Below are 143,433 nucleotides of genomic sequence, written 5' to 3' on the forward strand. Positions count from 1 at the left end.
CAGGACTGACCTGGTGTTCTGAGTCTGGAAGGCATGGCTGACATCCAATGTTATAGATCCTGGATGAGGCCTAGACCAGCCAGCGGCTGGGAATGATTACTGCGGGATTAGGGAGGCCTGGCTCCAGCCAGTCTGGGAGACAGACACCCCCCCACCCCCTCAAAGAAAGGAGGCCCTGGAGGAGCTACCCTTTTCCATATTCTGTCCCACAGAGAACAGCTTTGGAGCAGCTTTGCTCCAGGTCTTCCCAGGAGACATTTGTGGTCACTGTTCCCATGCTCTGCAGACCAGACCCCATACCCTTCCATAGGGTCCCAGAAGCACCCCCTTAGGTCGACAGGGAGAACTTGACAAGGCAGCCCTGCTTCCAGGGAGCAGGAAAGCTTTCACCCTACCCTTACAAAGGGCTTCTCCCAGCATCTTCAGAACACCTTATGTTCTCACCACTGTTTCAAAAACGAATAGGCAAATCTAAAGGGAAGTTGGAACTTTAGGATAGCCGGGGAAATGAGGTGGGAAAGTGTCATCATTTAGGTACACTAGTTCTGACAGGGTCTGTGGATTGCCTACTTTACAACCTCCTGCACGGCTTGTTAAAAATGAGGACTCCTGTACCCCTCCCCAAACTCCAGAATTAGAAATGTATGTGTGGCAGGATGGGGGTGGGGAGCAGGGCCTAAGTTCTGCATTTTTAACAGGATCCCCAGGAGTCACAGTATGCACTAACACAAGGGAAACATCAAGAGAGAATATGCTGAGCAGAGCCCACATCGAGGGAGGCCAGTGAGTGGCTCACATCAGAGGGACAGCTGGTCAGGCAGGGCCTGGGCATGTGGCCCAGTGATCCACAGCGCTGTCAGGAATCACATGGAGCTCAAGGAAGTTAAGGATAAGGATACCCAGAAGAGGCGGTGGTGGTGGTACAAGGCAGGGGGGTAGGGGGAATGAACACCCTTTGGTGACCTAGCTCCCTTGGGAACCCTCAGCTCAAATGCTGGAAATGGTGAAGGGACCCATCCATCCCCAAAGTGAAAGGAGAGTCCAGTTATAGACTGGAGACACCTGGTGGACAAATTAAAAAAAGCACAGAAACAAAGGCAGTGGGATTTTTTTTTTTTTTTAAGTAAAACTGGAAAAGGCTGTAAAAATTCATGGCTGTATCTACTCCAGAAACACTGCCTACTTGAGGCAGCAAACCCTGGAATCTATGTCCAGGGGGCACACACTCTGGGCTCACAGCTTCCTTCTGTGGCTGCTGCTAAGAAATCCAGGAGGAGGTGGTTCCCAATTTTGGGGCCCTGATATTCCAGGGCCAAGCACCTAGGATGCCAATTCTAGCAAATGCCCTCTCGTGACAGGCTCCATAGAGTAGGGAGCAGAGGAACTGGCACCCACCATATCACCCCTTGGATCTGAAAACCTCGGCAGGAGTTTTGACAAGGAACCCCTCATTCCCCTCCAGGTTTAGAGGCATGACCTCGCTGTCTTAAACTTGATCATTCCCACCTCAGGGCCTCTGTACTTAACACTCCTGCTACTGGGATCTCATCTTCCTTCTGATGTTCACGTGGCTTGCTCCTTCTGGTCCGTTAGACTCCCGCTCAAATTTCTCTGCTCAGAATGCCTTTTCCCACCGTTTAAACTAGCCTGCAAGCACTATCACATTACTGCTGTGTTTTTAGCGCTTTTGACTATCTAAAATTACGTTTTCTGCTTATTTGTTCATTGCTTGCCTCATCTCCCCCACCAGAATGCAGGTCCCATGGAAGTGGGGACCACATCTGTCATGCTCATTGCTCTATCCTGAGGACCCAGAACAAAGCCTGGTACAGAGTAGGTTCTCAGATACCTGCTAATTCTCTCATTATGGAACACCACCTAGACTAGGCCCCTCAGACTGAGAAGGGCCCACAGCTCAGCACCATAGTCAGTGGTCAGAAGCCAGGAGTCTTTGCCCCAACCTGTCCTGTCAGGCTCATTTCAATGTCCAGCTCTGCACTGCCCTCACCACGAAGGCTGGCAGGTGTCTGGCTGCTAGGGGTTGGGGACCTGGTCCAGGCACATCTCAGAGTTCTGAGGCACAGTCCCCTTTTTGCCAGAAGAGGACTTTTTGGCCACTAGTCCATTGTCGTCCTTGATCTTTTTGAGTCGAGTCTTGCTCTTTGGTGGGACGGAGAAGGTGAGGGAGCTCTTGTTGAACTCGAGCGGGAAGACACCTACATCTCCATCAAAGCGGTTCTTGGAGACCTGCAAATACCGTTTCCCTGGCCCAGTTACCAGTTTCCTGTCCTGTAGGATCAGAACGTTGTCTGCTTCCTGGCTTGCCTGGGAGTTGGGGGGCAGAAGGAGGAAGCCAGGCATGAGAAGACATATAAGAGAAGCAGAACGGAAGGCTGGGGGCACGGGGAGAAGTAGCAAGAATGGGAGAAGGGAAAAGTACCTCCCCCATCACCACAACTCTTTCAACTATTGACCATGATGCTGGGGCCACTTGAGTCTTTCATTTCCTTGATAATAAGCTCCTGCTGTCTTCAGACTTTGTGTATGCTGCTCCCTCTGCTTCTAACACTTCTCCACAGCTGGATATCCCATTCAACCCTAGCTTCTTCTCATCATTCCCAGTCTAAAAGTCACACTTCACCAGCGAGACCATTCTTGACCACTCTAAATAAAGGAAGCACCATCTTTCCACTTCCACATTATTCTCTTCCCCAGCTCCTTGTTCCATGATGGCACATAGTTTGTGCTCCTCACCCTGTATTCCCTGTGCCCAGCCCAGACTTGGCATGTAATAAGCACTCATTGTACACCTGAAAGCTTCAGGATCTGGTTGGTCTTGCTGCCCTGAAGTCCCTCCCATTTATTTACCTAACCTATTTTCTGTCAAAACTCAACCCAACCTTTGTTGACATCTCCTCTGGGAAGTCTCCTCAGATGTCCTAGGCTGACTCAGAGCTTTTCTGTTTGCTCCCCAAATACCTGTGCTGCCAATTGCAGCTTTTATCATTCTGAGTTGTAATTACTATCTTGTTTCCTCACTAAAGGAAGACAAAGAGGGCAAAGGACCAACTATTATCAGTCCATGTATTCCTAGCATATATATTCTTCATGTCATGGCCCCAGAGGCAGCTGCCTCCTGCCTCCCCAGAAGGACAGTCAAGGAAATGATTTAAGCCTGAATGAGGGCTGTCCCTGGTCACATCTGCCCGCTTTACTCCCCAAAGCTTGGGCTCCTCCAAAGGCCACTCACTTTGGCTGAGCCAAAAATGGATGCTGTTTGCAGTTCCTTGTCATCATCCTCCTTACGGGGGTGAATGACCAGTGTCACATGGCAGCTATTGTCTGTAGCAAACTTCCGGAAGGCCCCAACGATGTAGTCTTGAGCTGCAATCCTGCCCCAGCCCAACAAAGAGGTTACTGGACACAGACAGAAGGACAAGAACACACACACACTCTTTATTCTTTCACATCTCCCCACAAACAACCAACCCCACTCTACCTCCTTCTTTCCAAGGATTCACCCTCACGTTTGAGTCCATGCTTCCCACTGCCACACCCTATACCTCTATAAAACCAGAATCGCACATGTATGCCTGCACACATCTCAGAAGACAAGAGTACAGTGTGTGTGCCTAGAGGCCAGCTGCCTGAGAAGACGTGTGCTCAAATGGGTTCCAATTCAATGAGAATGGAAAGTCACCTGTCTGTGGACAGCTGCTCGTGACCCATCATGAACTGCAGATTGTCGATAACCACATGACAAATGTCATAGACGTAGACTGCATGTTGCATAGTATCTATTACAGTCCTGGGAAGAAGAGGCAAGAGATTCAAGAATCCATTACAGACACTCTCCAGACAATCCCAGGCAGATGAGCCAGCATCCTGAAAACTTTCGGGGGCCTGTTTGCCTGCTCTCCCATTCTCTGAAAACCCCTGACCTGTCTTGAAGACCTAGGCATTCCCACTGGAGCTGGAAAAGGAGCCAAAGGTCATGAGTGCTGGGACCTGTCTGGGAAAGCAGAGTGGTTTGGGTCTGGGGACCTTACCTGATGCTTTGTTGCCCATGGAAAGTCATGAAATAGAGGGGCAGGTCCTCAAAGCGGTCGGCCCACTCATCATACTTGTCCAGTTGCTCTTCCAGCCGTGCCACAGCAAACTGTGTCAGCATGACCCGGGCTAGTCTCACGTTGCTGATCTCAAAGCTACCCCATAGTGTGTTCACCCCCTGGGTACACAAATCCAGGGCGTACTCACTGATGAATGTCGTCTTTCCACTGCCTGTTGGCCCTGCAAGAGGATTGAACACAGACCTGGGTGAGGGAGGAAAGTCCTACCCTTTAAACTGTCAAGAGATAGGTCAGGGCTTCAAGGTTAGAGGGGGAACCCTCTTTATCAACATCTACAGTGTCCCAAATTCACATGCTTTGGTCACCTGATCCTCTGCCCTTCTACCCCAAACAGTAGTTTCCCAAAGGGTCACCTGTGAAGACTGTCAGTTCACCCTTCCGATGCCCCTTTAGGAGGCGATTGAGGTCTGGAAAGCGGCTCCAGCGGACACCAGCTGCTTGTTCCACATTTGACAGTTCTCCTAGCACCTCTTCCCGAAGCTGCCGGAAAGACACAATAGACTTGTGCCAGGCAGGCAGGGCAGAACGCAGAATACGAGAAAGATTTAAGCCTCGATTCAGGGCCTCCAGGGGACGGGGCTGCTGGTCCCCAGGCCGCACCAAAGAGCATCTCTTAGGGTTCAGTTTTCTGGCAAACAACTTGGCAGCCTCCCAGGACCGAAGGTCATCCCCCAGCCAGAGCACAATACGTCTGAACTGTTCCAGGTAAGGGAGTAAGGCAGGGGGTAGGCAGGCTATTCCCCTTGGTAGGGCAAGGCTGGGCAGCCCCATGGATTGGTTCAAAGCAAGGCTGTCCAGCTCACGACTAGTCAGTACTACTTCAACATCTCGGCGATTAATCAGTGGTAACCCAAACAGATTGTGGTAGGCACCAGGCCGGGGAATGGTAGTCTCCACATAGTGCACTTGATCCCCCTGGCCTTCAGCCCCTACTACCTTCAAGCCTCGCAATCCCAAGCCTACAGGGGAGAACCAAGGAAAGACAAGACTGCGAGCAGGCCGCAGATACCGCACACTGAAACGCTTGAGTGTGTCGTCTGTCACCTTGGAGAGGCCAAACATCACACGAGCTAGCTGGGCCTCCTGTGGGTCAGGCAGCTCCCAGAGAGGTATCGCTCGGTCCCAGATTCTCCGGACCTCCTCACTGTTCACAGCTTCTGGAGCCTCACTAAGCAGGACCCCTTCCTTAGTCGCATCCCCTCGCCCCTCCACGCTGGCTTGGAAGTCTTCCCAGCTCCCCTCTGCTAGGCTGGCCATGCAGAGAAAGCGGCCTGTGGTCTTGTCAATGAAGAGGTTGAAGGAAGTGGCAACACCAACATGGTCCTTGTGGTGTGAGGCCCCTGCAAAGGGGCTGGGTGCCCGCAGGCAGCTGTGGCCATCCTGGAAGGGGATCCCATGAGTCCGCAAATATTGGCGGATTTCGGTTGTAGTTATAGGCAACACTGGTACATCTAAGGCTGGAAGAGCCTCCTTCCTGTATCGTCTGCGAGGAGGTCCTGGGACCAAGCTTCGGGGAAGGCCCCTCCAACCCATCCATTCCCCACGCAGGGGCAGGAGGGTACGGAGGGAGTATCCACCTCGGAGGAGGGCCCACATTCCTAGTCAAATGGAGGAAGTCACTACTTGAAACGCGTTAGATGCCTGGTTCTGGTGCCTTCACTAGGCCAGACTCTAGAGAGCCTCCTCACAGCACTCTAAAGAGCTCATTGAAGTGGCTTGTTTCTCTCCTCAAACTTCTCCCCCACTAACATCCCTCTGAGCACTCTTCAGCCCCTCTACATTGCTACTTCACATCTATGCCCACCTAAGAGAGCCTTCCACGTTTGTTATTATTTGCCACGAGTTGATTCTGACTCATGAAGACCCCATGTGTGCAGAGTAGAACGGCTCCATAGGGTTTTCAAGGCTGTGACCTTTTGGAAGGAGACCCCCACGCCTGTCTTCTGAGGCGCCTCTGGGAGGGTTCTCAAGGCCAACCTTTCCAGAAAGGAGTCAGTGCTTAACCGTTTGCACCACCCAAGGCCTCTTCTTTGACATCTATGTCCCTCTGTGTGGCTTCCTTACCTCTATGGTACCTTTACACCACCCTGTTGCCTCTATGACCCTCTACATAGCCACTCCTAACCAATATGGTCTCTTTACATCATCTCTTCACCCTCATCTCTACCAATGCGCCTATAAAGTCATCTACATCCTTTTTGCAGCCCTTCTGCTCTAGACCCCCACCTAGAGCCCTCTTCGCTGCTCCCTGCCCTCAATGGAACCCTCAACACCACTGGAGCGCCTCTCCAAGGCCCCTGCCAATCTCTGAGCCCCAAAGAACGCCCACTTCCCTATCCATTCCGGTGTCCTCCTTCGGTTTTACTACTACGACCTCCGCGCTTCCGGACCCTGCCCCCGAGTCACAAGTCTCCCCTCACCCCTTTCGCCCGCAATGTGGGTCACCCGCACGCGCCACTCGCCTTGACCTCGGAAGCAAAACCCTGCCCGGGCCCCTCTGAACCGGAAGCTCCAGGACTTAGCCCCGCCCCCTCCCCTCGGCGCCTGAGTCCGCGGCCTCCGAGCTGGCGCTATGACTGCGCGCGGGACTGCGAGCCGCTTCCTGACCAGTGTCCTTCACAACGGCCTGGGTCGCTACGTGCAGCAGCTGCAGCGTCTCAGCTTCAGCCTCAGCCGCGACTCGCCTTCCTCCCGCGGTGCCAGGTGAGCCGGGAGAAGGGCAGGGGTACGGTTCCGGGCAGAGGTCGCCCAGGGTCAGGCGCCACCCTGCTCATTCTTCCCGGTCCTTCAGGGAGTTCGTGGAACGGGAGGTGGTCGACTTCGCCAGGCGGAATCCCGGGGTCGTAATTTACGTGAACCCTCGGCCGTGCTGCGTGCCTACAGTAGTGGCGGAATACCGTGAGTGGGTCGGGCTGGGGATGGAGGACGGGCTGGATCGGGGTTCCACCGGCTCACCTTCCACTCACAACCCTCCCTCCTCCCCCCACCAGTTAACGGGGCTGTGCGAGAGGAGAGCGTCCCCTGCAAGTCGGCCGAGGACATTGCGACGCTGGTGCAGAAGCTGGCCGACCAGTCAGGCCTCGAGGTGGTCCGCATCCGCAAGCCCTTCCACACGGACAGCCCGAGCATCCAGGGCCAGTGGCACCCCTTCACCAACAAACCGACGACGCCCGGTGGGCTCCGCCCCAGAGAGGCCCAGGGTGCTGCCCCAGCCCAGTGACAAGTGGCCCCACTCACTCCAACCCCAGGCTTTGGACTCTTGCCCCCCAGAGAGGTGGTTCTTTTTTGGTTCAGGGGATTCCATGGCCAGGCAGACAAATGGAGCTCACCCATGAGAAAGTTGACTTCAAAGCTTTTGCCTGGGATAAAGAGTTGTCTTTTTCTTTTCAGTGCCCACTGCTAGGGACAATGACCTTGTGAGCCCCCCTAATCCTTATTGGCTGGCATCTCTGAAACCTGGAAGCTCTCAAGAGTTTTACAGGGCCCTCATTTTCTGGAATCCAAATTGGTAATAGTGGTCTCAAAACACGATGAGAGGCTCAAGCCTGGGTGCTTCTGAAGAATCTGGGATGTCCTATTGTGGCAGCTGTTGAGCCAGAGAGCTAGCGCCTTATTTTCTGCTGTGAGCCTGGCATTGAGCTAGGCACTTTATATGTGTGAATGTCTGTATACAGATTAGAAAACTGACAGTAATAAACTTAACCTAAGGTCACACCGGAGGTCTTCAAACTGTGTGCATATTTTCAACATAAGCCCCGTTTTTTCATTATTCGAAAACCAGAACCTAACAGGGTGGTTAGTGTCAAAGGCCATGTGATTAATCTAGGCCTGACCCCTGGAGGGTGTGATTCTCAGGCCAAGTCCATGGTAAGAAACTTTTCTGCCCTCCTGTTGCTCTACCTCCCCTACACAGGCCCATTTTTGTTCAGAAATGAATTCATTCCTTCCCTTGTTGGGGGGAGGGTTGAAAAGCTTCTTGGGGTTGAACAGGAGGGCTGATAAATAACGAGCATCATCTAGGCTTAGCTAAAAAAGGGTGGTGAGGAAAAGAAGCAAGAAGTAAAAAACCTAGACACTCTTGTATGAATTCTCTAACCTGTAATTCCCCTGTTGTCATGCCCCTTATTACCATGAGGAAACCCTGGTGGAGCAGTGGTTAAGTGCTACGGCTGCTAACCAAAGGGTCGGCATTTCGAATCCACCAGGCGCTCCTTGGAAACTATATGGGGCAGTTTTACTCTGTCCTATAGGATCGCTATGAGTCGGAATCGACTCGACAGCAGTGGGTTTGGTATTACCATGATCAGTGAATAGTTGGATCCCAGGGAAGCTGAGGATCCCAGTTTCCTCTGCAAATGGTTCTATGCTGAGCACAGCCAACCCTGGCTGCAGAAATCACTGTAGCAGCTTCTCCACAGGCTCTGGAGCCTGTCCTCTGGTGACCAGGGAAAGGCCAGTCTAGACCAAGGAGACCACTCACAGCTGTGGGAAAGAGGGTATTTATTAACCAACATGGGGGAGGAGCTGAGCCCAGGCTCCCCACTCTGTCACATGCCTGTTGCACCCACCTGGGTGGTGAATGGGGCATTCCTAAAGTATAGCCATTCTCAAAATAAATACATTCATTGTAGGGTGGAGGTGGGAGAGGCTGGATGAAGGGAAGTAAAAACCCGTGGGATTCCACGTTCTCAGCTACAAAAATAACAGTCTTCCTCACCCAAGGGGACTGGGGGAGCTCGGTCAGGATTTGATTGTTCCATATGGGCCTGGAGACTTCCGAGGCTCCTGGACCCTGAAAGTGCCACGGTGAGGTAGGACAGGGGTGGGAGCCAAGCATCCAAACTCCCAGCCTCTGCCCTTTGCATAGTTCCAAGAAAGGGCTTCATGTGCCAGGGGAGACATCAGATCGCTCCTCCCTTCCCCCGCGCTGGTCTAGGGGTAGCAAATGCTTGATCCCCACTGAAAGGGAGGCTGGCTCATTGAGTGCAGTGTTGGTCACCTGTCCTAGGGAAGGGTCTGCAAGGACAGCTAAACAGGAGGGGGACCTCCCTCTGAAATGTCCATGGACCAAATCCGACACATGTCTGTGGTGGCAAGGGGAAGCTAAGAAGGTACATGTGAGTGGAAATATAAGCACATTTGTGGTATAGTGTGTGTTACTATGTGTGCGTAAGGGACATGCCTGGAGCTCTTTCTCTGTCACTCAGGAGTGACCAAGGGGAGTGAGGAGGCTGACTCACAGGGGTGCACAGGAAGGGAGAAGAGGGGAATGATGCAGTCTTCTCTCCCTAGGCTGGCCTGTGCTCAAGGTCTTACAAGAGAGGTTACTACATGGGGCTGGGACTGGAGGAGGGTATGAGATAGAATGGGATGTGGCAATTGAGAGGGTACCCGAAGTCCAAAGGGTGAAACACAAGAAAGAATGCACCAGGAGAAGGCAGGGTGGGGCACCACAGCCCAGCAGATTGACATTCTTCCATGTGCGCATGTGAATGGACACAGGGCTCAGGTGGCTCTGGTGGCTGGCAGAGGTCTCCTCTGGCTTCAGGACTATCCAGCACACAGGGCCATGCAGAGGGTGGTGACATGAGGCCATCTGGACCCGCAGAGCCCTGCCTGGGAGAAAGGGAAGGGTTTGGGCAGGAGGATGGCACCCTCTCCTCCCAAGCTCTTAGGTTAAGGGGCTAGGAATCAGGGCTGGGTCTGCAGAGCTCCTGGTCCTGGGGAGCACCTACCTCTGAGGAGCACCGGTGGGCCTGGGCTGTTCACACATGGGTCTTTGGAGACTGAGGAGGGGACTTTGGCTGGGCCTGACTCTGGCCAGCCCTACAGGGACATGGAAAAGTTGGGAGAAGGGTCTAGAGTAGGGGATGTGAAAGTAGGGTGGCTGTGTCAGAGAGGCAGTGGACCAGCCCAGGGCCGACGGGTTGGCTTGACAGAGCACTTGTTTTGGAGCTGGCTCAGACGGAGCTCTCATCAAGCTGCTCTACAAGCTGTGTGTGCTTCCTCTTCTCCAGGATGCGGCTGAGCTCCTCAGCAAAGGAGCAGGGCCCTGCGGGCACTCCATTGTCACTCTGCCTCAGGAGTACGTAGCTGTTGCCATTCATCCTACGTAGCCGACTGGGCAGTGCCACCAACCCATTGGTCAGCTCGGCAGGGGGTGGTGGGGGTGGTGGGGGAGGTGGGGCTGGGGCTCCTTCCCCAGGGATGATCTGGAGGCAGCTGCCCTCCAGGCCCCCAGCCCCCTCCGCATCATCACCCTCATCTTCTTCTCCAGGACACTGGCCGGAGACAGTCTGCAGCTGCACAGCAGAGCCCCCTGCACGGCCGGCTCGGCCCAGTGAGTATTTCCGTCGGTGCCCTCGTCCTCCTCCCCGCAGACAGGCCACATAGAGAAGGGAGGAGGCCAGGATGAGGCAGAGGCCACCAAGGGCAGCAATGGCTAGCACATAGAACAGCCTCACATCAGGTGCCAGTTGGGTCCCAGGCATGGCAGGAGCCTGTGGAGCTGGGGCAGGAGCGGCTGGCTGGACGGTGAGGCTGTAAGAGGCCAGCAGAGTGCGGAGGCCATTCTCCTCAGCATAGCAGCCATAGTTGCCACTGTGCTCAGGCTGTGTGTCTGTCACCAGCAGCCCATCCACGCCCACGCGGTAGCCATCCTGCCCATCACTCAGGCCCACGCTCCCATTGAGCAGCCACAATGCCCGGGCCAGGTTAGACGGCTGGTCACAGGGCAGGAGGACGTCATCACCCCGGAGTACAGAGCGGGTCTTCAGTGGTGGTGGTGGAGGCCCTGGGTGGGGGAGGGTGCAGGAGGAGAGGTGAGTACCTGCCCATCCCAGGGCAGGCACTGGAGATGGCAGGCCAGATCATTCACTGCTTCGTCCCCTGCACTGGAGTCCCAGTGATGGCTGACCAAACACTATCCACACATGCTGCCATGTAAGGTTCACACTGACCTTCCCAGGAAGCAGTCAGTGCCTTGGGCCTCTTCTCTTTTCTCTCCATGCTCTCACACTCTCCTGTGGTTTCGATTCCTGCCATCTGCCAATGACTTCTCAGACTCTACCTCCAGCCCAGACCTCTCTGCTGAGCGCCAGACTTGAACATGCTGCCATATGCTGAACATCTCCACAGGCAGTCTCTGAGGCACCTCAGAGGAACTGAGGCCAAAGCCCCCTCCCAAAGTACCCCTGGTCCTTTCCTTGAATTGGCCATCACCGTGAATGGCACCATCAGCTCCTCAGTGGCTTAAGTCAGAAACCTGGGGGTCTCCCTTGCCTCCTCTTTTCCCCTCACCTTTGTATCCAACCCTCACCAAGATTCTGCTTCCAGAATCTATCTGACTTGTTTGCTTCTTTCCTTCCACAGCTGCCAGCACCACTCTGGCCCCATACAATCCATTCTCCATCCAGCAGTGGGGTAATATTTTAAAAATACAAATCCTGCCTCAACTCCTCAGAGGTTTCCTCTTGCTGTTCAGATAAAGACTGGAATCCTCAGTATGGCCCCTGCCTACGTGTCTAGCCTTCTCTCCTGACGCTCAAACACCCTAAGCTCTCTCTGCCTGCTGTTCCTTCTGCCTGGGTATCATCCCCCGACCCTGAGCTCTCTACTTGCCTTATTAATAGCATAGTAGAACATAGTGATTAAAAGCACAAACTGTGTAGTCAGACTGCTTGGAGTCAGGTTTGAATTCTGACCCTGCTTCTTAATAGCTGATTAACTTTGGGCAGTTTACTTAACCTCCCTGTGCCTCAGAGAGGTTGTCCCTCATGGGGGTAATATGGCATCTATCTAGAGAAATGCTGTGAGAATAAATGAGATCGTGCATATAAGCGTTTGATCAGTGCCGGGCACGTAGTGGGTATTCAATAAATGTTTTTTTGTGAAGATTAACGCTGGCTCTTCCTTCAGGTATCTGCTCAGTCATCAGCACTTCCTTAGGGAAGTGCCTATTATCCTTCTGAACACTCATCATAGTTGTAATTATTCCTTTTGTAATAAAAAAAAACAATGAAAAGAATTCATTGTAATTAATTATTTATGTGCTCATTTGATTGCCTGCCCTGCCTCCACCACAGAAGTGACTAGACATTTCTCATCTTGGACCTGTCTCCTGATTTATAATTCATCTGGGCAGCAAATGTTCATTGAGCACTTACTGCGTGCCAGGCTCTGTGCCGGGTGCTACAGATACAAAGGTGAACAAGACGGGCCCACACGGCTGCTCTCACGGAGCTGAGAGGTAACAGTTCACTCAGCTCTGAGCTCTGCTCACTATTCAAAAGCCTAACTGTCATACTCACTGAAAGCACACAGACACAGATACTCAGAGACACAAATGTGAAAAGGGATAGGTCACACACATCTGTGAGTGCCACTGACCTGTGTCCCTGCTGTCTTCACAGCCTCGGTTTCCTCTCTCTATGTCCTGTATCAGTGCTGTCCTGGGGACAAAGGATTGAGATTGATGAACACGGAGAACTGGGTTTCAGTTTCCCCAGCAAAAAGGCAGGACGGGGCTGTTATGACTGACCCCCACCCCCCTACAGCTAGCAGGGCATCCTCCACTCAGGCCCTGATCCCTGGGCACATGTGACCTCACTGCCACCACCACCACCTCCCACCCTCTACTCTGACACCTGTTGGCTATGGTGGCAGCTGCCATGCAGGCATGGGTGCTGGGGTCCCAGCCGCAGTAGGGGTCCCGGGCCAGGATGCAGTCGTAGCAGGAGTCGTAGCGGGAGCAGCTGGACAGTGGTAGCTGGATGACTCCACTAGGGGCCCCCACGTAGAGGCTGTGCTGGGAGCCAGAGAGGACAGCTGGTCGGCATTGCCCCAGACAACACACACAGCCACTGCCCAGCACCCCCATCCCAGAAGGCCATATGGAGGGTCACAAGTCAGGGGCTACCTGTGTCAGAGAGATGACCAGATTCTCCACAGACTGGGGTTCTCTTAGCACTTGTATCTCTTCAATGATGTGCATTCCAGAACCCAGAACCACGGCCTTGTGGATCCAGCCATCAGCTGGCATTGAAAGGGCAGAGGGTCAGTGAGATCAGACCAGCAATGGGGTCTGCTCTAAGCCCCCACAACAGGCCTGACAGGGACACCTTGGGCAACATGAGGTCAGGAACAAGGATTCAGCCAGTAGCAGTGGGCCCTCAGGACACTACGAACTCTGGGTTAGTCATGTCAGCAATTAATGGGTTCAGAAGCATTATCGATCAGGGTCAAATGTTATTGTGGTTGGTGACAGGAGTTAGCAGTCACCAAGAATCAATGGTCACTAGGGGCCAGGAATGAATGTTCATTGAAGCATCAACATTGATGGTCACAGAGTTTTGTGATAAAGGGTCATCTAGGCAACTGGGGGTCAACAGGGATCAAGGGTCAGTAGTCACCAGAGGGCTCGGGCCAGGGGTCAGGAGCACCTGTGCCCAGAAAAAGCAGGTCATAGGTGAGTCCAGCAGGTGTGGTGACAGGTGTTCCTGTGAGGTGTGTATAGCGCACGCTGCGCTTGAGCAGGAGGGGCCGTCCGCGTGTGGGCACCACAGGCCGAGCCATCAGTGGGTGCAACTTCACAAAGTCCAGGACCAGGGAAGGCAGATCCCGGGATGAGTTGTAGCCTCGGCTGCGCAGTGAGTCTGTGATGCACTGGGGGTGGTGCAGGGGCGGTGAACCTTGGGCTCCACTGCCTGCCTGCCCTCCCAGTAAGGCCAGCCTCTTGCCCCTGCCGTGGGCTCTGTCTACCCAGCACTGGCCCCAGGCTTAGATGCTCACCGAGCCAGGCCGGGGCTCAGGCACCCCACCGTCATAGCGGCCCCAGCGTCGGATGCCATCCTGGTACTCCATGTAGGGGCCTGTGAAGACTCCCTGCACCTCTGCCAGGTCATAGCGGCAGACAGCTGAGGCCTCCAGCGTCTTCCTAGGGGCAGGAGGTAGGGAGGGGCCTAAGTCACACAGAATGAGCCCACCCTCTCCCCATGCCTCTATGCCTAGCCTGGCGCCTACTGTTACCCTGGCCAATCCAGCTCTAGGACCACAGAGCTGCCCCTGTGGGTTAGCAGGCTACTGTGCCTCTGACCCCAGGTGGAGCTGGCCATGCCTCAAATTCTCTCTTTACAGCCAGCCCTCTCTGCAGCTGATCCTATCTCATCCTCATTGACCTCTGCTCCAGCTCTCCAGCTCTCCACTGTCCCCAGTTCCTTGCCTCCCCACTGTCCCTGCACTGACCACTGTGTGGTCAACGTGAAGGCTGCATAGAAGCGTGTGTGGGCTGAGTTGCCAGCATCCAGGCTGCAGACACCACGCAGAGTCTCATACTGTGGAATGTGGCAGATGAGACGCGCCTTCAGAAAGGATGTCCACTTCTTCTGCAGGATCTTCTTCCCTCCCAGGTCTCCCTGGGGAGGTAAGGGTACAGGGTCACGGGCTGGAGTCTGAGGTCCAGCCTCTTCACCCTTGCCCTGGCCTCAGCCCTACTCACCTTGCAGACACGGGCCACACGGGCTACGCGGTGGCTGCTGCGGCTCTGAGTGAAGCTGCCAGAGCCCTCCTCGGCTGCACGCTCCGTGAAGAAGTAGTAAACCTTGTCATCGTCCCCCACTGCACTGGCCTCGCTCTCCCGTGCCAGGACAGAGAACACGAACTCAGCATCTATGGGTAGGGCAGTTCCGGAGGCTTCCTGGGACAAGTTGTGTACTCCCCCACCCCTACCCCTCAATGGACAAGCTCACCTTGAGATTTGGGGATGGAATGGTCAGCTGCCCAAGGCAGTGAAAATGAAGACATAGTCCCCCGCCCCCATCAGCCTGTGCCTCATCCTCCTAACCATTGAGCCAGTGCATCGGTGCCTCCTCAGTCCTCAGGGAGTAGGGGTGGCGGCTCCGGCGGATGTCAGGAATGCTCCGGAATTCATAGCGCGTGGCTGTGTAGAGGCCCCCATCTGGGGCAAGAACATACCAGGTATGACAGAAACGCCACATACAACAAGGGCGTGTGACACACAATGAGAAGTACGTGATACATACGGACAGCAAGTCCCACCAACGAGATCCATATCCCCAAAACAGCGTGCTTGTGGGTGAGGAGCCAGAGTAGGGAGGAGGGCACACTCACCAATGATGAGGCCTGTGAAGCCATGGGCAGGGTCGTAAGGACATTTCTCCTTGCCCTCCTCGAAGCTGGTTGGCAACGTGAAGGCCTCAGCATCCTGGAGGAACAAGATGCCAGAAGTCGGCGGTCCTGAGCACAGGCAGGGGCTGCGGCCCAAGCTGAGACCAGCCTGGGGTCGGGGCCTAGTGATCAGGGCTGGGGCAGGCATACTCACAATGGCTGCACAGAGGGGCTGAAAGGCATGCGTCCCACATGTATAGAGGTGGGTGGCATTGAGCCGCTGCAGGAACCTCACGTGGTTGAAGCACTCAGTCTGTGGATGAGGTGGGGAGGGGCTGTGAGCCCCTTGCCAGGCTAGAGGCCTCTGTCAGTCCAGCTGTTGCCCCCACCCACAGCACAGGTTGTTCTTTCCAAGCTCCCCATGGGCCTTTTCACTGCCCAGAACACAGAATAAAAAAAAGGGGGGGGGGGTGGATTCTGTGGACAAATACATTTGGAAACCACAAGATAAAATCTATCTTTACTGAAGGACTTCTGAGAACCTCAAGGATGTTGCTGTGCATTGTGGGATTGAGCATGTAGTGTTTTCCAAACTAATCTGACCAATTAATTAAAGCCCTGTTTTGAAAATTAATGTTCCTCAGAACACGCTTTGGGATATGTTCTCCTAAAGCCTTCCACCCAAAGTGTGGTCTGGAGACCAGCAGCGTCAGCTTCGCTGACAGCTTGTTAGAAATGCAGACTCTCAGGCCCTTCCCCAGGCCTACTGACTTAGAAGCTGCATTTTAATAATATACCTTGGTGATTCAGGTGCACATTACAGTTTGAGAGTCTCTGAAGTGTCAAAAATTGCCAAGTGCCCCTTGTCACAGAATAAAATCCAACCCTGCAGCTGGGCATTATGGCCTCCATGACTGGGCTCCACCTGCCTCACCAGTCCCTTTCTACCTACGCTGCCCCAGGAGGCAGCCTCCTTTGTCAGAATCTCCTGGAGATGCCTCTTTAAACGCTGCTGCCCAACATCGCCCCAGATCCACTGAACCAGAATCCCCAGTCTGGTAGACCTTGGAAAAGGGTATTTAAAAAAAGCACTCTACTGGACCTGTTATATAGCCAGACGTTGATGCCCTACAGACACCCTGTCCTTTAGTCAGAAACGGCTGACACTTCACTAATGTCCCTCCATACTGGGCTCCATACTGGGCTGTTCCTTCACCGAAACCTTGCTTTTCTAAAATGGGAGATACTACTACTTCATAGGGTTATTTTCGAATTAGAATTAGAATAGCTATATCAGCCCTTTTTCAAAAACCAAAAACAAAACCATTGCTGTTGGGTCAATTCCAACTCAAAGTGACCACATAATACAGAGCAGAACTGCCCCATAGAGTTTCCAAGGAGTGGCTGGTAGATTTGAACTGCTCACCTTTTGGTTAGCAGCCTGAGCTCTTAACCACAGCACCATCGGGGAGAGCTCTAGTGACCCTATAGCACTTATTAAAACCAACCCCGTTGCCATTGAGAAGATTCCGACTCATAACAACCCTGCAGCACTTATTAAAAAAACACACAGCACTTATTAGGGGTTGCTTATTATTCCTATCATGATTATTATTTGGGAGCCCAGAGGAGATTAAGATACCATAAGCAGGCCAAACTAATCGACCACCAGATATTTGGATTAGAAGCGCTGCGCCCAGGACCCGGTGCTTGGGCAACACCTATTTATTGTGATTGCTGTGATGGACTGGCTAGTCTGTGCCTCTTCATCTATCTTTACCAACCCTGACAACCCCAACAGAGAGGGAGGAAAGGAGCTGGGGACAGGGCAGACCACGTACCTGGTTGTTTTTCCCTTTTTGATGACATTTGCTTTGCATCTCTGGGGAGGCCTCCCAGGGGATCTGGTGGGTGAAAGGGAATGGGCTGATGTGTTGACCCCAACTCCCTTCCTTCTTCTCACTAGCCGTGGGGCCGGGGTTGGGAAATTGGATCCAAGGGAGCTGGGGAAGTCGGAGTGAGCATGAATTTCAGGGGCATTGGATACAAGGGAGGCTTGGGTTGAGAAGGACAACCCTGTCTGAGCAGGGGGCTGTAGAGAGCTGGCAGGGTTTCTGGAAAGTTGAGGTCCCAGTGAGCTGGATCAGGCTGGAGACGCTCTGGGTAGTCCATATCCCAGACTGACCTCTTTGTGAGTCCCATCTCCTATGTCTAGAGCGTTGAGAGAGAACAGGGCACCTCGGGCTCCCACCAGCAGCCTTCCTGAAGCTTCCTCCAGCAGCAGGATTGAGTAGTTCTGGGCTCGGCCCTTGAAATGCCGGGTCCCAGAGAGCTCTGGGGAGAGTGGGAGCTATGAGCCGAGCCCAGCTCTGAGGCTGCCTCCCCACCCCCAGCCCTGGCTTCTGCTGCCTCTCAAGTTTGGGAATCTAACCTTCGTAGGGGATGGTAACCCGCGGGATAGCATCTAGTTCTCTGGACGGTCTTCGTAGGGAGGGTCCGGGGACTGCTGTGGCTGCCAGGAAGCTCAGGAGGAGGGGCCAGAGCCTTCCCCACATCTTCCTGGGGAGGCCCAGACCAACCAGATCCCCAATGGGAGCCAGGGCCAAGTCACAAGAAGGGGGTTATAGAAAGAACAGTCTCAGGGGTCAAGGTTCAGGGAAGTCACGTGGAAGGCGAGGGGTCATGAAGGCATGGGGGTCACTGAGTCATGGGGCCAGGGGGGATCCTGGAATCGGGGGGACATGGGGTCGCAGGGTTGTGTGGCCATGGAATCCCAGCTAAGAGGTCAGAGGAAGGGACGGATCACACGCAGCCTTTCTGCATCAAATACCAGCTCCATGGTGAAGAAGGAAGTCGTAGGGTCACAGAAAGGTTGTAGATCACGGATGTGGTCACCCTGTCCTCGACAGCAGGCCTAGTCCTTGTTCTCTTAAATTGGTTTTCTGAAAAAAAGCAGAAAAAAAAGGCTCTTTGATCTGTATGTGGGGTGGAAGGTGGATGACATTACCCCCAGACTTCTGGGGGCACTGAAGAAGGAGGCCCAGCAGCCACGGAGCTCCCAGACCAGGACCGCGCCAGTCGCTCAGTCCAACTCTGCTCTGATCCAGGAGATTGGGGTGGAATGCTCCTCCTTACACGACCCCACACGCCCAGCACCACTCTCCTCTGGCCAAGGAGGAAGAAGCTCAGAAGTTTGGTGAAGTCCCTATCTTGGGAGAGCTAGGGTTCTCAGGGAGATTGCCTGCTCCTTGAAACAGTGACATCCAACCAGGCGGCGATGGCCCTACTGCCTGTGGGGGTGGGTGCCTTACGCAGGAAGGCATGGGCAGAGAGGTTTAATGGGCCTTTGTTTATTCTGTCTTGTTTTCCCTTTGTTTTTTCTTTTCCCTAGCCCGAGAGCTCCCTCTGGAATTTCTCTTTAATTAGACACTTCTCCTCCCCTCCCGGCATTCTTCTCTGAGGGGGTGCACATCTCTGTTCTGCCCCTGCGAGTCTGTACTACACCCTCTGGCTAGGCGGCCACAAGCGTCCCTACCTGCAAACAGGCACTTACAGGCACAGCTGTATCTGGGCCACCCTAGCTACACAGGTGTAGTGTCTGTGCAAGAGGCTCTCGTGTACCAGGCTAGGTAATTGGGACATGAACAACGTGAAGGTGAACCACGGGATTCCTGAGCTCTTGGTTGGAGACCATTCCCACACCTGAACCCTCCCTTAAGCCAACCAGTTATGGATAGGGTGGAGATGGCGGCAAGTCTTCTTACCTCCTGGAATAGCCCTCCCCAGCCCCTGTAATTTAAAGAAAGGCCTGGTGGTCTACATCTGAAAAATCACCCATTGAAAATCCTATGGAGCACAGTTCCACTCTGACACACATGGGTTGCCATGAGTCAGACTTGGCTCCACAGCAGTTGGTTTTCTTTTTTTTGCCCCTGTAAGAGGCCTCCTGATCGCTGAGGGGGCTCCTGAAGGCTTCCTGGGCTAGGGTGGAGGAGGCTTTGACCCACCCCATCTCATGATAGTCCCACAGACAGGGCCAGAGAGGCCACTGGCCTCCTCCCCCACCTTTGATGTCAAATATTAACTCTCCAGCCTTGAGGAGAGGGGAGGGACCAGGAACTAGACAGAGGGAGAACAGGAAGTTGAAGTGTTTGTTTGTTCAAGAGGTAAAGGTCAGCCCTGCAGTGCAGAGGGGGAGAATGAAGTATGAGATGAAGTACAAGAGGAAGAGAAGGGGGTCTCTGAACCACAGAAAGGGCACCAGCTCCTGGTTTGGGGCCTGGGGCAGCAGGAGGCCCCAGGCAAGCTGCCCATGCCCCACCCCCTACTATGGAGGCATACCTGTTTACCTTTGGGGCCTCCTATTTGCTTAGCGCTGAGCAGGTGGAGGGGCTGTTTGGCTTGGAAGGGTCATTCTCTAGGATTGGGCAGCAGGAACACACCCCAGGTCAGAGAAACCCCTCAGAATGTGGTGCCTGGAGTGCTTACCCAGGTATACTCTAAGTTGCACGTGTCCAGAGGAAGGTGATGTGCACGCACATGGTGCACCTAGGCTCATGTTCACAAGGAGTGCTGTGAGCACACATGTATGCACAGGACAATCATGCACATGTACACACAGGAGGGAGGTTTGTGCAAATACATGCTCATGCAGAGGGCCATGGCCCTGTGTGTTCATGCATATTCACATGAGAGGCTGTACCCACATGCCCGTTCACTCAGCACTTCACACGTCCTCAGAGGTTGGCAAGGGAGGGTCCCGCATATACACACACAGGGACATGCACCAAACCCATTCACACAGTGGGTCAGGCACACACATGTTCACATGAGGATTAATTTAAGCACATGCGTGTTCACACAGATTCCTCATACACAATAACATGCACACAGAGGCCAGCACATGTACACACTAGCTTGGAGGCTGCCAGTGTCCACTGAGGCACAGACACAGAGCAGGACCCCACCTCCCTTCCTGAAAGTCAACAGTGTGTGTTTGGGTATGGCTGGAGGGGACTTCTGACCTCGGAAAGAGGTGCATGGGTCAAGGCAGCTCTGCGGGAGAGAGAGGGGTACCTAATTGTGGCAGGAGCATGGGCCTAGCATTGGCAAGGGAAAGAGGGAATGAATCATGTAACTTAGCACCTCCCTAACCTCCCTACCCCTATGTACACTGCAATTCTAGGTATGCTAGCAGGGCCTGAGCTCTCAACCTCAAATTAACCAGTTGGGAGGGCGGAGCTAAATGGGTGGGGCGGAGAATGCTTCCCCACCCCGGTGGCGAAGAGGGTTCAAGGTCTCCCGTCCACACCCCACGCTCCACCTCGAGTTCCACAGTTCAGGTTCCTTCCGGAGCCAGCCCCCTGAACTCTGGCCATCTTCCCACTATTGGATCCCAGGGCGGAGGGAGCTGGGGAGGGGAGAGCCCCAAATAGGGTCAATGGAGGATCTGCAGACTCTCCACCTTCATCCCGGCTGCCCACCTGCTATTGCAGGGGCATCTCCCTCTGCCCTGTGGGGTGGCGGTCTACCCTGGGCTGAGCGAGCCCCTTCTCTATCCTACCCTCTCCCCCGCCCCCAATCCTAGACAGTCCGCGACTCCCTCCCCTCGTCAGGTCTAACCTCAGTCTTTACTGCTGCAGCTCGAGGACAAGCTCTCCTACAATCCCGCCGGGCGCCGAGAGACGCGACCCAGATCCCGGAGAACACTGCTCATCCCGCAGGCCGCCGCCCCGCGCCGGTGCCCGACTCCTGGGTTGCGGGACTGCGCCTAGCGCGGCCCGCGGCCTGGCTCGCGCCGCTCTAGAGTCTTTCTGCGGGTTCGGGGGGCTTGGCCGCGAGAAAGGCCTGGCGCAGCTGCAAGGGTGGACTGGACGCGGGGAAGATCTTCCTTGGTCGCCGCCCCCAGTCCCCGCCGCCCTCCGCACTCCCCGCTCCCTCACCTTTGAGCTCGGATCCCAGGCTATACAAACCGCCTCGCGTGGCTCCGCGGCCCCGCGGTCCCGGCTGCTGGAGGAGGGGGCCGCGGCCGGAGGCGGGGCGGGAGGAGGCGGAGCCGGGCGTGGGCGGGGGCCAGGGAGGCGGGACCCACGGAGTAGGGTGCGGGCAAGGGCGCCGGGCTCTTCCTTCGCGTCCCTCACCCTAACAGAATAGAGCTAGTTTGACACCAAGGCTCAAGCGCAGCCCTCAGGCATCTGGCATACCCGGCTCTCCCGGAAGGAATGAGTGGGTCCCTGCCCCCGGGTCCGCGGCCCGATAGTCCCCCGGTGGCGGCTGCACCACCCTCCGCTATCTTCTAGCCTGAGGACCCCTCCGACTGGCTTACCGTTGGGCGTGCAAACCCATTTGGGAGTTTTTCCTTTCCGAGCGTCCTCTGGTCTGTCCTCTGACCGGGCCTTCGCTTCTGCTTGCAACCCTGCCACCTCTTCCTGCTCTCTTCCCGAGGGGGGAAGGGCTCCAATAGATGGAGACCAGGCCAAAGGCCTCCCTCCCTCTGGCTGCTGGGGTTGAGGTCTGGGTGGGGGAGAGGGGATCAGGCTGGAGGTGATGAAGTAACTGACGGGAGGCGCACACCGACAATGCTGTTTTTCTGGGTAAATAAGCCACAACCTGTCCACTCACCAAACTTAGCCAGTAAATCAGATTCACCACGTCACTGGGACACCTGCATTCTCCTCCGGACCATCTTGAACATCACTCTTCCTCCAGAACGTCCAGGGCACCCTTCCTAAGCCATCACAATCATCATACCTAACCAGTAACCTAGAAAACCCCTCAGAATCAACTCCTTTAATTCTACTAGGATGGTCGTTTCCCTCCACTCAGGCCCTGCCTCTTTCCCACTGTATGTTAAAGCTGATCCAGCTTCTGAGGTCCAAACTGAACCTGAACTCCGGTCATGTAGTTTTTTTGGGGGGGCCTGGTCTTTTTTCTTCCCTATTCAGGAGTTTGGACCCCTTTCCTCCCACATCCTCATCCATGACAGCATTGATGTAGGCCCAAGAGAAGGACCAAAATGAGGGTCACAGTGACACAGCTAACTCTTGCATGTGCCTAGGAGTCTAAGCCCTGACAGGAGGGGCAGGGAGTGGGGGACAGGTGGATGGCTCCCTGTGTCTCTTCTGGTGGAAAGCTCAGTGGCCTGAAGGTATAGAGGATTCAAGTGGCTCTTTCATTACTTAACTGAAAGGACCCTGGGGAAGACTTCATCTTTCTGAATTTCCCAAGGCTCACAAAGTTTGGCACTTGCTCACATGCAACCTTGTAGTTTGGGCTGCTGTGACTGCAGACTGTCAGACAGCAGGGCCCACATTACACTTCCACCTCCCCCCATACGCCTCTCCCAGCACTCTGCAAACAGAAGTGTGTGAGGTGTGTGTGAGGGAGGGTGCAGCTGGGGGAGAAATCTTACATTAAAAATGTACACATGCTGCTATAGAGTGTCCTGCTTCGTTTATTCACTGGACCTCATCCCATCCTGAGGAATTAATAGCTTCATTTTACAGATAGGGAAACTGGCTCTAAAGAGGTTAAGTAATTGCCTTTATTCTTATGTTGACAGAGAGAGAGACAGGGGGATCAAGATAGAAAAGGTTGAGAAGAAAGCAGGGTAAGCAAATGGCAGAAATGTGCAAGTTTGTGTCCAGACTTGTATTGGGGCAGTAGAGAAAAGGGTAGGGGCATCAAAGAGGAAGCAAGTTTGACTTGATGAGATGGGTTGGTTCCTGGTGGGAAACAGATGGGAACAAGTCAGCTGGTGGTTTGGAAAAGACCACAGAAAAAAATCCTGAGTTGATGGACTGAGGAAGGAAGTCTGAGCTGGCAAGCCAAGAAATACATGGTTGAGAAAAAGAAATGTTGCAGTCCTTGTAGGAAAAGTGCTTTAGGGGTGGCAGTGAGGGAAGGGCCTCACAGTAACAGACAGGAAAGAAGTCAAACTGAGGGAAAATGAAGGTGCTGACTTCAGATTCCTCAGGAGGTGGGCAAGTAGGCCAAGATGGTTTTGGGGGTGGGTCCAACATCCCACCCACCTACTCTGAGGCGAGACTTTCTCCTCCGGTTGTAGCAGGCTCAGAACCTCATCTTTAAATGGGCGAAGAGTGTGACTTCACTGCTGTTTCAGCACAGCACTTGCTGAACTTATTGGACTGTTACTTCAGTACCTCTGATAATGCAGATTCAGACCATCTCTGAACCTTATGGTCGGACGTGCAGGCAGTTAATGGGGACTTCCTGTAGGAAACCTCCCAGACTGACAATACGTACTTCTCTCTGCAAACCAAGCGGGTAAGGTATGAATGAGGGGAATACTCACAGTGGAGGAGAGACTTGAAATCAAACCAAGAACTTAATCTAACCTAGCCATGAATTTGTGCCTTGGGACACAGGCAGGTTATTCTCTGGGTAGGCTGTTACTCATCCATAAAGTTACTACCCTGGCTGCTTCACAGGGAGGCTGTGACAGCATTCTATCTGGAAACCTTCTAGAGTGCTTCACACACAGAGAACACAATCGTGGCTTTGCTTTTGCTAGGCAACTTACCCAGCTCTGCTCTAAGAGGCTGCAGGTAGCACTGGCTGTCCTCAGCACTCATTCTCAGCTACCTCCGTATCAGAGTTGGGCTCCAGGCTCTGCACAGAGCCATTACTCACTGCAGCAGGGAGCCTAGGTGGAGGGGGTGGATAAGAACTCCTAAAAGCTGAGCAAAGGCGCCCTGAGGCAGGAGAACTCTGGCCTAGTCAAATTCTTGACCTGCTTCCTGTTGACTGTAGCTTTTCTGTTCCTGCTTTGCCACCTTCACCTCTGGTTTGCCCAGCACCCTCCCTCTAGGTGGTGTGATCTTTATTTATTTTGGCCACATCTACCGCTGAGCTGCTTCTTCAGCAGGCACTGCCACCAGTGCAGCAACGCAGCAGCCTCTGTCCCACTGGGCTTCAGAAGCCTGTTTCGCCTTTCAAGTTTTCCTCCCAGCCAGTTGTCTTGGAGTCAAACCCAAAGCTGGGCCTCCTGGCCTGCCCTCTCTCTCGACTCAGCCTGGGGAATCGTGAGCGAGGAAAAGGGAGTGTCAGGACATGTCCACAAATGCTGGAAAATCACCACCACCCCCTTTCCTCAGCTTTAATATGCTGGGCTTTTTTTTTTTTTTAAGTCACAAACTTCCTTTTTTTTTTTTTAAACCAGCACCGACAGAGCTGGACAGAGGCCTCTGGAGCTCCCTGTGTCAGAAGGCACAGAGAATGCATATACTAAACACTTCAGGAGAGATGGTCTGCCCAAATGTCAGTGAACTCCAAAGTGCCCGTTCCAAACCAATTTTAACTGTCATCTGAGAAGAGCCTCAAGTTAGCGCTAAATAGTAAGAGCCAGCATTAATTGAGTTCTTGCTATGTGCCAGGCACTGTTAAACACTTTTCACACTTCATCTCCTTTAGTCTTCACAGACCCTGATGTAGACACCATTATTTCTTTTAGCAGATGAAAAAACTTAGGCTTCAAGAGGTTAAGTAACTTGCCCAAGATCGACTGGCTGGCATGATGAATCTGGGACCTTAGGTCAGGACTAACTGCAAAGCCAAGGCCCTTAGCTTGTACAAGGCTGTGCTGCCTGCCTCCCAATCAGTACTTTACACACTCTCTCTGCTTCTGCCTGGGCTAGTACCCACCTCCCCAACCACCACTCAAGAGAAAAAGGCTTACAAGGTAGTTTCCTCCTAAGGAGAAATTCTGGCATAGTTCTGTGAGCTCACAGGGGCATTCTCCAGTGAGGTGTCAACCTAGGTCTCCCTCCAGCTGGTATACCTAAAGCATTCTAGGACTAAAACTGCCTGGCAACTTGGAGGTGGTCCCAGCCCTACCCCTGTTGTGTGGCTTCCCTTTTCTTGGCCCTGGGCTCTGAACAAGGGAGCCAGGTCAAGGGTATTCTTTTTTCAAGTCCTCTTTGCCCAATAACAGAAAATACTTCAACCTGGAGACCTAAAGGTTAAGATTCATGAGTTTTGTTTGTGTTGTCCACCACTGAACCTTCAGGGCCTAAAGGCGCCTAACATGTAGTAAGTACTCAGTAGTGTCTGAAGGAATACAGCAAATGAGGTCATGTAAAAATAAGATTACTGAATTCCTGACTGCAAAGTATACAGCACATTATTAACCGGGTTATATAAAAATGAACTGTGTACAATGCTGGCTTTATGTTTTTCAAGAGCAGAAGACATCGTAACAAAAAACTGAATGGAGGATCCAAAGCAAGAGGAAAAAAGGAAGAAATTAGTTCTAAAAAATCAGGGGATGGGGGACAGGAGAAGAAACAGGGCATTGCAGTTACTTAACCATCCCCACTCCCAGACAAATATTACCAAACACTTTCAAACTGAGAAAAAGCAGTTTTAATAACACGCACATACATTCATAGGACTTTAAACAGATGTAGTATAAAATCTTAAAAAAAAAAGAAAGAGGAAATGTGCATTTTCCTGTAAGCTGCCTGTCTCGGAGCTGGTGGATGAACTGGCTAACAGGGCTGCCCAGGGAAACAAATGCACAGACGCTGAGGTGCACCAACACTCGTCATGAGTAAGCAATAACCACCCCAGATCATGCCAACTGTTCCACTGGTCCAGCCACCTGCACCCAACTCTTGTCTCCTTAGAGACAAACCAGGAGAGTCCTCCCCTAGTTCTCCAACTCAGTCATCACTTGTTAATGGGTCACCTCTTAAATTTTTTTTAATTTAAAAATACTCTTGGCTTAAAGACTTCACATTTTATTACTGGCCGGTCCCCACCAACTGTACTTGTTTTGACAGAAATACTAATGCAAATGGTCCAAATGAGCCTGGATGACGCCATATTCTATCTTTTACATTTGGGGAGATTTTGTGAAGTCAAAAGTAAGCTACTACTTGCACTTCAAAACAAAGACAAAATGCCAACCTTCTGAAAGGTGACAAAGGCACCACTGCCATCAGGAGATAGACAGAAAATGTACAAATGCTGTTACTGCTACATAAATGCGTTTTGTCCATAGAGAGCCTCTTCACATAACATGATATAACCGATATAATTATATTTCCAGATAACAAGAAAAGAAGTTTAGAAAAGGCAAACAGTTACACACAAAAGCATAAACACAAGTACCTTAATTTTCGGCTTGCAATAAGGGTAATAAGTTTGATGTACTTATCCAGAAACCAAATAAGGTGATTTCTGGCACAGTCTAATGTTGCCAAACACACCACCACTCAGTGCAAGCTTTGTTTGCCAAGTCCCAAAAGTGGCCTGACATTTTCTGTGCAATGAACATCTTCTCCCTCACTACCAACCCATTCACTGGGCGAGAGAAGCAGGAGGGAGACAAAGCGTGGGGACTCAAGAGGGAGAAGGCAAAATACTTGATTTGGGAGAAAATTCATGGGCTACTACTTATGCTAAAAGAGAATCATCAAATTTTTATGAGAACCCAAATGCAAATACTGACTGGACTGTGACCTGGAGACTGAAGACATCTACCAGAGTCATAGATATAAGGGCACAAACAGACGTTTGGCCATTTACTTTAAAGAAACAGATGAAGTATTTTTCTCTAACGGAGAAAGTCAATTAAAAATAGATTATTTTTATTGGAACTGTTAAATAAAAATGTTTATCAAAGTGATTTTAAATTTGATGGGCAGATACCTTGTTGAAGCTGCAATATAAAAGGGTCACTTAAAGAAAAAAAAACCTGAATGACCCACTTGTCCCCCATCAATGTACACGATTAGAAAATATTTACACGCTGTAATTACAAGCAATATAAGCAGTATTTTATACTTTGAGATTTTGTACACTTTACACAATGCAAAATGAGAAAAATATGAACACTTATAAAATTACACACAAATAATGTATCTACAAAGTATAAATTACAGGTGAAAGCCCCTATTGTTGGGCAGATAGATGCTAGAGTTTCAAGCTTCTGTCAAACATAACTCTTTGTATCTATCTCTTTAACCATAAGTGGCATTTTGTAATAATACCCTTGAGAGGTAGCATCAAGATAATATTCTTACCAGTAAACACAACACAGAATAAAACTTTTGTTGGTCTGACTCTTGGAGCCTCATCTGGCCAGGGTTCTTGGGAACTGGATTTATTTAAGCCTTCTCCATAAGATTTCTAACTGCTCAATGCTTCACATGGGCTCAAAAGTTACTAGGCAATTTTAAATGATAAATTTAAGATAGGATGCTTTTTACTTCTAAGCCTCAACTTAGAGGTAGAAGGTCATTTTTTGAAATTTATTTTCTCCCCCCTCAAATCATAAACATCAAGTTCAGGTCCCTTCCCCATCTTTCCCCCGACAACTGGGGACATGAGGGTGCTCAGGAGAGCAACGTCACCCAAGTTAAAATTAAAAAACAGAAAAAAAAAAAGCTGACATTCGCTTTCAGGAAACAAACCCTCCTAAAAGGGACACTCAGTCTTTAAAAGAATTTTTCAGTTAGTTAGTAAGGGTATGTCACTTCCAAAGGCTTCAAAGGGCCCTTGGACTAAGACCAGCACGTGCGCTTCTACTAACCCTCCACCTAACCCTCCACCATTTAAACCAAAGGATGGCTTTCCAGTGTTTAAGAATTTAGAGCAGCTGTGGTTTTCAAGTGCAACAACTTCAAAATACAAGCACACATGTGCTTGTATACGTGCTTTCTCTCCCTTACACACATCCACACAACACACACGCACACGCACACAAAATAAACACCATCCAGATCTCTGCCAAGGTCATGTACTCATGAAAACAAGGTGTTTGAAAACTTGTCCAGATCTTTAACGATACAGATTTCTGTAACATGGCTACCAAAAGCCAAAATGCTAAGATTTAACCAGGATTCTAAGATTTAATTAGTATTTAAAAAAATATATGCACCTAAAAGAAATCCAAAACAAACTGCATGTGAATGTTTTGGCATAAAAACAGCCACTACTTTATAACTTAACCTCTTCCCCCCTTAAGGGGATCTGACAATACACCAAACTTCTGTTTCTCAATTCTTTAAATGTATTTTAAAAAGCTAACGGATTTATAATCTTGAATAGTGAAGAAAAATGCATGAATTAAAATCTCCCTGTGGTTTATAACACAGAAGATATTTATGCCTTTTGTTACTAAACTCAGTTCTAAGCTTCCCCTTTGCTCTAAAATAACCAAGAGGGAAAATTAAACTCAACTGGAACTTAGTGTTGGTTTCCACATTCAGTCCCTCAGGTTGGTCCAAACCCTTTTCTTACATATTTCCTGTGATTATCCAAGGACCATAAACACTATTCAAGAAAAGATAATTGCTTACAACAAGAGGGGCAGGTTAGATTAGCTGTTGTGCTCCACCCCTCCCTTCACAGGACTCTGTTCCTTTGAAAGGCCAGTTGCTTTAACAATTAAGCAGATGATGTTTCATATCCACTTCAGAAATGGCAATTCTGTCGTTACCAGCTTCGTACTAGATAGTCAAGTGGCACACTTGCAGTATATTTTCTCAGGATTCCACTGGATTCTGTAGTAAACCTTTCTACCCCTCTAGGAAAAGCTCTTGTTCAATTTCTCTTGGTTCACATTTGTGCTGCTACAACTCCTCTTAAGAATCTGGTACCCAAAAGTCATGAAGCTGCCCCTAGAAAAGGAAAAAATAAATAAAACCAAAATGAAGGAAATTTTAATCAGATTATGAATTAATCCTTACAAAACTACTAATCATTAGACACTGGGCTTTGATAATTAAAGTAATAAAATTTTTATATTATACATTTCTCTGAAAATTTATGGTAATCAGACTGAAGTTTCTCATTCTGTGGTCTAACAATAAGAAACAAGTAAAACCTAAAGTACAGGATGTTTTTCTCCCACCACACACACTTGGAGGGTCACATTTAAGGAGATTAAGTAAAATGTTAAGCTGATTAATACAGTTTTCTATTAAATTCTTTTCTGTTTTAATGCCACATCAAAAATGGCCAGCTTAAAGTCTGCTGAGGCTAGAAACTAAAACAATACAGCTCATGATTTCTCAAAGATATCTCGAAAAGGACATGCATATCTTACAAAGAACATCAAGAGCCAGAGAGTCAAAATGCTATAAAACAGCAAGACTGCTTTTCCCAGTTAATCTTCAGTGTTCCTGTTATGTTTATATAAGATATAAGCAATCTCTAGATCCTTCCTACTCAAAGTGTGGTCCATGGACTAGCAGCATTGTCATGGATCTGAGAACCTATTAGAAATGCCAAATATTTAGGTTCTACCCCTGACCTACTGAAATCAGAATTGCATTTTAACAAGTTACTAGGTGATTCCTAAGGAGCCCTAGTGGTGCAAAGGTTAAGTGCTTGGCTGCTAACCGAAAGGCTGGCAGTTTGAACACACCCACCAGCTCCATACCTCCATGGGAGAAAGACCCACCAATCTGCTCCTGTAAAGATTACAGCTGAGCCAATCTATGGGGTAGTTCTACTCACTCACATGGGGTCTATGGCACTTAACAAGTGTTGATTCCTATGTATATTAAAATTTGAGAATCATTATTTTAGACAATCCTACATCAGTTAGTTTGTATAGAAACAGGAGGGCAAACTTAATAGCAGGTGTAAAAAATGCTCCTTTTAGGCAATGGCTTTTTAGATGTCACCAAAAGCACAAATGATAAAACGAAAAGTTTAGACAAACTGGACTTTATCAAAATTACGAACTTTTGTGCTACATATACCATCAAAATAGTGAAAATACAACCCAAAGAATGGAATTGGTAAAACGTGTATCTAATAAGGGATATATCATTAGATATAAAGGACTTATATCCAGAACATATTGAGAACTCTTACAACTCAATAATAAAAAGATGAACAACTAAATTAAAAAATGGGCAAAGACTCTGTAAGACGGTTCTTCAGAGAAGCTACAGAAATTGTTAATAAGCACATGAAAAGATGCTCAACCCATTAGCCATTAGGAAAATGTAAATTAAAAATACAATGAGACTACGTTTCACATCCACTAACCCATTAAACCTGTTGATGTAGAGTTGATTCCGACTCATAGTGACCCTATAGGGCAGAGCAGACCTGCCCCACAGGGTTTCGAAGGAGCAGCTAGTGGATTCGAACTGCCGACTTTTTGGTTAGCAGCCAAGCTCTAACGCACTACACCAGCAGGGCTTCTCACACCCACTAGTATGGCTATAATAAAAAAGAGACAGTAACAGGTGTTGCCAAGAATGTGAAGGAGTTCGAACCCTCAATACATTACTTCTCACACCCACTAGTATGGCTATAATAAAAAAGAGACAGTAACAGGTGTTGCCAAGAATGTGAAGGAGTTCGAACCCTCAATGCATTACTGCAATAATGCAGCCACTTTGGAAAACAGTTTGGCAGTTCCTCAAAATGTTTACCACATGACCTAGCAATTCCATTCTTAGGTATATACCCAAGATGTTTTCATTTCATATTTACCCAAGTATTTTCACTGCAAAATATACGTCCATACAAGAACTTCTACACAAATATTCATAATAGCCAAAAAGTGGAAGCACTTCAAAAGTCTACCATGTACTGAATGGATATCCATACGATGGAATATTATTCAGCAATAAAAAGGACATACATGCTACACCACAGGTGACCCTTGAAAACATTATGCTAAGTGAAAAAAGTCAGTCACAAAAGGCCACACAGTGTATGATTCTATTTATATGAAATGCCCAGAATAAGCAAATCCATAGAGGCAGAAAGTAGATTAGTGGTTGTCAGGGTTTCTTTATGGGGTGACAGAAATGTTCTAAAGTTACACTGCAATGGTTATAGAACTGTGAATATACTAAAAACCATTTGTACACCTTAAATGGGTAAAATGTATGGTATATGAATTCTATCTCAATAAAGCTGTTAAAAAAAAAAAGTTCCTCTTAACTCTCATTTGACGCAATGTAACATTTTAAAAATGAGCTCTAATCGCCTCCAGAAATAAATTAATATAAAGTAAACAAAAACTAAAAAAACATACAAACCATGTATTTGCATGTATTATACTGGAGTTTTCCCTTTATGTGAAGACACTTAGAAACAAGTGCTCTGTTGTATTTTATTTCAAACACTTAGAGGAAGTACCATTTAGCAAAAATGAGAATAAAACTATTTAATAAAATGACACCTGAGTAGGCTGGCAGTTCTGGATTATTTCTTGCCATTTTCCATGTATCCTGGCAACCAAGTCTTTCACCTTAAAAACGTCAAAAAGGGGAAGAAAGATCAAATCAAAAAACATCCTCACCTAAAATCAATTTAATGCTTGATAAATTGACAAGCCACATCCAACAACTCAATGGGATTTTTGTCAAGAAAGATAAACCACTCATTTTGTGGAGTGGACTTCAAATTGTTGTAATTAATAAAATTTTCCTTCATTGCTATAATCTAAAATACCAAATGCTGAGGACTGTGTTTTCCCAGCAGTTTCTAAAAGTCATCCAAAAAAACATATTCCCTGACTTCAAGGAAGTTTTCAACTTGTTGGCTTGAAAATCCAGACAGAGAAGGGTGCGGTGGTTTGTGTCACAGGTCCCAAGGCTTTGGGTGTTCCTTGCTTTCCTCCCAGCTTCCGTTTAAAGGACTCAAGGTCACAAAAAATGCTTGTCATCTGTTCATCTCTACAGTACCACAGGTTCTACATTTCATTGTTATAGCTCTCTAGGTTTCTGCCAAGGATGTATTTCCTCTTTAAATATTTGGAATATATTTGGAGGTTACTAAGTTTCCATGTAGAATTCCAACTTTCTTACCACTGTAGAAATTCTCAACATAGCTCTTGAAAATAGCTGCTTGAAAAAAATGTTTTAAACATTTTTTCATGTCAGGAATTTTATAGCTGTTTTAAGTTTAAAAAGTGAATAGCAAGCTCTTACTTTCTTCCTTCATTTAGAGTTCAGCAGATTCAGTTTCTCCAAAACAACTGCTACTTTTTTCTACAAGAGGCTTTTGGAGAGGCATGCAACTCATCTATTTCAGCAGGACCATTCCCTAAGCAATTTCCACGGACCACCGGACCACCGTGTCACTCTCCAGTCTACATTAAGAGAAGCTCTGGCACCAACCAGTGCCTGGATCTGGCTATAAGAAAGAGAAACCTTGGGTGGTCCCCTTTTAGCATGTCCATCAACAGCAGCCACTACCACCAAGTTCTATGGGCCAGTAACTCCAGTCAATGTTCAAAACAATGTGCTTCTAAAACACTGGTTTCCATTCTGAGGCAAAGAGCTATCCCTCCAAAGTGTATTTTAGTATCTGCAATCTGATATTACTTCATTAGTTGCTCATTTTTGTATTTAACTTAAATTTACTAAAATACAGATATTGAATTCACATAGGCGTTGTTCAAGTGACTAGCTTTTACCAGCTAATTAATGTAAGATGTAAGGTTACAAAGCTGAAACTTTACATTCAGTGACTATCCAAACACAAGAGGCAAAAAAGACCTGCTTTACATTACAAAAGCTAAAAGATGACTAGGGAGTAAAAAAAATCCTGAGAAGTTTTTTGGTCAAATCATTTTATTAATACCAAACTTGCTTTTCCACTGCATACACATTATATTCAGCTTTTCCACTGTCTCTGAATATACTGAAACTTTAGGGGAAAAAGTTCAGCAAGCTTCTGCTCAATCATTTCCAACCTAAAGCTCAGAATGGGTGATGTAGTGCCCAGAAATTTTAAGAGTCCTACCTTTAACACACACTCTCTAGTGGAATATTCAAAGAGTAACAGCTAACCTATTTTTTTTTTCTCTATGAACAAAAGTTTTCAACCATCATAAATTTTTATAATCACTGCTTCACAGCTTATACATTTACACAATTTCTTTTTTTTCTATTTTCACCCTTTATTGGGAATACAGGGTAACATCAGGATCACTAAATTCAAGCTTGGTGATAAACATGACCTGAACTCTGGAAGTAAGTGGTTTTCCAGTTCAAGGAGTAATGTGGGCAAGGTCTCCACAGGAGAAGAGAAACCATATTACTCAGTGAGTGTTCAAAGAAGTTTGGCTCCAACTTACAAATGGCTAGACGTGCCAGTCCTGGTAACCATCAGTGATCTTCATCATAGTAAAACAATCTCCAACTTTTATTTAAACAATGTTTTAATCGTTGAAGCTAACTTAACTGTAAAGGTCTTAATTCGTAGAATGGGAAAGTTAACAAGGTTCACTTGTACTGGAAGAATGATTTTTTTTCCCTGAGTGTCAGGAATTTCAGAACAGAAAGTATAGTAAAATCAAAAATGCATTTGCCTTTGCGATTTTTCCTTTCACTTTCAGTCTAGCTAGAAGCACTTAGCTGAAGTTGATCTCCATTATTAAAGAAGAAACTCATATCTAAACTTACATGTTGATTTTTTTCTGAGAGACTTAAAATGGTTCCCTGCTTCAAATATAATGTAATTAAGGTTAAACAAACAAACAAAACCTATCCTAACAATGCGTAAGAAAAAACACTTACCTTAGTTCTATAAAAACGTTTTGGGTCTTCCCTAATATCACATTTAACATGCTTTTCCAAAGTCCCACAGAGTCGCACTAAGTGTTTCTGTGTAAAACAAACAAAAGGATGAAAACTACTCTGAAGTATTAAAAATGAACAAAGAGATTATGCAGTCAGAATAGCTAACAACCATTTAAAAATCTATAACCCCTAGTTAGCAATTTCTGATGTTAATCACCCAACATAATAACAATTACATCAGATAATTATAACTGCCAAGACAGTAAGACTATTATGGTTTATTGTTGGCTAATTTAGAAAATATACCAAAAAAATAAAAGTTGCCTTGCTATGTACTAAGGCATATCAATGGAAATTAACCTTATAGCTCAGGCTGGGTGATGAAGTACCCAGAAATCTGAAGTGTCCTTCCTTTAACACATTCTCTACCAGAATAGTCAAATTACAGGTAACTTATTTTTTGTCTGAGAACAAAACAAGCCTTTATTAATAGAAGATCATACTGAGTTCCTAAAAAATTAAGTGTCTTAAGCTTCAGAAGTATATAGTACAACAGTCACTCTCTTAGTTGGAAAGAATGTAAACGGATACTTTTGAGGAGGGAAATGTGGTAACAGCTATTTTAAAATGATTAAAATTTGAAGTATGTATAACCGTTGACCTAGCAGTTCTAGAATTCTCTAGGAATTTAACTTAGAGATGCTTGCATAAGTGGGCAGAGATGTATGAACACACATACTCATGTTAGTTGGCACTGTGTATAATTGCAAAAAAAATGTAATGTTCATCAATAAAGGTTTTAACTACTACTGTTATTAATTATAAGTGGTAATATCTTCAAATAAAAAAACAAAGACATTACAAATAATATGAATAGTATGACTCTTTTTATAAAAACAATTATATTAGGATATGCATAAATTCTGGAGAAATTTGAGGACACTAGGTTATAGCAGTCTTCCACTTTCTACCTTGTATGGTTTTATAATTGAAATTTTAAACAATAATCATTGGTTACTTTTTAACCAGAAAAAAAAAAAAAATAATAACAAGTATAATGACCGTACATGAACATTACAAATGGATGACTACATTAGGTTCCAATCAGAAAAGCAAACATGTAAAAGCACATGAACCAGTCTTGCACCTTTTCTAGCACGCCTGGGAGACACTAAGTTTTAAAATGGGTTTGGAAAAGCTCTAATTTGAAACAAGAGAAATTAAACAAGAGCTTTCTCCAGGAGTATGGATCATGGCAGTATGGCAAGAGGAGGATAATTCAAAACGAAAATTTTATTATGGGGAGACAATGCATTTTTGAAGTAGCCTCACTTACCATCCATTTAACTTTGAAGGCAAATGTTACTTCTAAAGGAAAAAAAAAGAGTGGGGTGGGAGAAGAGATAGGAAGAAACCAGCTAAGAGTTGGCCCATTCAGTATTTGGTGACCTAGGTATTTTATGACTATATTACCTTGTTGCCAAGTTATGATGGTTAAGTTCCACACGAACAAATAGAACTAACATTTGCCGACAAATAATCTGTCAATATGATATGGTTGCAAGGCTATCATTACTCCCCTTTTTCCAGTGTATACCGGGAATTCTACATCAAATCCAAAGTTAACTTTTTTCAAGTTTTCTCCTCTATAAAAGACGTTCGTTCATTCCATTAAAATAATGATGCCTATAAAAAAAGAAAAGAAAAAACCACACTAAAAATTACCTACCCGCTGTCCAGAAGAGAAAGAATGAGAGCAACTAACTTCACCGACTAAATGAAGAAGAACGTAGGTCAGGTAATAGGCCTGTTAGAGAAATGAATAAAATTAACTCCCAAATTCAGGGTAAAAGCTTAAGGAGGAGACCAAACGGCATTACAACAGAGGTCACAGGAAATCTTTTATAGCTAGCATAGATGTCATCCCCAGTTTACAAGTTAGGAAAGCTGTCCAGGGAGGATAAGAGATTTGCCACAGTGAACTCAGCTGGTAAGCAGGGAAAAGCCAAGCATTTAACCTAGGCTTTCTGACTTCTGCATCAAGCACATTCTTTTTTACCATCTCATTGCCTAGGGCTACAAAATCATACTCCCAGTATTAAATTACTAACAACTATCCTTTACCTGAATTCTCAACTCTCAGTTTATTTCAGAGTTCCATAATGTCAATAAATAAAAAGCATCATTCAATTATAATCACGTTTGCTACAATGTACTAGTCTTTAAATCAGAAATGCCTATACTATCAGTTTATGGTAAGAAAGTTAGCATCAGTTGTGCTCATATGTGAGATCTTCCAGCCCTGGATACCTGTTTTTCAAGTTCCAAATGAAGACCCTCATCAATGGTGTCATCTGGTTGTTCGGCCCTTTTCTTCAAGACCATTTTCTTTAGCAAATGAGAAGGCTTCATTTGTACAAGATAATGATGCAGAACTGATATCTATCAAAAGAAAGAGAGACACTAAGCAATGCTAACCAACACAGTTGTTAGTTGCTCTTTTTTAGGCTACTTTTTCCAGTGTGTCCTCTGTTCATTTTACCTCCCCTAATTCTGCCCCTTTAGCTTTCCTAAAAAAACAAAAAAACCAAACCCAGTGCGGTCAAGTCGATTCCGACTCACAGTGACCCTATACGACAGAGTAGAATTGCCCCGTAGTTTCCTAGAAGCGCCTGGCGGATTCGAACTGCCAACCCTTTGGTTAGCAGCTGCACTTAACCACTACGCCACCAGGGTTTCCTTAGCTTTCCTAGAGTCCAATAATATCCACTTCCCTTTTATTTATGAGTCCTCAGTTGGTTAAAGGGATTTTAAGTTAAAAATTTAGGACTTCTGATTTAGGGTAAAAGCTCGAGGAGCAGACAAAACGGCATTATAACAGAAATCACAGAAAATGTTTCCTTTATAAAATTATTTGAAAGTCAGCAAAATCGAATCTCCCTGCTGGGTAAAAGTCACTGCAATCTGAGCAAGAGGTTGGGGAAAAAGAAAAAATCTCAGCTTGGATTGTGTAATCTGAGTATCAATTATTGAGTCTGAAGGTCAATTATTCAGGTAATTCTATTCTACATGGGAAAAAAAGGAAAAGATAACAGGACAAACAATAACTAGGAGGTGGTGGTAGAAATTCTACCCCTGGATCTCTTCTTTTCTGCCCCCTGGTTCTTTCTTGGTGGAAGTATTACTCAAAGAATTGAGAGCTATTTGCTAATAACCCTATACCTCAGAGTAATCCTCATAAATTTAGATTCAAATCTACCTCAGCTCTATTAAAGCAATAACCAGCTGTCCCCATCACTCTGTCTCTAGAGCGCCTTGTGCAAACTCCTATTACTGTAATTCTTACTACACTATACCACAATGGTTGGCTTATTTTTTTCAACCACAGTTTGTATCTAATTCATGTTATTATCCCTAGGGCCTAGTAGACTACCTTGTACTGAACTGCAGTTGAAACAAGAACAACACAGGGACATCCAGATCAGATTCTATGATGAATTTTCATATCCACCTGAGAGTAACCCCATGAGTGCTGTCAATGTTTGTACTAAGCTTTCCAGATATGCTCATATAAAAAAATTTAAAAATCGACGTAATTAATGTACAATAGTTCTGCAATTTCTAATCTTGGGATAAAATTAAATTTGATGAATTAAACCAATTCAATAAATAATGTCACCTTATATTTATATAGCTCATTATGATTTTCCCAGCAATTATTGTACACTTAATTCATTTGATGGTCTGCAACCATCCTATGTGGTAAAGGGTATGACATGATCTTTAGTTCCAGATAAAAAGTTAAGTACCATACTGAAGATTACATGAATAGTATCATGCTTGAGAGTTGAAATCTAACCCTAGGACTTTTGACTTAAGGCCCACCCATTTTCCCTACACTTCACTACCCCTTCTCATTTATTAAAAGAAAACAAAAATGCATTTATACCTGCAGATTACTGACATTAAGGATATCTTCATGTTTCTCATCCAAAAGCTCTGAAATAATCACTAGACTGAGGCACTGTCTCAGCTGCCTGGAATCAGAATTAAGAAGTATTTAAAATGTATTTTAATACTGCCAAGAACAGTTCTTCTAGTTCTTTAATTGGAAATACAGCCGATGTTTCCAGAAGACCGTACAAAAATGTACAAGCTTTAACAGAACAGAACATATTTCATGTAAAATTTCTGTATCTAGTTAGAAGAGTTCCTGAACCTCGGGCTTTGTTAAGAGCCTTTATCTCTGACCCTGTTGATTTACTGATAGAAAAAATCTATTTTATTCCTAGAATTTCTTTTTACTAAAGCAAAAGCATGCTAATTCATTTATTTCATGATCATCTATATTAACAGATAAGCTAAAATTAAAAAAAATCAAGATTATTACACAGTGACCAAAGTTAAACTTCAAAATCAGGCTATCAATGCCTTTTCCCACAACTGAATACGAAAAAAAGACCCTGATTTAACATTCAAGGAACAACGACTGAAGATAAAAGCCCCCAAAGCATTTCATTAATGTAAACCTCATAAAATTTTTTAATGCTTAATTCTCACTTTTCAATACCTTCCACGTGATGTCCAGTTAGGAACCAGCTGTACCAACCACAGAAGGTTGTGGGGATGACTGGAGAGCTTATTTATGGCTAGACAGAGTTCAGGCACCTGAAAAAAAACAAAGAGCAAGGCTTCTTTTCAAACAGGTCAGTGGCATCAAACATTTAACAGATCATCCACATCCCTTCTTCTAATCCTCAGTACTATAAGAAAAAAAAGCACTCATTTTTCTCAATATCATGAAGTCTAGATCCTGCTGAAATGTATGTAGTACACTGATTCCATTTTATCTTAAACTCTAAAAAAGACAAACCAGGATTTCATTTGGCTTCATATTTTGTGCTATATTATATCTAGATATATTTACACAGTCCATCTTAGAAGAATAAAGTGATCTAAATACAAATATCAGTTTCCTGATCTACACAATAAGAGTTGCACAAGATCATGTATGTTCCTGATCTGGGATTTCTTGTACTTTAGGGAGCCTCACTATTTCAGTATTAAAAAAAGAAAAGACTAACAACTTTACTTCAAAATAATCCTGAAGGTTCAAGTACGGAGTGGGGGTAACAGATGAGTCAAGACAGACATGCTGCAACTCTGTGATTCATTACATTCTTTTCTCTACTCTTGCATGTTTGAAATTATCCACCAAAAACGGTTGAAAAATACGATTTTAAAAAAGGCTTAAAAAATTATACATATTTACTCTCAATATGACTACAAAAGTTCAACTTAAATTCTCGTTATACAGGCAGTTATGAATGTCCGACTTAGGGACCACTCATACTTGTCCTTTAGTGTTACATAAATTCGCCCTCAATTTGAAACGAATGAACTAACCCCTACAACCCCTACTCGCAACAAATTCCTCAACACGATCACCTTCACTTACTGCACATGAAGCTTTCTTTTTTTTCATTTGAGGAATAAACAGCGGTTCTTACAAACTGACAATAAAGTATGAACGATATAAAGACAATATACAAACAGAAAATCCACATTACTAACACACTTGGGCAAAGGGAAATTTACTAGTTAACAACAAAATGAAAATCCATATAACAATGATTAAGCCTAAGAAAATTATAAAATGCTCTAAAATATAATGCTGGTGTGGATATGGGATAAAACAATATTAATATTGTCTTAGTTTGCTTGATTAAACTGTAAATTGTTTTAGCCTTGTTAGATGATCTGACAATATGCACGTAAAGCTTTTAAATTACTGAAAAGGCTTCAAGTATTTTCTTGCACTGAAGTCAGGCTAAATTAAGAACTGTATGCCCTGTTCTGACTTACCTACCGGTTCGACTTAAAGACTTAAAAGACACAGTTAGGAACCGATCTCGTTCGTAGGCTGGAGACTGCCTGTATGAATGACGTACGTATGACTTACTCCATCATTTCGCTTAGGTCTCTGCTCAAAAGTCACTTCAGAAAGGCCTTCTCTGACTGCTTCATCCGGAATAGCATAGCAGCTCTGCCATTCCACTATTTAGGCCATGTCCTGCTTTATTTTTCTGCATAGCATTTATTACAACCTGAGATGGTATTATAATATGCATTTACTTGTTTATTATCTAACCCTCTGACTAGGATGAAAGCTCCACGAGGGCAAGGACTGCGTCTTTTTCACAGCCATATCTCTGGCACAACATGTTTTTCATGAATGAACAGCTGCAGTTTTAGAAAAAATTCAGTTAGAAATTTAAATAATAACAGTTCCAAACAGACTCCTTTCCTCAGTTCATTTTTCATCTGCCAAAGATCTTAGCTGAGTTTAGAAACAGTATTAATTCTCCACGCACTAAGAAAATCAAATTGTGATGCTATACGTAAAACCAATACTGAATCTTTAAGTAACATTACCTTTGTGCTCCAATCTCTGATGTTCTTCATCAGGTTTATCACGAGGCTTTGGAAGTCCACTAGAGGAATCTGTTTCAGCTGTTTTTCCAAACTCATTTTAAACAACATTAAAATCAGCAACATTATTTCACGATCCTGGTAACCATCTGGATGTATAGATGTACACAGGCCTAGGAACTTTAACACAAATGCACATACAAAACAACTTAAGGAAATATATTTTACTTGAAGAGTTTTAATTACAAAAGCTTTGGACAAAAGATGCAAAAAAGAACTATAAAAAACAAAGTAACAAATGTTCAGGAAAAAGAAGGCAAGAAATACAATCATTAATAGCTGAATTAGTTGATAGGGTGAATATTTTCTCCGTTTTCAAGATTTTCTTTTTAAGGGTTCAGTGTTATAGATTTGATTCAGCCATTAAACATGCTGTCACATTGTTACCAATTCTCAGTAGCATTTCCATTTTTGGTAGGTCAAGGTCTTCTATTCTACTTTCAAGGATGTAAGCCCCTGGATCACTAAGTTACATTGTAAGTAATAATTTTTTTCTTCACACATCCTATTTAAAACGTATTGGTTTCAAAAATATATTAGAGTCAAAAAAATTTTTGATCAAGGTATCCCTAGGTCTACTTAACTATCCTGACCTGAAGTTCCCTTTCACTCCTAGTATTAAAACAAAAAATAAAAACAAATACAAACAGTCTTTATTACAAAGATGATTCCTAAGAAATTTCAGAGACTGGAAATTACCTGGTAAGACACTAGTGATTTTTAAAGAAAACATTAACAAGAAAACTAAAGCCTTTCTGCTCTGTGCCAAAGACGCACAAAGAAGCTTACTCTTACCTTAACCACATTTAAAATGTTGGCTTCAGGAAGAGTGGAAAAAATTGGCTTGTAAGATGACTCTTCAGTTCCTTTTCCACCTGATGTCATTTGTGTTTCAGAACTACTGAAAAGTTAATAAAGGTGAGATTAGACACAAAGTAATTACTCATTTTAAGAAATATCAGCTACTTTCCAAAAAGTAAATTTTATTGAGGTATAATTTACAGACAATAAATATATATCCCTTTCAAGTTTTGATAAATGTATAAACTAGTGTAACCACCATCCGAATCAAGAAACAGAACATTTCCATCAACCCCAAAAGTTCCTTCATGCCAGATCCAAATTAGTCTCCCATCCTAGGCAAACACTGATGTGATTTCCGTTTCTTATACATTAGTTTTCCCTTAAACAGCTACTTATACAAGGCACTATTCGTGTTGCTCTGGGTGTCACAGAGCACTACGCAGATGGTGGCTCTGACTACAAAGAACTTACACTTTTAGTTAAAGGCCTCACGAATGGCCTAAAGAAACTGCCACAGCAACATAAAGAGTCAATTCTAAGTACTCCAATTCTGGTTAAGGTAGTAAGTGAATGTTCTGGGAAGAGGAGACACACGAACTTGACTTTCAAAAGACAGATGATACTTTAATTTTTTGAATAAATAACACATAATGCATTCACACAGTTAAAAAAAATTGGAAGGTATTAAGGGGGTATACTGTGAAGAATTTCTCTCCCAGTCTGGCTCTTCAGCCACTCATTTCCCCTCCCCACAGATAAACACTAGTAGCTGTAGCCCTTTCATCCACAGGCCTTTTATGCATACACAAATATGAATATATATTCTCCCCAGCTTTTTTATATAATGGTAGTATACTATACAATCTCTTCGGTACTTTTTTTTTCCACTTAATAATATATCTTAGAGATTCTTCCATAACTGTACGTGGAGAACTTTATTTTTTACATAGCTGCTTAGCAGACCTCTGTGCCTCTTCCTAGCTGTATAATCTTGGGCAAAGTTACTTAACCTTTCTGTGCCTGTCGCACTTGTAAAATGGGAATGAAAATACTATCTAACAGTTGCAGTGACTACTAAGTGATGTAATACATGTTAAACCTTTAGAACAGTGCCCGGCACATGTTGTTGTTAGGTACAGCTGAGTCAATTCTGGCTCATAACAACCCTCCGTGCGAACGAAAACACTGTCCAGTCCTGAACCAGCCTCACAATCAATGCTATGTTTGGGCCCACTGTTGCAGCCACTATGTCAATCCATCTCATTAAGGGTCTTCCTCTTTCTCGCTGACTCTCTACCAAGCATGTCCTTCTCCAGGGACTGGTCCCTCCTGATAACATGTTCAAAGTACTTGAGACAAAATTTCGCCATCTTCCCTTCTGAGGAGCATTTTGGCTGTACCGTCTCCAAGACAGGTTTGTTTGTTCTTCTGATAGCCCATTGGTATATTCAATATTCTTCACCAACACCGTAACTCAAAGGCATCAATTCTTCTTGGGTCTTCCTTATTGACTGTCCCGCTTTCACACGTACACGAGGTGATTGAAAACACCATGCCTTGGGTCAGATACACATTAGTCCTCAAAGTGATATCTTTGCTTCGTAACACTTTAAAGAGGTCTTTTACAGCAGGTTTGCCCAGTGTAATATGTCATTTGATTTCCTGACTGCTGCTTCTGTGGATGCTGATTGTGGATCCAAGTAAAGTGAAATCTTTGACAACATCAATATTTTCTCCATTCATCATGATGTTGCCTATTGGTCCAGTTGTGAGGAGTGTTGTTGTTTTTTTTTTTATGTTGAGGTGTAATCCATACTGGAGGCTGTACTCTTTGATCTTCATCAGTAAGTGCTTTAAGTCCTCTTTACTTTCAGCAAGCAAGGCTGTCATCTGCATAATGCAGGTTGTTAATGAGCGTTCCTCCGATCTTGATGCCCCGTTCTTCTTCATATAGCCCAGCTTCTTGAATTATTTTCTCAGCACAGATTGTTAAGAATGGTAAAAGGATACAACCCTAAGGCACATCCTTCCTGATTTTTAACCACACGGTATTATCCTCTTGTTCTGTTCAAAGACTGCCTCTTGGTCTATGTACAGGTTCCGCATGAACACAATTAACTGTTCTGGAATTTCCATCATGATGATGATTATTAATGTGCCATGATTTATTTAACCAGTCCCCTACAAATGAGTCATCTTTCGTTCTTAAGATAGGTAATATTTTGGTGGGTAGACACAGGGTGGAGGTGAGGAATCAGCATGAGGAAGGGCCAATGTAATATGGCTGATATGAAGGAAAAAAGGCAGATCAATTTGGTTAGAAAAAAAGGGATAAAGTAGAGGTCAGAGTCAAATTTTAGAGTCTTAAATACAAGGTGTAAGGCTTTGAGGATAGGGGACAGAGAAGTTCAAGACTATACTTTCATAAAAGGGATCCTCCAACAGTGAAAAGAAAAAACATCTTGGAGATGAAAAGACCCTGGGGGAAAGAAGATTTTGCCAGGCTAGGCAAGAAGAGTACAGTGGGAATGAAAAGGAAAAAAGAGCTGTGAGGTAGAGGAAGAGGAATGCGAGGATGTGTAAAGTAATGGGACGCGGAATCCAAAGTTAGGACGTATCTACTGCTGATGAGTTGATTCTGATTCATAGGGAACCTTTAGGACAGATGAGAACTGCCTCATACGGTTTCCAAGGCTGTAAATCTTTACAGAAGCAGAGTGCCACATCTTTCTCCCATGCGGTTAGGCAAGAAGAAAAGACCAAGATGAATGTCAGAGGAGACTCTGAAACTTGCTCACGAATGTCGAGCAGCTGAAGCAAAAGGAAGAACTGATTAAGTAAAAGAACTGAGCAGAAGATTTCAAAGGGCAGCTACAGAAGGCAAAGCAGAATAATGACATGTGCAAAGAGGTGGAGACAGAAAACCAAAAGGGAAGAATATGCTTGGCGTTTCTCAAGCTTAAAGAACCTGGGGAAAAAATTCAAGCCTCGAGTTGCAATAGTGAAGGATTCTATGGGGGAAAATATTAAACAACACAAGCAGCAAAAGAACATGGAAGGAATACACAGGGTCATTATATCAAGAAGAATTAGTCGATGTTGAACGATTTCAAGAAATAACATACGATCAGGTACTGATGCTGCTAAAGGACAAAATCTAAGCTGCTCTGAAAGCGCTGGCAAAAAACAAGCCTCCAGGAATTGATGGGATATCAACTGAGATATTTCAACAAACGAATGCAGCACTGGAGGTGCTCACTGGTCTATGCTAAGGAATAAGACACCTTCCTGGCCAACTGACTGGAAGAGATCCATACTTATGCCTATTCCCAAAAAAGGTGATCAAACTGAATGTGGAAATTATAGAACAATATCATTAATGTCACATGCAAGCAAAATTTTGCTGAAGATGATTCAAAAACGGCTGCAGCAGTTTATCAACAGGGAACTGCCAGAAATTCAGGATGGATTTAGAAGAGGACGTGGAACCAGGGATATCATTGCTGATGTCAGATGGATTCTAGCTGAAAGCAGAAAATACCAGAAGGATGTTTACCTGTGTTTTATTGAATATGCAAAGGCATTCAACTGTGTGGATCATAAAAAGTTATGGATAACATTGCAAAGAATGGGGATTACAGAACACTTAAGTGTGCTCATAAGGATCCTTTACATAGATCAAGAAGCCGTTGTTCGGACAGAACAAGGGGATACTGATTGGTTTAAAGTCAGGAAAGGTGTGGGTCAGGGTTGTGTCCTTTCACCATACCTATTCAATCTGTATGCTGAGCAAATGATCCGAGAAGCTGGACTATAAGAAAGGGGCATCAGGATTGGAGGAAGACTCATTAACGACCTGTGTTATACAGATGATACAATCTTGCTTGCTAGAAGTGAAGAGGACTTGAAGCACTTATTAATGAAGATCAGAGACCACAACCTTCAGTATGGATTGCACCTCGACATAAAACAAAAATCCTCCAACTGGACCAATAAGCAACATCATGATAAACGAAAAAAAAGATTGAAGTTCTCAAGGATTTCATTTTACTTAGATCCACAATCAAAACCCATGGAAGCAGCAGTCAAGAAATCAAAACACACTGCACTGGGTGAATCTGCTGCAAAGGACCTCTTTAAAGTGTTGAAAAGCAAAGATGTCACCTTGAAGACTAAGGTGCGCCTGACCCAAGCCATGGTATTTTCAATTGCATTATATGCATGTGAAAGCTGGACAATGAATAAGGAAGGCCGAAGAATTAACACCTTTGAATTGTGGTGCTGGCAAAGAATACTGAATATACCATGGATTGCCAAAAGAACGAACAAGTCTGTCTTCGAAGAACTGCAACCTGAATGCTCCTTAGAAGCAAGGATTGCGAGACTGCTTTTGTCAGGAGTTATCAGTCCTTGGAGAAGGACATCATGCTTGACAAAGTACAGGGTCAGCAGAAAAGGGGAAGACCCTCAACAAGGTGGACTGACAGAGGCTGCAACAATGAGCCAACTATAACAATGACTGTAAGGATGGTGCTGGATTGGGCAGTGTTTCGTTCTGTCATGCACAGGGTCGCTATGAGTCGGAATTGATTTGATGGCATTAACAACATAACTTTTATATGCACTGGGAAACCAAAAAACTCATGTGACTCGCTTTATTTTGATGGTTTGGAACTGAATCCGTAGTATCTCTGAGGTACGCCTGTATGAACCAGCGAAAATGGGTACGTTGCAGGTGAGTCCTGGGGAGAGAAAGTACAATAGGTTGTGGTCCCATCTCAACAGGATCCAGTCTCATGCCTGGTATTTTTCTGTACATTTTACTCATTCCTTCACCAGCTCACTCCTGCTCACCTGAGCTCACCTTCACCTACTAGACAGCAACAGTGACTACAACCACCACCTCCCTGCTTTGGTCACCAAACTTGACTGAGGCAACTCTTCAACTAGTAACTAACCAATTAAAAAAATTATTTTATTTTGCTAAATATTATCTGCATTTATTGTGTCTTACTGCAATCATCACATACCTTTATTTTCATTACATTATATACTCACTGCAATGAAAAAATATTCAAATCTGTTACATGCAGTATACAAAAAGTTACCACCCACTAGTGAGTTTGTTGGAGTTCTTGGGTTGGGGTGGTACAAACAGTTAACACATTTAGCTGGTAACCGGAAGAGTGAGGTTTGAGGCCACCCAGAGCACCTCAGAAGAAAGGCCTGACAGTCTGCTTCTGAAAATCAGGCATTGAAAATCCTATGGAGCACAGTAATTTTACTCTGACACATGGGGAGACACCACGAGTAGGAGTTGACTTGATGGCAACTGATTTCAGTGAGCTAATTAAATGTTAAATAATAAAGTAGCTGGTATTTTAAATGTTTACATTATATAAAAATCTGTGGTAACTTTTTTATATAGATATACAAATGTATAAGTATTTCAGTAATATCTGGGAGAAATGGTCGGGGTTTTGGGATGAGCAGAGAAGACCTTTATCTGTAGTGGTTAAGAGCTATGGCTGCTAACCAAAAAGTCAGCAGTTTCAATCCACCAGGCGCTCCTTTGAAACCTTGTAGGGCAGTTCTACTCTGTCCTTTAGGGTTGCTGTGAGTCAGAGTCAACTCCATGGCAATGGGTTTGGTTTTTCTGGGGGTATTTAAATTGATGGAATGCAGTCCTTTTATGTACTTTGGGTTTTAATTGACATATAAAACCATCTTCCCTTCTTCTACGATTATAAAGAAAATTCTGCCAGTTTCCTCTACAGTGAAACCTGTGAGAGCCAGAACTCAATGAGACTGCCTTGTTTTCCCACATCTTGCAAGTTTTCTGCCTTTGACAGGATGATGCAGTCTTGCCACTTTTCTATTGCTTGTTTTAATGAAAAATATTTGCGTTTTCCTTCTCTGACAGGTTTCCACCTTACACAGGTTCCAGCTATTGCAGGTTTTACTCTATTACTTTTAAATATTTGATCTAGCTATAAATTTGAGGTACAGATTGAAAAATTTTTTCCAGGTAACTACCCAGTTATCTCAATACCAGATAGCAAACAGTCTACTTCATACCTTTATCACATACTAAATACCTGCATGTATTCTGGTCTATTTTACACTTCATTTTGTCCCACTGATGGAACGTTGTACTATGTACCCGTACCACACTGTTTTAATACCTGCTTTTTTAAGGCCAGTCCTGCCTCATAACTCTTCTTTCTCAAAACTTTCCTGGCTATTCTTGATTTTTTCACTAGGAACTTTAGAATCAGTTGTATATCCCAACTCCTTTGCTCCCTCCTCCCCCCAAAATTCTGCTGCCATTTCTTCTCAGGACCTCATTAAATGTACTATTTACCTTAGGGAGCTCTAATATAATGATCTTGGATTTTCCTATCTGAAAGCATAGTATGCTTTTTCATTTCTTAAGGTCTTTTTTTTTTGTCCCTTAGTGACTAAATTCATTCCTGTGTATTTCCATTTTTTTCTTGCTATTATAAATGGAGTCTTTTCTTCTAGTGCACTTTAGCTTTAGTTTATGTATCTGAAGGTTACTGACTTCTCTTTATTAATTTTGTACCCTTACCAAACTCTTACTTGTCAGTTTTTCAGTTGACGCTTAGGTTTCTGTGTATACATTAAATCTACACATCTGCTGATAACAAATCTTTCACCAATGCCTTTCCAATTTTTATATCTTATTTTTTTCCCTTCTTGTTCAGCTGCTTTGGTCAGAACCTCCAAAACAAAGTTAAACAATGGTGATACTGAATAGTCTTATTTAATTTTTATGGGAATGTTTCTGTTTGATGATGGCTTTTAGATCAACACAATTTATTAAGAATGTATCTAATTTACAGATAATATAGAATTAATAGATTAAGAATGTATCTAATCAAGATCCATCTTAACTTTGAGAAATTTAAAAAAGTCAAGAATGATACTGAATTTATCAATTGAGTATGAGTATTATTTAATAAATTTGTTTAAAAGTAATGTTTTTGGAGTTAATTAGACAGCAAAACATTTGTTTCCTGTATTTGCCTTTTGAAAATAGTCATACAATTATTTAGGTAAAACAACATTCATTAAAGCATTATCATAATAGCACGAAACATGAAAAAACTGCCACCTATATAAAAAAAAAAATTTTTTTTATAGGAATCCGTTGAAGTAAATTAAGGTGAATGTAATTACACTCATTACATTCACTCATATAGTGTCACTCAAAATCATGTTCTCAAAGAAGATGAAAAATATTTACAGTGTTAAAGTTGGTTACAAAACTATAAATAGAACAATCTCTACTTTTAAAAATACACATTTGCTCAGAGAAAAACAAGACTAGAATACATGCACTCCAAATTTTGGCAGTAGTTTGTCTCTAGGTGAAAGGATGACAACTACTTTTAGTACTTTTAGTGTTTCCAAGCTTCTTCAATTAACATGCATTATTTTTAAAATAATGAAAAAGGTTAACTCAGACGACCAGGGTCATTATGTCTTCACTTTTATGATAACAACAATATATTTTTGGCATTATGCATACGTGTATATATAAAATATATTAACATATAATTAGTATTATTTATATTAAACAATTAGAGATTATTTATAGGTCCCTAGGTGGAGAATTTCTACTCTGTAACACATGGGTTTGCCATGAGTCAGAGCTGACTTGATGGCAACTAACAATAGATATTATTTACTATATAATAGCCATTTAATAATTAATATTAACTAAAGCCTAATGTCAAGTTGTCGTTATTGCTAACATATTAACATATTTTATATTAACATATGCACCAGAGCCTAAAACCCAGTATTTTATTTTACTGTGCAAATAAAGACATAATGTTGACTGTGGTGGAGGTCACAAAAATGTACAGGTGGAAAAAAACTGCATAGAAAACACACATACACGAGTGTATATAAAACTGGTATCTGTTGTCAATTTGGTCCCATCTAGACAGTTGTTAAAAAGAGCATGATGCTGAAGGCAGACAATTCAGTAACACCGATTACACTCAAGTTGTGCAACCATTCTCACCCTCCTTTTCCAAACTGTTCCTCTTCCATTAACATAAAACTCCCTGCCCCTCTAAGCTTCCTGTCTAATCTTTCGAGTTGCTGTTGATAAAACTGATGAGATCTGAATAAGGCTGATGGACTGTATCAATGTCAAGTTCCTGGTTGTGATACTGAACTGTAGTTACACAAGATGTTACCAGTGAAGGAAACTGGATGAAGGGTATACAGGAGCTCTCTATTATTTCTTACAACAGCATGGTAATATACATTACTTCAAAATTAAAAGTTTTATTAAAAAAAGGATGACATAATGACCATATCCTGTTCAGCATATGCAAAGATGGTATCCTGCAATCTCCTAAGAGCTTATAATTTCTTGTTTTAAATGACTAAATATGGTTATAACAAATCGCTTTTGTAGATTTAGCACCTGTATACTGGTGGCTGCTAGGTACTGTCAGGTTAAAAAAAATTCTAATACGCTTCACTTCATATTAATTGGGTATAGCAAATATTAAGCTCTTGGTTATATGCACTAGGATTCTGGGGTCCACTGGCCATATTTCTAGTTTTGCCACACAAGCCAGAAAGGAAAAGACTTTACACCACAAAATCGGATTTTATACAACAATCTGAAAATCTAATTGTTCTAATATGTAATGACAAAAACGTTCAATAAATAGTAAAAACCGCATGAGATCCTGGTTTTGGTTAAAACACAAAAACATATGTATAAAAAAAGGCTGGAAGAAAAGAACAAAATATTAAGTGTTTTTCTTTAAACGTTAGGATATGGATGATTTTATTACTTTCTATATTCCAAATTTTCCATAATTAATCTCTATTAATTTTATAATCATAATAAAAGTAATAAAAAAAACCCAATGGGTCCATTAAAATATCTTTAGAATATAGCATTCCCTCTGCACAAGCACCTTAAGTATTAAAATGATACAATGCTAATATATGAAGAAACACTTACACTAGACTGTCTTCATTAAAGTCTGGCTGAAGATTCTCAAGAGGAAACAAAGATCTAAAATCAATTCCCATATTGAAAAACACAGCTGCTATATCAGATAATGATGGTATCCAGGGCCACACTGGTGAGTCACTGAAGATATCTAGTTAACAGAAAAAATATTTTATTCCAAATCCTGGGTCCAAACACTCACAGTTGCAAAGTGATAATCGGCAAGTAAAACATGGATTGTGAGTATGATTTTCTAGAACTGACAGATTCTAATGATATTTTAACAACACAGTTAGGAATTATGTATTTCCAAATAAATGTAAAGGAAATGACATTTATGAAGAAAACAGTGATGAGTAAAAATAAGATGAATAAAAAAATGGTATTTACGATAAAAACAGTGATGGATAAAAGGCTGTACTCAGACATAACACATTTTGAAATGACTGGGAATAACAATGTTAAAACCCAATTACTATTAACACAGGAATATTGTATCACCTTCAGTGCATTTATACTCCCAATTCTCAAAAGAGATGAAACAGGTAAACCACAATGTTTATTATATAAAAGCTCTCAAAGGCAAAAAAGCAACTGCCACGCTTCTGCAGTGTATGCTTTCAATCTCCTCAGTGCATTATCAGTACAGTACTGTTGCTAAATAATAAGCCAATTAAAAGTGACTGACTAAATAAATGAATCAACTTGCAACTATTTATCCACTTACCCAGCAAAGTAAACCATGACTTAGCAAGTATTAGATAAGAACTGCTACGTACAAGATTTTAGGCCCTTTTTCTCAAATGTAATTAGAAAAACCCAGATATTCACCTCTGACTGAGTTTCATTCTTATAAACTTTTGATTACAAAAATAATTTTTATTTCATATTTTTAAATGTACTAACAGCAATGGGACACCTTGTAAATAGCAATCAATAATACATACTGTTAATCACAGTAAATTTATACACTTACCATTCCTGATTGTTATTTCCATCAATGTACTTAAAATCTGCACAGACACAATACAGTCTGTATGAACTGACATCATCTGTCAAAAGCAGATAAAAATAAGAGTATCAAAGAGAAGAAAGAACATATGAGTATTTTACTATTTGGCAGGCTTTATGTACATTTCATTTAACACTTACAACAACCCTAGCTGCTCATTACAGACACAAGGCAAATGGGCTCAGGGAGATTCAATACCCTACCCAAAGTGATATATGGGGGGAGCTGGAATTTAAATTCAGATCTGATTTTGAAGTCAGGGCTCTTTCCATTATAACACACTGCTTCTTTTTACAAGTTTCATTTATAATCAGACAATATTTTAAACTATCTAAAAAATACCTTTCTAGTTCATATGATATGAAACCCAAAAACCGTAAAGGAAATGGCTGCTAAGGTTGAACACATTATGGCAAAAATCAAACCACAAACTAGTAGAAATATTTAAAAAGATATAAATATGCAAATTAATAGGGCAATAAACTTTCAAAAAGATGTTCAATATCATCATTAATCCAGAAATGGAAAGAAAAACAATGACAAGATCATTAGTTGACTTCAAGGTTGGCAAAGACCAAGAACATCGGTAATACTCGTTATTAACAAGGATACTAGAAAGAGGTAGTCCTATGCGCCACTCGTGTTAGTCTAATCTGGTAAAATCTTTTAAGTAACTGGGTACTCGCCAAGTTATCATACGTTGGTCTAGTCAGTCTTTTTACCTACAGGAATTTAGATGCAGAGCCATATACTTTACATACAAATTTTACAAGACGGATTTGTGGGAATAAAATCTCAAGTTGAAACAAATTAAAAAAAAAATCTTGACTGAAACCAACTGCAAGGTGGTCTTACAAAGGTAAACATCTTGGACCTGCTATGTCTATCTTTCTCTTTTGCTTTGGAGACATGGATCATAATAAATCTGAAATGTAAGGGGCATTAAACCAAACTCTATTTTCAGTCAAGCACATGGCCTGTGTTGTTTTTGTCACAAAATCAGCTGTTTGTGTTGTTAAGCTTTGCCACTAGGGGACAGCACCATTGACAGGAACACTGAACACAGAGCAAATTTAGAGTAAGAGTCATTTTGGAGGATGATGAATTCTACAAGTGGGCAGTAATCAGGTAAGTGTGTGAAGAAGTGCATATAACAATCTTATGTCTATCAACTGGAACTGGGTTAAATTTTACTTGGATCCACAATCAACACCCACGGAAGCAGTCGTCAAGAAATGAAATATGTTGCAGCGGGCAAATCTTCTGCAGAAGACCTCTTTAGAGTGTTAAAAACAAAGTTTTTTTTTTGGAGGATTAAGGTGTACCTGACCCAAGCCATGGTGTTTTCAATCATCTCATATGCCTACAAACAAATGCTATAAAGCCATTAAAAAGGATGATATATAGTTATACTAAGATGAAAAGACCTTAACAATTTATTGTTATCTAAAATAAACAAGTTATAAAAGAGCACACGGGCTATTTATGTTAAGCTTTATAACAATCTGTAGAGAGATCTAGAAGAACACTGACCAAAATTTAATAGTCTTTGAAAATTAAGGACTTAGGAGTTCAGCTTTCCTTTCTACATCTCCTTTCCATTTGAACTTTTCACAGTCAAATTCCCTTTGAAAACAGTTTAAAAAAGTTAATTGTCTTCTCGTCTACTATACTTAGACATTCATGATAAAAATCACAAAGATGCAGACATTTTAATTGCATTTTATCACTTAAATCTGTTGTTATTCTTAGGTGCGGTTGAGTCGATTCTGACTCATGATGACCCTTTGTACGACAGTATGAAACACCGCCTGGTCCTAGGCCATTCTCTCAATCATTGTTATGTTTGAAACCCTTGTAGCCACTGTGTCAATCCATCTCATTAAGGTACTTTCTCTTTTTCGCTGACCCTCTACCAAGCATGATAGCCTTCTCCAGGGAATAGTCCCTCCTGATAACATGTCCAAAGTAAATAAGATGAAGTCTTGCCGTCCTTGCTTCTAAAGAATATTCTGGCTATACTTCTTCCAAGACAAATTTGTTCATTCTTCTGACAGTTCATGGCATATTCAATACTCTTCTGCAACATGATAATTCAAAAGCATCAATTCTTCAGTCTTCCTTATTGATTGTCCCACCTTCACAGGCATATGAGATGATTGAAAACACCATGGCTTGGGTCAGGTACACCTTAGTCCTCCAAAAAAAAAAAAAAAAAAAAAACTTTGTTTTTTAACACTTTAAAGAGGTCTTCTGCAGAAGATTTGCCCAATGCAACATATCATTTTATTTCTTGACTGCTGCCTCCATGGGTGTTGATTGTGGATCCAAGTAAAATGAAATCCTTGATAACTTCAGTATTTTCTCTGTTTATCATGAAGCTACTTATTGGTCCAGATGTTAGGATTTTTGTTTTCTTTATATTGAGGTGTAATCCATAATGAAGGCTACAGTCTTTGATCTTCAGTTAAATTTATAAAACACTGATTACGACCACAGCATTAAAATGAATATGATATTACACTTTCTAAATAATTATTTACAAGTTGTTAAGTCTTTCCACCATGCAAATGAACTTAAAATTGTAAAGAAGAAATGTGACAAAGTCTTACACAGAGAAGGTGCTTAGTGAATGATTATTAGTTTGATTTTCAAAGAATAAGTATGAAGTATATAAATAAACTTTTTGAACATGCTTGTGTGTCATAACAAAATGGCTACAGTAATGATGGGCCCATATCAAGACAAAAATTAACACAGACAAATATAACTTCTTATTTGGAAGTTAAAGTAAAAACAGATTACATAGAGAATAATGAAGCCCTGGCATGACAGCAGATGTACTTTTGAATTGTAATGAATAGAAGTATCTTGGTGAGATAGATGGTCAGAGTCTCACTGAAAGCTCTGCTGATAAGACCGAATCTAAAGCACCTGCCCTGTTACGGTGAGGACAACACTCTAAGGGCGACACTGACAAGCTAAATACAATCAGGAAAGTAAAGGGACTAGAAATTTAGGGACCTGAGAACATTTGGTAAGGGCAGGAATGAGGGTCATCATAGTAGTTTTAAAATAACTGAAGGACAGTTAGCTAGATGACGATTATTCTGGAAAGCTTTAAAAAAGATAATTAGTACCAACATATGAAAATCATAAAGGGGAAATTTTTTACTTAACTAGGACTGCTAAGGAAACCCTGGCAGTTAAGAGCTACGTCTGCTAACCAAAAGGTTACTGAGGTCTAAGTAATGAGCCACTGATCACTGGGAACAAATGTTCTTCCTCCAGAGTCTTGGCAACACTTCTGTCTGGAATGTTCTTCATTCCAGTGGCTAGGGTCATTCCTTCACTTACCTCAGGTCTTTACTCAGACCTCACCTTATCAGCAAGGCTTTCATGAACAACCTTTTATTAAAAAACAAACTTTTCCTCCTATTCTGGTACTACCTATATCTACCTTAGCCTACTTTAATTTTCTTCACAGCAGTTATCAAGCGATATAATATAAATATGTGCACGCACATATTTTTGTCTGTCTTCTCTATACTAACAATGTTGGTTTCTTGAGATTGGAGACATTCCTTTTGCACTACTGTTATCTCCAGTGCCTGGCACACAATTGGCACTCAAAAATATAAGAAAAAAATTAATGAAAGGTTACACTGGAATATCTCAAGTCCTTGCCAAATATGAAATTCCTTGAAATTCTATCTTTAAGTTCAGAGTAAAAACTCTGTATTCTTTTCCCATGCCTCACTTCATAAATAATATAGTTCTCTGATACCACTGCTAAGTTACCATTTCGATAAAACAAATATTAAGCCAATTATAACTATATGATTTAAAAATTAAATATAAATGAGAAAGAGAATGTTCAGGTAGATTCCATCCAAATCCTAACATGTATATAAATACCTTCACAAAAATGGAAAAAAAAAAAATCAGTACATAAACATTACACGATCCCTTCTAAAACCGTAATAGTGATTTACCAGTGTGACGAGATGTCTCAGGCACAACTAGTATCATATACTAGCTATACTATCGCTTCCTTTATAATCTCTTTACAGTGACTCTTTTTGTCTCATTGGAACCCTGGCTGTGCAGTGGTTAAGAGCTCAGGCTGTTAAGCAAAAGTTAAGCAGTTCAAATCCACCAGACACTCCTTGGGAACGCTATGGGGCAGTTCTACTGTCCTACAGGGTTGCTATGAGTTGGAAATGACTCGATGGCAATGGGTTTCTAACCTACTTACGTCATAGGCTTGATGTGCTAGATTTATTTTTTCTCTATTAATGTGCAGATAAAATTGTATTTTAAAAAGTTTGACTAGGAAATACAGTAGGGGACAACTACAATCCCCAAAACATTTTTCTTACCCGAAATAGCCACTTTAATACAGGTTCAGGACACTGGACATTGTGATAAGCAGAAGTAAGAAAGCCTTGTGTTATCAAAAAAATCTGATCTGTTTTTCCTGATCTGAAAAACAAAGTGAAATCAATATGACTGTAACCTTGATGGGAAAACAACTCTACCACTACCACTACCACATCTGACATAATCATGGAAATGAGCAAGTAAATCATCTCAGACCATTTGGTGCACTCTAAAAAAATAAATAGATAAAAAATAATTTTTTTTTTTTCTATATCCTAATGTGCATGGGTCACTCAAAAGGAATGCAACTGATAGCCCAAAGCTGATCCAGTCTGTTGGCTCCATACTTAATTGGTAGACAAAAATCTGTATCTGTTGGCAGTGTCAAGAAGGAGACTATCAAGTCTCAAACAATTTCCTGTTTCTGCCAGCTTGGGAACGTACTTCATTAAAGCTCACAGGGCCAGAATCAATGCAGTTTCTCTGGAGCTGAGATAGTGTGCACTGAGAAAGACTAGACCAGCTGAGGCACTGTGGTAGAGACTGATCGTTGCTTGTACTAACATCTCCATTCTTGATATCCTTGGTGACAGAACTCTGATTTAGCTGGGCACACTGGCTGCCTGGAGTAAAAATTGCTTCTCAGCCTCCCTTATAGCTAGACGTGGCCATGCTAAGTTCTAAACAGTTAACCGTAAGTAGAAACGCTGTACGCAATTTCTGGGAATTTGAATGTCAAAGCACCTACAGCTCCTGTGCTAGGGACAGCGGAGCAAAAAGATGATATGGTGACACCAACACACCAGTCCTGGACTTCCTACCTCGTAACTTCTTTCATTTAAGAAAAAATATACTTTTTGTTTAAGCCATTGTTATTCTGACAGCCAACGTTAATACATAGTGACCTTAATCCTAATTAATAAAGGCATGTGATGTGCCAAATAACTACCCTATGCTGCTTCCAGTAATTAAATAAGAAAGCACAAAGGGCATTTAGAATAAAAGGAAATAGGAAGCTGGCTAGATCATAAATTAGCCTTTTAGAAATCACATCAGTCATACGTCTTTTAACTTTTAATACAGAAAAGAGTTAAATGTCTATTTTTCTACTTACTTAAGAATAAGCCTTTCTATAGCACTTTGTCCAATGAAACCACAGTCTCTTAAGTCCAGAGTGTGCTGGTTAAAGATTTTCCCAGAATTGAGGAAGTGAAATATTTCTTCACCGGGATGATGATCGGGTATAGCATCAGCTGTAACTGAAAATTTCTTTAAAAATTCCCTGAAATTATAATAAAAAAAGGGGGGGGGGGAGACACTGAATACCAAATAGTTATACTGCATATGGTTTTGTACTTAAAAAAAATTGTATTCAAGGGAAAATTTTTTTTTTTTTTAATAATATTTTATTGTGTTTTTGGTGAAAGTTTACACAGCAAGTTGGGGCTACCCTTTGTCAGTCTCCACACATCTCGTCAGTGACATTAGTTACATTGTTCACACTGTGTCAATATTTTTGTTAAATGTGTCTGGCTGTTCACATTTCCAGTACTCCAGTTTCCCTGTCCCCTTATCTTCTTATCTTTGCTTTGGATTAAATGTTGACCTTTTGGATTCAAACACATTTTTTTTTTCAGCAGAGCACTGATCTATGGGGAAGATTCTTTATTGTGTGTGTCACTATGCTTCTCTGTTAAGAAGCTATCTCAAAGGATAGTTTTTGTTCCAGGTTTAAAGAGTGTCTCAAGGAGTCCTCCGGTCTCAGGTGGTCCAGTTAGTCTGGCCATTCTTAAGAATTTGAGAAGGAAAAAAAAAATTTTAAAGACCAATGTTAATCCCAGATTAGAAGACTAGCATTAAAAAAAAAAAGTATGTTTTTGTTTCTCTCACTTTTTGTTAGCAATTAGTCCAAATCCACTACGTGTGTCTGTGGACAAGAACAATAATCAAGAGAAAAGACCAAAGACGTAACTTAGCCCTAACATTTTAGTTTTCTAATCCATCAGAGATGGATAAAGATTCGTCAGATTATTCACTAATAACCATCAACAGTCATTTATTTTACAAAAACAGCATTAAGAAACTTATACACTTAGGAGGCTACACACTGGAAAAATGCTCTACCTGTGCTCTTCTAAGAGGCCATCCTCATCGTCTGTACTGTCTGGATCGCCAGTTCTTAGTGGGGATTTAATGCCTCGGCCCTGCCTTATATCTTCCTGTAGCTGCTTCTGCAGTTCATCTAGCCTACAAATTGAAACAATGCTACAATAAACACAGTTTACCTTAAAAATAGTATATGCCTAGAAGAAGCACAAAGAAAAACGCTTATTAAGTACCTCGTTGTATGACAGATTTGGTCACACTACACTATGAGTCAAATCATGTCTCCCAAATACACCCCAATATATAGTGTACCTTTTCTTTAAAACATAGAAAATCTATTTTAGATCTTGAACTTTTACCCAGCTACCAGTACGGTATTAAAGTAGTATTCCATTGCATAAAAGATTTGAGTATTTCTTTATAGCTGGAACTTCCAGAATGATCTGTCCAAATCATTTAGAGAAAGGGGAAGGAAAAAAGGCAAAGAATAAACATCTCTAACTTGATTATCACCTCTAATTTTCAATGCTCATTTGACTTTTAGTAGACCAACAACACAGTACATTAACTAGGCCCTCCAGCAGCAGCAGTAGTCATCATTATCATTATCACAACATCTAACACCTACTGAACACTTACTTTGTGACAGATATCGGACTAAGGCCTTGGTTATGTACCCTTTTAGCCCTCACAACAAACCCATGTGGTAGTTTGCTATAATCCCATTTTATGGATGAGTAAACAGACATTAGAAAAGCTAAGTAACTTGCTCAAACTCACCATACCAGGAGCTGGGATTTAAAACCAGGCAGTCAAGCTCCTGAGTCCTTGCTTGTACTGCTTCTCCGAGATTATTTTAATCTAGGTTCCCATTCTCAGCCCCAGCTCCACCCCACAAAACCCTATGTCTAGGTTAACTGAGTATGGCAGAATATTAAGTAACCACTAAATGTACTGCTCTGTCAGTACAGGGAAGAGTCAATCAACAAACCAAACTAGCACCTCAGCCTTTGGTCTGTGTGATGTTCAATCTTAAATAAGCAACTTCAGGTTTTGTATCACTGATCAATGAATTCATGAAATATTAAAGGAATTTTTTAACAGAGGGGAATAACTTTGACCTATTGAGTCTCTGAAAAATTCCTAAAGTTAAAATACTTAGTTATGAAGTTTGGCACACAAGTACACCAACTTCCACGTAATCAGGCCAGTTGAGCTTTTAGTGACATTCTCAGGCTGGTTTCAAGCCCCCTCTTATCACCAAAAGCAGGCTGTAACTAACCACAAACTTTGATTTCTCTGTGTGTGTGTATAGGAGGGAATGGCTGTTGTAATTCTAAATCTTTCCTTAAAAGACTAACTTGATGGAGAAATAATATGTGGACACGCTGGTTAAAAACTTGGAGTTGGTAGGCATACAAGCATTTTAAAAAATTATTTGGATCAAGAATTTCAGCTATCAGATACCAGTTGTGATAAACAGAGAGGAATTTATAGTAGCAGTTAATACATACCAAGAATACCTGGATCTTGTGATCTCTAGTCTATAAGCAAGATAGAACACCTTATTCCTAACAAAGCTCACTGCAGAAGTACTGCTAGGAAGATACGAACACAATATGCATGCTTATTTCTCATGACTTTTTAAGCTAAATTAAAAGTAAGCCATAAAGAAAGCAGAATGGAGGTGTGCCAATAGGGCAACTCTGAAAACTTGAGAAAAATAGCTCTGTAATGTCAGTCTGGGACAAACCACACTTCAAACAAGCAAGATGTTAAATTTAACAAACTAAGCATGATGCTAACCTTTGAGTGTCTTCCTTCTCCTTCACTAGACGCTCTAAAGTATTTGTATAAGTTCCACTATGAACATGTTCCTAGAAGAAAAAAATTTAGAAATACTTTACAACATATCTCAGTAGAAGAACCGGGGTGTTTAAATTATTCAGAGTACTAAAGATTATTTTCTATTTCAGTAACCTGAGCCATGATACCTTTCTTAAAAGAGAATTTTCACCATCATGCTTTAATTAAATCTAGTATTTTATATTGCAGGCAATTTAATTTTACCACCTTTAAGGAAAACTACTACTTATAAAGAATCATGTTAGTTACAAGGAACCAAATGCAAATACCCAAGGGCCCAGTGACTACCCTCTATTTACTTTCAAACACTATTTCAGGGGAGTAACACTTATTTTTGGTGTTACCATGGAACATTAGCACCTTCCCCATCAAATTTTACAGACACCTAAGAATTTAATTCAGCTAATTCCCAAGAGAGAATGAAGGAAGCACTTTATAAATAAAACTGCACACCACAATTAACAACATTTCTACACTCTACCTTCATTTACAGCAGTGGTCTCCAAAGCAGGGGGTGTGCAAGGTGATCCATTGGGGTGCAGGAAGAAAATAATAGAACTTCTATTTATATGGAACTTCTATAGAGACTCCAGAACTTAGTATATAGTAACCTCTATATAACTTCTACAGGAAAATACTTTTTTCCTCTTCATTTTAAATTATTTCCGCATGTTTTAGAAAGTATACAGTAGTATAGTGGTACATGTATATAATCTACAATTTATACATATATATTGGAGTACATGCTCAATTTTTTTTTTTTTTTTACCTAATAAAACTGTATGTGATCAAAAAAGTTTGGAGACCACTGATTTACAGTAATAAAACTAAAGATATTGGAAACTCATTAGCCAAACAAGAGCTGTACCAGTTTCAGTTCAATTATAAATCACAGCAAATACTAAATTTTAAAATAAGCTCTAAAATCTGTTCTTCTTTCACTAACCCACCCATCTTCCCCTCTTCAAGTAGAGATGAATATCCTGGAACTACTTACTGTATTATCTGATGACTGAGGTCTAAGCCCCTTGGGAAGAACAGGAGACGTTCCTGTGGTTGCAGGAGTCTGACTGAAGTTCAAAGCCATTATTTCTTCCAGTGATTTTAGTGTTTCCTCTTCCTCATCACTGTCTAGGTTGTAATCTAAACTTTCTTCATCACTATCAAAATTACCCCTTAGTTTCCTTTTCAGTGCACTGCTACCTGCATTGGGATTTCCTGAACTCTCTTTATCTGGAGGGGCCTCATCTGAAGGAGCAGTAGAGCTTGGGATACATGGCACAACTTCCAAAGCAGCCGGAGGAGACCTGGTAGGAGTGCCACATTCTGAATGCAAAGATTCCCCAGACACCTTCCCTGAAGATATATCAGAATCAGCCTTATTAGTCTTTGATTTGTGTTCCTTGTGTTTGGAGGACTCTGCAGAATGCCCAGAACATTCTCTAGATGAGGAACGGTCTTTATCTTTTTTAGAGACTGGAAGAGTGCAATTTTTAGCATTTAATGGTACCCGAGAGGAACCAGCACTTGGAACATGGGAAAGTAATGGTAGAAGTTTTGTCTCCTTTGATGTCCCAGAGCTAGCAGTTTTATTTTTCTGAAGGTTGCTAGCTTTTTTAACTGCAGATTTTTCCTGAGGTGAAGACAAGTGGGGTTTCTGCATCTTAGTCTCTTTGGTACTTGCCACACAGATCTGGTCATTATTCCTGGAAGAATGGTGGCCAGAGTGTGAAGGTGCCAAGCCTGCAGAGGAGGGATCAGCTTCATCATTTGATTCCTTGGAGGATATATCTTCCAAACGCAACACATCACCAGGTGTCTTCAGTGCGATGTGTCTTATAAACTTCTCTCTCCGATGTGGTCCATCAGGATGCTTCTCAAGGAAGGACTCTTTTGCTCTTGGTATTATAGACTCCCTTGTGCTTTTCAGATCTGAGTTCATAGAGTTCCTTTTTCTTTTGTCAAGGAATTTATTCTTAGAGCCTGCTAAAATTAAATTTTTGCCAGATTAGTGAAAAGTATACTTTCCTATCTTAGTAAAGGTTATTCAATGAGCATCTAGAACACCCTGAAGAAATGCCTAAATTCTAAAAGCTTAGGCTGAGATTACTCACCACATATGTAATAAGGAAAAAAAAATACTATTATTTATTAACTGAAAAATACTAGTGTTAAAGAAATATAAAAATTATATAGTTGTTCCAATAAAAGAATTCCAAAAGCATGTTCCCTCGAAGTAGACATATATTTTTTTTTTTAGATCAAGAACCACCTGGTTTCAGGAATTTAAGACTTGTACATCTACATTTACAGTTCCTTAAAACACATGTAGAATAACTAGTAGAAGGCAGACAAATTTTAATTTTTCAAAATAATTCACCCAAGTCTTCCACCTAGCATTTAATTATTATTTATTCTTTCCTATCTCTCTACAGCTGTCTGTGTGTTAGGAGCTCCACCCTAAAGCACTTTAATAACCACATATATTAGAGTTAATCAGTTTAAAAAAATTTCTTATTGTGCTTAAAAAATGTTTCATTAATTTACTCTTAATATTCACTGTTCATTATAAAGTCACTCTTTGTATAATCAGTATTCTCAAAATCAAGTTACCCTATACCAAGTTTCTGAATATTGACACGTGTCCCCACTCCCCAACAGTTCAATTAAAAAAAATGAACTTGAACCAAGAGTTACACAGTTATTATCTGAATTGCTTGATCAACTCAATCTGGAAAATTCAATTTACAGTAACGAATAATTATTCAAACAATGTATAAACAAATAAGAGTCCCTATCTCCATTCTTTTACAAATATCACCCACTACCTGAACAAAGCATCCCATGCCCACTGTTCTCAGCAGTTAAATGACTGGGCCACTTACAGTGCAAGAAGATAAATTAAATGGCTAAGAAAAGTAAAAGACTTAGGGTAGACTTACACTGATAATCTCAATTTTAAATTTAGGGTTACAGAGAAGATAGCTACTGAGCAGCCAGTTCACATTTTGTTTCATTTTCCCTACAGGGCGATTCTACTATATCCTACAGGGTTGCTATGAGTTGAAACTGACTCAACAGCAAGGGGTTATAGAAGTCAGATAATTTACACATAGCTACTAATGAGAAAGCTTGCTTTGGTCAGACTTATCCAAGAGGAAAAATGTGTGGGAAATACTTAGGACAAATCAGCTTAAAGAACTTTTAACATTTAGAATTAAAGAAATGTGAATTGGTACTACAGGCAGGATTCCCTTCCGCAAGTTCTTTAGGGCAGTGAATTAACTTAAAAAATTTCATGATTCCTTTTATACTCTTTTACAGCCTGTAGAAGGGAGCCTGGTGGCCTAAGAGTTAAAGCGCTTGGCTGTTAACAAGAGGTCTGCGGTTCGAACCCACAAGTTGTTCTGTGGGAAGAAGATATAGCCATCTGTTTCCACAAAGATTTACAGCCTTGGAAACCCTATGAGGCAGCTCTACTCTGTCCTATAGGGTCACCATGAGTCGGAATCGATATTTTTTCAAATCTATTGATATGGTTCAGTGGTAGAATCCTTGCATTCCACGTGGGAGACCGGGGCTTAATTCCTAGGCTGCATCTCAGGCACAGCCACCACCCACCTATCTGTTGGCAGAAGCTTGCATGTTGCTAAGATGCTGAACAGGCTTCAGTGGCGCTTTCAGACTAAGACAGATTAGGAAGAAAGGCCTGGCGATCTACTTTCAAAATCTGCCAGTGAAAACCCTATGGATCACAATGGTCCGACCCCTAACCAATCAGGGGGACGGCACAGGACCAGGCAGCATTTCGTTCTGTTGTGTATGGGGTTGCCATGAGTTGGGGTCAACAACACTGATATATGAAAGACTGAAACATAAAATACTCGGTTAAGAGAGGGGTTAAGTTTGTAAAGAGGAAAAATCCAAATGTCCATTATTTGGTTATTAATAATTAGTTTGGGGACTATTACTAATGAATGTACCAGGATAGATTAAATTTGACCTCAAAATTCAGTCAAAGGACACAGCCTCTGGAAGACCAAAGAGCCAAATACCTACTCCACAAGATTTCTGAAATCCCTGCCCTTTTCATGTGTTTAATGATCATGTGAGCGTGTATATCACCATCACAACTGAGAAGCGTAACACTAATATGAACAAGATACGCCATTTGCATCTGTAGTATCTATTCACAACCTGATAAAGATAAGCATTCCTAGGCATTTTTCATTCTAGAGTGAAAAATCCCCTTCTGTTCTTTATATACTGAAATCCTGTCGGTCAACTGAAGTATAAATGCATATTTATCATTAGAAGAATAAAATGTTATAATTATTATTAATTGTAAAAATTAATGACGCTTACAAAATATACCCCAAAATATTAGCAAGAAAAATACAAGTGAAGGCAATCATCTTAAGTCCGCCTCTGAAAATGTGAGGCAAACATCTTTTTAAAGCAGTACTCAAAAAATGCAGAATGGGGGATTGTACAAATGAAACTATTTCAGCTACCACTGACAAAATCTGCAAACCCAGGAACTGAGTTTTTTTTTAATCTTAGTCATTACCAGACAAAACGGAAAGCTGAACAACCTGGTGACAACACCACCACCGCAAGTCCCCTAAACTGATGGAGCTGCTGAAAACATTCTGTTCTTCTACTCACCCCAATGCAGTGATGATCTATTTACTATCACAAATATGCAGTACAGTGAGCGCAGGAACAATGTTGAGGCTGGTAAATTGTTGTTCCTGTACTATAACATCAAAATTCACTAAAATTTAACTATTAAAATCCAAACATTTTAAGAATTTTTTTAAAGAAAAAACCACATACAACTTCAGATTTATTTTTGTATTCTAGAAATTCCTTCTGCGATGGTGAAATATGGTTTCAGCCCTGACTAAGGTTGATTTTAACACTCGGGACACTTGGTCAAAATGCAATAACCCTCTAGAATATACCAGAAGATGGAGTATTACGCACAGCCTAAAAAACGAATCAGAACTTTGTCTCTGTACTCTTGTTTTTTCATCTGTGAGAGTAATTATAAGATTGTGAGGAGCAAATAAATTAAAAGCAGAGAACAGAGATGGCACATAAGTGCCCAATAAATGTTAGCTATTATTATCATGTCCAATTTATCTTGCTGAACAGGAAAATTTGTAAAGTCTGTTTTTCAAAGTTTGTAGTCATAGCAGGAAAAAAAAAATCTGATACACCAAACTACTAACAGTTGTTATTTCCGGAGGTGTTTCATTTTCTGTCCTATAAATTTTTGCAGTGCTTGAGTTTTATAACGTCCTATTTTCTAACCAAAAAAGATAAAGATACTTTAAGAATCACTGAGTTAACAGGAGCTGTTTGTTTTGTATTTTTTCAATCAATAGATACTAAAAGTACAAACTAGTATCATGTATGAGTCCTTGAAACTTGATATTAAAAAGGGATCTTTTGAGAATATTGGGAAACTGTTTTGGATCATCATAATAGTTTCAACCTTATGTGAATCATCTTTAACATTGTATCAAGATCTCAGATATTATTCCACAATTCCAAGAATAAAAGATTATGCTTCTTAACACTGCCAGTGATACAGAAAAAGAACACTGAATACCAAGATGACCAATACATGTGAGAAACTTAAGACAGAGAAAGGTCAAGGTAAACTACAGGTTACACATGGTAAGTGCAAGGGCTGTTCTTCTCTACTATAATTTTACCGATACTCTTAACTAATCTAAGACACCCAACTCAACGCTAAGGAGAGGACTGCATGTTTAAACAAACTTACTTTTAAAAAGGACCTTTAAAAGAGAAAAATTCATTTACAAATTCATAAACTTAACATATTGATTCTACCTGAAGCAGGTTCCCATGATTCAGAAGAGGATCTTTTCCTTGAGAGATGTCCATTTTCCTATTAACAAAAGGAGAAAAAATTATATTACAAGTTGGGGCAGTAAAGAATGTGCAGTTTTCTTCATAACATTTAAATATGGATTTCTAGACTAAATAAAGCAAGCTGGAGGTAATTCCAACTTCTATAATAAAATACGTAAAAGATTTTAAGTTTTAGTGTAAAAATGAAGAGCATTTTTAGTATAAAAATGTTGTAAAAACAAAGTTACCTTTCACAATACTAGTTTAGAAATTTATATTAATAACAAAAGTTAAAATTATATTAGAACACAGCATTATTGTGATAAAGGATTAATTTAGAAATAACAAGCCTAATATTCACCAATCAAATGGACACAACTTACTTTATTTAAGTGCTGATGTACCACCAAACACAGAAATCCTATAAAAATGAACCAAAATGTCTAACCTCTATTGATCATTAGCAAATCTCACTAGCAAAGGCACCAAATTCCTTGCAAATCAGCCCAAGGATTCACAAATATATTTTCCAGCAATATACAATGCAACAATTTCCATTTACTCCTAGAACTGCACAGCTGGGTTTATTTTTGGCCTATCTGGCTTTAAAATTTCATAGTACCTTATTAACTTAGCATTTTCTTGATTATCTAGTTTTTATTTGCCCTGTATGCAGAGAAGCTCTTTGAAACAGACGTACTCCACAACTTGATTTCCTTGGGGAGAGGGACAGTTTTTTATGCTAACCTGATATAAATTTGGTCTATTCTGAAAGGAGAAACCTGATAAAGTTAACATCTGGAGCATTTTCTAAGTTTTCTAAGACCCATACTCTCTAAGATTTATATACAAGGCAGTCCCCAGGTTAGGAACCAGATCCATTCCAGTCTGCCTTTAAGTCAAATTTGTAAGTAAGCTGTAACAAGTGCATATGGTTCTTCATTTAACCTTACTTTAGTTCAAGGAGCCCTGGTGGTGCAGTGGTTAAGGGTTAAGAGCTACAGTTGTTAATCAAAACCATCAGCAATTTGAATCCACCAGCCAGCCGCTCCTTGGACACCCTATGGGGCAGTCCTACTCTGTCCTATAGGTTAGCTATGAGTAGGAATAGACTCAATATCAACAAGTTTCGTTTTTGGTGTGGTTTAGTCTAAGAAAGAGCCTTGGTGGCACAGTGGTTAAAGAGCTCGGCTGCCAACCAAAAGGTCGACAGTTCAAATCCACCAGCCACTCCATGGGAGAAAGAAGTGGCACTCTGCTTCCATAAAAATTACAGCCTTGGAAACCCTAAGAGGCAGTTCTGCCCTTTAGGTTGCTGAGTTGGAATAGACTCAACGGCAGTGGGTTTAGTACAGAAGGCACAAAGCCTTTTCAATAATTTAAAAGCTGTGTGTGAAGGTGATTGTGATGAATTTGTTGCAAGCAGGGGCTGGGTGAATTGTTTCCAAGTGAGGGCAAAGTTACACAGCATTAAAGGACAAGGTTAAGTTGTCTCTAAGTAATCTGGGGACATACTGTACTCTAAAACCAGTGGGTCTCTAACTTCAAAGTGCATCAGAATCATCTGGAGGGCTTGTTAATCAGATTGCTGGGCTACCCACCCCCCCCCCAACGTTTTTAGTTTAGTAAAGCTGGGGTGGGGCCTGAGAATCTGCATTTCTAACATGTGTCCAGCTGATGCTACTGGTCTAGAAGCCTTATTTTGAGAACCACTGCTCTAAGCCATTTCTTCCTGTTTTAGAGTTTCCATTCCTCAAGTGTCTCCCTTCAGCAGAACATAATCTGAAAATGCCTATACTTACTTTTCAAAAAAGAACACTTAATTTCCAGATTAAGGTCTTTGTTCTTTGTCTGAAAAAATTAAGCGAATGGCTTTACTGAACTGAATGAAGGAGCTGGAGGATATCTAATGAAACCAACTTCTACACAAACTGTGCATCAACATTTCCTCAAAGATATCAACATGATGTAACAACTACTAATATTTTTAGATAGTATTCTAAACATGATACAGCAGTAGTCAAAGTTAATTCAGTAACTATCGCACATACCAGGTTTGAAAGATTACTTTTTCCATGTATGACATTGTTCTGCTTGGTTTGTTCCTGCCTCGGTTTAAATTTTCTTCCTATACTAGTGGATTTTAAGGAAAGATTGCTTGCTTCCGAGAAGGAATTTTCTGAGTTGATTCTCTGCTTAATTTGCTCCTTTCTCATCTTCCTTAGTGCTCTTTCTCTGCAATAAGATGCTAGTGATGACTGAAACTTATCTCCAAGTGGGCTTTCTCCTGAGTGATGCCTGGACACACTGCTCCTGCTAAGGCTTCTGGAGTTGTTCTTGAAGATATTAGCTTCTGCCACTGTGGCTTGACCTTTGGAGTCTGCATTCCTTTTGTCTTGATCTCTGTCACTCTCCTTCCTGCTATTTTCATGCATGAACACGGACTTTCTTCTCTCTGGAGATCGGTGTTTTTTCTTTCGTGCCTTCATCTCTTTTGACAAGCGATATGAAGAAGGCATATACATTTCTGTAACCCCCTTTGAAAATTTGGTGACTAGTGACACACAAGGGCAACGTGATTCATGAACACTGTGATCTTTATGGTGCTCTTTAACACCTTTCATGAAAACCTCTAAAATAGGGCTCTTTTCTGATGGCATCCTTTTGGGTTTAGATTTTTCCGGTGAGGATAATTTCCTTTTAAACTGTTCTGTCCCAGTGTGGGACAATCCACTTCCTCCATATTTGATGTTTGATTTTTGTGGAGAATCCAACATATGTCTGTCTAAATAACCAATTAAAACACATATAAATTATGTTATTAGAAATACCAAAATGTTAAATTATACAAAAGCTACCACAAAAATGTTCAGACAGATTATATTTGGATGATGATATAAATTTTACTGGGGGAAATGAAGAGATATTAAGACATGGTTTATTTTTTAATAGCCTTACTTTCATAAAACTCTCTTTTGGGACATCATGCAACCCTCCTATGGCTCTATTTATGAATACATTACTGTACTAGAGAATCAAAATAGTATGCATTATGAACATTATTGACCAGTATAGTATTTTAAATGTAAGAAAGTGTAACCGCAAAAAGACTTTCTTCATATTTAGAACTTAAGCTTATCTGTGTTATATTTCCAGTTTCGAACACTACGCTTAATCAAATTAATCTAAGAGTTTAGAATTGGTTTAAAAATTTAATCCATCCCCCTCTTCCCAAAAAGACCCAGCAAGAAATACATTAACAGCATACATACCTTGTTTTGAAGCTGGTTTGAAGAAATCTGTAATTGACTGATTTCTGAAAATAAAAGCATAACTAACATTGTATCACATAGGCAAATATTAAAACCTCAGTAATTCAGATTAAATGGCAAATGCGAGTCAGATTTATAGAATACAGGCTGGATTTCATTATCTGGTTCAAATAATCAAGTTCTGAAAATAATGCTTTGCTAAGCTGATTATAAAAAACTGAAAATATGATTCACCACTTCCTTCAGGAGTTCATTTATACAAACACAAAAATCCAAAGAGCAAACTCACTGCCCTCAAGTTCATTCCAACTCACAGCAACCCTATATGCCAGAGTAGAACTACTCCACAGGGTTTCCAAGGTTGTAAATCTTTATGGAAGCAGACTACTCTAACTTTCTCGCTCAAAGTGGCTGGTGGCTTGAACCACCAACCTTCTGGTTAGCAGCACAAATGAGGCTTATATAATCTATAATGCTAAAATGATAAGACTGGACTGTGGATTCAGGGAATTGGTAGAGTAGTGCTTCTTAAGACTGAAAAGTTCACTGCTATGTGGTAGAATGAAGATCTTAAGGACAGGGATCTGATCCTATTCCTTAATACCGCCAAAGCTTGGTATAGTACAGTGCTCAATAAATGTTTGCTGAATGAATAATGGAGATTATCAAAACTGAGTGACATCTGAACAGACTCTCTGAACAGGAGTGAGAGATGAACACAAAGTGAGATAGGAACATATTACCAAATTTGTATTTTGATTTGTTCATGTATTTAGAGTTATTTGTCAGTTGCATATATGGGATGTTATTACATGGAGAGTGAAAAAAAATTACTTTCCGGCAAATTTTTCTAAAATCTATTTGTTCTTACTGAAAGAGGATAAGCTGCTGACTATAGATTTCCCTAAACATTTATTTACTGTGAGGTTGGAATGCGCAGAGAAAACTTAAACAATCCAAATCCCTTGAAGGTTAAGTTTTTTTTTTTTTTTGAAGGTTAAGCTTTTTCTACATCTTGTACGTTTTACTGGTTACATTAGAAGAATAATGCACATCTTTACTTAGAATCCACAATGTTTTAGAAGTTGGAAGAAAAGCTAAGTGGTAAGAAATGAATGAGCGACAGGCTAAGGAAGTATCTGTGCATTTGTTCACATAAAATAAATTGTATCTGGCAAATTAACTCCAAGAGTAAAGGAAGAGGTGCTACGGGTCCTTTAGAAGGAAGGATGAGGCCTTCCTGGTTGAGGAAACAGAGGTGGGAAAGAATAGAGAAGCAGCTAATTCGAAACAAGATAACAGTATGTTTTTACAATAAGTACTAAGTACAATACTATGTTTCTTCCCTGAAACATTAGGTATTAGACTCCTTTTCAATACATACATCAGAAAAACAAAAATGATTTTGAGTAAAACAAGAAATTTGTTAAAATAGCCATCAATGTAGTTTTCAGGAAAGAATAGTTATGCAAGTTCATGTGCACAGAAATGTCCACTACGTTTTTATAACTGTTTTTTTTTTTTTAAAGTAATTATTTACAACAGCTTCACAAACCCTTATCTGAAACTTCTGGGGCCAAATTTGTATTAGAATTCTGAAAGTACCACATTTTAGAAAGGGGTTATTATCTTGGATGTATCCAAGTACATCCAAGTGGGGTGTGGGGCTGCACATTCAGATTCCCCAGTAAAACTTAGAATATTCACACTTCATGTGATAAAGACCATAAATAGCCTTACATCAACTATAGTCAGGTTAAGCTGCCAAATGAGGTTTGGTGCCAAACTTACTGAAAAGTTGATTTTCATAGCTTTCTGAATTAAAATAAGGCATTGTGGACCTGTACAACAATATTAGAACATAAATTTACTGTTAAATTTGTCACAAGCTTTTAAACTTAAAAAGACAGAAAAAAGTGCATATAGAATTTAAACACGTTTTATCGACACAGGATGTCATTTGATAAAATTCTCCATCTTATTACACATCTCTCACAAAGTTGGTTCACGAAATCTTTACAAAGAAATTGGCCTCTAGAGAGGCTGAAAGTTACTGGAAGAGAAACCATATCACGTTCCTAAACCTATATGTTAAGTATAAATTATCGTGTACACTGGGCTATATAGATGTAATTCGTGGAAGGCTTTCCTCATTACACCTGACCTAACTTCACCCACAATATAGAAAAGTTTTATACTGTTAAACCACTAGGACCAGTAAAACCGACAATGTAGAGAAAAAGACCTAAATATGCATCAGGCAGTTAGGGCCCCGAGTCAAGCTATCGCAAAGCACAAAAACCACGGTCTACCTAAGGCGAGTTCTCCGTAGCCACCCAGGCTCCCTGGGGTCCTAGACCCAAACAGCTCCGTAAGTACAAAAAAGAAACTCGTAGTCCCAGAAGCCCCTGCGCGGACGCGGGGCGGGGGTTTGCCAGGCCCAGAACGCAAGGCCTGAGCTCGCGGAGGATGGCGGGAACTGGAAAAGCGGCCGTCCTCAATCCTCCCTTATACCCTTGCCCCCGCGACCCGGCCCCTTCTCAGCCCCTCTGCACGGTACCTGTCCCCAGGACTCTCTGTTGTCTTTTCCGCTGCAGCAGGGGCGGTACTGCCGGGTCTCAGGTGGCAGCGCGGGGGCGACGACCCCGGGGCTGGGGATGAGGGGAAACCTGGCCTAGTGGGCATGCAGCGCCTTGTCATGTCGGCGCCGCTGGTGACGGCGGCATGAGCTGGGGCAGGCGAAATTGGGTGCGTGGTTGCCGTCTTGCTGCTGGGACTCAGAGAGGCTGTCGGAGCAGAGGTGGGCGGCACCCCCTTCTCTCTTCATGGCGGTTCTCTCTCTTCGGAAGTGACTCCGGTGTGAGCGGGAAGGAACCTGAGGACCAGGAGGGGGCGGGTCCTACTTCAGGAGCCGCGTCCTGATTGGATGACGCAGCGGCCATTCCGGTAGTGGAGCAATAGAAAGCTCAGCTTCTCAGGGGAAGGTGGAGTTTCGGAAAGGAGGCGGGGAGGAGGAAAACTGCCCCTCCCGTCCCGTCACGTGCGCGGGGGGCGCGCGCAGCCGCGTCCAGGCAGCGTCGGCCTTGGCGGGCGCGCGGGGGCGGGAAGACACAGGTCCATGGGCGCTGCGGCAGCCAGAGAAGCTCGCCTAGGGGAGGTCGAAGGGCTAGGATTGCAGAAGCAAACCGACCCGGCCAACTGCTGTCGGTGAGGATGGTCAACGGTTGGGCTCCCTGTGCCGCACAAGTGTCCCTCAGAAACCCCCAGCTGTTCATTACATCGCTTCTTAAACATCTTAGGCCAAAGTGCCCTAATGCTGTCACCATTTTCTCAGTAGTCCGTACAGCCGAATCTGAAGACTTGCCCATTATGTGGGCGTTCTTGTTGTTTGTGGTAGATTTTGCTCTTTCGTTTAAAGAAAGGAAAAAAAAAATTATTGAAATAAAGACCGTTTTTATCCCATAAAAGCATTTTTATTTCTCAGCTGCTGAAATGAGTTATCCATAAAATCTCTGCAGCCAGGTTCCATGGAGGTCCATAAAAGGAACATAGGGTCAGCTTTCAATTACTCATGGTAAGTGTGAACAGCATAGATTATTGAAAGCCTCCTGCAATCTCCAGTCCACCTTCCTAAAGGGCTTGTGCTTTGGAGGCTGTTAGCCAAAGAGTTTTCCTTATTAGATGAGAGACTGGTCAGATTATCTCTGTGCCTCAGTTTCCACATCTCTAAAGTGGATATAATACCCACTTTCCTGCATGATTGTAAACCATAATAGATAAGCAATGTGAACTGCACAGTTTAGTCTCGTGTAACAGGCACTCAGTACATTATCTTTCTTTTGGTCTCAAGACAGACTCTTAGGCTGAGTTTAGCTTCTTGTACATACTCCCAGAGACAGGTCAAATACTACTACCCCAAAACTATAAAAACCAAAATAGCAATCTCAAGGATGCCCAACCTCTAACTGACAAGCTTGTTCAACCAATTAGGATGGAACAAAATCTTAAATGACTCGAAAGAATTTGAACAGGCCTTTAAATTTTATCGTACGAAGATTTAATTGCTTTGGTTGCTAAGCATGCCTGGCTGACCTGAACTCCACCTTCTTTCCCCTCCTTATTATCCCTTAGACTCACTGCGGTCGAGTCAATTCCAACTCATAGCGACCCTATAGGACAGGATAGAACTGTTCCATAGGGTTTCCAAACCTGTAAATCTTCACTGGAGAAGACTGCCACATCTTTCTCCCATGTAGCAACTGATGGATTTGAACCATGGACCTTTTGGTTAGCAGTCCAGCACTTAACTGCGTCACCAGTGCTCCTCTCATTATCCCTCAGGAGGAAGAGTTAATGAGTAGTAAAGTGGCCAGCGGAGCCAAGATGGTGCAGTGGTTAAGAGTTCAGCTGCTAACCAAAAAGGTTGGCAGTTCGAATCTACTAGTAGCTCCTTGGAAACCCTATGGGGCAGTTCTACTCAGTCCTGCAGGGTTGCTGTGAGTCGGAATTGACTGCAATGGGTATGGGGAAAGTGGCCAACAGGCTGGCAAAGTGGAAGGTGGATGGTAAACAGTGAACATACAGGTCTCTCATCCATCCAATAAGTTTATTGAGGGCCTCTGTGCACAGCTATATATTCTAGTAGTGGTACAAGAAAGGAAATACCAAAAAAAAAGGTGCTTTTCTGCTATCAACTGAGAATTTACTATACCTAGCATCGTTCCTTACATAAAAAAGAACATAATAGGTGCTCAAAATGTGTCAAATGAATAATTTATGCATTGATTTAAGGGCTTTTCACATGTATTATTTCCTATCTTGATTTTGTGTTTTCTGTTTGATGTTTCTACACTAGGAAGTTCCTGCTTCTGTAACAGAGCACTTCTGTAAAACATTTAATCTGATTCGTTTCATTGCATGCTCAGTCCCTACAAAGAATAGTGCATAAAAACACGTTCTGCATGATCAATTGGTTGCTTTTCTTGAATTACAGTATTTGAATCATCCGACCTCCAAGGTATCACTTTAGAGCCTATACTCACAATACCAAACAATAGTTTTCACATTTTCTTAATCTAAGCAACAGATTAAGGAGTTAAGTGAGGCAAGAAATCCCTTGATCAATAAATGGAGATGGAGTCATAATGAAAACACAATTTTAAAAATCTCTTCTTAACAGGGAAGTAGTTATCTAAATCCTCAATAAGTATCAAGGCTTTTCTTTGTCTGAGATAATACAGACTTGGGTTTCAGGGTGAGATATGCTCAACATACTAACCAGAACTGCTGGCAGCCTCTATGCACCCCCCACCAATATAGTGTCGGAGAGTCTATTTTGTGTATATACCCCTCTTCATACTTTAAATGTGTACATATATACCACAAACATAAACACACGCGTGTACACACACACATCTGGTTTATGTAAGGGTTTTTTTTTTTTAAACACATATTTGTAGTGGGCCAGAAATAGATGGCCAGGAAACTGTATACTAGGTGAAAGATGTTAAAAGGGCCCAGGTATGGACATGAGCAAAGAAGAGGGTAAAGTAAAACAGGTGGAATGAGGGGGAAGACAACAAATAAACAAGACTAAATTAGAGGCTTAAAATGAGACCTCAGCCAGGATCAGAAAGATAGTTCAGAGCAACTAAGGCTAAAAAAAAAAAAAAAAGGCTAGATAACTATAAAAGGCTAGTTTTGGGAAGATTTCTAGGCATGGGAATACGGAAGCAAAGACCACAAGGATGGAGTGGCTTCTAGGGATGAAACTTCTACTGGGTACAGTGTGGCTCAGTTTAGCACCCTGAATTGTGAAAGAGAAAAGAGGAGAGCAAGCTCGGGCCTTGATGGGAAGGGATGGGGCAGCAGGAGAAACAACGTTACATGAACAACAGTTTGCTGGGAAAATCCCGCCCAAGGTGGGAATACTGAGAGGAGTGTAACGGATGTTAAAGATCCAGGCGGTTACGTAGAGAAAAAAACAACTTGGGCAGATGGGATGGAGCAGTACTTTAGAGCTCAGCAGGCTGGGACTAAGAGAACAAAAGGCTAGTTAAGTTAGGAAGAATGTTACAAGAATAGGGAACTCTAAAAGTAACTTCTGATTCTGCAGTAATGACATATTTTTGCTCTGAGATTGCTGCGTTATGGTATAAACTCCAAGGCCTTGTTGGAGAGTACTCTTGGGCAAGCCAAGGGACAAGGTCCAATTTGTGGCAGAGTTGCGGGAAGTCAAGAGTCTGTGTGTGTGGAGGTGGAGGTAGAGGGTGACCTGGGAAGGGGAATAAGGAACAGACTCAGAGAAACAGGAAATAATTAACTCAAAAGCCTAGCAGAGAAAGACCATGTGAGGATTTAACAAAACAAAAAAAAAAAAAGGGAAGGCGAGCTCACAGCCTCTCAAGATCCACACAAATCACTTTGCAAATGGATACTGAACTCAAAAGGGCCAAACAAGTGCTTGGAAAAGGCACTGGCTTGGTTTTAAGGGACTTCTGGGGAAAAGCCAAATATAATTAGTAAAAATGTGCAAGAGCAGATCTGATGTTAAGGAAAATAAGTTTCTCGTTATTTCGTTATGGAATGGTAGCAAGATAGTGTTTCCCATACTTCAGATACAGGGGTAACATCTTTGTGATTTTTGACATATCTGAATGTTTCTTATTATTTACTGAATATTTTTCTTTAAATTACTTTTTAACCTTAAATACATTTATTATTCTAGAAAAAAACTTTGTATTATTTCCGTAAGTAGAAAGTCAGTATCACGTCACTTTCCCAAAATGAGTGATAATTGTAAAACTCAATAACTAGTAAAATAAGCATTTATATATATTCCCAAATTTCTCCCGGAGTCATTCATTTACCAATGGTGGTAGGCCAAGATACTCCTTGTATGTCTGAAGTATGAGAAATGTTTTAGGAAATACTGGTTCTAGGGACTCAAGCCTGTAATCAGGTGTTTTTCATACTCAGGTAGCAATCCATTCATTAGAGGGTTTTTAAATTGATGTAATGGGTCACAGACCACATTAAAAAAAAAAAAAAGAATGGAATAGAGAACATTGGTGCCCTGCAGTGTTGATTTGCAAAACTTATACTTCTTCATGTACTAATATATACATATATATTTATTTAAATACAGCAGCGATGTAAAAGGTATTTGCTACTGTGGGCCATGGTCAAAAGCATTTGAAGTTGTTGCTGACATCTGTATTCATGTTTCATGCTTCTGTGTATTCAGCGCCTGTGGAACTGAACAGCTGAAGCTGGGGAAAAGAGATAGGCTTCTTTAGGCCACTCTAGCTAGTGGGGGAGGTATAACTCCAGCTCTCCTGATGCCCTTTTATGGCCATACCCTCCAGGAATGGGGGAGGCTTGAGGGTGGAGTACTACTGGAGTACACCCAGACTGTCTCTCTGAAGAGGCTTGCCTTTATCCCTTACATGCTGTAATAGCGTCCAGGTGGGGAAGAGGGGCAAAGGTGGCTCTGTCAGGTCCTGCTCTGCCTTCAGTAATCCAGGGATTTAGGGTGAGAAATGGGAGAGAAGGAGGGAGAGTAATGCAAAAGGAGCAAAAAGAGTTTATACCCTTTGTCCAACCTGCCTATTATGGATTAAATAGTGTCCCTCAAAATGTGTTGTAATTCTAATCCCTATACCAGTGGATACAGTGTGCTTTGGGGAAAGGATTTTCTTTGCTATGTTAATGAGGCCATGTCAGTGTAGGGTGTGTATTAAACCAATCACTTTGAGATATCAAGCAAGCAATCAAGAAAAGAAGCATAGATGGGGGAAGATAGATGCCATGCCACAGGAAGATTACCAAGGAACAGAAACTGAAAAGAGACAAGGACCTTCCCCCAGAGTTGACAGAGAGAGAAAGCCTTCCCTTAAAGCCGGTGTCGTGAATTTTGACTTCTAGCCTGTTAAACTGTGAGAAAATAAATTTCATTAAGGCCACCCACTTGTGGCATTTCTATTTTAGTAGTTGCACTAATAAACTAAGACATAGTTTCAGATAAGCCCCACTGCCCTGGAACTGAAGAGAGTTTGCTGAGGAAAATATATTTGCTCTCCCACCTTCACAAGGCTCTTCTCAGAATTCAACACACCTGTCATGACCCATAAGGACTTTATCTGGCTCTGACCTGCCTCTTAGAGTAATTCCCTGCCACTGCTACCCTGAAGCTTTCAGGTTCAACACTTTTAATGTTTTATTATAAAAATAAAAAAGACTAGAAAAGAAGTAACTGAATAAAATGCTAACAGCTTTGAGTTCTGAGCGGTGAATGTAAGTGTTTGTAATATTATTCTTTGTACCTGTATATCCATGCCCATGTTTGATATCCTCATCCTTTTTTTATGTTTGCTAAGCTGAAAGTTGACAATGGTTTCTCATTGTTTCATTTTGTATACCCTTAACTATTGTTGTTGTTGAGTGCCATCCAGTCAGTTCTGACTCATAGCGACCCCATGCATAGCAGAACGGAACGCTGGCCCGGTCGCCATCCTCGTAGTTGTTGCTATGCTTAACACATTGTTGCAGCCACCGTGTCCATCCATCTCGTAAAGGGTCTTCCTCTTTTTTGCTGACCCTCTACCAAGCATGACGTCCTTCTCCAGGGACTGCTCTCTCCTGATAACGTGTCCAAAGTATATAAGATGTAGTCTCACCATCCTTGCTTCTAAGAAACATTCTGGTTGTACTTCTTTCACGACAGATTTGTTCGTTCTTTTGGTAGTCCATGGCGTATTCAATATTCTTCTCCAATACCGCAATTAAAGGCATCATTTCTTCTTCGGTCTTCCTTATTCACTGTCCAGCTTTCGCATGCATATGAGGCGATTGAAAATACCATGCCTTGAGTGAGACGCACCTCATCCTCAAGGTGAGGTCTTTGCTTTTCAACACTTAGAAGAGATCTTTTGCAGCCAATTTGCCCAATGCAATGCATCTTTTGATTTCTTAGCTGCTGCTTCCATGGGTGTGGATTGTGGATCCAAGTAAAATGAAATACTTGACAACCTCAATCTCCTCTTTGTTTATCATGATGCTGCTTATTGGCCCAGTTGCGAGAAGTTTTCTTTATGTTGAGGTGTAATCCACACTAAAGGCTGTGGTCTTTGATCTTCATCAGTAAGTGCTTCAAGTTCTCTTCATTTTCAGCAAGCAAGGTTGTGTCATTTTCACAACGCAGGTTGTTAATGAGCCTTCTGCCAATCCTGATACCCTGTTCTTCTTCATATAGTCCACCTTCTTGAATTATTTGTTCAGCATACAGATGGTGAAAGGATACAACCCTGATGCACACCATTCCTGACTTTAAACCACTCAGCATCCCCTTGTTCTATTTGAACGACTGCCTCTTGATCCATGTATAGATTCCTCATGAGCACAATTAAGTGTTCTGAAATTCTCATTCTCTGCAATGTTATCCATAATTTGGTGTGATCCATGCAGTCAAATGACTTTGCATAGTCAATAAAACACAGGTAAACATCTTTCTGGTATTCTCTGCTTTCAGCCAGGATCCATCGACTGCAGCAATGATATCCCTGGTTCCATGTCCTCTTCTAAATCTAGCTTGAATTTCTGGCAGTTCTGTGTCAATTTACTGCTGCAGCCACTTTTGAATGATCCTCAGCAAAATTTTGCTTGCATGTGATATTAATGATACTGTTCAATAATTTACCCATTTGGTTGGATCACCTTTCTTGGTAATAAGCATAAATATGGATCTCTTCAAGTTGGTTGGCCAGGTAGCTACCTTCCAAATTTCTTGGCATAGACGATTGAGCACTTCCACTGCTGCATCCATTTGTTGAAACATCTCAATTGGTATTCTGTCAATTCCCGGAGCCTTGTTTTTTGCCAATGCCTTCAGTGCAGCTTGGACTTCTTCCTTCAGTACCGTTGGTTCCTAATCATATGTTACTTCCTGAAATGGTTGAATGTCAGCCAATTCTTTTTGTATAATGTCTCTGTGTATTCCTTCTATCTTCTTTTGATGCTTCCTGCATTGTTTAATATTTTCCCTGTAGAATCCTTCAGTATTGCAACTCAAGTCTTGAATTTTTTCTTCAGTTCTTTCAGCTTAAGAAATGCTGAGCGTGTCCTTCCCTTTTGGTTTTCTATTTCCAGGTATCTGCACATGTCATCATAATACTTTACTTTGTCTTCTTGAGCCGCCCTTTGAAATCTTCTGTTCAGCTCTTTTACTTCATCATTTTTTCCTTTTGCTTTAGCAAATGGACATTCAAGAGCAAGTTTCAGGATCTCTTCTGACATTCATTTAGGTCTTTTCTTTCTCTCCTGTCTTTTTAATGACTTCTTGCTCTCTTCTTGTGTAATGTCCTTGATGTCTTTCCGCAATTCGTCTGATCTTCGGTCTTAGTGTTCAACGCATCAAATCTATTCTCGAGATGGTCTCTAAATTCAGGTAGGATATACTCAAGGTTGTACTCCGGCTCTTGTGGACTTGTTCTACTTTTTTTCAGTTTCAATTTGAACTTGCATTATGAGTAATTGATGGTCTGATCCACAGTCTGCCCTGGCCTTATTCTGACTGATGATATTGAGCTTTTCCATTGTCTCCACAGATGTAGTTGATTTGTATAGTTGTCGTTTATGTTGGTGGAAAAAGGTGTTTGTAACAAAGAAGTCATTGGTCTTATAGAATTCAATCACGCGATCTCTGGCATCCTTTCTACCAAGACCATGTTTTCCAACTACTGATCCTTCTTTGTTTCCAACTTTTGCATTCCAATCACCAGTATTTACCAGTGCATCCTTATGTCATGTTTGATCAGTTTCAGATTCTTCCAACTACTGATCCTTCTTTGTTTCCAACTTTTGCATTCCAATCACCAGTATTTATCAGTGCATCCTTATGGCATGTTTGATCGGTTTCAGATTCCAGAAGTTGGTAAAAATCTTCAATTTTTTCATCTTTGGCCTTAGCAGTTGGTGTGAAAATTTAAATAACAGTCGTATTAACTGGTCGTTCTTGTAGGCATATGGATGTTATCCTATAACTAACAGTGTTGTACTTCAAGATAGATCTTGAAATGTTCTTTTTGACGATGAATGCAATGCCATTCCTCTTCAAGTTGTCATTCCCAGCATAATAGACCATATGATTGTCTAATTCAAAATAACCAATACCAGTCCATTTTAGCTCAGTAATGCCTAGGATATCGATCTTTATGCTTTCCATTTCATTTTTCATGATTTTCAATTTTCCTAGATTCATACTTCATGCATACCAGGTTCTGATTATTAATAGATGTTTGCAGCTGTTTCTTCTCATTTTGAGGCATACCACATCAGCCAATGAAGTTCCCGAAAGCTTGATTCCATCCATGTCATTAAGGTTGACTCTATTTTGAGGAGGCAGCTCTTCCCCTGTCATATTTTGAGTGCCTTCCAACCTGAGGGAAACCCCCATGGCGTAGTGGTTAAGAGCTACAGCTGCTGACCAAAAGGTCGGCAGTTTGAATCCACCAGGTGCTCCTTGGAAACCCTATGGGGCAGTTCTACTCTGTCCTATAGGGCCGCTATGAGTTGGAATCAACTCGATAGCAATGGGTGAGTCCAACCTGAGGGGCTCATCTTCCAGAACTATATCAGACAATGTTCCGCTGCTATTCATAAGGTTTTCACTGGGTAATTCTTTTCAGAAGTAGACTGTCAGGTCCTTCTTCCTAGTCTGTCTTAGTTTGGAAGCTCAGCTGAAACCTGTCTGCCATGGGTGACCCTGCTGATATTTGAATACTGGTGGCATAACTCCCAGCATCACAGCAACACACAAGCCCCCACAGTATGACAAACCAACAGGTGCATGGGGGCCTTAACTATTAGTAAGGTTGAATATCTCTTCATACATTTTTGGGGGGCAACCATTTGGATTTTTTTCTGGTTAATTGCCTTTTTCTATATTTCACCCATTTTCTACTAAGTTGTTTGTATTTTTTAATTTGTAGATATATATGTGTGTTTATATACATATAAAAAAACCTGTTGCTGTCCAGTTGATTCTGACTCATAGAGACCCTACAGGACAGAGTAGAAATGCCCAAAAGAGTTTCCAAGGAGTGCCTGGTAGATTCGAACTGCCGACCTTTTGGTTAGCAGCCATAGCACTTAACCACTATGTCACCAGGGTTTCCATATATATACACGTATATATTGGGTTATGTGTACATATATACGTATGCATATATATACACACACACATATATCTACCACTCATTCTGTCAATTTGTTGTGCTGTTGTGGCTTGCATGTTGCTATGATGCTGGAAGCTATGCCACTGGTATTTCAAATACCAGCAGGGTCACCCATGGTTGACAGGTTTCAGTGGAGAATCCAGACTAAGACAGACCAAGAAGAAGGGCTAGGTGATCTATTAGCCAAAATTAGCCAATGAAAACCCTATATCACAACAGGATATTATCTGATAAGGTGGCGCAGGACCAGGCAATGTTCTCGTCTGTTGTACATGGGGTCATTATAAATTGGAGCCAACTTGACAGCAACTATGAACAATAATACATATATCAAAACAAACCCATTGCTGTCAAGCCAATTCTGACTCATAATGACCCTATAGGACAGAATGGAACTGCCCCAAAAGGTTTCCAAGAAGTGGCTCATGGATTCAACTGCTGACCTTTTGGTCAGCAGCCGAGCTCTTACCCACTGTGCCACCAAAAAATCCTTTCCATTTCTCCTGCTGCACCTCAGTACAGGCCCTAGTAGTCCTTTGCGAGGACTCTTGCAACAGCTTCCAAACTGGTCTCCCTTCATTTTTGCCCTTCTTCAATCCGTCTTCCACACTGCAGCCTGAACTACTTTTCAGATAAGCAAAACATGCCGCTCCCAAATTCCAAAACCTTCAATGTCTCCCCATTACAGACTACTTAAAAAAAAAAAAAAAAAAAAACCGGAAAACTTCATCAGCAACAAGAAAAGCACACAAAACCCACAAACAAACAAATTTTAAAACCTTAAATCTACAACTAAACTCTTTGGCACGCCTTACTAGGTACTTCACCATCTGACCCCTCTCTACCTATATGGGGTCATCACACTGTTCCTCCCTGTGTATCCTACACGGAACATTGGTACTGGCCATTCTTTGAACACCATGGCCTTATTCATGCCTCTGGGCTGTTCTACAAGCCATTTGTAGTGTTATCTGTCCTCCGAGTAAAAATTTCTCTGACATCCCTAAAGAGACCTGGATGCTCCTTGTTCAACACAAGTATATACTCCGAAACTGCTATGCTGTTTATGACCTTGTATTGAAATGATTTGTTATATGTATGTCTTTAGACTGAAAGCTTCAAATGAAAAGGGCTCTGCTTGTTGATCTCAAGAAGCAGTACACCAGAGTACTTAGGAGTGTGGGCTCGGAAGCCAGGCTGCTTGCGTTTGGATCTTAGCTCTGTTACTGTTTGGAAAGTTACTTAACCTCTCCATCCCTCAGATTCCTCAGTTGTAGAATGGAGATAATAATAGTACCTATCTCACTTTTTTTTTTTTTTATCTCACTGGCTTGTATTCAGAGATGGATTACCTAATAAGCAAGGTATGCACGGGCTTACTTGTGATTACTTACTAATCTGTTGTGCCCAAATACCTTTAATGTGATGAAAAACAGGTAAAATTGTGCACAACAGATTAGTAAGTAAACACAAGTAAGCCTAAGCGTACCTAGTTTACTGGTTAATCTGCCCCTGCTTGTATTAAATCAGTTAATACGTATAAAGTGCTTATAATTGTGCCTGGTGTATAGTATGTGCTCTATAAAGGTAAATCCTGATTATCCCTATTTGTTCACCCAGGCTTAATAACTATTGTCATTTATTCATAGCAGGTACTTGGTATACCTGCACAAACGCCTTGTCCATCTACCCTGGATGTGTTTCAAAAATTTTTTTAATTTAATTTTGTTGTTGTCGAAAATGTACACAGTAAATTTAAATCATATACCAGTTCATCAGTTTCTACATATCTAACTCAGTGACAATGTACCTTGAATGTCTTAATGGTATTTTCAGAATTAGGACTGAGAATGTTAAAATACCTTGTCTGCTGTCCCTGGGGTGTTCTATCCTCCATGGGGGATAGATCCTATAGCTGGGTCAGTTCCCTCAGTTGGTCTCCTGCCCAGTCCTGACTTCTAGTTTCTTGACACAGGGCCCATCCTTCAAAGGAGATTCCTAAGGTGAGGGGATGTGCTTGGTGTAGAAGCCTGGCTAGCCTAAGTGCCATCTAGACATCCCCAGCTAAACTTTTGGGAAGAATCTCCATGGTACATTTAGTCCTGGCTTGCTTGAGTCAATGGCACTCCTCCTTCTTCTTCCCTTTTTTACTTAGTTCCTCCATCCCAGGCACCTGACTTCCCTACCAGAAACAACTAGAAAATGTATTACATTAGATGAGTTTGAGAACATTCTTTGCATTTTAAAGACCTTGGGTAGCCACTCTGTGCAACTCCTAACCCAGCCCTCTCCAGGCCACTCACCAAATCCACCTTTTTCTTCTTCACTCCACCCTTGAAGCAGGCTTCAGTGTGAGGTCCCAAAATGCAGTAAGCCCAAGACTCACTTGATTTGTAAACTTTCACTTAGAGCACAGTAAAAATCATTAAAAAAAAAAAAAAAAATGCAGTAAGCCCAAACCATCCATTCCAGGATTCCTCCAGAATCCATAGTTTCCCAGGTTGGGGCCTCATATGCGCTTTACCATAACGTTCTCTTTCTGAACTCTTCTACACACAAAATTCTCACTTTGTGTTCTTGTGACCAGTGCAAAAACTGTTTCCTGGGTAGTCAGGAGCAGGAAAATGTGCTTTGTTTTGCAGAGCTCAGCCTAGAAATGCCATGCCTGATTTTCTAAAGGCCCTCAGAGTGCTGCTTGCTTAGATCACAAATGAAAAATTCCGATGTGGACAGGTGTGAAATTTAAGGGATCAGCCTGGGGGATTCTGGGTGTCTCCAATTCAGCAGAACAAATGGCAAAACAACAGGTGTCCACAGATGTACCGACCCACGAGGCACTCACACCCAAAGCTTGCTCCAGGATCGAATTCTCTTATGAAAGCTCCCCCCCTCTTTGTGTGATCCCCACCACCCAATCTTTACAGGGCTCGGGAAATTATGCGTTCTGCTGGCCTTATGTTACAGGTTCTGGGAGGTTATGTGTGACTTACCCAGGATTAGCTGGCTTTAAGACTCAAAGTTCTGACATTTTCAGACTGTTTATTAATCACAGAACGTTGCAGCCTACCTGTAGATGTGGCATAGTAATTAAAAACTGTGTGTTAGTTTAAGCAATTGTTCAGGGGCAACCATGACAGGCATCTGTTGAATTACGAACCTGTCCCCCTTGTCTATGATCCTTAGTTCTTTCTTAGAATAAAAAAAACATTTTCAGACTGGGGTAGAAGGAATATTACGGAAAAAAGGATCAGTATGACTTTCTCTAATGTTGGAATCAGAAACAGGGTTGAAGAACATTGGAAATTAGGCATTCTGTTTACTACATAAAAAACCAGAGCCAGGGACTACTAAAGTACAAACTCTGTAAGCTTTGTACCACCCTGTATTTGTTTTTGTTATTCATTGTTTGCTTCTTGGAGTGATGGCAGGGAACACTTCAAGCCAGAAAGGGTTGTGTGCTGGTCACCAGGAGCATTAACAAAGCAGGAAGCGGCTCCTTAGACAGGTGTAGAGGCAGAGGATCCCAAGGGGTTATTGGGAGGTGTGGCAGGCTCCAAAGGAGAGAGAAGAAATTTGAGTACCTGGGTCTGCAGCGGACAGGGAAGGAGAGAGCTTGGGATGAAGTGCACTGTGGGAGGGAGCAGCAAAGGTCACATGTGAACAAAGGTTGCTCATAGCAAAATTGTCTGTAACACCCAAACGGGAAACAATCTGAGTACCCATCTATAGGAGATTATTATATAAATTACGGAACCACTTTACCATGGTATGCCACGCAGCCATTCAAAAGAGCAGAAAGGGTCTAAAGTGCTGATATGAAAAGATACCAGAGACATGTTAAGAGGAAAAAGCAAAGTGCACAACTGTACGCATATAGTAAAACCCCATTTGTATGTGAGTTTTCTTTTATAGGTTAGGCATATGTCTTAGTTATCTAGTGCTGCTATAACAGAAATATCACAAGTAGATGGCTTTAATAAAGAGAAATTTATTCTCTCACAGTCTATGAGGCTAGATGTCCAAATGCCAGCTCCAGGGGAGGGCTTTCTCTCTCTGTCAGCTCTGGGGGAATGTCCTTGTCATCAGCCTTCCCATGGTCTAGAAGATTCTCAGTGCAAGTACCCTGGGTCCAAAGGGTGCTTTATTTTCCTGGCTCTTGTTTCCTGGTAGTAGGAGGTCCCCCTGTCTCTCTGCTGTCTTCTCTCTTTTATATCTCTGAAGAGATTAGCTTAAGACATAACCAAATCTTGTAAATTGAGTGCTGCCTCATTAACATAACTGCCTCTAATACTGCCTCATTAACATCACAGAGGTAGGATTTACAGTGTGGGATAATCACATCAGATGACAAAATGGTGGGCAATCACACAGTACTGGAAATCTTGGTCTAGCCAAGTTGACACATATAAAAAAAAAACATATTTTAGGGGGACACAATTCAATCCGTAACAGCAGATAATATTTATTTACATATTCTTATACTTCCATAGAAAATGTCATGAAGGAAATACACAGTACTATTGACATCACCTTTCCCATGGTCCCCCAGGGTTGGGACTTAGGGGAGATATCAGGGAATTGTTATTTCTTCTGTTTGTAAGTTTTAAAAAACATTTGTAATTAAAAAAATAAATCCTTTCTTGTAAAAGCCTTTGAAGGTTTTGGCCAGTGAATTTCAGGACTTAAAATATTTGGAAGCCTGTCTCTCAAGGCTAATTTCAAATTTCTTCCTTTAGCCACAAAGGTGGACAAAACTGCAGTATTAATAAACATTCTTTTCATGTAGATGTGAAATATTTACAAAGAATGACCATGCTCTAAATCATAAGCAGGATTCAGCAAATACCAAAGAACTGATATCGTACGAACAACATGCTCGTCTACAATATTGTGGTTGTTAGTTGCTGTTGAGTTGATTCTGACTCATGGTGACCCCATGTGTGCAGAATAAAACTGCTCCATAGAGTTTCCAAGGCTGTGACCTTTCAGGAGCAAATCCCTAGGCCTGTCTTCCTGGGAGCCTCTGGGTGAGTGTGATGGTTAATGTTATATGTCAACTTGGCTAGTCTATGATTCTCAGTGATTTGGCAGACACTGTGTAATCACCTCCCATTTTGTGATCTGATGTGAGCAGTCAATCAGTTGGAAGAGGCATTTCCTTGGGGGTGTGGCCAGCATCCATGATATAAACGGATGTTCTGGGAAAGCTCTCTCCCTATCCATCCTGTATTCATCTCATGTCTTCTGACTTCCAGTTTGGGGACATGAGTAGCCTTCAGCCTGTTGTCTGACCTGCAGATTTTGGATTTGCCAGCTCCTGCAACCCCATGAGCCAGCAGCCTGCCACCTGACCCACAGATTTGGGACTTGCCAGCCTCTACAATTATGTAAGCCATTTCTTTGAAATAAATCTCTGTTTCTCTCTATTTATATATGCCCTTCACTGGTTTTGCTCCTCTAGAGAGCTCAGCCTAAGACAGTGGGTTTGAACCACCAGCTTTCTAGCTAGTAGTCAAGCATTTAACCATTTGTGCCACTCTGGGATTCTTGCCTACAATACGATAAAGTTAGAAACCAGTGACAAAAGCACTGCATTTAAGTAATAAACAGCCTGTGATGTATGCATATAATGTAGTGATTTCAAATCACATATGTGTGAAACACATAATGTGTGACTTGAATATTTAACTAGGTTATAAACACCCTAAACTGGCAACTTCCTGTGACATAAACAACACCTAATCTTATCAGCCACTACCTTGGTGTAGATAGCTGCTTGTGATACAGTGTGACATAGCCCTTAGTTTATCTCTGTTTAGAAACCCCAGATATGCACTCCTGATTATGAACCTAGGATGTGAGTTTCCCTGATGCAGTATGAACTGGACATCCCCGATATGACCCTTACTATGAAAGACCAGAGAGCTTTTGCTTCTCCAAAGAGAGCTAGGTAGAGGCAAATGAGACTGTCAGTCAAATCTCTGACCCTCTCCAAAGACTAGCACTCTGCCAGAGGCCCTGTCAGAGACTGCCACACCACTGCCCTTGGACCAGAGCTAGGAGGGACCTCTGCTGAGGATGAGCCACTGGTCAAGCCTTCCTCCCAAGACTACCTGTTCCCTAAGGCTGAAGATTTAGACTTTAATTAATGGACTAACTTTAGCCCACCCCGATTCTCCAGGTCTAAATTAATGTCTTGGGGTCTTAGCTGTGTACTGTGTAGCTGTGTACTACCTTGCAATAAATTGAGTTTATGCATGACAAACCTGAGCATTCACTATATATTTTAAAATAAAATTGCACAAGGCATAACCAATTTATGACATAGTCCAATTCCAATTGCTCTAACAGAGACGACATAAAGGAAGAGCTTGTACTAATGAATTTTCTCTGATCCTTACCCACCCACCGCCGTCAAGTTGATTCCAACTCATAGCAACCTTATAGGACAGAGTAGAACTGCCCTATAGAGTTCCCAAGGAACAGCTGGTAGATTTGAACTACCAAGCTTTTGGTTAGCAGCCATAGCACTTAATCACTACACCACCAGAGTTTCCTGATCCTTACTATCACCCATAATTATGATAAGGACATTTGCTGCTCCTGAGCTGAACGACCTGTGAATAAATGGATGAGTCCATTTATTTATTCATATTTCACCTTTTTCCATAAGGGTTTGAAGGGAATCCAGTTGCTTGTGAACTCAGTCCTAATTCAGGAAAAAAATGTCCTTATGTGGTTGTAACGCTGATATATTGCTGTTGTAGGGCTTTGTCCAGTCGATTCTAACTCATAGTGACCCCATGAGATAGAGTAGAACTGTCCCAGAGCGGTTTTTTTGGCTGTAATCATTATGGAAGCAGATCTCCAGGTCCTTCTCTCACGGAGCTGTTGAGTGGATTTGAACTGCCAGCCTCTTAGTTAGCAGCCAATTGTTAACCGTTTGTACCACCAGGGCTCTTTGCTGATGTATTAAAGCCATGAAAAGTTCTCCAAGGTTCTAAACCTCAGCTACAGGCGCTAGCATTTGAAGAACCCTGTCTTTCTTTGGGGAGGAGCCCATACCTGCCATTTACAAGAATGTTTAGGTACTGACATGGACAGATGCCCAAGATATAAAGACATATCTTATGTTTTTTTTTTTATGTTTAGAAAAACAAAAAATCAAGTTACAAGACAATGTGTATTGTACTCAGTATTGTATTATCTAATTTGCAAACTAGGCGTATGCTGGGGGCACAGTAATGGATTGAATTGTGTCCCCCAAAAATATGTGTCAACTTGGTTAGGCCATGTGTGGTAGTCCTCCATTTTTGTAATTTTCCTATGTGTTATAAATCATAATCTCTGCCTGTGGTTAAAAGAATTAGGGTGGGATGTAATACTCTTGGCTCAGGTCACCTCCCTGATCCAATATAAATGGAGTTTCCCGGGGTGTGGCCTGAACCACTTTTTATTTCTCAAGAGATAAAAAGGAAGTGGATGTGAGCAGAGACGGGAACCTCAAACCACCAAGAAAGCAGCGCTGGGAGCAAAGCGCCCTTTGAAACTGAGGTTCCTGTGCTGAGGTGCTCCCAGACCAAGGGAGGATTGATGCATCTCAAGGACTTTCCTTCAGAGCCGATAGAGAGAGAAAGCCTTGCCCTGGAGTCGGTGCCCTGATTTCAGACTTGTAGCCTACTGGACTGTGAGAGAATAAACTTTTCTTTGTTAAAGCCATCCACTTGTGGTATTTCTGTTACAGCAGCACTAAATGACTAAGACAGGAACCAAGAAAGCAAGAAAAATATTTTCAAAAGAATATATTTTGATCACAAGCATTGAAATAATCATTAAAGGGAAAAATCAAAAACTTTGACTTCCACGTACTTATTTTGCTGTGCCATAGAGTTTCCAAGGAGTGCCTCGTGGATTCAAACTGCTGACCTTTTAGTTACAAGCTGTAGCACTTAACCACCATGCTACCAGAGTTTCCATTTTACTATCTAGTATTTTTATTTTGAATTACACCTGGATGGAGGACACCATAACATCTTCCAGGTTTAGGGTTGCTTATGTTCTAAGTCTGTCCATGATTTTATAATATTAACTTTGTAAAATTTTACATTTGTAAGCAGATGTATTAAATGTCCGTATATGCAGAGAAAACAATCTGGACAAATGAACCTCAACTTACTAGCGATTGTCTCTGAAGGACAGAATGTTAATTTCAACTTTATATATTTCTGTAACTTCTGACATTTTTACAATGCGTAAGAATCACTTTTGTATTCAAAGCAGATAATGAATATTAAAAACAAAATAAAACATAAAGTGTAGGCAGTGGGCAGTCAGGTCTTGTCTGGGAATATCCCTCACCAACTGCTCGGTTGAGAGGTTTCACCTCCAGGTTTCAGGTAGTGAGATATTGGTGCCAGACTTTGAGACAAAATCTTTCCCACCAACGCAGCCAGAAGCCCCACCCCTGCTTCACTGTAGTTTTCTCTGATTTCTGTGCCCTTCTGTTCCCCCTCTGACCTCTGATCTCTAAATTGACCACAGTCTGCCTGTCCCCCTTATCTAGCTGGGCCCTGTGAACATTCATCTGTGTATTAAGATTCCAAACTCTGTTTTTCTCTTTTCCAGTTTGGCCTGACCCCTGGACTTGACATTACCTCAGACTCTCTAATAAAACTCCGCTTCTTTTTTCCTGTGTAAGTAGGCCTTATGACGATTTTCTTGCGTGATTCAGAACTTCATGTAAATGCCTGGGCAAGCTGGATAAATGTAAAGTGTGAACATGATCATTCAAAGATACTGAGCACAGCAAGTTCTCATAAAGCCATGTTCTGAAGAAGAATGTAAGTTACTGAAGACGGCAATGACACCAGCAAAAGCCGGCCTCTCCCTGGTAGAGAACATTTACCAGTTTCGTGCCAGTCTAAGGATGAAGGCAAAACTATTGGCACCTAAGAGCAAGACAAAAGGTGAGGAACTAGCAGCAGTGAGGGGACTGCAGTGTTTGGAGAGGTGGGGCTATCTGGTGATGATGGGGGACTCTAACTGGCCAAGAGATTTTTCTGGGGGGAGAATTCATCAGGGGTTGGAGCTTTCTGAAGACAAAGGCTGTTGGGGCCAACTGGGACTTAATAAAAAAAAAAAAAATTTTTTTTTTTTATGGACTTCAGCTAATCCTTGGCTTGGAGACATACAGATTACCTGTCTAGTCTATTTGTTGGTGTGTTATACAGAGATCTAAACCCAGTAAAAGAGAGGCTTGGAGAGCAAAACTCCTCTGAAGTGGAAGGACCCTTCCCCAAAGTGAAGCTGATGGCAACTCAGAGCAGGTCCTGCCTGATGAATAGTTGGCCACCCAAGCTGCATGCCAGAGAGAAACAGAGACAGAGGGAGAGATACAGAGAGACATAGAGATATAGAGACAAGAGAGACAGAGACAGAAAGAGACATTAACAGAGAGAGACAGCAAGCACAGCAAGAATGAGAGAGAGCAATAGAGATAGATTGACAGAAAAGACACTGAAAGAGAGAAATTGAGAGAGAGAGAAATAAATAGATAGAGATAATGAAAGGGGAGGGTGGCAGCACACTGAGGACTCCCAGTTACCATGTTAGAAAGGAGTCAAGAATCAAGAGCTAGGACTGGGAACCAAACCTTGTGACACCTATGTGATTGTTGACTGTGTGTGGCTTCCCCAATTGTGCTGTTTATATTTTTCCATGTCTGTTTCCATGGTGATTAGCAGTAAATCAGTAGCAGTAAAGCAGTAAAAGCTTTAAAATGAAACATGTTTGTCTTTGGGGACAGCAAGCAAGTAGGGGCTGGGGAGGCTGGAAGAGGCGCCTTCCCCAGGAGTGAGCCAGCAACAGGGCCCACTGTGGGGAGGCAAAGAGACTCAGCAGGCAACAAGCTTGGAACAAGGAGGCCCTTGGGGGGTTAGTAGTTAAAAGGGGAGAAAAAAACCTCTTCTGCGGATTTTCTCACCCTCACCCATATTTTACTTTCCCCTCTACTTTACGGCACTTAATTCACACCTAATAAAAAAAAAATATTTTTGAAGGTAATAAATTGTCTCATGATCTGTCTTCCATTAGGTATCTGTTTTCTTATATGTTTCCAGCTAGTAAAACCATGTCTTACCTGCCCAAGAGTCTGGTGCAGAACTGGGCATATATCAGGAGCTCAATATATCCTTCTGCCTTTTTTTAGGGAGGGAGTAATTCTAATTTTTAAAAATTATTTTTAATTATACAAATTGTACATTAAATATGATTATTATTATTATTTTGTACTCTATTCCCCGTTCTCCCAATCCCTCTTAATGACTAACCTTTTGTCTTGATGGATTTACCTTGTTTTAGTCATCTAAAAAAACTAAAAAAAAATTTTTAGTGCTGCCATAACAGAAATACCACAAGTGGATGGCTTTAACAAAGAGACATTTATTCCCTCACAGTAAACCCAACCAAACCCAAACTCAGTGCCATCGAGTCGATTCTGACTCATAGTGACCCTTTAGGACAGAGTAGAACTGCCCCACAGAGTTTCCAAGGAGCACCTGGTGGATTTGAACTGCCGACCCTTTGGTTAGCAGCTGTAGCACTTAACCACTGCGATACCAGGGTTTCCCCCTCACAGTAAAGTAGGCTAAAAGTTCAAATTGAACACGTCAGCTCCAAGGGAAGGCTTTCTTCCTCTCTCTGTCCACTCTGGAGGAAGGTCCTTGTCCTCAATCTTCCCCTGGCTGAGGAGCTTCTCTGGTGCACGGACCCCGGGTCCAAAGGATGTGCTCTGCTCCTGGTGCTGCTTTCTTGGTGGTATGAGGCCCCCAACTCTCTGCTTGCTTCCCTTTCCTTTTATCTCTTGAGAGATAGAAGGTGGTGCAGGCCACACCCCAGGAAAACTCCCTTTTGGATCAGGGAGGTGACCAGAATAATTCTTTTAACTACAGGCAGAGATTATGGTTTATAACACATAAGAAAATCAGAAAATGGAGGACAACTACATGTGGCCTAATCAAGTTGACACATATTTTTGGGGGACACAATTCAATCCATTACATACCTGTTTTAGGTATTCCATGTAAGTGGAATCATACAATTTTCATCCTTTTGTGTTTGGTTTATTTCACTTAGCATAATGTTTTCAAGGTTCATCCATGTGGCGTCATGTATCAGAACTTAGTTTCTCTTTTTAACTAAATAAATACTCCATTGTATGTATATACAATTGCATATATACACATTTGTTTATTCATTCATCTGTTGATGGGCACTTGGACTTTTTCCACCTCTTGGCTTTTGTGAATAGTACAGCCATGAGCATTGGTGGACATGAGTCTGTTCTAGTCCCTGTTTTCATATCTCTCGGTGGGTATATACTTAGGAGTGGAATTCCCAGGTTGTATCTAATTCTATGTTTAACATTGCTGGTGTATAGAAACGCAACTGATATCTTGTATCTTGCAACTTAGCTGAATTTGCTTTAATAGTTTTCTGGTGAATTGTTGATTCTTGAGCCTATTTTTTTTTTTTTGTTTAATTAAAAAGAATTTTACTTATCGTGATGGTTAATTTTATGTGTCAACTTGGCTAGGCTATGGAGCCCCGGTTGTTTGGTCAAACACAAGTCTAGTTTCTATTTTGAAGTAGCTACATGTGATTAGGAAACCCTGGTGGCATAGTGGTTAAGTGCTACAGCTGTGAACCAAAGGGTTGGCAGTTCAAATCTACCAGGTGCCCCTTGGAAACTCTATGAGGCAGTTCTACTCCGTCCTATAGGGTCGTTATGAGTCAGAATCGACTCGACAGCACTGGGTTTGGTTTTTTGACATGTAATTAAATCAGTTGACCTGAAGTAAAGCAGATTACCTTCTATAACGTGGATGGGCCTCAACCAATCAATTGAAGGCCTTAACAGCAAAGAAGGAGCTTCCCTAGGGCATATTTTGCCTCTTGATTATAAATAGGCGTTTTTTCAGAACTCCTTCGCCCTTCACTCTTCCCATTGTCTTGCCTAGGAATTCTGGGACACAAGCCTATATGAATCTCTAGCCCACCACCTGACATACAGGTTTTGGACTTGCCAGCCCCCTACATCATGTGAACCAATTCCTGAAAATATCTCTACCTACCTTTCTATCTTCCTACTTACCTACCTATCTATCTTTCTATCTTTGATTCTGTTTCTCTAAAGAACACTAGAACACTTACATACACACATAATAATACATAAATGTATGCTTTTTGTTTACTCTTTTTTCCCTGGCTCTTCCTGCTCCCTGTTCTTGTATTCATATAATCATATGCAAGTATAACACACACATGCACTTTTCTGTCAATATGTTTTACAAAAGTATTATATCATGTGTTTTTCTGCCCCTTGTTTTTTTTCTTCAACGATGTTGTTGTTAAGTGTTGTTGAGTTGGCTCTGACTCATAGCAACTCTATGTACAGCAGAATTACATGTTGCCCAGTCTTGTGCCATCTTCACAATAGTTGGTATATTTGAGCCCATTGTTGCATTCACTGTGTCAACCCATGTTTTTGAGGGTCTCCCTCTTTTTCCGCTGACCTTCTACTTTATCAAGCATGATGTTCTTATCCAGGGATTGGTCCCTCCTGATAACATGCCCAAAGTAAGCGAGATAAAATCTCACCGTCCTCACTTCTAAGGAGCATTCTGGTTGTACTGCCCACAAGACAGAATAGTTCATTCTGGCAGTCCATGGTATATTCAATATTCTTTAGCAACACAATAATTCAAAGGCATCGATTGTTCTTAGGTCTTTCTTTTTCATTGTCCAGTTTTTGCATGCATATGAGGTGATTGAAAATACCATGCCTTGGGTCAGGCACACCTTAGTCATCTTTAAAAATACCTCCTGGAAATCCTGCCAGGTAAACTTCTACAGATGGTTTAGGACCAGCAACATTTTGTTATGTTATACATAAGGTCATCATGAGTCAGAACAACAAATTTCTATAGGGCCCTTTCATTCTTCTTAAGGGTTGCATAATAGCCCGAGGTATGGTTATGTGGTAATGTATTCAAGATGTGGTTGTGCTGGAGCCTCCAGGTTTCTAGGGGTTATTCACATCTCTTCCCAATCTGGCATTCGATGACATCAGGCTGGCAGGTTGAAATTGGACATGATGGGAATATTTACACCATGAGAATCTGCAAACCAACAAACTAGGGCTTTCTCCCTGGATAACTGATTGTTAAACATTAACTAGCATACCATTTATCCCTGTTAATAGGCTTTTACAGCCCTTTGATTCTAGCTTTTTGCTGTTGTTGTTGTGGGCAGTGAGGGGCCAGTACAGACAATGTTGATCTTGTTAGGTGCCTTTGAGTGGATTTCAACTCATAGCGATCCCATGTGACAGAGTAGAACTGCCTTATTGGGCTTTTTTGGCTATAACCTTTACGGGAGCCGGTCAACAGATCTTTCTCCTGCAGAGCTGCTCAGTGGGTCTGAACCAACCTTTTGGTTAGCAGCTGAGTGCTTAACCATTGCACTACCAGGTCCTTTCTATGGAATATAAGAGTAGAATTGATGGGTCAAAGGGAATACATATTTTCTTTTTTGTGCTTTAGATGAACATTTACAGGGCAAACAAGTTTCTCATTAAATAATTAATACACATATTGTCTTGTGACATTGGTTGCCAACCTCGTGACATGTCAATACTCTCCTTCTTGATCTTGGTTACCCCATTACCAGCATTCTTGTCACCTCCTGCCTTCTAGTCCTTGCCCCTGGGCTGGTGTGCCTATTTAGTCTCATTTTGTTTTATGGGCCTGTCTAATCTTTGGCTGAAGGGTGAACCTCAGGAGTAACTTCAGTACCGAGTTAAAAGGGTGTTTTACTCTCGGGGCTTCTCCAGTCTCTGTGAGACCAGTAAGTCTGATCTCTTTTTGTGAGTTAGAATTTTGTTCTACATTTTTCTCCAGCTCTATCCGGGCCCTCTATTGTGATCCCTGTCAGAACAGTCAGTGGTGTTAGCCGGGCACCATCTAGTTGTGATGGACTCAGTCTGGTGGAGACTGTGGTAGTTGTGGTCCATTAGTCCTTTGAACTAATCTTTCCATTGTGTCTTTGGTTTTCTTCATTCTGTCTTGTTCCAGATGGAGTGGGACAAGTGGAATATCTTAGATGGCTGCTCACAGGCTTTTAAGACCCCAGACGCTACTCACCAAAGTAGGATGTAGAACCTTTTCTTCATAAACTATGTTATGCCAGTTGAGCTAGATGTCCCCTAAGACCATGATCCCCAAGCCTCAGCCCAGGAATTCGGTCCCTCAGGGAGTTCGGCTATGTCTATGAAGCTCCCGTGACCTTGCCTTGTGCTGACTTCCCCAGTATTGTGTAGTGTCTTACCCTTCAGCAAAGAGAATACATATTTTCAGTTTCAAACTAAGTTGCCAGATTGTTTCCAAAAAGGGTTATAGAAATCTACATTTCTACCAGCAATGTATAAACTGTTCTCCCTGCATCCGTTTCAGCGATGGAAATTATCTTCATTTAATTTTTGCTAGTCTGAAAGGTGTAAAATAATATCTCATGGTACTTTAATTTCTACGTCTCTGAATACTAATAATTTTGACATTCTTTTCCAATGCATGTTAGCCATCTGAATATGCTCTTTTGTGATGTGTCTTCTGGTATCCTTTGTCTATGTTTCTTTTGGGTTATTTGTTTCTTTCTTGTCCATTTATAAAAACTTTTGGTTTATAGTTTTTAATCTTTTGTCTGTCCTGTGCATTACAAATATTTTCCCCAAATCTATTGTTTTATCTATCGACTTAATCTTTTGTCATACAAAGGTTTCTTATTGCTACAAAGTCAGATATGTCTATTTTTTTTATAGCTTCAGATTTCTAGTCTTGGTTTAAAAAGCCTTTCCTGCCCCTATATTGAACATGTAGCCTTCTAAATTTTCAAGATTTTTATTGTCTTATTTTTTACACTTGTCTTTACTCTAATTGGAGTTTATATTTGTATGTGGTATAAAATAGAAGTCCAGTTTTATTTTCTTTCAGATGGAAGTAGCCTCAGCACCATTTATTAAATAATCCATCCTTCTCACAGAATTGAAATACCAACTATGTCATATAGTAAATTCTCATCTATATACTTGGTCTATTTCTGGATTCTCTGTTTTATTCCACTGATCCATTTATCTAGTCCCATGCCAATACCAAATTGATTTAATTACAGTGGTTTTATAGCACATTCTGATATCTGATAAGATAAGCCTCATCCTTTAATTTGCTTTTTCACGTTTGTATTTGCCATTATAATGCATTTATTCTTCTTTATATCTTCAAGGTTATTTTATTCAATTTACCCCTAAATCAAAACTTTCTTGTTATCTAATTAGAATTACATCAAATTTGTGCATTAAATTTGAAAAAATTGACATTTTCATCAATATTCTTTTGTTCTTTCTAAAGATATTTACTTTGTGACCAACTCTAGGGATACAGCAATGAATAAGACAAACATGGTCCCTGCCCCCTTTGAATCCAGGTTATCTAAAAAAAAAAAAAAAAAGGCCCAACAGTTTTACTCTTGGGTATACGCCCAACAGAAATAAGTGTGTATGTTCATCCAAAGACAAGTACAAGAATGTTGACAGTGACACAAATGTCCTGATAGTAGAATGGATAAATAAGCTATAGTATTGTTATGGATGGAATTGTATCCCTCCAAAACGTGTGTCAACTTGGCTAGTTGTGTGTGATTGTCCACCATTTTGTCATCTGATGTGATTTTCCTATTTGTTGTAAATCCTGCCTCATGATATCAAGTTATGTTAATGAGGCAGGACTCCATCTACGAGATTAGATTGTGTCTTGGGTCAATCTCTTTTGAGATGTAAAAGAGAGAAGTGAGTAGAGAGACGGGGGACCTTGAACCACCAAGAAATAAGAGCCAGGAGAACAGTGCATCCTTTAGACCTGGGGTCCCTGCACTAAGAACCTCTTAGACCAGGGGAAGGTTGATAACAAGGACCTTCCCCCAGAGCTGACGGACAGAGAAAGCCTTCTCCTGGAGCTGGCACCCTGAATTTGGACTTCTAGCCTCCTAGACTGTGAGAGAATAACTTACTCTTTGTTAAAGCCATCCACTTGTGGTATTTGTATTATAAAAACGCTAGTAACTAAGGTAAATTCATACGATGGGCTGCTACTATGAAGCAACGAAAAAGGATAAACTATTAATACCCAAAGCAACATAGATGAATCTCACAGATACTATACTGAGCATAAGATGCTGGTCACAAAAGATATGTACTGTGTGGTCCCATTTATATGAAGTTCAACAAGAGGTAAAACTTATCTACGGTAATAGATATAGGTCAGAATAGTGGCTACTTTAGAGGGGGGTGTGTATGGACTGTGAAGGGACACAGGAGAGACTTCTGGGGTGGTGGTCATGATCATTTTGATCTGGGTAGTGGTTACATGAATACATACATACATTCACCACGCCTTATGAGCCATGCACTTCACTGCTTGTAAATTATACTTTAATTAAAACAAAAAAGAATAAAAGGGAAATTCATCCTTTCACAGAACTGTCCCCCTGTCAGGGTGGCTAGGATAAGCACCCATCTGGGGACCTCTGTCTTCTGCCTTTTCCAGCTCTGAAACATTGAGTTTTCTAGTGCTTTCTAGGCAGGCTTATTGCAATCTTGAAATGCCTACAGCTGCTGCTCGCATTAGGATTTTCTAGCTCCTTTAAAAAAAAATTTTTAAATATATAAAATCTCTTGATGGAATATAGTACAGTATTGTGGAGAAGCAACAGACCTGGACCAGCCAGCTCAGACTCCCTCTTCCCCACTGGTCAATAAGAAACCCTGGGTTTTTATGCCTTACCCCCAAAAGAGTTATAAAGTTTGGTAAGTGCCTGGAAAGCAGGCAAGACTCTGCGATGCAATCTGGATTACCCATTACCAATTTGCTTTGCTCACCCACTGTAGTGGCTGGGCCTTATGCTTCCTAGGGGAAAATGAGCAGTTTGAATGCCTGCTCCCTCCTACTCCCTTTTCCCATCTCACCCGCTCTCCTCCCTTTGTTCCTCCAGAAATGATTCCCTAATGTGGGAGGGGCTTATATTCATGGCTGTTTGGGGAGAAAACTTTGAGCCAAACTTGGGGTTTCATATGCAACCCCAAGATTGTAAGCATTGGCTGCAGCCTGCAGTGGTTACAATAGGCAGATTACCACACAGTGCTGCTGAATTGCAGTTATCTCAAGCCATTTTGTATTTCCGCCCTCTAGGTTAGTGACTCACTGCTTTCCAGTTCAATGTGAGGACGTGTCCCACGGTGTTGACTGCCTGATGCTCCTGGAGGACATTCCTAACCCACCACTCACCAAGTATTAGAAATCTAACTCCGAAATCACTAATCCCCAAATAGCCTCCATTCTCTCAACTGCTGGCTTCCTTGCTTTGATTTTATGCACAGTAGTTCTAAATTCAAGGCCAAAAATTCGACCACATGCCGAGCCACTTTCAAAGGAGAACCAATACGCTGAGACTAGAGGGGGATTTGAACAGCGGCTAATTGTCAGTTTGTCTAGTGAAAAAAGCTTCCTCTCTCCCCTGTGCGGGCTGGTTATTTGTTAGTTTGCTGGGGAGTTTGGAGCACCTTGCTGTTAGGGCCAGCTCAAACTCAGCAGTTTTAATTATTAATCAGGTCAAAGGCTGATGACAATTTTTCTTCTCTTCAGGGGAGGGTCTTGAAAGTTCAAGGGAGGAGGATACCCGAGCCCCTGTCCTGTGATGGGTAGAAGGGAAGAAAGGGGGGAAATGATTCAAGCCAGACAAGTCCCGAGTTCTTAATGGTTCCTTGCCTCAGACGACTGCTGGAAAGTGGCTTAATCTGCCTCTGGGCTCAGGGAGGGGGCTGTTGCTCTCGGATTTAAACAAATTCCAAACTTGACAGCACCTGTGAAAGTACACCTGTTGTTCCTCGGCAAATTGGAGGGCAGAAAAGGTGGTCTACTCTACCAATGTGTCCACTTTTTTAGATCAACTCACTGGGGTGGGGGTAGGGGTGGGGAGGGCTTGCTCTTTCCTTAAACACACTTTGGAAAAGGCCTGAGGCTCTTTCAGGCTGAGGTTGTTTCATTTCTAGATACCCTGACTCTATCCCTACCCTGCCCCTCACTCATCTCTCCTGGTCCCCGTGGGTCTCCTTTCTCTCTTTGGCTGGAGACCCTGGCGTGACTTTCCTTGGCAAGGTCCAAAAAGGTCTCTTTTCCATCTGCGTTTTTGTCAGCCATTCTAAACGATTCTAGCGGGCTCTGCCTTCCACCCTTGTTGCTAGGCAGATTCCCTTGTTGCTAGGCCACCACTGCTTCTTTCCTGCCTCAAAAAGAGTTACAAATTTCCGGTGACCCACTCAACCGTCCACCCACCCACACACTGACAAAACAAGTAGGTCCTCAACACCTACTAGATGTGAAACCCTGGGCGCAGTGTAGAACAATTCCAAATAGAAAAAGAGACAGCAAACCCAGGGGTATCAGATAAAGAGGTGACCGGTTGTCATGGGGGTAGTGAACAGGCTGTCTCCTCGAAGGTTTCTCTGGGAATAGCCATTAACTTGGTGAATTTTCTCTGGTACAAGGTCTGATCCTTAGCCTTCTGTGCTCAGAAAACTCATTTTATGTACAACCAGAAACCGATCCTTGTCCTGGTGGCAAAAGCATATTAATCAGGGTCAAAAGACTGATGCCTGGTGATATCAGAATGTGAATGTATTAATTTTTTTTAATCGAGTAATTTTTTTTATTGTGCTTTAGGTGAAGGTTTACAGAGCAAATTAGCTTCTCATTAATAAATTAATACACATATTGTTTTGTGACATTGGTTGCCAACCCTGCAACATGTCAACACTCTCCCCTTCTTGACCTTGGGCTCCCCATTTCCATTTGTCTAGCTTTCCTGTCCCCTCCTGCCTTCTCGTCCTTGTCCCTGGGCTGATGTGCACACTTAGTCTCCTATCCATGCTTGAGCTATGTGTATTATTGTTCATTTTATAGGCCTGTGTAATCTTTGGCTGAAGGGTGAGCCTCAGGAGTGACTTCAGTACCGAGTTAAAGGGTGTCCAGGAGCCATACACTTAGGGTTTCTCCAGTCTCTGTCAGACCAGTAAGTCTGCTCTTTTTTTGTGTGTGTGAGTTTGAATTTTGTTCTACGTTTTTCTCTCAGCTCTGTCCGGGACTCTCTATTGTAATCCCTGTCAGAACAGTTGGTGGTGGTAGCTGGACACATCTAGTTGTTCTGGACTCAGTCTTGTGGAGGCTGTGGTAGTTGTGGTCGATTAGTCCTTCAGACTAATCACTAATCTTCCCCTGTGTCTTTGGTTTTCTTCATTCTTCCTTGCTCCAGATGGGGTGGGACCAGTAGACCTATCTTAGATGGTGAATGTATTAATTTATAATGGGAAGTTTGTCACATAGATCCAGGGTACTCTTGCAGGCATCACTGTCTCTCTGTAGAGGCAGGCTTTCCTGGAAACAGTGGCTCCACTGAAAGATATTGGAGAGTTGGTATGAGGTGCCATTTTGTGTAGGAAGGGGAATTAATTATATATATATATGAATATTATATGCCTAAACTGAAAAATATATATTTACATTCTTACTATAAGATCAAACAAAACCCATAGCTGTCAAGTCGATTCCAACTTATGGCAACTCCATGTGTTATAAGGTAGAACAGCTCCATAGAATTTTCCTGGCTGTGAACTTTATGGAAGCAGACTACCAGGGCTTTATTCTGCAGCACTGTTGGGTGGGTTCAAACTGCCAACATTTAGGTTAGTAGTCAAGTGCAAACTGTTTGCGCCATGCAGGGGCCTATCCAAAAAACCCATTGCCGTCTAGTTGATTCTGACCCATAGTGACCCTGTAAGATAAAGTAGAACTGCCCCACAGGGTTTCCAAGACTTTTTTTTTTAATTAATTTTATTGTGCTTTAAATGAAAGTTTACAGATCAGGTCAGTCTCTCATACAAAAATTTACATACCCCTTGCTATACGCTCCTAATTGCTCTCTCTCTAATGAGATAGCACAGTTCTTCCTTCCGCTCTGTCTCCCCATGTCCATTTCGGTAGCTTCTGGCCCCCTTTGCCCTCTCATCTCCCCTCCAGACAGGAGATGCTAACATAGCCTCATGTGTCTACTTGATCCAAAAAGCTTGCTCTTTACCAGTATCATTTTCCATCCTGTATTCCAGTCCAATCCCTGTCTGAAGAGTTGGCTTTGGGAATGGCTCCTGTCTTGGGGTAACAGAAGGTCTGGTCCAAGGCCATTGATAGAGGAGCCCTGGTGGTGCAGTGGTTAAGAGCTTGGCTGTTAACCAAAAGGTCAGCAGTTCCAATTCACCAGCTGCTCTTTGGAAACCCTATGGGGCAGTTCTACTCTGTCCTATAGGGTTGCTATGAGTTGGAATTGATTCGAGGGCAATTTTTTTTTTTTTTTTTTAATCTTTACAGAAGCAGATTGCCATATCTTTCTTTCTCAGAGTGGTTGGTGGGCTAAAACTGCTCACCTTTCAGTTAGCAGCCTAGAGCTCTTAACCATTGTACCACCAGGGCTCCTATACACCTGGAAAAATGCTAGATGTTTTACAGATGTAATTTTATTAATTCTTCACATCAACCATGAGAGGAAGCTACAAACATTCATCCTCATTTCACAGAAGGAAAGCAGTTCAGGTTAAATGACTTAACAGAGGTCACCCAGTTAATAGTTGGCAGAGTCAGGATTTGAACCCAAAGCCCATGCTTGGACTAGTAGATCCCAGTGACCAGTGACCTGGCAATGGTAAGATGACAAATTTGCTTGGGGATAAGTTGGATAATGGATACTGAAGTGCTGATGAATCAGCAAAATGGAAATTTCCTCTAAGTGATGGGTTGCATGGAAGTGAAACTCTGCAGAGTAGGTCTAAGCTGGAAATTGGACACAATATCCAGCACACACCTCACTTCTTCTACATTCTTATTGATGGTGCATGAATATTCATGGTTGCTAACCCCACTGTAGTGATAGAGTACAGGAAGTTCACTGGGGCTGAGTAAGCATCTGAGTGGGGTAGCACAGGGCACCTGGGGAGATTGTCAGGGCTAGGAGCTCACAGGAGAAAGGCTCCTGGGATAATGCCTTTGTCACCAGCTTGCTGATCAGCCTTCACCCTAAGAGGCCCAGCACCTCATTCAGAACAAGAGACCCAGATCTTAACTTTAAGGAAAGGTAGAAGCAGCCTTGAGGAGAAAGTGGGATGTCCACGGGTGGACTAAGGTTGCTGAACTCTCTGGAAGGGGCAACATGGACCCTATGCAAGAAGAAGCTGACAGAGGAATGCCTTTCTCATTCTGGGTGCCTGGTCAGGACCCACAACCTGAAGGCAGAGCAGACATACAGAACAGTCCATACTGGGGGCCAAGTCAAGTCAGGGCCTTGGGTAGCAGGTTGGTTCTGAAGCCAATAAGAGCTCAATCAGGCATGGCAATGGTGTTAACCTCTGTGTCTGGTTAAAGTGTGAACATCTTTGTTATGAATCCAAGCCTTAAAGAATTGAGGAAGAGTGAGGAATAAGGAGGTCTGGGTGTCCAGCAAGCTGTATCTTTTCTTCATTGCTCACTCCTACACTTCTTATTCACTTGCTCTTGCAACAAACTTTTCTGGGTCTAGCCTTGAGCTTTTCTGGGAGAAGGAATCTGTGCTTTGTAAGTTGTCTGTTTCTCTGCTTTTGTAATTTACTTTTTTGGCTCTATCCCCAGTTTCTGAGTAAAGTGCTTTTTGAACAATCTCAGTCTTGTCTGGACGCCTGAGATTTGCCTACATTTGGACCAAGAGAGCCAAGGGATTCCAGGGCCCCTGGAAATTTAGCATGGTGGGGCCAGCAGCTGTCTCAGCTGGATTTGCAGGAAACAGCTGGTGGAGCCAGGGCAGAGAGAGGTGAAGCCTCGAGAGAGGAAGAGATTGAAAAAGGGAGAGAAATAAGGAGCAGCTGCAGTTGCTAAGCTCTTCCTGCCTGGGCTCTTCCATCACTGGGTCTGCCTGGTCTCCAGCTCTCCCTGCCCTGGCTTTACTCAAAAAGAAACAAACACGTTAAAGGGATGCCCCTGGGATTATAAACAGTGGGCATAGACATTATCTGAGGAGGAATCAGCCCTAGGGGTTGTGCCTGGGGTTGTGTTCACCTGCAAAGTTTAACAGCACCTGTGGGGTGGTTCAGCTGGAGGGGATTATGCCTCAGACGCTACACCAGGACTGTTTTGTGATGAGATCCAATCAGGATACATGGCACTCAATTGAAATCACAGAGAATTGGAGGAATCCCAGCCTCTCCTGTTAGTTTAGTAAACTGAGAGCCTCTCAGAGATTTCTGGAAGGCTCTAGCCTTTGCCTGATTGGCGCCTCTCCCCACCCCCCAGCTCCCTGACTTGGGTGAGAAATGCCTTTTTTTCCTTGAAGAGTTGGAATTATGCAATAACCGGGGGAAGGCAATAATTTCCTTGATTTATTGCAAGCTGACCCTTTGGAAGAAATGGCTGGGGCCGGGAAGCTGGCAAAGTCACTCAGAAAGTTTTCAGGGTTGCTTTCACCTAACTCCTAATATTTTGCATACTCAAGCTTGGTTCCCGGGCAGCAGCGGTTAAATTGAAATCTTGATTCTCTTGGTAACTTGATGGCTTAGTTTGGGCCTCAGGTTGCTGTTCCATGAACTGCCTTGAAATTTAATCACCCAAATTTATTTCCTAGAGTGTTTTTCACCATCTCCTCCTCTAGGCCCATTAGTCACCATCCTGTGACGTGACAGAGTGATTATTACAGACCCTGTGGTTTACTTTCACTAGATTTAGGGGTGTGGGTAACTCGGGAGGCAAGTTCTAACTTGGGTCACAGTTGAGTGGGTTTTCCCTCAATTGGCTGTGAATCTTCCCTGAGGGCATCCTGGGAGGCAGAGGCCCTAGAGAACACTGTGGACCTCCTGTTTTCTTCAGAACTCAGAACTAGAGGTTTGGTTTCTGGGTTCTTCTAAGGCTGGTGTTCTCAGGGTGGGGGTTATACTGTCCTTTGCCCCAGGCACGTCACCGACATCTTCCAGCTTTAATTTCCTTTTTGGTAAAACGGGGATAATGCACATTAAAAAGAGGTGCAGAGCCTCGCACATAGGTATGCAACAAATGTTAGCTCCCAGCCCTTCAGCGAGGGCAAGGCCCATCCTTTCCTTCTGGGACCTTGGAAGAGAAATTATTGGGGGGGGGGGTGGAGATTAATTTTTTTTTAATTGTCGTAAGTATAGGTAGAATCCCTGGGTGGTGCAGTTAAGCGCTCGACCACTAGCTGAAAGGTTGGCTGTTCAATCCCACCCAGAGACGCCTTGGAAGACAGGCCTGGGTTCCATAAAGATCACAGCCTTGAAAACCCTATGGAACAGTTCTACTTTGCACGAATGGGGTGGCCATGAGTTGGAATTGACTCGACAGCAACCAACGAGTATATAGGTAACAGAACATTTGCCATTTCTACAGTCTCCACGTGCACAGCTGAGTGACATCCACTACATTCCTCAGATTGTTCAGCCATCACCGGGAACTATTCCCAAATTTTTCCTCCACCTGTAACAGACGCTTAGTGCCCCCTAAGCATTGTGTCTTCCTCCCCACCCTCCCCCCCGCGCCCCATTCCCAGGCATCCCTGCACAAAGACACTAATAACCTTTGGTCTCTAATTCGCTTGCCTATTCTAGATGTTTCGCATAATTGGGATCATACAATATTTTGGAAGAGAAATTTTATCAGTCTGATTTGGAAGCATTCTTATAAAATTTTATTTCAAGAATAGTTCCATGCATGAAAATTTAGCTGTTTCCTCCTTCCAACCTATCGTTTGTCCTTCCAAACTTACATGGTTACAGGTGTGAGGTGGGTCATACAAATACATAGCAAGCTGGCTGGGGAGCTGGAAGGCGCTGCTGAAGGAAGACACTGTGTCTCTGCTGGAAGAAGTTGACTCCAGGTGAAATTGAGGCCCAGTATGATCTTCCCATTTTTTAAAGAGAAACCAGGTATGTTTTGATGAAAAGTCTCCGATTTTAAATATTTGCAACTAACTAACATTTTAAAAATATGTGGGGCAGGTGACACAATATGGCTTCCTGCTGGTGACAGTTGTGACCTCTGTCTACAGGCTCTTGATGAATCGCATGGGGTGTTCCTGTCTTCATGCTCCCCGCCCCACCCCACCCCTAGGACCAGCCGTCCCAACTCTCTGCTTGGCTGGCTTCTGGAGGTAACTACAGGGCTTGCTCCTTTCCACAGACATGTTGGACCAGTTAAAGATTATTCTATAGAAACCTCAACCAACAAGTCAAAAGATGAGTTTCCTGCTCTTAATAGATAATTTTTATTGGTTTTGCAATAAACGTATGAAATAGAAACAATAGCAATAAACTAGCTCAACAAGAAATCGAAAGGCACAGGCCCCCAAAGCCCTTCCTGCCTCTTCTTAATGAGTCTCTAATTTATAGCCCAACTAGCAGACCCACTTTTCTTTTTCCAAGCTTTGCAAACTTTTCCATCTTGGAGTCTGAAGTGCTCTGGGGGCTTGTGTGCTGGTTTCCACATCGTGGCTGTAATGGAAACCAGGACACTGCAGGGCCAGACGGGAGGAGCTGGCACTGCCTCGGGGGCTGGGGGTCTGGACCCAGCCTGTTTCTTCTGACTTGGAGGGCCTTCCCCCTATAATTACATTTTTATCAACTGAGGGCAGAAAGGGAGAGTGACCAGGAAATGGACAAAGGTCACAGTTTAACTTTTGGAGAACAAGTGACCAAGGGTAGACACACAAGCACCCAGAGGCTGGAGAAGGGGCTTTCCACCTTGTAAACCTCTGCCCTGCATCTTTTGGAGTATGCAGAATATTTTTAGTGCTGAACCTCTCCCCAGGGTCCGAATCTACATGCCCGTCTCTGCTAAGCAGCATCAAGGGGGGTGATTGTGGCCTCTTTGTGGACCCTGATGAGCCCTCCTTGCTGCTGTTCTCGGTGGCAACTCAAGTGAGCTGGAGGCCCTGGGTCCCTGCCAGTGCATATTTATTAACTCACTGGGCTTCTGGCAGCGTCAGATGAGTGATGGCTCAAGTCAGAAGGGCTCAATGCTCCATCTGAGCATTTCCCTCGAGGATTGGAGCCCAAAGAACAGGTTCTGTGTGCTTCTGATCACACCTCAAATAAAATGCAGGCCTCCCCAGGGTTCACGCCTCCAGAGCAAGAGTAAAACAAGACCAAATGGATTTTCCCTAGTGCCCCCTACAGGGTCTGGATGATTCCAAAGTCTGGATGGGTGGTAGAGACCCAGTAGCCCATGGGAGAGGGCACACAAGGCTTTTACCAGGATATTTATGTTTTCATGCCCATGGCCAGCTGGGCACTCGGCCCCTGCCTTTTGCCCATGTGAGGAAAGATCTATGGGTGGATCTCATCTAGGAATTCACAGCTGGGGAAGAGACTACAGATTTCTCTAGCACCTCATTTCTCTGCTGCTCTCCTTTCTCACCCCACTCCCCTCACCTCAGTGGGCTTGGGGGAAAAGACCGCTGACTTTGCAGCCTACACCCCCTGAAAGTTCCGTCTATGGCATGCTGTTATGCTTTGAGGACACAGGACTGTGAACTCGAAATTGTCTCGCCTTTGTCACCTCCTGGCAGGTCTTTAGAGCTTGGGGAAACAGCCGAGTGGTACAAATCGCAGCAGCGTGGTAAAGCCCCCCTTATTCCTGATGGGCTGCCTGACTCATATCTGTTTCCCTGGCAAAAAATAAGTTTTTGTTATTGCTGGCTTGGCAGAAGCACGGAAGAGTGCGTGAGGATCTACTGCCCCATGCATCACTGGCCAAATTGCCTGAGAAATCCCAGCTCTAGAACTTTTCATCGTTGGCTGTGATGTACGGAGCAGAACGGCAGCTCCATTTCCCCTGCATGGCGCTCGGCGACGCTGGCACTTAGCAGGCCTGCTATGCTTGCAACTCCCAGCAAATATGGCCTCTCCATTTCCTTCCCCTCCACTTAGCCCCTGATCCCCCTCAGCCTTTTATCTTTCCCATCCCCCTGCCTGCTCATCAGCCCCCTCCCAGCCTCTCCCCAGCAGAACCCTAGCTGGTGAATCAGGAGGAGGCTCAGAATGCCATCTCCCTGTCCCTCTGCAGACGGTGCCAGACCAATGCTCTTTTAATGCTATGATGCTGCACTAATTAATAAGCATCCTGCACAGAGGCCTCGCCTCCCCTCTCCTCTCCTCCCCTCTTCTCCTCTCCCCTCCCCGCCAGCCCTCGAGAAGGCCTCATGACATCCTGGCATCTGGCAGCAGAGAAAGGATTTCACTCCTTTACCTGGGCTGCCTGATATTGCTATGAGAGATAACTGTATACGAACCAATAATCTAGCCTGACAATCCAATTTACTGACCAATAGCGCACAATCCACCATGTCATCGGCTGTGGGGAGGCCCATAAATTAGTTCCTAGTAATTTATTCTGATCAATAGAATGGGCAAAGTCACTTGTCTCTTTAATCAAAGGCCCTCTCAGAGATGTCAGTACAGGCAGCTGTGTGGGAGGGAGGGAGTCTCTGTGAACAAATAGGCATTGGTACTCAGCTTCCAGAATCCAGCAGAAGGCTCCTCAAGACGGGGCTGATGTGGAGGGACCCATGGTCCAGGCTCCCCACCTTCCTTTGGGTCTCCCCAACAACAAAACATTGGCCTTCACACAAGCTAAGGGAGGAGGTGGCCAGGATGGCAGAGGATGATGGTGATAACAGGCAGACTTGAGAGAACACTGTGCTGGCTTTGAAACCCAAGGGTGTCTTGTCCCTTCTGAATGTTCAGACTCTCCCTTCCTCCCCAGACCACAGGGGCCCACCAGCCCTTGTGCTGGGCCTTCTGTAAAGAGAAGGTCAATAGCATAGTGGGTAAGAGCCAGATTACCTGGGTTTGAAGGTGACTCTGCCATTTCATAGCTGTGAGGTCTTGGGCAAGCTGCTTACCTCTCTGTGACTCAGTTTTCTCATCTGTAAAGTGGGAATGATAATTGTACTTACCTCCCAGGGTTATTAAGACAATTCAATAAATTAATTTATGGAAATCACTTGAACAGTGCCTGACACATGGTAAGCACTGTATGAAGTGTTGGTTAAAATAAACAAATACAAAGAGATCAAGGAAAAATGCAGATGTGATTCTCTCTGAAGATGTGCCAAGTCCTTGAAATGCTCTGCTTCCTGCAAACTTCTGCTGTTTCCTACCCACCTTCACCTCTTGTCCTCCTCCTCCAAGATAAACAGATAAAGGAAGAGTCAGTGAATACTATCTCTTTAGATGAAAGAGAAACTCAAAAGGTCTCCAGACAAGGTTTTTTTTCCCCTCTTCTGGGCCCTCAGGCAGAGCCAGTGCATTGGTCTTGAGGAAAGAGACCAATTTTACCTTGGGAAAAACAAGCCTGTTGTTAGAGGACAGGCAGAGAAAGGACAGCCTATTAGCTATGCTGGCTGCCTGACTGACTCATGAGGAAGGATGCCGAGTTCTCAGTCATGAGCAGGACAGAGGGAGACACAGAGCAGGGTAATGTAAAGTAATGGTGCAGGGGTCTGCCATCTTGGATTCTGGTTACAGCTTTCCACACATTAGCTGTGGGACTTGGCCAAGTCACTTCATGTCTCTGACCCTGATTCTGTATTGGAGATATGAAGAGGTTGGATAGTGCTCTCAGAGGTCCCTTCTGGCTCTGTTGTTGTTGTCATTAGGTGCCATCGAGTTGGTTCTGACTCATAGTGACCTTATGTATAATAGAACAAAATGTTGCTTGGTCCTTCACCATCCTTACAAGAGTAGGTATATTTGAGCCTGTTGTAGCCACTGTGTCAATCCATCTCACTGAAGGTCTTCCTCTTTTTTGCTGATCCTCTACCAAGCATGATGTCCTTCTCCGGGGACTGATCCCTTCTCATAACATGTCCAAAGTAAGCAAGACGAAGTCTGGCTCTGACACTCTGAAATTCTGCTTGAGTCAGCGAAAGAGGAATCTGTTGACTCTTCCCTGACCCCTTCAACCCTGCACTCCCCACCGCTGTCATCCAGAAGGCTCTGAAAACAAGCACCAGCACTATAAGGAAATGCTGCATATCTCAGGACTCTATAGTCACCAAACGGAACTAATGTCATTGGTGGAGCAGAGATGGGGATGAGGGCCAACTTGCTCTGAGGAGGGGTTCCTGGGCCCCTGACCCAATATGACCAGGCTCCTGGGTACGCAAGAGGCCAGGGGCCTCTATTCTGTCGTCAAGGTCAAAGCCAGGGCTTTCAATTCTAGGGAACCTCTGGAACCTACTCTGCCCAATCCTCTAGCCCTTAGGGCTACCTCAGTCAGGGAACCCCATGCTAAAGGCATAGCCTCATTGGGGCACAGTGAGAGAACAGAGACAAAACCCCACCTGAAATTTCAGGTTCTAGTGACTGTCCCCTGGTCCTCTTCCTGCCTCCTGTCCCCTCCACAACTGAACTCTGACATGTGCCCAGCTCAGACTTGGTGAGTCCATCAGAGATGAGCTGGGGGGCCGGGGTACAGCAGTCACTGGGGTGATGAGGCCAGGTTGGAGGCCTGAGGTCTGCCCAGGGTGGCTGCATGGCAGGTGGACACAGTTTCTGGTGAACAGGAATCTGGCACCCTCTGCTGACCCCGCGGCAGGAGACAGCTGGTCAACTAGGCTGGGGTGGTTGCCAGGGGAGGCAGGGGGTGGGGCCCAAGACCAAGCAGTGAAATAGCAACTTACCAGTCAAAAGAGCAGCTCCCCTCTCTGAATAGATCATTTTTATTGGTTTTGCAATAAGCTTATGAGACAGGAACAATCGCAATAAACAAACCAAACAAGAAATCGAAAAGATGGGCCCCGAAAGCTGTTACTGAACCCTTCTCGCCTCCTCTTAACGAGTCTCTAATTTATAACAAACTCATCAGCCCAGCACCTCCAGGGTTCCCTGGCTCCAGGCTGGGAACCCTTGGCTTCTTTCTGCCTTGTGTGTGTGATCTGTCATCTCCCAGAGGCTGAGGTGGCAGGGGCTCCAGCGGGAGGAGGAACAGGTCCAGGGAAGCCCAGAGACAGGCCTGGACTTCAGTCCTGGCTATCTCTAAGAGGGTCTGGGAGGTGTGGCGTGGATACTGGCCATACACTCTCACCCTAGCCAGATCTCTTCAGAATGGATGGAGCTGGCTCTGGAGGGCCCATCTCCCCCAAACTTCTGCCCAACTGTCTGCTCAGCCCTAGGGCTGCTGCTGACAAAGACAGACATTATGCTCCTTTGAGACTTGCAGACTACGGCCTGCCATGGAAGGCTGGTATAGCTGGGGGCTTCCAAATTTCCCAATTGCATGCTCCTCAGATAAGACTGGGGTCCCTGATGCGGGCTGGATTTTTTCTCCCCAAGATTAGAGGCTCCCAGGAAGAGCCATGTCCCCCTGAGGAGGGCCAGATGGACCCCTTCAGGCTGCTTCCACCATCCAGGACTGAGTCTCTTTCTTCAGGCTGTGCCTCCCCTCTCAAACTGCAGCCTCTGGCTCAGCGTCATGCTTCCCCACGTCAGTCTGGGACTGCAGGAGGACAGGGCTACATCTCCAGACTGGAGCTCCCTTAAGCATGCATTTTTCTCTAGTCCCTGGGTCACCAAGTGATCCTGAAACCTTATCCCAAGGCAGCCTCTGTCCTTCTACCTGTTCCTGCTCAAAGTAATCCCAGCCTCTTGTGCCCTTCCTGGCAGCTGAGCATGGGACAGGGCATCCAGGAACAGACCCAATGTCCAGAGAGGATCATCTGGGCTGTAGGAGGAAGGCAGTACCTCTCCCTAGGGGACTGGGCACGTCCTTGCGATGCCGGCAATCCTAGAGATGGCCACAAGATGTCACTGGGAGGCCGTGGAACTAGCTCCTGTCCTGCTGCTAAACTCAAAAGGCAGGCAAGTAGCTTGCAGCTGGCACCAACTTTTGGGGGGGCGGGGGAGGGCTTCTCTGCACCTCTACCCTTGTAGGTCCCAACCCTTGCCCTTCCTCTCCCAATCCACCCTCCTCCTCAACCTCATGACGGGGGTGGATTATCCAATAGGCAAGGTAAGCACAGTGCTTACCTTGCTTACCAGATCACCTGAAGTGAACAATTTCACATTTTTCCTCTACGTCAAAGACTTTGCTTCTAGGTACGGCTGGTATCTGTCTCTATCCCAACCCCACAGCACCTTCCTACAGAATCAAAGCCTTTTTTCAAATTTACAATCCCTGTTAGGGGTGGATGACCCAGTAAGCAAAGTGAGCACGGGCTTCCTTACTAATCTGTAGCGAACAATTTCATCCCATGTGGAATTGTTCACTGCAGGTGATCTGGGTAACCCGCCCCTGCTCATGACCATGTTCCATCCTCTGCTCTGCCCCAGCTTTTGGCTCCCAGAAGGCAGAATTTGAAGCTCCCTGACACCTCCCTCTGGGAAAGATGGAGAGCTGCTGGCCCTACTGAGGGCACCCTTGTTGGGAAGAGCAGCCCGTGAACGTGGGCGCTCATGTATGTCAGTGTGGGTGGGACTTCGAGCCACCAAAGGCTGGGCACTCAAGAGCTGGGGTGGGTGTACTTGCTCAGGGTTGCAAAGATTTGTGTCTGCCACACACAGAAATTCAGACCTGGAAGGGGACCATATAAACTACACAGTCTAACCTCTTATTTTAGAGACGAGGAAATAGAGGCCCAGAGGGAGGAAGTGGTTTGCCCAAGGCCACACAGTGAGGCCATGGCCGAGACATCCCTGAACCCAGACCTCCTGCCTTCCAGCCCGACATAGGTGTGGGTTCCTGCCTGTGTGACTCCAGGGCTGTGTATCCAGTGTACTTTTGTCTGAGGGCTTTATTTTCAAGGGGTCTTGGGAAGTTCTCCAACTGACCATCAGCCAGCAAGGCTGTGAACAGAATCAGAAGGAAATGGGAAGAAGGGATAGGATAGAAAGAAAGAGAGGAAAGACAGGAATGTGTGTGTGTGTATATTTATATACCACCATGGCAGTGTGTGGGTGCCAATGGGTGGGTGTGTCTGTATTGCAATATGTCAATGTGAGTGTCTGTGTCAGAGCCCCTGATTCTGGTGTGCAGGCATGAGTTTGTGTAAGCGTGTGTGTGCGTGCGCAGGCGCTGGGGCCGGTGTGTGTGGCTGCGTGGAGCCATGGCCTCTTCGGGGAGGTGTTGGTGCTCCGGGCTGGAAGTGTGTGAGTGATGGTGCGTGCCAGCGGTTGGCGCAGTGTCAGTGACTCCAGTATGTGCATCCGTCAGTGGCTGTGTGAATGACGGTGGGTGTCCGTGAAGAGGCGAGTGTGTGTGTGACAGAGAGAGAGACTGCACCCTCTCCCTCACCTCCTTGCCCCCCACCAGACTGCCTCTCCGTGGTCCCTAGGGTTTCGGTGTCCCCGCCCAGCAGCAATGAAATCCTTTATCGGTTGAGGCACCAACCCCCGTGTCCGGATTTCAAGGTTCCTGTCGGTTCCATCCATCTTCCGGGGCCTCCTGGTATTAGCATTGATCTACAGGGGAAATGGAGAGCGCGGCTGGGTTATTACGCACCCGCCCGCCTTCCCTGGGCCGTGATTGAGTGCACACAGAGAATTTTTGAAACATGGCCGCCCTAACTTATTCTGTCTTCCTGCCAATAGCGTGGCGTGGGTCCAAATTACAGGTCGATACCAGCTGATCTTTTTATGTTAAACTGTGATGAAGTCGCTTCTGTGTGGCGATGGAATTAGGCCCTGGGCCCTCTTTTAATGGGGAAACTTTGGGATGGGAACAGCGGGGAGCTGGGGAGTGGTCAGGACGGCCTAGTGGAGGGGGGAGGGTGAGCGCAGGTTTGGTCACTTGCTGGGAACACACACATGTTTGCAGGTGGTCAGATCTGGCTGCACTGTCCATTGAGCTCTCTGTTCTGCCTGGTTCCCCCCTTGTGGGCCTTGCCCCACGCGGGACCCTTAGGACCTCCATCAGATCTTTCCATCGGCCAGCCATTCCGCCCCTGGTGAGGCCGCTCCCTGCTCCCCTCCAAGTATAGAATTCCATTTCCCTCCAGCCCCCTCCACCCTTCTCCTCCACCCCCCCTCCACACACCTGCACCATCAAACGGGTTTGTCTTCAACCTCCAAACAGGGAACTTTAATTAAAGAGACAGTGACCCCTTTTATGAGTTTGGTCGAGTTGGGTTTCAGGGCCCTTGTCACTTGCGGCTCACATAACGCTAACAAAAGCTTGTAGGCCCCAAGAGGAGACTGTCTCCCTCATAGATATTGCGGTGGGGGCACAGGCTGGAGTGGGGGGGTGAGGGTGAGGGCTGGTGAGGTGGTCACTGAGTTGGCGGTGGTTGGGGGGGTGAACAAGGGGCCAGGAGTGGGGGCACTAACTCTCTGAAGCACTTTGGGGGCATGACCCCCACACATAGGACACCTATCTGGACCACAGCAGTATGGTAGCTCTTACCTGTTGGTTGGACTTTCAACAGTGGCTCATGCAAGTATCCAGGTCTGGAATTCTGCTTTCCTGTTGGCTGGCATTATAAGACTAGAAGGACTTTCCAAGAGGAATAGACTGGATAAAATTTAGCTCTAAGAACAGCTACTTTTTTTTAACTCACGTATTTAAAGGAAAAGCGATTTTATGATAAAACATAATTGCTAATAACTGTAATAACACCACTCAACATATGGCACAAAATAGAAATTCTGACCTGAATCTGGAGGTGCAAGCTCTGCATGTCACTCACACTGGGAGGGAGCTGTTCCCCCAAATGCAAGAGATAAATTCAGCCTTATTGTGCCTCTTGCTCTCCATCTCTTCACCTCCCCCAACCCCCAGCTCCCTTGAAGACCCTGAACATAGGCTGTGACTATTGGTTTAGTGGTATGAGTTTGAAGGGCCCTTATCTTATGTTTAATCACCTCTTAACTGTTGATTTTTAACCAAGGGCTTCTCCAGGTCCTGTAAGGGATGTTTGCTTGCCCTTTGATCTGCTTCTTTGATATCCTTTGTGAATTCTTTAAGCTGGAGAGGGCTGCCCAATCTGCCACACTTATTCATTCAACAAACACCGTTAAAGGGAACCTGTGCGTAACTGATGATTTCTGAAAGGGTGGGTTTTCTCTAAGTGGGGTACACTCCCATTAACGAGAGGTTGACACGTTGTCAATTATCTGCCTGAGGAGTTAGCCACCTAAATGGTAATCCAGGGTTGCCTCCGATAGAAACTAGGGTTGAGCCTAAACTAGGGGACTTAAGACCAAAACTGAACAAAGGGGATTCTTAGCACCCTCTTGATTTCTGTTGCCACTCATGGGCCCCTGACTCCTGGTGGCACATGGGGATACTTAGGTGGGATGTAGGGACATCTGTGAGAAGACAAAAGGCCCCCACACAAGAGGTGAGCACATAGATGAGTACAGGCAAAGTCACCACATCCCGGGTCTACACACCCACCCGCCCCCATGAGTGGGCCTGTCGACGTGTGTCCCCGGGAGTGCATGCACCCACAGAGAGAGGTCATAGCCCCTTCCCTCTCTGAGGAGGGCTCTGGAGGCCGGAGGGGTCGGGGAGTAATTGGTTTTGGCGTTTCCTACCTCCGCTGCCCCGGGAAGCTTTCTCTGTTTCATCTTCAGCCTGATCAATCCCCAGTCATGTGCCTTTCCACATGGGCGCCCCCGACTCCCCAACTCACCATGCTCTCGGAAACTTCGTTAGTGCTGTTAATCTGCTGACCCAGGCAAATCACCAACTCTTCCTGCAACTCAGTCTCTCAACCCCTCCTCCCAAGACCACCCCCCCAGGGTCCCCTAAGCACCCCCCCATACAGCTCACTCTCCACTTCCTTCCCTTCCTCCTCATCTTCCCACTCACCCTATTCTGTTTGATGGACTCCCCCACCCCATCACCCCCAATCTGGGATCCTCCTTTGTCCTGATGTATGTCCTCACACTTGCGACTTACCAAATCTTTTCCCACATGCGTGTGTAAATAGGTTAGCTCATGTCTACCACCAGCACTCCAGAGGGGGAAAGGGTCAGATAAACCTACTCCTTAGTAGTGGAGATGTGGGGCCAGGTGCTGGCTATGGGTGCTAGAGAAGGAAGAAGCTTACACATATTGAGCGTTTACCGTGTGCCAGGCACTGTGCTAAGCACTTTTACACAGTTTGGTAATTAAATCCTCACAGTAACCCAAGAAGTAGGTATTATTTTCCCCATTTTAGAGATGAGGAAAATTGAGGCTTGAGAGATTACTTACTTGTTAATGAATAGCAGAGCCAAGATGGGGACCCCGATCTGCCTGACTCTAAAATCATTCCTTTCACTATACAGAAAGGAAAAGGAGGCTATCTTTGAGCTGGGTTCCAGGCATCCCCCCTAGAAACTTCCTGTGTGAAGGAGACCCTGACGCAATGTTTGTTGCTCCTTTTTCCTGTATGAGTGCCAGGTCTTGAGGTTTGTGTGTGTTTGGGATACCGATGTCCTCTCCCTTCCATCCCAGAAAAGGCCCCTGGTACCCAGCCCCCAACTGGGACCCCAGGCTGCACCCTGAGGCCAGCATGTGCCCCTCTCAGCTGGCTCCAGGCCTCACCAGAGGATGGCCCTGCTCCTTCTGTGGCCTCTGTGGCTGGTGCTCTGGGCCCATTGTCCAGGCGGGAACAAAGACTGCGGATTTAAGCCGAGTGACCAGGCGGCTCTGCCAAGCAGAAAAGACCGCCCCCCTCGAAGCTGGGCCCAGCCGGGGGCAAGAGGGGGACCCGAGAGAAAGGGGACAGGGAACCTTTGAAAGTAACTAATTAAAGGGCCTTTGCCTGCCCCCTCCCCCTGGGCGCCTAATCTCTCTGGGGCAGCAGCCAGACAATGTGCCCCTCCACCCCGCCCCCCCACCCCAGTTTTAAAACAAGAGACAACTTGAAGTTAATGAGCGCCACCTGACGGGGGTCCCCTAATGAGGGGGCCGCTGGGCGGCTCACACATTCTCTGGTTCCATGAATAGCTCCCCCCACCCTCTGAGTTTTATTCATCTAGGGCCAGGGGCAGGGGGCAGAAGGGAAGGGGGGCCATCTGCAGCTTGGAACACGTGGACTGTGGGGCAGTGTGGGGAGGGGCCCCATGCCCACCTCCCCCACAGCCCATGCCCAGCCCGCCTTGGAGGCTGAGCCTTACCAAGCTTTGGCCTGAGACTGGGGAGGGCTGACTGGGTAGCTCAGGAACAGCCCTGCTCTGTAAATCCTTGGTCACAGGCATTGGTTGCTGGCTTTTTCCAATAGGGCACTGAGGCAGAGGAGGGGTGAAGAGTTGTTTGGAAGTGGGATTAAAAGACTCTCTTGCATATCTGGACAGTTTCCACCATCTCTGCCTCATCAAATAACTCGCCAGTCCTGGCCTTATCCCTGATTCCTCCATCCCTGGCCTGTGCCTGGCTCCCATCCTGGAGCTTCCATCTCTTGCTTCCTCTGATCTGCTTCCCAGCTCTGATCCTTCCTTGTGGGTCCTCTCTCAGACTCAGCATCTTCACTTTCCAGACTGGGGTGCTCAGTTTGTGAGTCTCAGGAGACAGGCCCGCCCCTTTGAGTTTGCTTGGTGTCTGGTCTCTGGGGGGGTTTTTTGCACATGGGTGTGTAACAGTCTAGGCAATAGGCAAGTGTGGGAGCACTTTTGGGAGACTGGGGGAAATCGCCAAAGATCCAGCTCCCTGCCTCTCAAACCACCACCCCTGCCCAACTAACTATCCCTAAACTCTACCCCAACCTGCCCATGTGGGACTTAGAGAATGAATGGCTCTGACCCCAAAAGGTGAATCTGGGAAACAGGGGCCCAGGGAAGCCTGTTCTTTGCTCTTGGACCCAGAAAGGATGAGCACAGTCTTCTTAGAACAATGCTGTAGAATCCCCCCAACACCCAAAAAAGGCAGTTGCTGAGGGGGTGGCATTTGAAGGGCCTGGGATGGCCTGCCATGGTGGAGAGGGAGAGACCAAACAGAATGGGGGTCTCCAGCCAGTGAAGAGCCTTGAACAGAGGTGACTAATTTCCCAACTACTCATGGAGAAAATATCACATTTCATGCATTGTTGCTGATTCATAGAAAAATTCTATTAAAACCGGGTGGATTATTTATACAGCTTAAACAAATGATGATCAAAAATTTTACACACTTTAAAAAGAACGCAGGGTTATGAAGCTGGACTGGGGGCTTATCAAGGGTGTCATGGGACTTCCATAAGGTGTGTGTGCGTGTGCATGTGTGTGTGTGTGTGTGTGTGCCTAAAGAGGGGTGTGGTTGGTGTAAGATTTGGGTGCAGGCTTGAATGGCCTGGCCTGGGGGTTAGAGCTGTTCTTCCCAGCAGGGGGCGCCCTTCCCCCAGTGTTAACACCACCCTCCCCTCCGCCTAATCAGAGCCCCACAGATGGGCAATGATTTCCTCTTCGTTTTTGTCTGTTCATCTTTGCTCTCACAGCCCCGGACCTGTCTGAAACCCCCTTGAAGGTGTAGCTGTGAAGCATTGGCATTTATGGGACTGTGATCATGTGGGACTGGGGCTTCGAAAAGTGCACAACACTTCAGCATGTGAATGGGGTGTGAGTTCCTTATCAGGGCATGGGCCAGCACAGGCACTGTGTATGTGACAGTGTTTTTGTGTGTCTCCATAGTGTCCACTGTGATTTACCCTCCTTTCCATCCTGGACTGAGGCCCTCCCCATTTTACAAACCTGGCTTGTCCCTCTCGCACACCCATTTGCACGCACATGTATATATGAAGTCACACATGTACAGAGGGACACTTTTGGGTCAGCAGTGCCCAACAGCTCAGCTTGGGATGGTGGGTAGGTGGGTAGACAGAACTTGGGGGACTCCAGCTTGGGAGACATAATTTCAGGCTTGGGCTGGGCTCCCCACCCCAGCTCTAAAGGGCCCACAGGGTCCCCCTGGGTCTGCCCAATCCCAGCTCCTTTGGGGATGAAACCTCTCACCAAGGCCCCTGTCTTGAAGAAGGGTGTGTTAAGTGGGTGAGATCCCTAGCTGGAGATCAGCCGAGAGTCACGTGGTGAGAACTTGGGGAACGGGGAGGGGGGAGGGGGGAGGTTGGAGGGAGAGGTGGACGATGCCTGCGGCAAGGACAGAACAACCCTGCATCTTGTGCCCCATGCCGCCTGTCCCTGCCCACCAGGCCGTCCTGCCTCAGCAGTTTTATTACCCAGGAGGAGATAAGGCCCTGGGGGGAGGCAGCCTGTTCTGAAGGGGAGTGTACCCCCCCACCTCCAGCCTCAGGGTTGAGGCCTGGGCCTAGCTCAATCTACGGTCAAATGGATCCTGAGGGGACTAAATCCTAACCCTAGGGTTCCCCTGGGGAGGCCACGGACAACCATGATTTCTGGCATGGGGGGAGAGGTGGAGGGGAAACAACAGTGGAAGAAGAGGCAGGCCAAGGAGGAGACATTTGGTTTGGCAGGGTTGGACACAGCAGGAGATGGGTCCCAACTGGGGCAGGGGAGAGCAGGAGTGATTGAGGCTGCCTAACCTAGTGCAGTAAGGGCTCAGTGCATTGATGGGGCTGGGGGATGTGAAATTTCTTCACCACTTGGCTTGCTTATGTATTTATTTCTCCTTCCTTGGAGCTGGTTCCAGCAGTGACAGGCAGGCCCAGGATCTGTGCAGCTGGCGGAGGAGCAGCACCCAGCCTAGGACTAGTTAATCATCTCATCATGGGGCCCTGGCCTATGTGTTTTCCTCCCGGACTCTTGCTCTTTCTTTTTCCCTTCCTCCCTTCCTCCCTCCCTTCCTCCCTCCCTCCCTCCCTCCCTCCCTCCCTCCCTCCCTCCCTCCCTCCCTCCCTTCCTTCCTCCCTTCCTTCCTTCCTTCCTTCCTTCCTTCCTTCCTTCCTTCCTCGTTCTCCCTCCCTCCCTCCGTCCCTCCCTTCCTTCTTTCCTCCCTTTCTTCCCTTCTCCCGCTGCCAGGTCTTTCTGTCTTTTTGTTTTTAGAAAGAAAACAGGCCACATTTGGGAGCCTGCAATGGCAGCAAGTAGAATAATCTAGAACAATCGCTTATGACTAGAGCATCCATCACAGGGTGAGGTCCTACAGCAGCCCGGCCTGGAGAGCCGCCACCATCACTGCTGCCTTCACCACGGCTTGCACTTTATTAGAATTTATACGTTGCCCCAATTGAGGGGGGAAATAATTAACACCCCTACAAATATATCATAAACAAAATATTTATTAGAAATAAATAACTCATTTATTTTACATATTTCATTTCAACAATAACATTACCCAATTTATCATTTAACATTTTTGCAAGACAACTTAACGACTACTTATTAGCATTTCCATTTTTCACCCGCGCACCATAAAGCACGGGCGCTCCCCAAATGGCCTGGCACAGGCCGAGCCAGGAGCGCAGAGGACCCCGGGAGGGCTGTGGACCCCCTGGATCTCCCTTTCTCTTATACACTGGAAATTCCTAGGACAAACATCTCACTACAAACACACATAGTCACCTTCAAACACAGACACCTTCTGTTCACACCTGCTGCCCCAGAACAGACACACGTGCAAACACATAAGTGGATGCCCTGCTGATTTCAAATGCACGTGGGCCCCAATGCTCCCCACATGTGTACACATACATGTGAACACACACACATGCCCAGACTCCCCATGGTCCACACCCAACTGCACAATTATAGCCACTAGTTATGCACTCATATCAACTTCTGATCTCACCTGTATGGGTAACGGAGGGGAATCCCCACCCCCCCCACCTCTGGAGTGAGTGAGGTGGGTGTGGCATAGAAGCCAGCATGTGGGATCTGAGGATCTCAGTCCCTGCTTGTGGCCCTTGGGTCTTCCTCTTCACCCCTCTCCTACTTCCCTGCTTATCAGGGGTTTCCTGAAATCAGGTACCAGCTTTCACTCTACACTTCTGCCTTCAGGGCCATCACCCTGAAGAGCCTGCCCTGGTTTCTCTCCATCCCACCACCCCCGCCTCCCGCCCCCTGCCTTTGTGTTCTCTAGGAAGGAAATGTGTGAGGACCAGGCCTCTGCTGCTTGGGTTCTGGCTGTGCATTCAGGGCTAGGGCTCTGGGCCACAGAAGAGGGGTTTGGATTTGTGCGAACTGAGGTTAAACTGTTGTTAAGTGCGGTCCAGTTGATTTTGACTCATAGTGACCCCATGTGGCAGAGCAGAACTGCCCCACAGGGTTTTTAGGCTGTAATCTTTACGAAGCAGATCGCCACGTCTTTCTCCCATGGAGCCGCTGGTTGGGTTTACACCGTCAACTTTTCGGTTAGCAACTGAGCGCTTAACAGCTGCGTGGCCAGGGCTCTTTGCGGTTATACTACTCACTGACATTTCGTGTATTCAAGAGTTTCCTCCCCACCCAGGGTCAAGGCCCAGCCTAGCTCCCTTTGCCTTCCTCCACTGCCAAACACCCTCCCCTGCCTGCAGGAGGAGAGAAGGGAGCAGAGTGCCAATGCCCCAGTTAACAGTCTGAGCTGGGAGCTCCAAACTCCCACTCCTTAGCACTAACCTGGTACCTACTGGGGTGGGAAGCCCCTTAAATACTGTCAAATCAAACTGTAACCCCACCACCCCATCTAAATCCTTAAACAGTGCATGTTCCTAGTGTGTCTGTGTGCAGAGATGGGCTGGGGGAACAGATGGGTGCACACCCCTCAAGGACATGCATGGGTGCACATGTATGTGTGCACACGTGTGTGCCACTCTGCAAATTCCGCCTGGGCTGACTCACTGCCCCACCCCCAGCCCCCATCACATCATTTGGGAGACTAGGGTCTGTTGGAGGTGAGGGCCAAGGCCGAGACATTCCCCCTTGAATGAATGTCTCTGCCGTCTCCCTGGGAGGTGGAGGTGGGAGGCTGGTGGCTGGGGGGCCTGGGGCCAAGGAGAGGGGGCAAGGCGGCCCTTCAGAGTCAGCCTAGCCAGGGGCTGGGGGCAGGGCCCTGGGGGAGCACACACAATGGCTGGAGGTTGGAGGGTCTGAAACTGGAGACTTTAATAAAAGCCACTGACAGCAAATAAAGCTGCCAGGGGAGTCCCATTACCCACAACAAGGACCCTTTGTGAGCTAAGGAGGACTGAGCTGACCCTTCTCCATGGCCTGGCCCCATATCCACCCACCCTGGGCCCCACCTCCCTGCTTACAACTCCACGGACCCCCTCCTAGGCCAGTCCAATCTAGCTCAGGGTTCCTCCAAACCTAAGGGGACACACCTGGATGTTCCCACGGACTTAAAGTCCTTCTCTATGTCTACCCCAGCCTCCCTAGCTTCAGATGCCATAGCCTTTGGTTGTTTTGTCCTCTTACCAGGTGTTCAGTAACTCTACTGCAGGAGTACCTCCTGTTAAATGCATGGGGAAACTGAGCCATGGTGTGGTCTTCGACCACCCCAGTTCAACGGTGGGGCAGGGGATGGATATCCATGGCTGTCCTAATCCTGATACAGACCCCGAGACTGCCCTGTCCATCTCTGGACCCTAGTGCTATCCCAGTACTGTGACATATCGGAAAGGGTGCTGTACTTGGGGTCAGGAAGACCTGGGGTTGAGTCCTGGAGCTGCCACTTACCAACTGTTTGACTTTGGCAAGTCATTTCTCCTCTCTGAGCCTCAGTTTCCTCATCTTTGAAATAGGGAGGGCTTAAAAGAGTTACTTTGAGGATTAAATGACCAAATAGGTGTAACACTTACAAACTTTAAAGCACCCCACAAATGAGGGCCTTTATAACCACTTACCTCAATCCCAGTTTGAAACCAAATTCCAACTTAAGCATCCATCTCCAGGCAGGTTCTGGCTTCTGTTCTAACTCCAGTCCTGGCAACAATGTTGTCAAGGCCATAGGAAGCGCAATGAATAGCTGTTCAAGGAACAATTGAAGAAAGGGATGGATTACATTCTAACCCCTCACCTCAGCTAAGAAGCCCACTGATGGGTGGAAGGTCTGGGGGAATTACACAGGGAACAGGGAAAGTTGGGGGGCAGAGCACTGGCCTAGAGTTTGGGAAGACTCTGTGAGAATGGGGAAAAGTGGGGCCAGGGCAGTTGGGGAGCTCTGAAGCAGAGTGGGGGGGCGTATAGAAGGAACACTCTCTGAGGTTGGGTACTGAGGCAAGAGGTGCAATGGGACAATCTACAGTGTTTGGGGTCGCTGCTACAAGGCCAGGTGGGGCCTGAGATGGGGGCCCCACACAGGGTTGGAAGATGGGGGTCCGGCGACCACAAGTCCCTCCCTGGCCGGCAGGAGGGGATTCTGGAGCAGGGCGGGGAGGGAGATTAGGAGGCGCTCTCAATTGCCTTAATGGGCTCTAAGAGGCGGGATCCTATTACAGCTCGGGGTGCCCCGGGGTGCCTTGCTGGGAAGACAAGCTAATCTGCCATGCAAATTAAATCCTGCCTCAAGACGCAAGGCCTGCTTAATGTGATCCATTACACAGTTTACTTGTTTATATCTAATATTGGAACAGGCAGCCCGGGCGGGCGGCAGCGGCAGCGGCAGGCGGAGCGGCCCAAAAGCAGGAGAGTAAATTACCAGCAAAATGAGCTTTTCCAGCCTCAGCCGCTGTCGCCACCGCGCCTCCCCGGCCTCGCGCGGCCTGAGCGCCCCGCCCGCCCGCAGCGCTCCCTCGCGCCTTCTTGCTGTCCTGTTTTCTCTCTGTTGGTCTTCAAATCTCTTTCTCTTTGTCTTTCTCTCCCCTTTTCTGTCTCTTGATCGATGCCTCTCCCTTTCTCTGTTTCCTTGTTTTTCTCAGCCTCTGTTTCAGCCTCAGCCTTCACCGTCTTCTGTTACAGCGTGCGGTCTAGTCGATTCCCACTTACAGCGATCCTATAGGGCTGAGTAGAACCACCCCATAGGGTTTCTTAGGTGTAATCTTTATGGGAGCAGATTGCCAGGTCTTTTCTCCCGCGGAACTGCTGGCGGGTTCGAATTACTGACCTTTGGTTAGCACCCCAGCATTTAACCATTGCACCATCAGGCTCCTTCCACTGTCTTCTGGCTGGTTCTTCCTCCCCCTGCTTGGGTTTCGATCACTCTCTTTTGGCTCTTTGAATGCTCAATCCCCTTCTGCAGCAGAGACACGGGGCCATGTGGGGTGACTGTGATATTGCATGGGGACGTGCACACGCACCTGACAGAGCTCAGAAGAGGCTGGATGTTGGAATGTCTGGCTTGGGGCTCAGTGGGCTGTAGAGCTACTGTTTTGCTAGCAACACTGTCCCTGACTATAAGGGTTTTTGTAAGAGTGACCTTGAAGTGTTTATATGAAAGGTATAACTGTGACCATGTTTGTGGCCATGTGTCTATGTGTGAGCGGGCATAGGTATGTGATTGTGATCCTGACTTTACTTGTGTATGTGTATGAATGTACATTTGGGGTAAGTATTTTAATAAGCCCTGGGAGAGGTTGTCCACCCTCTTGCCAACACACCCTTCAGCTGGGGTGTCCTGTCTCTTACCCTTCTGGGTTAGCCTTGTAGGGGAATGGGGTTTCCCTCTTCTTCCTCATATCTCTTGACCCTCAGGCCACTCTGCTTCTAGCTCCTTGAACACCCCTAAGGCTTTCAATACCCTAGGGTCACCTCACTGTCCACCATTGGAGGCTTGGTGTCTGATGTTTGCTCTGCTCTGTCAGCTCCTCACCCCAATTCTGGCCAGCACGCCCATCTGTAGAGAGTCAGTGAGGCCCAAGCCTACAGTTAGCACCTCTAGGAGAAGCAGAGGCCAAAACAGAGCAAAAGAGAGTGAAAGAAGGAGAGAGAGACAAAAACTAACAGAGGTGAGAGAGAGTCACAGACACACTCACCACAGCAGAGGTAAGAAAGTTACTGGCAGAGGTAGTAAACAAGGGAGTGATGGAGAGATAGGCCCACAGACAGACAGATACAGGTCAGGGGCCAGGCAGCGGGGAGACAGAAGGGCGTAGGATGACTGACCATTTGTGACTAGGAGCTCATACTTAATCTCACAGAGGCCACAGGCCTAGTACTGAGGGGTCATTCCAGACTCTGAAGCTGTTTGGGGATGGAGGGGGCTCCACAGCTTCTGGGCTTGATGGGGAACCTATCCTGTGGCCTCATCCTAAGAAGGAGATGTGAGTAGCTGCAAACTAAGCCTCTGGACCCCTAGCCTGTGCCTGTGGTCCTAGGAGGACCAGCTCTCTCCACAAGTCTCCCGAAGAGCCTCAGGCCCCCAGAGCAGACGAGGGGCACAGGGAACGAAAGCTCCCATGGCCACTGATGTACACAGCTGTGCTTTCCTGTCTATTCCTGCATACACCCCCTGCGCACATGTGCCACGTGCCAGGCTGGAGGCTTGCCAATAAGCCTCCCCTGGCCCTGGTCCATGGCTCACATAATGGGGCCCTAGTCTCAACCTTTACACCCAGGACTCCTGACTCCCTAACCTTCTGCTCCCCCAGGATCTTCCTCTCCCAGGCCTGACCCCTAATCTCCTGCCCCTCAGCCCTCTGGGACTTCTGGCCTCCCAATTCCTTTCTATTCCCAAGAATTCGGAGCCCCTAGTTCTCTGGCTTCTGGGCACATGCCTTCTAGTCCCTGACCTCTGGCCCTGGTTGGGAGTGGGGGAACCCTGATGGGTGGGGGGTAGGAGGGAAGGTGCAAGTCTATATGTCTGTGTGGAATGGGGGCTGTTTAGATAAACAGATGGCAACAAATGGCATAAAATTATATACCCATAATGTCAGTTCATAACATTTTGTTCGACATACTTGATTTAATCGCTTAGCTGACGATTTGGCTTTTGGGCCCATATGGTGGGGAATGAAGCTGCGTGGCACCCGCTCCAATCTGGCTCTTTTATCAGCGAGGCTGGGGGGACGGGGATGGGGGGGTAGGTGGGGAGAGGAGAAGGGATGCAGATGGAAAGAGAATGAGCTGACAGGAGGGGGGCCAGGGAGGGGGTGGCTGTAGGAAATGAAGGGGACTGGACCCTGGTAGGGCAGAGGAGGATGGCCAGAGATTGTGTGGGTGGGGCCTGAGTCAGCCAGGATGGACAGGACTGTCCCCAAGAGACCTGGCTGACCTAACTGGACGCTCCCAGGATTGTGGCTACAGATCTGTCTCCATGAGCCCAGTAGCCGGAAACTGTCTTTTTCTCCCTTCAAAACCAAGACCCAGACACCCAACTCCTAAACTCTGGGGTTGTCCCCAACACTTTTGCCCAACTTAATAATGTGTGTGTGTGTGCACGTGTGTGTGTGTGTGCCTGCTTGCTTCTTGTATGTGAGAGGATGTCTGTGAGGCTGTGTGAGATGCTTTGTGTGACGAGTTTCATCTCTGCAAATTACCTACCTTTCACTGTGAGTAGCTGTGAGAGGGTGTGAATGAATGTGTGTGGCTTTTTTGACTGAGTGTGAGTATGTATGACTGTGAGTGGAGTGTGTGATGTGTTACATTTGGGTGTGACTTGTGACTTGTGGACATGTGGAAATGAGTGAGCATGAGTTTGTGTGGCCATGAGTGTGAGTTGGTGTAAAAGAGTGTGACTGGGTGGGTATGACTGAGTATGGGATTTGTATGTGGAGTGGTGGGGTTGGGAATTGTGAGGGGGTATGATTGTGTGTGAGTGTTTCAGACAGGCTCTGGTATACAGTAGGTGCTCAAACAGTGTTGCTGAGTATGTGCACCCAGTTGACTGACAGTTGTTCCTGGGTGTGAGTGCTGGCCTGGGGAATGTGTGTGTGTGTGTGTGTGTGTGTGTGTGTGTGTGTGTGTGTGCAGGGCAGCTCCAGGGGGCTACACACACATACCTACTGGTTGTGCCTAGGCCCTTCAGGGGACCTTTGCCTGCACTCTGCAGACAGAAGCCAGGCCTTCCACACAGCATGTGCCTCTCAAATCTCTCTGGTGCGGCCCGGGGTTGCTGGTCACCTGGACTTTCAGAGAGGAAAACAGGCGGTTTCCCGTGGAGATACCCCCTTCCTGATCAGGGACCATGCGCCCTGCCCACTCCCCCCTCCCGGTCTCAGAGCTGCGCCAGTGCCCCCCAAGCACCGCAAATCTGGGCCCAGAACGGGGCCCATCACTCACATTGCAGCCTCATCTGCCCCCTGCTGAGCGCCGCCCGCTGCCTCGTGAATGGAGCATAGAACCCTCCCAGGATGGGGGCCAGCCCTTTCTCCTCCCTCTCTGGGCTCTCTGTCCCCAACCCCAGCCATCAGTTTTGTGTGCATTAGGGCTCCTGGGCTGTGCTCAGGTTCTCAATGCCAGTATCTGCCCTTTCTGTGTCTCAGCCACTATCTCTGTCTTCCTGCGTCTTCATCTGGGCCACTTTTCCTCTGCCACTCTTTCCGTCTCTGCCTTTCTTCCACATTCCTGCTACTCTCTGGACACTCTTTTTCTCTCCTTGTGTTACCTTGGCTTCTGGAGGTCAGAGCTGGGCTGGGGCATAAAAATAAAAACAAAACAAAACACTGTTGCTGTGGAGTCTGTTCTCACCATGTGTTACAGGGTAGAACTGCTCCACGTGGTTCTCTTGGCTGTAATCTTAACTGAGGCAGATTGCCAGGCCTTTTTGCCACAGTACTGCTGGGTGGGTTTGAACCGCCATTCTTTAGGTTAGGTAGATCACAAACCATTTGCACCACCTACCTTCTCTTTTTAGGAAGTTCTATAATACCTGTTAAAAAGCAAAGATGTCACTGTGAAGACTAAGGTGCGCCTGACCCAAGCCATGGTATTTTCAATCGCCTTATATGCATGCGAAAGCGGAACAATGAATAAGGAGAACCAAAGAAGAATTGATGCCATTGAATTATCGTGTTGGTAAAGAATATTAAACATACTGTGGACTACCAGAAGAATGAACAAATCTGACTTGGAAGAAGTATAGCCAGAATGCTCCTTAGAAGTGAGAATGGCAAGATTTCATCTCACACACTTTGGACATGTTATCAGGAGGGACCAGTCCCTGGAGAAGGACATCATGTTTGGTAAAGTAGAGGGTCAGAGAAAGAGAGGAAAGCCCTCAACGAGATGGACTGACACAGTGGCTGCAACGACAGGCTCAAGCATAGCAATGATTCTGAGAATGGCTCAGGACTGGGCAGTGTTTCATTCTCTTGTACACAGGGTCACTATGAGTTGAAGCCATCTCAACAGCACTGAACAACAACAACATATCACTTGTTAGGGATTGAATTGTGTCGCTCAAAAATATGCGTTGTAAATCCTAACACCTATTTTTTTTATGGTGGTTATCATCCCATTTGGGACTAGATTTTCTTTGTTATGTTAATGAGGCAGTATTAGCGTAGGGTATGTCTTAAATCAATCTCTTTTGAGATATGAAAGAGTAGATTGAGCAAGCAAGAAAGCAGGGATGGGGGAAGATAGATGCTATGCCATGAGGAGATTGCCTAGGAAACGAGGAACAGAAGCTGCAAAGAGACGGGACCTTCCCCCAGAGCTGATAGAGAGAGAGCCTTCCCCTAGAGCCTTCGGCCTGAATTCAGATTTCTAGCCTCCTAAACTGTGAGAAAATAAATTTCTGTTTGTTAAGGCCACCCACTTTTTGTATTTCTGTTATAGCAGCACTAAGACACACCCTGGCCCCATACCAACAGAATTCTTGCTGGCAGGGAGACAGGTATCCTAAGATACTGCTGCTGGTGGGGGGAGGTTGGGTCTGTGACAGGACCCTAAGGCAGAGATGCACATGCTGGCACATCCCCCAAATGAAGTGCCTCAAACACCCTTACTCCCCACAGGTACTGTGGTCTGACCAGACCCTCAGATCTTGCTCAGGCCACTTGGTCATTCATTCATTCAACAATCTTGGAGCACATTTGATGTGTCAAGCACTGTGCTAACCAAGATGAGCTCATGGCCCCTGTCTTCCAGGGCCTCATTGTATAAGAGAGACAGATTTGAAAACAGATAAGGATGTTGATGTTACAGTGGGTAGGAGACTGAATTCTAAGGGTACAGATGTGGAGCCTGGGCAGAAGCTTCATAAGGAAGGAGGTTCTTAGCTGCATTAAAAGGGTTTTCTTTTTAACACTTGCTCAATGCTTGGAAGGCACAGAAAAACTCAAAGGAAAACAAAAGCAAAATTTAATTTCTAAAGAAAAGTGTGGTGATCCTTGAGAGATGAGTAGAGTTTTGCCAAGTGAATGCTGTGATGGGGAAGCTTTGGGATAGAAGAATTTGAAGAAGAGCACTCCAGACAGGGTGGTGGGGCATTAGTCAAGGCACCTTGGCATGAATTCAGGATGCTTGGTAGCTGTAAGAAGTTTGTTGTGGCTGCAGTCTGGGGGTCTTGTAGGTTGGTTGAGGAGTTTAGCTGTTGCTCCATAGGCAAGGAGGCACTACCCTGAAAGGTCATAAACAGGTGCAAGGTGTCCTTGTATTTTTCATTTTAGAATAATTATTCTAGAAGACATATTGGAGGTGATTGAAAACCTGAAACAGGGAGACCAGTTAAGAAATCAATTAGGAAGCCTGAGAGATGATGACTACGTAGTTCAGTGGGAGAGGAAAGAGGGGAAATCATTTGGGAGACGGAAGAATGAGTAAGATTGGAGACTGGTTCAATGTGAGCTAAGAGAGGGAGAGGGAGGGGTCAAGAATGAAGCTCAGGCTTTTGGCTTGGTCAGTAGAGTGACTGGTGCTGAGATGGGAAACTTAGAAGAGGAGCAAGATTGGGATTGGGGGTAGAAGAAAGGCTGAGTATGGCTTTGGACATGTTAAGTATGAGAGGAAAACATCCAAGTAGAAATGTTCAGTTGACAGTGGGCTACAAACAGTCTAGAGCTCGAGAGTGTATATTTGGAAGTCATTGTCTATTTTTATTTATTAGTCAATAAATACTTATTGAGCATCTAGGATAGACTGGGCTGGGGATGCAATAGTGAATGAGACGCACTGCACCCTGCCATTGTGGGATTCATGGCCATCAGTGGAGAAGTTGTATCTGATGCCATCCAAGTAGATGAATAGATGGACTTCCAGGAAGAAGAGAGGAAGGTGCTAGACTGCCAACATCTCAGGGCTGAAGGAGGGGCAGCCACAGAAGAAAAACTAGGGCCTTTCCTCTCTCTCAAATTAGATAAGGCCATCCAGTGCACTTGCTCTGTTACCTCCTTAGATGAGCTTTGACTGGATGTCTCCTGAGGTCTCCATTCTCCAGGCCTACTCCCTGTCTGTGTGCCCACAGACACAAACATATATGGGTGAGGCAGCCAGCTCCTTGCGTCTGACTGGCTCCACAAATGGGTTACTGGAAGAGAAACTCAGAAGACTCAGGTTCTATCTGATATATAAATCCCTCTTCAGTGCCTGTCCTTATCTGAAAGAAACCAAGACTTCTTGCTATGGTCTTCAAAGCCCTTCATGATCTGGCCCCTGCCCAGTTACCCAGCCTCATCTCCAGTCAAGCCTCTCAGATGCCCCAGAGACTAATCCTTTAAACAATTTGCCAAACCCTGATCAGCCCCTGCTCTCTGCAGTCTCCAAATTTTGCACATGTTTTTCCCCGACACTATCTCCCTCTCCCAGCCAACCAGGCCAGCTAACTCTTAATGACCCAGCTCAAGTGTCTCCCATCTAAGAGCCTTCCCTAGTCTGCCAGAGCCCCTTGGGTACGCCTCCTATGTGCTTCTTTCAGAAGGCCTTGTTAACTCATATGGTGGCCTTATTGCTTATCTAGCTCTGCCTCTAAATAAGGAGATCCTCTAGAGTAGGGTTTGTTTTTCGTTCTTTTCTATAGCTCTAGTGTTAAGCATAGTGCTGGGCACATACTAGGTGCTCAAAGTTTTAGGTTGCATACTGGAGGTTGGCCAGTGTTGAGATAGGGCTGCTGTTGGAGGTGGGGCTGGGTGTTGGGTAGGGTTGGTATTACAGACAGGACTGGTGTTGGGAAAGACTGATGTGGGGGTGAAGCTAGGTGTTGGGTTAACGATGAATGTTGGACGTAGGGCTGCGTGTTGGGGTAGGACTGGTTTGGAGGTGGAACAGGTGCTAGAGATAGGTTGGATGTTGAGGTAGCGCTGGGTGTTGGGGTAGGGCTAGTGTTGAAGGTAGGGTATTGGAGGTTGAACTGGTGTTGGTGTAGAGCTGGGTGTTTGGGGTAGGGGTGGACGTTAGACATGCAATATTGAAGGTAACCAGGCAACGGGGTATAGGAGAAAAGGGTCTGGGTGTTGTGGGTGGGCAGGTGAGTGGAAGAGGGACAAAGGAGGGGGCACATGCGAGAGCCCCCTAAGACCTCTCCAGGGTTTCATCTCTTAAAGTTGCTGATCCAGCTTTTCCTCAGTTACCAGCTTATCCCCAGAAGGAGAGGAGAGGAGACCCAGGGAGAAGAGCCTAAAAGGGTGAAGAAGGATTTTCATTATGAAGTTAATTAGCTTCAGAGCCGCTGCACCTTTCAGGACGAGGAATTAGAGGGATTTAATTGCTTTATCAGCCTTCCCTTTGATTTTCAGCAATCAGGCCGATTCCATTTAATTTAACTGCCACAGACGAGGAGAAAATTGATGCGCTCACCTGCCTCCGAGCAGAAAGAGAGAGTAGGGAAGAGGGAGAGGGGGAGCCAGAGAGACTGGCAAACACAGAGTCTGCAGATTAATGAAAACCAACAGCATTTGCTCACAATTGGAGATGAAGTGTGCCCTCGAGGTGTTTGGAGCTATGTGTGTGGCTCTGTGTGAATGTGTGTGTATGACCGTGTGGGAGTGTTTGTGACCATGTACGTTTGTGTGGGTGTGACTGTGAATGACTTGGTTGATGTGGAGGTGGATCTGGGGGTGAATGTTGGTATTGAGCTGTACATAAGTGACAGTGGATGTATGTAACTGATGCTGAAAACTCCCTGTACATGAAAACAACAGTGAGATGGAGCAAGGCTGTGTCTGCATGTATAACCATGAATGTTGCTGTTGTTGTGTGCTGCCAAGTCGATTTCTACTTATTGCCACCCCCTGCGACGAGTAGAACTGCGCCATACTGTTTACTAGGCTATAATATTTATGGGAACAGATCACCTGGTCTTTGCCCTGTGGATTAGCTGGGGGGTTTGAACCTTTGATCTTTTGGTTAGCAACCGAGCCCTTAACCATTGCGCCACCTGGGCTCCTTTTTAACCATGAATGTGGGTAACTATGAATGTGTCATTAGGTAGGTAAGAATTTTACTGTGTGTGAAACTGCACATCTATTAGTTCATTTGTTCAGCGAGCACTGGATGAGCTTTTGCTAAGAGCCAGATACAGTGCTGTGGGGCAACGATAAATAAGATGGGGTCCCTGCCCTTAAGGATTCATAGTTGAATAGAGGAGAAGGGCCAATAAATAAATGTCATAGTTATAGTACTGTACTACTTGAACCGCTCTAGGAGTCTGGAAGGCCTCCCAGAAGAGGTGGCTTAAAAGACAAGAATGTTTCTAAGTAGAGAAGGGACTGATGAGGTTGGGGTACAGGAAGAACACTACAACCAGAACAGCATGTGGAGCAAAGGAGAAGCTGTGGCTGTTCGGGAGGGCAGACTACATAGGAGGGAGGACTTTGGGTCATGTTAAGAAATGTGGACTTTTTCCCGTAATGTATTAAGTGGGAAGTGACCCTATCAAATTTGTGTGTTAGAAAGACCTCTCTGTCTGCTGTGTGGAGAATAGACTACAGAAAGCAAAACCAGAGGTGGCAAAACCAGTTACGACCATCGTAAAATTCAGGGAAGAGATTATCAAGGTCCGAGAGGAGAGGGAAGAAAGAACAGATTACTAGGTAGAAAGGGGAGGCTCTGGGGAGGGGGATGGGCAGAAGAAAATGTTGAAGATTTTTGAACAGGTAGGTAGTAGGTGTTTCTATTAAGGGAGATATTGGAGGAAGAGCAAGTTGGGAGATGAAGTTGATAATTCAGTCTAGAACATAGAGAGTTTAAGTTGTTATAGGACATCCAGGGTGAGGTACCCAGCAGGCCACTGCATATGGGTCTGGATCTCAGAAGAGAAGTCCAGCCTGGTGATAAAGAGACGAGAATCAACAGCATGTATAGGTGGTAAATGATGCCATAAAATGGATGAGACCACCCAGGGAAAATGCTGAGATCAAGAAGAGAATAAATTCCTCCAAGATATGGCCCTTAGACACCTTTTTAACTTGGAATTGAAGCTATTCCCAGAGATCACCTTTCAGCCAAATAATAGGCCTATAAAATAAACAGTAACACACGTGAGGAAAGCGCTTCTTAGAACAATGATCTATATGAGACCAAAACGGCAACAGCGGCCCAAAAGCAAAGGTGAGAAGGCAGAAACGGACAGGAAAACCAGACGAACGGACATGGGTAAATCAGGTTGGTAATGGGAAGAGTGTTAACACATTTCAAGGATTGCAACCAATGCTATGGAACAATTTGTGTATAAACTATTTGAATGGAAAACTAATTTGCTCTGTAAACCTTCACCTAAGGCACCGAAAAAAAAAAAGAAGATCAAGGGCAAGATCCTGGAGATTCCTCATGTTTATGAGACTGGAGGAAGATTAAAAAAAAAAAAAAAGATGCTGAAGAATCAAATGAAACAGAAAAGAGAGAATATTGCTAAGAAGTTGAGTTGAATTTTAGACACGATGAATTTGAGGTTGGCTATGTGGAATGTCCAATGGGCAGGATTTAGAACTTAGTTCTCTGAGCATGAGAGAAAGCTTGAGGAAGTGAAAGTCCACGGAGGAATCTGGTCTGGCTGGCATATAGGATGAATGCACGGATGTACAGGATGATGAGATTGGAGAAGTGAGTCAGATTATGTAGTATGTAGGTATTCATACCAACCTACGAGTTAGTACTTGAGGGCAGGACTTACAGATTTTCTTTAATAAGGAAGATGACTTGATCAGGTTTGCATTTTAGAGCTATCACTCCGTGCCTTAACTTAATATTCCCTGAAATCAGAGCTTGAGACAAGGGCTTGGATGAAAGCAGTTTATTTGGGAGGTGATCCCAGGAAGCAGTGCTGAGGGAGTGGGAGAGTGAAGCAGGAATGAAAGTTGGTTACTCCCGTGGGCAAGTGGAGTTCAATCCTTGGGAACTCTCTGGGGAATCATCTAGAATGCACCTGGAATCATCCTTCTAAAGGACAGGAAGCTGGGCATTTATCTACTGACTGAGGTACCCCATTGGTTGAAGGTTATCCGCTGGGGCCATTATACCCCTTTTTTAGGCTAGCTGAACAAAAATAAAATGTGAGCTGGGGGATCAGATGCTGGGAGCAATAAAAGCATCTACTACATTCTGGTAACTATTTGGGAGATGAATTGGAAGAGGAGAGGTTGGAGGTAGAGATGACAATTAAGAGATGATTGTAATGTCCAGACAATGCAAGATGAAGAACATAGGAACTGATAAAAGAAAGGATAAACTCAGAGACATAAAATTAATAGGACTTTAAGATCAATACAGCAGTTGGGGTTTGTGGTAGGCAGAATAATGACCTCCCAAAGATATTCACATTCTAATCCCTGGAGCCTGTGAATACGTTATGTTACATGGTAAGGAGAATTAAGGTTGCAGAGGAATTGAGGTTGCTAATCAGCTCCAGGAAATTATCTTGTATTATCTGGGTGGGACCAATATAATTACAAGGGTCCTTATAAGTGAAAGAGGGGAGCAGGGGGGTCAGAATCAGAGAGAGTTTTGAAGGTTCTATACTGCTGGCTTTGAAGATGAAGGAAGGGGTCGCAAGCCAAGGAATGGAGGGGGCCTCTAGAAGCTGGAAAAGGCAAGGAAACAGATTCTTTCCTAGAGCCTTCAGAAAGGAAACAATCCTGCTGGCACCTTGATTTGAGCCTAGTGAGGCCCATTCCAGATTTCTGACCTTTTGAACTATAGGACAATACATTTGTGTTGTTTTAAGCCACTAAGTTTGTGGTAGTTGCTGCAACATCAATAGGAAACTAATACAAGATCCAAAAAGTGGTCTCTGGAATGACTTCCATGATTTCTAGCTTGGGCCAGATAGAGAGGCAAGAGGGATTAATTGAGAAAAGGAATGTGGGAATAGAAGTAAATTTGAGGGAGAAGCTTCTGAGCTCTTTCAACCACGTGCTTTGTGTGGCTGGAAGGACTTCCATGTGGAGATATCCAGTGGACATATGGACTATGAAGCCAAGGTGGGGAAAGAGTTTTTGGGAAAGGGGTCCTCATCAACATGGTGATATTTGAAGCTGTGGAAGCAGATGAAGTTACCTAGCAGAGGATGAAAACAGAATGTTTCGGGGATGCCAGTGTGTTGGGCTGGTGGAGGAGTTGCTGGTGAAGGAACCTGGGTCTTTTGATCTCTTCCCCCCTTAACGAACTCTCTGAGCTTTGGTGTTGGCTCTGTGGCTTCTACTCTCTGTCCTTTACTGCCCCCCTTCTCCTTCGCCAGCCCACTGGTTTCTCAAGAGGTGGCCTGCAGGCTGCTCTGTACCACTGTCCAGGTTGCACAGTGCACAACCCTCAGGGGCATCATTCACATAGGCTAAAATGTGGTGCTCTCTTAGAGTTGTAGGTGTACAACTTGCCAACAGTCCATGATGGTGTTATTGGTCTGTTTTGAGAGACAGGGAGAGAAAGTTTTCCTTGCCTCTAGCTACATATGCATAGTCTCAGCCCTGGCTTGAATCCAAGGTGCAAAAGAGGTCTCAGGAGCAAGGCCCAGACATAGAGTGGGAGCAGCCCCTGGAAGGAATGGGGACCTGGAAGCCAGGCTGTCATATGTCCAGGCCTGGGCGCTCCTGTCAACCCCCATTTCTTGTGAGGAGAGCTCTTCCCTCTTTCCCCAGCACTCCACCCCTGTTGGCTGCCTTTTGATTAGAATGTGGACTCTAACTTGGAATTAACCTGATTAATGTAATGAAGGCAGGGCCGGCTCAGCACCGTCTGGTGATGAGGGGAGATGGATTGGGAGAGAAGGCACTCGGATGGAGGCGCGGCCGTAATTGCTGCATTTACTGCTACCTGCCTCGCTGACCCTGCTGTTTAGCCCATTAATGATGATGCACAAGCCTCACTTTCCAGAGATAATGACAGAGAATCTCGGGGGAGGGTACTGAAGGAAGGGGAGGGAACCAGGGGGCTGGGGTCTAAGGGAGACTTGGGTCTAAGGGTGGGACCATGAAGAGGGCGGAGGGTTGGGGGCCTGGAGCACAGAAGCAGGTACGGATACAGAGGGCCTGGAGGCACTAAACTGGGGCTTGTTCTAGGATTCTTCCCCTTTAGGATAACTCTTCACTCAGGAGCTGTTCCCACCACCCAGCACTGAGCCTTGAGCAGAGGCTGCTACAGCTGGCAGGGCTCTCTGACTGGGCGGGAGACCAGCACCACTGCCTTCCCAACTCAGGAGGGCTTCCTGGAGGAGGAATCTTAAAAAAGGGAAAGAAAACACAGAGAATGGGTAAGGGCTGAGCAGTGCTTTGCACATTTCCTCCAGCACCGGCCTGGGGCAGGGAAGAAAGCATGGTGGGGGGTTGAGGAAGAGCCTTTGGGAGAGTGGTGTGGGCTCACATATGTGTACCCACATACTCAGCACAAAGAACATGTGCCTACATCAATGGGAAGACTTGTCACTTTGATTAATTCCTCTTTGAGCCTCAAAGAAGATGAAATGGATTTCCTTAATCTCATTTATGGAAATCCTGGTGGTGTAGTGGTTAAGAGCTACAGCTGCTAACCAAAAGATTGGCAGTTTGAATCCACCAGGTGCTCCTTGGAAACTCCATGAGACAGTTCAACTCCGTCCTACAGGGTTGCTATGAGCTGGAATCAACTTGACAGCAATTAGTTTGATCGGTTGGTTATGCACGCTATTTATTCATTCATTTACCATCCACTCAAGATAGTCAAGAGCACTGTCCCAGTTCTGCTGCAAACTTGCTGACCCCAATGGCAGACCCTGTTCCATCTCTGGGCCTCAGTTGGCTACTTTGTAAATGCGGGAGATGGACCAGGTAGTCCGCCCTGATATGTAATGATGCAGAGAAGTCTTTGTTGAGACCTGCAGTCTGCCCAGCAGCTTTATGTGGGTGGAGGGCTCTCTTAGCAGTCAATGCCCCCTCTTAACTGCCGCCCTTGGGGCCATACTCCTTACTCCGTGGAGGACCAAGCAGCCCTGAGGACATGGCGGTGTCTTTCCAGTCTACTTTGGACTCCCTCAGTGCTGCTCATACCTATGTTCTAGCTTTTTAGTAGCCAGTTGGCTTTGGACCCACGTTAAACTTGGGCTGCAACACCTCCTTCCTTTTTCTCATATGAGCCATTGGCAATCCAGGACTCTGTCATGCAGCACTGGAGCACTTGATTTATAAACCAATGCGGGAATTCACGTTTATCCTGTGAGTTTTATTATGTTAATTTTGCCTCATTATTCCAAGCTATCCATGAGGCCCTAATTTTATCCTCCACCATGAACAAGTTATATATCTTTTGATAATCTGATGAGCCTGTAGATCATTAATAGGAACACGGAAGGGTCAGGGATGGAGTTGTGAGACAAAGCTCTAGCAATTTCCTTTCAGGCTACATACATCTACTTTTTTTTTTAATACTTTTCTCCTTTTTTTTTTTTTTGCAACTATCCCCACTATTTACTTCCTAAACTTTCTTATCACCCCAACCAGAAACTCTGTACACCTTAAACAATATAGTTTACTTAATTTAGCATAGTATTTTCAAGGTTTATCAATGTCATAGCCTGTATCAGAACGTCATTCCTCTTTATGGCTAAATAATACACCATTGTATGTCTATACTACATTTTATTTATCCAATCATTTGTTGATGAACATTTGAGTTGTTTCCACATTTTGGCTCTTGTGAATAATGCTGTAATGAATGTTGGTGTACAAGTATCTGTTAAATCCCTGATTGCAATTCTTTTGGGCCTTTGTCTATCTTGACCAGTGGTGAACCTGCATTGGTTATTGCTACAGATGAATGTTCTCTAGTGTCCACACACTTAATAATGGATTTTCCAGCCAGAATGTAAACTTCATGAGGAAAGAACCATGTTCGTCCTGTTCCTCAGACTCCGTTTATTATTCACAGGCTGCTGGAGGAGCAGAGACTTACCAAAAATAAGTCAATAGCGTCTTGGCATTTGGTAGCTAAGTGTAGGGTGCTGAGCAAGGGTTTCTGGACCTCCTGTTCTCAAGAGGAAGGGTACCTAAAGTCAGGGTCCCCCAGACAGGGCTGAGTGTTCCCTAAAAAATCCTTGATGTCATCCCCAGGTTCTAGACTCTGTGGATTTCCCCTAGGAGATCTGTCTCTCTCACTTTCGTTTCTCCCAATTCTTCCCTGGGTGAAAAGGCCACACACTCCACTCTGAAAAGCCTCTTAGTAAGTGGCAGTCCTTCCTCATCTGACTTCAAACTGATCCACTTTCTACCCTTTCCAGTTTCTTCAAAGATCTATGTAATATAAGATCTGCTGTGACCCCCTCCTAGCATCTGGCAGAGGAATGCAGAATGAATGAACCTCAGAGGTCCAGCTGGTTCCATTTCACAAGCCCGTTACACATTAGTGGGACAAGAGAATTAACTGACGTCTGCAAATTCACTCTGAGCACCTTGGGTACAGAGAATAGTTTTGTTTTTGTTTTTGTAAGGCCATGAGTTGTGCTTCTCTGACTGAAGTTGTTATTAGCTCTGGGTGCAGGAAATGCAAATTAGTGTCTCTATCAGAGGAGAAGGCAAGAGGGCTAAAGAGCCATCTTGCTATACTCCTGCTTCCTAGGGACTAGGAGAGAAGGAATAGACCATGCAATAAAAAGATTCTGAAAGGGAGGCAGAAGCCAGAGAGGCTAAGCCAGGAAGAGATACTAAAAAAAAAGGAAACAACTTACACCACCGTACCATACAGGCGTTAAGTGACTGTCATCTGACGGGGAAGGGCTAGGTTGCATCCTTTAGGGAAGTTAAGTAATGAGGTGGGAAAAATCCTGGAAACTTCCCTTGGAGTTGATGGTAAATGACGACCTGAAGGGCCCAAGGAGACAGCATCAAGCAGCCTGACAGAAGTCCCATAGAATTTCCTGTGGTCTACATCTGAGGCCTGGCAGTACCCTGCCCAGAACTGTTCATCCTCCCAGATGCTATCTGAAAAACTTTTCAGTCCTGGGTAGGAAACTAAAAAAAATCTAGGTACATTGGCATGTGTGGGGAATGACTTTTCATCTCTCCTGGCCTCGATCACGCTCCTGGAGGGGAGGGTGAAGAAGAGATGTAAACAGTGAGCTATGCACATGCTGTTAGGTTAAAGACTAGGATTTGCTTTGGGGATACCACAGAGGGGTGGTCAAGAAACTTTTGGGAAGGGACCTGCAGCTCTGATTAAAAGAGCTTTAAACTGCAAGTTGATGATGGGTGTCAAGGAAGACACGCTCAGATAAATCTGTAAAAGTAGATGCTATGGGGAATATAGATGTGATGTAGCATGGAAGAGGGTGTGACCACTGGTGTGGCACCATGAAGGAGGAAGGCTTTGGAGGCAGGCAGACCTGGGTCTGAATTTTGCTTTAGTTACTTATTAGTTGCATGACTGAACGGGGTTATTATCATCGCAGAGCTTCAGTTTCTTCATCTCTAAAATGGGACTCATAATCTCTAGCTCTGTCAATTGTTGTGAGGGTTAAATGCAATGAGGGGGACAAAACCCTAAGCATGTTGCTTGGGCTTATCCCTACAAATCGTAGCCAGACCTCACTTTTTATCCTCCTTCTTCTTTATAGTGGAGACTGAATTTCTCAGGGAGAAAGAGAGAAGAGTGTAAGGAATGTTATTTGTGCTCCGAGATAGCTCCGTACAATTACCAGAGTCTGGGAAGTCAACCTTAACTTTTTTTTAAAAGCTCTTTTACCTCATTATATCAGTTATGACTCTTAATTGAAGAAAAACAGGAAAATTCAGATACGTAAAAGGAAAACATTGCTTGTCCTCCTGCTGTTAAAGGGCGTGGGTTTTCTTGGCTGTAACCTTTATGAAAGCAGATCGTCAGGCCTTTCTCCTGAGAAGCCACTGAGTGGGTTTGAACCACCAACCTTTTGATTAGCAGCCGGGTGCTAAACAATTGTGCCACCAGGACTCCTTGTACTCCTAAAAAAGACAAACAAACCAATTCATTGCTGTGGAGTCCACTCCGACTCACAGTGACCCCATAGGACAGAGTAGAACTGCTCCGTAGGGTTTCCGAGGCTGTAATCTTTAGAGAAGCAGACTACCACGTCTTTCTTCTGCAGAGCGGCGGTAGGTTTGAACATCTGACATTTTGGTTAGCAGCCTAGTGCTTAACCACCATGCCACCAGGTCTCCTCTTGTACTCCTACAACCCATAAATTGCCACTCTTCGTATTTTGGTGTATAGCTTTCCAGGCTATTTTTTATGTGTATATAATGCACTTTATTATTATTTTTTTTTACAAAAATGGGATCATATACTACATATTGTTTTGAAAACTTTTTTTTCACTTAACAATGTATTGTGGACAATTTTTTGGGTCAATAAATATAGTTCTACAAGCTACATCAACGTGGTTAACGGCCATATAGTATTCTACTGTAAGGATAGCTTTATTCCATGATTTCTTATTGATGGAAACTTGCATGCTTTCTGGTTTTGTAAGAACATTCTTGAGCATGTTTCTCCAAATCCAAGAGAAGCATCGGAGGATACCAGCGTGACTGCCTGGAAAGTTCTCTGATGAGTCCAGGTTGAGCAAGGCCTTCACAAACAGACCATGGGAGGAAAGAAGAATGACCAAGGAGAGGTATACCAGAATGGCACCAAACTGGGAGAGAAGCACCTGAAAGGTTAGAACTGGAAAGGAGTGGAGGCTGGTAAAAAACTACCTGACAGGAGAATGGTTACATAAACCCTATGTGCACCCACCCTGTGAAGCAACTAGAGTGGGGTACTGAGAACTAACATGGGGAGCTCTCCAAAATACATTGTTGAATGAGAAAAGCACACAAAGTACAGTGTGATGTCATTTGTACACAGACAGGTATTTTCTCTCTTAATGACAGAAATGTGTTCCTTCAAGTCACGCACTCTCTGTGGAAATGCTACTTGGGAGCTTGTTTTCCATTGTTTTAAATGGGAAAAACGATAGCAGATTTTATGTCCACTTGAATCCTTCAACCAATTTCCTAAAATGTAAGCAAAACCCAGTAAGATTCCTGTATATAAATGTCAAGTTATTAGGTTAGGATGTAAAATGCTGAAAACATTGCTTCTTGGTAACCAAACAATGAATATGGCTGTAACTAAACATTTTGTTTGTGTTTTAATGGTTGCTTTGTTAGCAGTAGTAGGCCTCTCTTAGTGTCAGCCACACTTCAGGCTCACATTCCCTTTGTTGACACTTTTCAAAACATCTATATATGATTCTGATATACTATCAATTCTATTTGAAATGTAACTTGGGATTTTCTTGTACATCATTTGTTTAAAATGCTGTATTGAGTTTTGGGGAGGCAAACACTGCATATATATTTCCTATACGAACAACAGCTGAAAAATATTGTAAGGTGTATGTGTTCTCTAAAGTCTGAGTATTAAACACCTAGAGATGTTCTACCGGGAAAAGGTTTAATGGGGGGATATGTTCTGCAGGGTGTGCCAACATAGTTAAAACACAAATACAAAGCATATGTGTTTTTTGCACATATATATGGAAAAATGCATGGAAAAATGTCTGGAAGAATACACAACAAGCTAGTCACAGGAGAGAAGAGACTAGAATTGGAAGGACTGATCAATAGTAGCCTTAGCATTATCTGCAATATTTGCATTTTAATGAGAGTGAATGCATGCATTACTTGTGTGGAGCCCTGGTGGCATAGTAGTTAAGAGTTTGGCTGCTAACCAAAAGGCCAGCAATTTGAATCCACCTGCCGCTCCTTGGAGACCCTTTGGGGCAGTTCTACTCTGTCCTATAGGGTTGCTGTGAGTCAGAATTGACTCAGGAATGGGTTTATTACTTGTGTGGTTAAACATAAATGAATAAATAAATAAAATCTGTTAAACCTCCAGGACAACCTTTGAGAAAGAAGGCCATAGTGGTATGTTAACCAAAGGCAGACAGAGCAGAGCTGTTACCTTTCTTCATCTTTCTTCCCAGAGCATCAAGGAGAATGACTTCAAACCAGAAGTGGTAGGGAAAAAACTGTGGTGAAAAGGATGCTGAGGCCCAGATAGGTGTCAAGATCATATGTGATCAGGAATCTGTTGTTGGTGACCGTTGAGTAATAATGGAAGACGGGAGAGGAGCCAGATGGTTAGAGGTGGACAAATACTGCTATTATACTCAGCAAGAAGTAGACAGCGGATTTGGAAATTAAAGCCTGTCAAGATTAATATTGGTTCCTGGCAAAATTCTAGAAATGATTATTATATATGAGGTCTGGCAATGCTGAGGAAAGAGAATGGTGTTTGGTAGAAGCCAGCATGGGTTCTCTAAGAGAATACAGCAAAGGATAAAATACCATGTTTCTTTTGTTGGTAAGGATACTGAATGAAAAGGTTAGGAGAATGCTGAAGATCGTGAGTTTTTTTTTTTTTTTTTTTGCTTTTAACATGGCATGAGGCGGTTTGTCATACTATCCTGTGGTTAAGATGAAAAAAATGTGGGCCGTATGATGGTCCCATTTGAGATTCATAAATCGTGACTCACTGTATCCAGAAAGGTGTGATGAAAGGGTTGATGTCTTACCAATGGGAGGTCTTTGAACCTGTGACTCAGCCCTGGCCATGTGCTGTTTCTACCAGTGACTCAGATAAAGATGTATGTGTCTGGCTCATCATACTTTCAGATGACATGAAGAGGAACAGGATTCCTAATATGTTGGATGACAGAATTGAGATTCAAAATGATCTCGACAGGCTGGAACAACAATCCTACATGAACAAATGACATTTGGGCGGAGTGGCTGTGGAGTCCTGCAGGCAGGTTAAAAAGATCAGAGGCACAAATACAGAACTAGGAGCCCTGGCTTAAGAATAAATCATGTGAAAAAGACCGGGTTATTTGACAGTGAGTTCATCATGAGCTTATTGTGTAGCACTGCCAGGAGCATAATGGCTCCCAGTCTGCCTCAGTAGATGCAGAAAACCTGGATTAAAAAAGAACAATGGTCCACTGAGCTCCATATTTTGCTAGGTTCAAAGTTGGAGGGGTTCTTCTTAAAAGCAATGTCCAGGGGAGACCAGCTCCCATGGTGAAGGATCTAGATGCTAAGTCCTATGAGTAGGATGATCATAAAATTTATTAGCTAAACGGAGACACATTTGAGAGTGAAAGAAAATGTTACTAATAACTGGGATATGTAATCATTCTACCTTTGAGGCATTATTGGAAGAACTGGGACTTTTTATACTGGAGAAAACAGACTTCATATACACAAAGGATTGCCATGTGAGAAGGGGAATAGATCTTAATGACCCATTATCTGTTTTATTATTATTTAAAAAAGAACACCTGCTCATTAAAGAAATCTTAAATGATAGACAACTCTCTTCTGTCAAATGGGGATAATACTAGAACCCCCCTCATTGAATTGCTATGAGGATTAAATGAGTGTAAAGTGTTTAGAACAGTGCGTGGCATAAGTACCTGTAAGATAAAAAAATTTTAAAAACTGCTCAAAGGGAAAAAGTTCTCCTTTTCCCCTACCCTCCCATCCCCTAATCAGTCACATGACTCAGAGGTAGTCATATTTATTGTGTATATGTCTAAATATTTTTTAATGAAAAAAACTTAAAGTAATATGATTACATGAAGCAATATCTTGATAACTGCTAACTCTGAGTGATTAGAATATGGGAGTTTATAGTACTATTCTATTTTTTGTTTTAAATTTTTTATTAAAAATAGCGTATTTACATAGCTCAAAAAGCAAACTAATACAAGGTTATATCCGTCTCTTATCAACTCTATAGGCAACCATTTTGAATTTGTTCAGTTATATATTCTGGTATTTACTTCCCTATTCCTATCAAAATATTATGTTTATATTACTATTTTTGGCTTTTTACTTTTTAGATGTCATCCATTGACTACCTCCACCACCTGTCTGTCAGGTTGTCATACTGTGATGGCTTGCATGTTGCTCTGATGTTGGAAGCTATGCAACTGGTATTTCAAATATCAGCAGGGTCACCATTGGTGGACAGGTTTCAGTGGAGTTTCCCAACTATGAAAGATTAAGAAGAAATGCCTGGCAATCTACTTCCAAAAATTAGCCAATGAAAACCTTATGGATCACAACAAAACATTGTCTGACTCGCTTTGGATAATCGTTAAAAAAAACCAAAAAACCAAACCCGTTGCCACCAACTCAATTCTGACTCATAGCAACCCTATAGGACAGAGTAGAACTGACCCACAGAGTTTCCAAGGAGTGCCTGGTGGATTCGAACTGCCAGCCTTTTGGTTAGCAGCCGCAGTACTTAACCACTACAC

At 44.1% G+C, this 143,433-nt stretch overlaps 4 protein-coding genes across 15 annotated transcripts; 1 reads left to right on the forward strand and 3 right to left on the reverse strand.

The window, feature by feature from the left end:
• Positions 1-1,101: 1,101 nt before the first annotated feature.
• On the reverse strand, positions 1,102-6,628 carry TWNK (twinkle mtDNA helicase). 4 transcript variants are annotated; one of them, XM_023546810.2, is made up of 5 exons: positions 6,551-6,628; positions 4,050-4,290; positions 3,701-3,808; positions 3,251-3,392; positions 1,102-2,325 (listed from the first exon to the last, which is right to left on the reverse strand). In XM_023546810.2, the coding sequence occupies exons 2-5, from the start codon at positions 4,169-4,171 to the stop codon at positions 2,035-2,037; spliced, it is 663 nt and encodes a 220-aa protein (XP_023402578.1). In that variant the 5' UTR covers positions 4,172-4,290; positions 6,551-6,628; the 3' UTR covers positions 1,102-2,034. The 4 variants fall into 4 exon arrangements, with proteins under 4 accessions (XP_023402578.1, XP_010587361.1, XP_023402579.1 ...); XM_010589059.3 differs by lacking the exon at positions 6,551-6,628 and adding an exon at positions 4,484-6,544; XM_023546811.2 differs by lacking the exon at positions 6,551-6,628 and adding an exon at positions 5,175-5,288.
• A 33-nt stretch (positions 6,629-6,661) lies between these two features.
• Positions 6,662-7,461, forward strand: MRPL43 (mitochondrial ribosomal protein L43). The gene is made up of 3 exons (XM_003409172.4): positions 6,662-6,833; positions 6,922-7,028; positions 7,121-7,461. Exons 1-3 carry the CDS (start codon positions 6,703-6,705, stop codon positions 7,348-7,350), a joined length of 468 nt encoding a protein of 155 aa, XP_003409220.1. The 5' UTR covers positions 6,662-6,702; the 3' UTR covers positions 7,351-7,461.
• A 419-nt stretch (positions 7,462-7,880) lies between these two features.
• On the reverse strand, positions 7,881-21,274 carry SEMA4G (semaphorin 4G). 3 transcript variants are annotated; one of them, XR_010318081.1, is made up of 16 exons: positions 21,197-21,274; positions 17,686-18,196; positions 17,440-17,588; positions 17,096-17,158; positions 15,469-15,567; positions 15,258-15,351; positions 14,971-15,084; positions 14,626-14,795; positions 14,373-14,542; positions 13,920-14,064; positions 13,571-13,793; positions 13,048-13,163; positions 12,776-12,936; positions 12,519-12,580; positions 9,866-10,923; positions 7,881-9,746 (listed from the first exon to the last, which is right to left on the reverse strand). XR_010318081.1 is itself a non-coding variant. In XM_064269440.1 (15 exons), exons 2-15 carry the CDS (start codon positions 17,807-17,809, stop codon positions 10,091-10,093), a joined length of 2,523 nt encoding a protein of 840 aa, XP_064125510.1. In that variant the 5' UTR covers positions 17,810-18,196; positions 20,877-21,162; the 3' UTR covers positions 9,715-10,090. The 3 variants fall into 3 exon arrangements, 1 of the variants encoding a protein (XP_064125510.1); XR_010318080.1 differs by lacking the exon at positions 21,197-21,274 and adding an exon at positions 20,877-21,162; XM_064269440.1 differs by lacking the exon at positions 21,197-21,274 and adding an exon at positions 20,877-21,162 and having other exon boundaries at positions 9,715-10,923.
• A 4,340-nt stretch (positions 21,275-25,614) lies between these two features.
• Positions 25,615-71,428, reverse strand: SLF2 (SMC5-SMC6 complex localization factor 2). Of its 7 annotated transcripts, none has more exons than XM_010589062.3 (20): positions 71,170-71,428; positions 68,610-68,653; positions 67,389-68,122; positions 65,317-65,374; positions 60,449-61,434; positions 59,392-59,462; positions 57,604-57,726; positions 56,594-56,761; positions 55,479-55,581; positions 51,061-51,136; positions 50,094-50,235; positions 41,066-41,171; positions 40,214-40,390; positions 38,349-38,446; positions 37,728-37,815; positions 36,089-36,220; positions 35,508-35,585; positions 33,776-33,862; positions 31,432-31,500; positions 25,615-28,900 (listed from the first exon to the last, which is right to left on the reverse strand). In XM_010589062.3, the coding sequence occupies exons 1-20, from the start codon at positions 71,307-71,309 to the stop codon at positions 28,865-28,867; spliced, it is 3,516 nt and encodes a 1,171-aa protein (XP_010587364.2). In that variant the 5' UTR covers positions 71,310-71,428; the 3' UTR covers positions 25,615-28,864. The 7 variants fall into 7 exon arrangements, 6 of the variants coding, with proteins under 6 accessions (XP_010587364.2, XP_003409221.2, XP_010587363.2 ...); XM_003409173.4 differs by having other exon boundaries at positions 41,066-41,168; positions 60,449-61,437; XM_010589061.3 differs by having other exon boundaries at positions 60,449-61,437.
• Positions 71,429-143,433: the final 72,005 nt, after the last annotated feature.

The sequence above is a fragment of the Loxodonta africana genome, chromosome 16 (assembly GCF_030014295.1).
Source record: "Loxodonta africana isolate mLoxAfr1 chromosome 16, mLoxAfr1.hap2, whole genome shotgun sequence".
In the NCBI taxonomy this organism is placed as follows: Eukaryota; Metazoa; Chordata; class Mammalia; order Proboscidea; family Elephantidae; genus Loxodonta; species Loxodonta africana.

Coding starts and splice junctions, on each gene's coding strand:
- MRPL43 (XM_003409172.4), top strand. CDS start 6,703: ATGACTGCGCGCGGGACTGCGAGCCGCTTCCTGACCAGTGTCCTTCAC. Junction 6,834..6,921: donor CCTTCCTCCCGCGGTGCCAG/GTGAGCCGGGAG, acceptor CCGGTCCTTCAG/GGAGTTCGTGGAACGGGAGG. Junction 7,029..7,120: donor TACAGTAGTGGCGGAATACC/GTGAGTGGGTCG, acceptor TCCCCCCACCAG/TTAACGGGGCTGTGCGAGAG.
- SEMA4G (XM_064269440.1), bottom strand. CDS start 17,809: ATGTGGGGAAGGCTCTGGCCCCTCCTCCTGAGCTTCCTGGCAGCCACA. Junction 15,085..15,257: donor CTTCACAGGCCTCATCATTG/GTGAGTGTGCCC, acceptor TTCTTGCCCCAG/ATGGGGGCCTCTACACAGCC. Junction 13,164..13,570: donor CCTGCTTTTTCTGGGCACAG/GTGCTCCTGACC, acceptor TTTCAATGCCAG/CTGATGGCTGGATCCACAAG.
- SLF2 (XM_010589061.3), bottom strand. CDS start 71,309: ATGACAAGGCGCTGCATGCCCACTAGGCCAGGTTTCCCCTCATCCCCA. Junction 59,463..60,448: donor CTCAGTCATCAGATAATACA/GTAAGTAGTTCC, acceptor TTTTTCTTCTAG/GAACATGTTCATAGTGGAAC. Junction 36,221..37,727: donor TTAATGTCAGTAATCTGCAG/GTATAAATGCAT, acceptor TTCTTTTGATAG/ATATCAGTTCTGCATCATTA.
- TWNK (XM_010589059.3), bottom strand. CDS start 5,726: ATGTGGGCCCTCCTCCGAGGTGGATACTCCCTCCGTACCCTCCTGCCC. Junction 3,393..3,700: donor GAGCAGCTGTCCACAGACAG/GTGACTTTCCAT, acceptor GGGCTGGGGCAG/GATTGCAGCTCAAGACTACA. Junction 2,326..3,250: donor CCATTTTTGGCTCAGCCAAA/GTGAGTGGCCTT, acceptor CCCAACTCCCAG/GCAAGCCAGGAAGCAGACAA.